The 144,179-nt window shown below is 44.7% G+C and overlaps 1 protein-coding gene across 1 annotated transcript; it reads left to right on the top strand.

The window, feature by feature from the left end:
* Positions 1-71,580: 71,580 nt before the first annotated feature.
* On the top strand, positions 71,581-143,534 carry GLDC (glycine decarboxylase). Its single transcript, XM_077249184.1, has 24 exons — positions 71,581-71,993; positions 72,413-72,491; positions 102,211-102,346; positions 125,535-125,699; positions 125,810-125,887; positions 126,684-126,831; positions 127,110-127,306; positions 127,623-127,719; positions 128,250-128,355; positions 129,090-129,229; positions 129,523-129,603; positions 130,159-130,256; positions 130,340-130,466; positions 135,595-135,737; positions 135,845-135,920; positions 136,019-136,144; positions 140,420-140,569; positions 140,837-140,949; positions 141,249-141,390; positions 141,516-141,627; positions 141,787-141,882; positions 142,244-142,416; positions 142,779-142,859; positions 143,015-143,534. Exons 1-24 carry the CDS (start codon positions 71,739-71,741, stop codon positions 143,156-143,158), a joined length of 3,063 nt encoding a protein of 1,020 aa, XP_077105299.1. The 5' UTR covers positions 71,581-71,738; the 3' UTR covers positions 143,159-143,534.
* The last annotated feature ends 645 nt before the right edge of the window (positions 143,535-144,179 follow it).

Here is a 144,179-nt window from a genome sequence, read left to right as displayed (position 1 = left end):
CTTGCAGAATGCGATCTGTAGCATCGCTTGGAAAACTGATTGACAGGTTGGTCACACTTGTCAAACATAGTATTTGACAAGTGTGACCAAGTTTTTACTATTGATGCTGCCTATGCAACTCCCATTCCCAGCAATGCCTTGCGACAATGACCACAGATGACGTAGCATCACGAGAGACCGCTACGTCATCACAGGTCATTGTCGCAAGGCATCACTGGGAACGGGAGCTGCTGGGAGCATCGCTAAAGCCTGGGCTGGATCCAGGGGCCGCCAGAAGGTGAGTATATAACTATTTTTTGTTTTAATTCTTTTTTTAAGGGCCTGGAGGAGAGTCTCCTCTCCTCCATCCTGGGTACCATCCATACATGATCTGCTTACTTTGCGCATGGTGGGCATACCCCCATGTGGAGAGTAAGCGGATCAATGCATTCCTATGTGTGCGGAATCGCGGCAAATAAATGAGAATGCTGCTCATTTTTCCACGATGCGATTCCACCGTGGAAAAATACGCAGCATTAGCACAGCATTGCGGAATCCCATTGAATTCAATGGGTTGTGTTGTGTATGCGTTTTTGCATAGCCTAAGGCCGGACAATCCTTTTAAACAATAGGTCATTTTATGATGGCACATTACTTTTACCAGACATAAAAATTGAATCGATACAGGTCTCCTCCATACCTTACTATAAAGTTGCTTACGCTTAAAAAAACATATACTGTACAACATGTGTGTATTCAGTACACTGCACTGTGAGACACTGAGGCAACCGCAGTTCAGCCGGCCTGGAAGGCAGTGACGTCACCGCTAGTGACTGATACTGCACTCACAGCAGCTCATTCACTCATTCATTCATTCATGGTTCTCAGCCTGGACGGTCACATCTTGGCACCATCCAGGTTGAAAACTGTTTATCCCCCAGACATGGATTATGGCATGGGACAGAATGATGGAGAAGTGAGGGATATTGTTGCTTTTTATTTTAATTCTCTTGCAGGGGACAATGGCGTCACTGGAATGGGCGATACCGTAAGTATTGGATAATTAAGATTTATTAACTCCTTTCTGACATCAGACGTAATAATCCGTCCATGTGACCTGGGCATATTTGACCACAGACAGATTATTACGTCTAAGCGACGTGTGCACTGGCGATCGCCGCTGGGTGTCAGCTGATTCTGACAGCTGATAACCGGCATTAAGTGCCAGGAGTAGTCACAGACCGCTCCCAGCACTTAACCCATAAAATGCTGCATGCCGCGGCATGACGTGGGGTCTCAATCGTTGTCATGGTGACCGGATGTCGTCATGAGCTACGAAACATGCTGATCATGCCCAGTGCATTATAAGATAGCAGGAACACGGGATGCAGTGACAAGCAGGAAGCAGAACAAGAGTTAACGGGTTTATTACAGGGATTAATCCACGCAGGGAGAGACAGATTTAAGGGGGAAATAAACTTGGGCTTGTTATCAGGGTAGGAACACATGGATAGGAAACAGGTAAACTGATCAGTTTGATGGTTTCCGGGTGGTGGAAGCTTGGAATCCTATGGTGGCGCCATAGGTGACGCGTGAAGTCTCTGGGCTGTTCCTGGAGGAAGATAAAGCACTGTCTCCCCACAGAAACGTTTCATCCTGGCTCTCTCAGATAAGGTAGCGGGTTACCGAGGCAATTCCACTAAGTGTCGCAGTCTCTGTCTCCGCTAGAAGATGTCGCTGAACAGCACTGATCCCTGGGGTGCAGGTACCAGGTCCTCGACGATCCGCCTGGTCAGTTCCAGGCCGCACACTCACTGACGGTAGCGGGGCGGTGCGGATGAGAGCGGTCTGTGTGCAGAGTCTGAGGTACTGCAGATGTGGGCCTGAGTTGTTGCGTAGCCCCACAGAGAGGGAGTCAACCTTCTCCTGCTGTGCGCTCTGTCTTCCTGCCAAGTTTCCTGCACACCGCCTCTTTTATACCTGACACGCCCCCTACAGTCAAGTGCAAAGGTCTGTCCGGGTTGCAAAGCTTTCTCCCCTGCAACTATGGTGACAGACCCGATAGTTCCGGAATCGGCACGAGAGAAGCATCCTTGGCCCGGACCATCTTCCTACAGCATGATCAGCAAGTCTCTCTATCATTGCAGAGCTGACAGTTTCTACAGCACGGGGATGCTTCTGCATCTCTATGCTACAGAAGTGATCAGCCTGCAAAAATAATTGTCCTATAATGGGACAAAGTAAAAAAGTGTGAAAAAAAGTAAAAAATCTTTTATAAATAATTGTACAAATATTTTTTAAAACAATCAAAAATAATAATAAAAAAACAAAATATATTGTGTCTACAAATCAATATTTCAATGAAAAAAATATAAACAATAAAAGTACACATATTTGGTATCGCCCAACCAGTCCCACTAGTTAAGCTCTTTACTGAACACCATAAAAAAATATAACCAAGGCAAAAAACAATGCTTTATCATCATACCGCTGAATAAAAAGTGGAATAAAATGCGAGCAAAAAGACGGATATAAATAAACATGGTACCGCTGAAAATGCATCTTGTCCCACAAAAAAATAAGCTGCCTTACAGCTCCATCAGCAAAAAATTAAAAAAGTAATAGCTCTCAAAATAAAGGGATGCAAAAATAATTATTTTTTTCTATAAAATAGTTTTTATTGTGTAGAAGTGCCAAAATATAAGAAAACAATATAAATGAGGCATCGCTGTAATCGTACTGACCCGAAGAATAAAACTGTCTTATCAATTTTACCACACATGAAACGGCATAAACCCCACCCCTCAAAAAAAAGTAAAATTCCTGAATCGCTTGTTTCTTTCATTCTGCCAACCAAAAATCGGAAAAGAAAGCGATGAAAAAAGTAATGTGCCAAAAATGGTACCAATAAAATCGTCAACTCGTCCCGCAAAAAACAAGCCCCCACATGACTCTGTGAACCAAAATATGGAAAAATTATACCTCTCAAAATGTGGTGATGCAAAAATTATTTTTTTGCAATGAAAAGCGTCTTTTAGTGTGTGATAGCAGCAAACATAAAACCAGAGATAAACCTGGTATCGCTGTAACCGCACAGACCCGAAGAATAAAGTTGCCTAATCACTTAAACCACACGAGGAACGGCGTAAAAAGTAAATAAAACCAATTTGTCACCAACTGTTCAGTTTTTCATTCTGCCTCCCAAAGATCGCAGTAAGGCTCGGCACACATTTATCTTGCGCTCTGAGCTGAGCGCTTACATCTGGGTGTCCGTGTAAATCTCTGAAAAATGTGATCCAGACAATACCTCTGGCCGAAGATTTCCTATAATGAGGCAGATGGAGGCACTGTGGACGCCGTCTGAACTGTGATCCGGTGGTGTCCGTTTTTTTAGGATTGCATAAAAGTGCTGTCGGCCACAGTTTTGTGCACTTCTGAAAGGAAGGATACTGCTAAACAGACGCCATAGTGAATGGATCCCTCTGAGGTTTCATCACGTCACTCAGAGATTTAGATGGAAACTCCAAAGTAAGTGCTCAGTGTAGAGTGCCAGAGAAATGTGATCCCAAACGGTATGTAAAATGTTCCCAATGAAAGCTTCAACTCAATTCACAAAAAAGCAAGTCCTCACTCAGGTCTGTCATCTGTTAACAGAAATATAGGGGGCTTCCACGTTACTGGTAATAAAAAGGCTCTGGAAAAGCGAAATGGCTCTTCACCCTCCAAAAGAAATTCAGCAAATTCTGTGCTCCCAAATTCAAATTCTCCCCTGCTTTCTGAGCCCCACAGTGTATCTAAACCACATATAGCGTCCACATTCGGCATTTCTGAAGTGTTGAGGGCCCACCTAATTTAACGGGTGTATGCCTCCAGAAGCAAGGGCTGGGCACAACGTACTGCTGACTGCAACGCACTGGTCACTACAGCGTACTAGTCACTAAAACGGCAGTTTGCAATTTTCACTTGGCAACATTCATTTCTAATTCAAAGTCAGCACTACACCTATAGATAAATTCCCAAAGGGGTATAATTTCATAAATGGGGTCACTTGAGGGGAGATTCTGCTCTTCTAGCAATTAGGGGTTCTGTATATGGAGTCCACAAACTCTTCTAGAAAAATCTGCGCTCCAGGAGGCAAATAGTGCTCCGTTCCTCCCAAGTCTCTCCGTATGGCTAAGTAGTACTGTACAGCCACATATGGGGTATTTCCACTTTCTGTAGAATTTGTGGGACGAATTTTGGTGCCATTTTTACCCACTTCTTGTGTGAAAATGTAAAATCTGGGGCTGAAACTAAATTTTGATGGCAAAAATGTAGTTATTTTTTCTTCACTACTCAATGATATAAAATTCTGTGACATAACCGCGGTGTCAATATGATCACTGCACCCCTAGATGAATTAATTGAGAGGTCTAGTTTGTAAAATGGGGGGGGGTCTGCTGGCCTGATACCTCATGGGCTCTCCCAGTGGGTCGTGGTACCTGAAAACCATAATAGTAAAATCTGGCCTCCTTGCCTTCTGAGCTTTGCACTGTGCCTGAAAAATATTTCCCAATTAAAAGTAGGGTATTGGCGCACACAGGCAAAAATGGACCTCAGTTTGTTGTAAAAAAAATGTCCCATTAGCCCTTAGAAAAATTAAAAACTTGGGGCTAAAACAAACTGGTAAAAATTGTATTTATTCTTTTTTCACCACTCAGTAGTATAACATTCTGTGAGGCACATCAGAGGATCTCCAAATGGGACATGACGTCCGCTAATGATTCCAGGAAATTTTACATTCAAAAAGGCAAATGACGCACCCTCCCTTCCTAGCCCTGCCGTGCGCCCAAACAGTAGTTTTCTCCTTCATATTGGGTATCAGCATACTCAGGAAAGATTGCACAACAAATTGTATGGTGCAACTTCTCCTGTTACCCTTACTAAAATGTAATATTTTGATCTGAAAGCATATTTTTGTGGAAAATTTTCATTTTTTTATTTCTACGGTTCAGCGTTATAAACTTTCTGTAAAGCACCTGAGGGTTCAATGTGTTCACCACACTTCTTGATCAGTTCCCTGACGGTCCTAGTTTCCAAAATGGTGTCACTTTTGGGGGATTTTCACTGTTTAGGCAAATCAGGGGCTTTACAAACGCGACATGGTGTCCGCTAATTGTTCCAACAAATTTTGCATTCAAAAAGTCAAATGGCGCTCCTACTCTTCCGAGCTCTGCCGTGCGCCTAAACAGTGGTTTTCTCCCACATGTGGGGTATCGGCATGCTCAGGAGAAATTACACAACAAATTTTGGGGTCCATCTTTTCCTGTTACCCTTGTCAACACAAAAAAGTTGTATCTGAAGTAAATTTTTTTGTGAAAAAAGTTAAATGTTAATTTATTTCTTCAAAAAATTCCTGTGAAGCACCTGAAGGGTTAATAAACTTATTGAATGTGTTTTGTGCTCCTTGAGGGGTTCAGGTTTTAGACTGGTATCACTTTTAGGTATCTTCTTTCATATAGACCCCTCAAAGTGACTTCAAATGTGATGCGGTCCCTAAAAAAAATGGTTTTGTAAAGAGCTGATTTTTTTTGCCAGGGAGAAGTATCCATAGCTCCTACCTAGGCTATTAATATCAGTCCACAGCTGGCTGCATAGACTTTGCTGGTTATTAATTATAGGGGGACCCTACTTTGTTTTTTGGTGGTCTCTCATTTTAATAGCCAGTAAAGGCTAAGTACACAGTTGTGAACTGATATTAATAGCCTGGGAAGCACCAGGGGTATTACTCCCTTCCCAGGCTATAAACATCTGCCCCCAGCTTTCAGCTTTCCCTCTGCTAGTTAAGAAAATTAACCAGGAGCCCATGCCAGTTTTTTCAGAAAAATAATCTTTTAATAATTAAATATATTATGTACAGTAAGCTGCACACACACTGCTCTAATTGTATGTGTCACTGACATCTATATATCTGCTCTATATTCTGTATATACTGTATGTAATCCATTTCTTCTATCCTGTTGGCTCCTGCTGTGATTTTACTATTAGCGACAGATGAATTACCGTCTTTTCTTCTATCTATGTAATATCTATATACATGTGTGTTACTGACATATATATATCTATGTCTACGACACAGCTGTCGGGTGACCAGGGATCAGGGGTTCCTTTCCTGACCCTAACACTAGGGGACGCCCTAGCTTGCCCTGCTTCCCGGGGATACTTCAGATGGCAAAGATGCTGGGGTCTTCACCCTTGCCTTATCTCCTAAGTTAGCCCTCCATCTGTTCTCTTCTCCCAATCTATTCTATTCTAACCCGTCATGCTGTGATTACTGCACCGTACGTGGCTGCTGAATTGCCGGCTTTTCTTCTATCTATGTAATATACTGTATATGCATATACAGTGGGTATGGAAAGTATTCATACCCCTTGTGGGAATATAGCTCAGCAGGGATCTTTGCTTTGGCCCAAGCAGGTGGCTATGGAGTCACAACGGACAATAGCAGGCTAGCGAGTTCCACACAGGTATGTGTCAGGTGTATTTATTGTACACATTTTCCATACAATGTTACACGTGCCAAACATGAAATAAAATATCTAAGGCCGTCTGGCCACTAACTAACATTAAGATTCTAACTACAAAATAAACCTACACAACAACAAAGAAGTTCATGCAGCCTTACTGTGTCAGCTTGCCAGACCAGCAGATGAGTGAGTGAGATCCCAGCAGTTCCTGATTACCGTATTTTCCGGCGTACAAGACGACTTTTTAACCCCTGAAAATCTTCTTAAAAGTCGGGGGTCGTCTTGTACGCCGGGAATCGCCTTGTACGCCGGGTGTATATGGTGGGTGGGGGGGGGAGTGATCCTGATGACGACGAGGGGGCGTCTCACAGGAAAGTGAGTATCCCCCATTACCTTATCATAGCGCTGCAGCGTGGGGTCTCTGTGCTGGGAGCGGCGGCTGCTGTGCTGTGCTGTGGCGGCTCCTCTTCTGCAGTGTGGGGCCTCTGGTGCTGTGGGGCGGTGGCGGCGTATCTTCATGCAGTCGGGGCTCCTCCGGCATCTCAAAGCCTAGAAGCCCCGCCGGCAACTCCATCGGTGTAATGCGCTGGCCTCCGGGAAAATGGCCGCTGCTTAGATTCAGATCTCGTGTCCCGAGATTTCGGGACGAGATCTGAATCTGAGCATGCACAGCCCCCAGCGGCCGGGCCACCGCATCGCACCTATTGAGCTGCCTCCGGGAAAATGGCCGCTGCTCAGATTCAGATCTCGTCTCCCGAGATCTCGGGACGAGATCTGAATCTGAGCAGCGGCCATCTTCCCGGAGGCCACCTGACCGCATTGTACCGATGGAGTTGCCGGCGGGGCTTCCAGGCTGAGATGCCGGAGGAGCCCCGACTGCATGAAGATACGCCGCCGCCACTGCCCCACAGCACCAGAGGCCCCACACTGCAGAAGAGGAGCCGCCACAGCACAGCAGCCGCCGCTCCCAGCACAGAGACCCCACGCTGCAGCGCTATGATAAGGTAATGGGGGATACTCACTTTCCTGTGAGACGCCCCCTCGTCCTCATCAGGATCACTCCCCCCCCCCCAAAAGGCACATATTCACCGGCCCTATAAGACGACATACGGTGTATAAGAAGACCCCCAACTTTTAAGAAGATTTTATTTTTTAACTGGTAAAGTTGGGGGGTCGTCTTATACGCCCAGTCGTCTTATACGCCGGAAAATACGGTATATCAGCTGAAGCAGTCAGGAGTCAAAAGCTGGATTGCATGTGTGGAAGGGAAGCACCAGTCCTTTCAGGCTGATCACTAAAGAAACCAGGAGCGGATTACAGTGAAATAAACAGCTTCACAATCAATACCGTGATACATATGAAATGAAACGGGGGAGAAACATATCTGTTTTCTAGTACTTATCCCCTTGGAACCTCACACCCTTTAAATTTTTTACTCTTGTTTCATTGCAGCAATTTGGTAAAATTCAAAAAAGTTCTTTTTTTTTCTCATTATTGTACACTCTGCACCCCATCTTGAGTGAAAAAAACAGAAAAGCAGTAATTTTTGCAAATTTATTCACAAAGAAAAACTGAAATATCACATTGTCATTAGTATTCAGACCCTTTGCTCAGTATTGAGTAGAAGCACCCTTTTCAGCTAGTACAGTTAGTTATGAGTCTCCTTGGGAATGATGCAACAAGTTTTTCAAACCTGGATTTGGGGATCCTCTGCCATTCTTCCTTGCAGATCCTCTCCAGTTCCATCAGGTTGGATGGAGAATGTTGGTGGATAACCATTTTCAGCTCTCCAGAGATGCTCAATTGGGTTTAGGTCAGGGCTCTGGCTGAGACCGTCAAGAATGGTCACAGAGTTGTTTTGAAGCCACTCCTTTGTTATTTTGTTATCTGTGTGCTTAGGGTCATTGTCTTGTTGGAAGGTGAACCTTCGGCCAAGTCTGAGGTCCAGAGCACTCTGGAAGAGGTTTTCATCCAAGATATCTCTGTATGTGACCACATTCATGTTTCCTTCAATGACAACCAGTTGTCCTGTGCCGGCAGCTGAAAAACACCCCCATAGCATGATGCTGCCACCACGTTTCACTGTCGGGATTGTATTGGGCAGCTGATGAGCAGCACCTGGTTTTCTCCACACATACCGCTTAGAATTATCACCAAAAATGTGTTGTTTTTTTTAGCAAACTCTGTGCAGGCTTTCATATATCTTGCACTGAGGAGAGGCTTCCGTTGGTCCACTCTGCCATAAAGGCCCAACTGTTGGAGGGCTGCAGTGATAGTTGACTTTGTGGAACTTTCTCTCATCCCCCTACTGCATCTCTGCAGCTCAGCCACACTGATCTTGGGGTTCTTCTTTACCTCTCTCATCAAAGCTCTTCTCCCACGATTGCTGTTTGGCTGGACGTCCAGTTCTAGGAAAGTTCTGGTGGTCCAAAACTTCTTCCATTTACAGAATATGGAGGCCACTGTGCTCTTCTGAACCTTGAGTACTGCAGAATTTCTGTTGTAACCTTGGCCAGATCTGTGCCTTGCTACAATTCTGTCTCTGAGCTCCTTGGCCAGTTTCTTTGACCTCATGATTTTCAATTGGTCTGACATGCACTGTGAGCTGTGAGGTCTTATATAAACAGGTGTGTGCCTTTCCAAATCAAGTCCTATCAGTTTAATTAAGCACAGCTGGACTCCAATGAAGCAGTAGAACCATCTCAAGGAGGATCACAAGGAAATGAACAGCATGTGACTTAAATATGAGTATCTTAGTAAAGGGTCCGAATACTTGTGACCATGTGATATTTCTTTTTTTTTTTCATTACATTTGCCAATTTTCTACATTTCTGCTTTTTGTTCAGTCAAGATGGGGTGCAGAGTGTACATTAATGTGAAAAAAAGAACTTTTTTGAATTTACCAAATGGCTGCACTGAAAGAAAGAGTGAAACATTTAAAGGAGTCAAAATACTTTACATACCCACTGTATATATGTGGGTCTCACTGACATCTATATATCTATGTATTTTATGTGTATATATATTTTCAATCTATTCTATTCTAACCTGTCAGTGTGATTTTACTGTACGCGGAAGATGATTTGCCGGCTTTTCAAAGACTCTAGAGGTATGGTTCCACAAGAAGTAGGTTTTTCTTCTCTGGGGGCACTCAACTTTATTAGCATGCACAAAGAGCCACAAGTGAGCCTTTAAAATGCATGAAAAAACACAACAAAAACACCAAAAATGCACCAAACATGCATTTTTGCCGCAGCTTCTTTCCTGCCAAGAAATCAGGTTTTGCTGCAGAAAAAAAAGCAGCAAAATTGCCCAGTGTGAACATGCCCTTAGGATTCACAAGTTTGCAGTCACAACCCTTTAACCTATTCCTGTTGCAGACAGTTTTCATCTTCATTATCAAGAAGTACATCATATTATGTGTTAATAACTCTGAAATGCTGCTACATATCCCAGTGATTTGGTGTTTTTTTGTGACACATTGCACTTTACGTTAGTTGCATATTTAGGTCGATACTATTTGCAATTATCCCACCAAGGACAACATCTGCAAAGAGTTTGTATGTTCTCCCCGTATTTGTGTGTGTTTCCTCCGGGTTCTCCGGTTTCCTCCCACATTCCAAAAGACATACTGATAGGAAATTTAGATTGTGAGCCCCATTGGGGACAGCGATGATAATGTCTGTAAAGCGCTGCGGAATATGTTAGCACTATATAACAATAAAGATTATTATTATTATTATTATTATTATTATTATTATTAAAATATCTGAAATTTGACAAGCTTTGAAAAATTTGCAGTTTTTAAACTTTTAGGCTATGGGCCTACGTTGCGGATTAGGCTTGGGAATTTTTGGTGCGGAATCTGCATCGCTTGGCAGAAGACGCAGGTGCGGATTTGATGCGGTTTTTGTGTGGATTTTGTGCGGATTTACTGCGTTTTTAACCCCTGCGGATTTCTATAATGGAATGGGTACAAAAACGCTGGAGATCCGCAAAAGAGAAGTGACATGCTACTTCTTTTAATCCGCAGTGTTTCCGCACGGAATTTTCCGCACCATTAGCACAGCATTTTTTTTCCCTATTGATTTACATTGTACTGTAAATCACTTGCGGATCTGCAGCGTTTCTGCAAGGCAAAAAACGCTGCAGATCCACAGGAAATCTGCAACGTGTGCACATACCCTTAATTATTATGGCCTTAAACACATAGTTATAACATGCAATATACAGTTATATGAAAAAGTTTGGTCACCCCTATTAATCTTAAGCTTAATGTTTAAAAAAATTGTTTTTTTTTGCAACAGCTATTTCCGTTTCATATATCTAATAACTGTTGGACACAGTAATGTTTCTGCCTTGAACTGAGGTTTATTGTACTAACAGAAAATGTGCAATCTGCATTCAAACAAAATTTGACAGGTGCATAAGTATGGGCACCCTTATCATTTTCTTGTTTTAAATACTCCTACCTACTTTTTACTGACTTACTAAAGCACTTTTTTTGGTTTTGTAACCTCATTGAGCTTTGAACTTCATAGCCAGGTGTATGCAATCTGCAATCAAGAGAAAAGCTACTTAACCCCTTAGTGAGAGAGCCAATTTGGTACTTAATGACCGAGCCAATTTTTACAATTCTGACCACTGTCACTTTATGAGGTTATAACTCTGGAACGCTTTAACGGATCCCGCTGATTCTGAGACTGTTTTTTCGTGACATATTGTACTTCATGTTAGTGGTAACATTTCTTCGATATTACTTGCGATTATTTATGAAAAAAATGGAAATATGGGAAAAAAATTAAAAATTTTGCAATTTTCAAATTTTGTATTTTTATGCCCTTAAATCAGAGAGATATGTCACACAAATAGTTAATAAATAACATTTCCCACATGTCTACTTTACATCAGCACAATTTTGGAAACAAAATTTTTTTTTGTTAGGGAGTTATAAGGGTTAAAATTTGACCAGCAATTTCTCATTTTTACAACACCATTTTTTTTTAGGGACCACATCACATTTGAAGTCATTTTGAGGGGTCTATATGATAGAAAATAACCAAGTGTGCACCATTCTAAAAACTGCACCCCTCAAGGTGCTCAAAACCACATTCAAGAAGTTTATTAACCCTTTACGTGCTTTACAGGAACTGAAACAATGTGGAAGGAAAAAATGAACATTTAACTTTTTTTGCAAACATTTTAATTCAGAACCATATTTTTTTATTTTCACAAGTGTAAAAACAGAAATTTAACCATACATTTTGTTGTGCAATTTCTCCTGAATACGCTGATACCCCATATGTGGGGGTAAACCACTGTTTGGGCGCACCACAGAGCTTGGAAGAGAAGGAGCGCCGTTTTACTTTTTCAATGCAGAATTGGCTGGAATTGAGATCGGATGCCATGTCATGTTTAGAGAGCCCCTGATGTGCCTAAACAGTGGAAACGCTCCACAAGTGACACCATTTTGGAAACTAGACCCCTTAAGGAACTTAACTAGATGTGTGATGAGCACTTTGAGCCCCCAAGTGCTTCACAGAAGTTTATAAAGTAGAGCCGTGAAAATAAAAAATCGCATTTGTTTACACAAAAATGATCTTTTCGCCCACAAATTCTTATTTTCACAAGGGTAACAGGAGAAATTAGACCACAAAAGTTGTTGTGCAATTTCTCCTGAGTACGTCGATACCCCATATGTGGGGGTAAACCACTGTTTGGGCGCACCGCAGAGCTTGGAAGAGAAGGAGTGCCGTTTTACTTTTTCAATGTAGAATTGGCTGGAATTGAGATCGGACGCCATGTCGCGTTTGGAGAGCCCCTGATGTGCCTAAACAGTGGAAACCCCCCACAAGTGACACCATTTTGGAAACTAGACCCCATAAGGAACTTAACTAGATGTGTGGTGAGCACTTTAAACCCCAAGGTGCTTCACAGAAGTTTATAACGTAGAGCCGTGAAAATAAAAAAATCGCATTTTTTCTACAAAAATGATCTTTTTGCCCCCAAATTTTTATTCTCACAAGGGTAACAGGAGAAATTAGACCACAAAAGTTGTTGTGCAATTTCTCCTGAGTACGTCGATACCCCATATGTGGGGGTAAACCACTGTTTGGGCGCACTGCAGAGCTTGGAAGAGAAGGAGTGCCGTTTTACTTTTTCAATGTAGAATTGGCTGGAATTGAGATCGGATGCCATGTCGCATTTGGAGAGCCCCTGATGTGCCTAAACAGTAGAAACCCCCCACAAATGACACCATTTTGGAAACTAGACCCCTTAAGGAACTTATCTAGATGTGTGGTGAGCACTTTAAACCCCCAAGTGCTTCACAGAAATTTATAACGTAGAGCCGTGAAAATAAAAAATCCTTTTTTTCCCTCAAAAATGATTTTTTAGCCTGCAATTTTTTATTTTCTCAAGGGTAACAGGAGACATTGGACCCCAAAATATGTTGAACAGTTTGTCCTGAGTACGCTGATAGCCCATATGTGGGGGGGGCACTGTTTGGGCACCCATCAGGGCTCGGAATGGAAGGAGCTCCGCTTGGAATGCAGACTTTGATGGGATGGTCTGCGGGCGTTATGTTGCGTTTGCAGAGCCCCCTATGTATCTTAACAGTAGAAACCCCCCACAAGTGACCTCATTTTGGAAACTAGACCCCCCAAGGAACTTATCTAGATGTGTTGTGAGAACTTTGAATGCCCAAGTGCTTCACAGAAGTTTATAATGCAAAGTCGTGAAAATTAAAAAAATATATTATTTCCACAAAAAAGATTTTTTTAGCCCCCAAATTTTTATTTTCACAAGGGTAACAAGAGATATTGGACCCAAAAGGTGTTTTTTGTTATTTGTATACTTTTTATACATTTAGGAGGCCGCAATGGCACAATGTTAATAAAATACGTAGAGTAGGACTGCCCCATTATGAGATTGCCGTGAAGTGGCGGGGTAGCTCAAAGAATTGATCAATTGTTTGCTAAATGTCTCATATTTGAAATACAGTCAGAATTCAGCATGTGCATCTGCACCTTTTGTATTGCGTTCTAACCATAACCAATGCTGGCTTCTCCCCTTTTTTGCCCAAAAGTTTTTGTCCAATTTGTCCTGAGTACACTGATACCCCATGTGTGAGGGGGACCACTGTTTGGGCGAATGGCTGAGCTCGGAAGGGAAGGAGTGCCGTTTTGGAATGCAGACTTTGATAGAATGGTCTGCGGGGGTTATATTGCATTTGCAGAGTCCCTGATGTACCTAAACAGTAGAACCCCCCCACAAGTGACCCCACTTTGGAAACTAGACCCCCCAAGAAACTTATCTAGATGTTTGGCGAGAACTTTGAATGCCCAAGTGCTTCACGGAAGTTTATAATGCAGAGTAGTGAAAATAATTTTTTTTTTTTTTTCCACAAAAAAGATTTTTTAACCCCCAAGTTTTTATTTTCACAAGGGTAACAGGAGAAATTGGACCCCAAAAGTTGTTGTCCAATTTATCCTGAGTACGCTGATGCCCCATATGTGGGGGTAAACCACTGTTTGGGCGCATAGCAGAGCTCAGAATGGAGGGAGCACCATTTGACTTTTTGAGTGCAAAATTGGCTGTGGCGTTTAGAGACCCCCTGATGTACCTAAACAGTGGAAACCCCCCAATTCTAACTCCAACCCTAACCCCAACACACCCCTAACCCTAATCCCAAAGCTAACCATAACCCTAATCAAACCCTAAACCCAACACACCCCTAATCCTAATCTCAACCCTAACCTCAAAACCTAACCGTAATCCCAAATGTAACCCTAATGCCAACCCTAATCAAAACCCTAATCCCAACTCTAACCCTAACTTTAGCCCCAACCCTAGCCCTAACCCTAACTTTAGCCCAAACCCTAACTTTAGCCCTAAACCTAGCCCCAACCCTAACCCTAACTTTAGCCCCAACCGTAACCCTAGCCCTAACCCTAGCTCTAACCCTAACCCTAGCCCTAACCCTAACCCAAGCCCTAATCCTAGCCTGTTATGGTCCCAATGGCAGGGGACCTCGGAGATTACCGCAAAGTCTGCAAAACATAAATACTCGCTCATAGGGAAGTGGTAACTAGGCTGACCATATACCTGATCCTAGCGCAAACACTAACAGCAGCCGGGGAACGTGCCTACGTTGATCCTAGACGTCTCACGCCAGCCGGAGAACTAACTAACCCTATCAGGGAAAATAAGACCTCTCTTGCCTCCAGAGAAAAGACCCCAAAGTAATACAAGCCCCCAACAAATAATAACGGTGAGGTAAGAGGAAAAGACAAACGTAAGAATGAACTAGATTTAGCAAAGAGAGGCCCACTGACTAATAGCAGAATATAGTAAGAAGACTTATATGGTCAGCAAAAAACCCTGCAAAATATCCACGCTGAATACCCAAGAACCCCCAAACCGACTGACGGTGTGGGGGGAGAATATCAGCCCCCTAGAGCTTCCAGCGATATCAGGAATCACATTTTGTACAAGCTGGACAAAAAATAAGAACAATGCAAATGATCAAAAAGTACGAAAGCAGGACTTAGCTTATCTTGCAAAGAACCAGGACCTGAAGACAGGAGCAAACAGAAGTGAACTGATTACAACGATGCCAGGCACTGGACTGAGAATCCAGGAAGTTTAAATAGCAACACCCATGGTCTAACGAAGCAGGTGAGTACCAACCTGGTAAAAGACAATCCAAGTGCCAAATCACTAGTGACCACAAGAGGGAGCCAAAAGGTATAGTTCACAACAGTACCCCCCCTTTAAGGAGGGGTCACCGAACCCTCACCAAGACCACCAGGGCGACCAGGATGAGCAGCGTGGAAGGCACGAACCAAATCGGCCGCATGAACATCAGAGGCGGCCACCCAGGAATTATCCTCCTGACCATAGCCCTTCCATTTGACCAAATACTGAAGCCTCCATCTAGAGAGACGAGAATCCAAGATCTTCTCCACTACATACTCCAACTCACCCTCAACCAACACCGGAGCAGGAGGCTCAACAGCAGGAACCACAGGCACAACGTACCGCCGCAACAAAGACCTATGGAACACGTTGTGAATGGCAAACGACACCGGAAGATCCAAACGAAAAGAAACCGGGTTAAGAACTTCCAAAATTTTATAAGGACCAATAAAGCGAGGCTTAAATTTAGGAGAGGAAACCTTCAGAGGGACATACCGAGAAGACAACCAAACCAAATCCCCAACACGAAGTCGGGGGCCCACACCGCGGCGGCGGTTGGCAAAACGCTGAGCCTTCTCCTGTGACAACTTCAAGTTGTCCACCACATGATTCCAAATCCGCTTCAACCTATCCACCACGGAATCCACCCCAGGACAGTCAGAAGACTCAACATGACCCGAGGAGAAACGAGGATGAAAACCAGAGTTGCAGAAGAATGGCGAAACCAAAGTAGCGGAACTAGCCCGATTATTAAGGGCAAACTCCGCCAATGGCAAGAAGGTCACCCAATCATCCTGGTCCGCAGAAACAAAACATCTCAAATAAGCCTCCAGTGTCTGATTAGTTCGCTCCGTTTGACCATTAGTCTGAGGATGGAAGGCAGATGAAAACGACAAATCAATGCCCATTTTAGCACAAAAAGATCGCCAGAATCTGGACACAAACTGGGATCCTCTGTCGGACACGATATTCTCCAGAATGCCGTGTAACCGAACCACATTCTGAAAAAACAAAGGAACCAGATCGGAAGAGGAAGGCAACTTAGGCAAGGGTACTAAATGGACCATCTTGGAAAAACGATCACACACCACCCAAATGACAGAGATTCCTTGAGACACCGGAAGATCAGAAATGAAATCCATGGAAATGTGTGTCCAAGGCCTCTTCGGGACAGGCAAGGGCAGAAGCAACCCGCTAGCACAAGAACAACAAGGCTTAGCCCGAGCACATGTCCCACAGGACTGCACAAATGACCGCACATCCCGTGACAAGGAAGGCCACCAAAAGGACCTAGCCACCAAATCTCGGGTACCAAAAATTCCCGGATGCCCTGCCAACACCGAGGAATGAACCTCGGAAATGACTTTGCTGGTCCATTTATCAGGAACAAACAGTCTGTCGGGTGGACAAGAGTCAGGTCTACCAGCCTGAAATCTCTGCAACACACATCGCAAATCAGGAGATATGGCCGACACGATTACTCCCTCTTTAAGAATACCAGCCGGCTCCGAGACTCCAGGAGAGTCAGGCACAAAGCTCCTAGAAAGAGCATCAGCCTTAACATTCTTCGAACCAGGCAGGTACGAGACCACAAAGTCAAAACGAGAGAAAAACAATGACCAACGAGCCTGTCTAGGATTCAGGCGCTTAGCAGACTCGAGATACATCAGATTTTTGTGATCAGTCAAGACCACCACACGATGCTTAGCACCCTCGAGCCAATGACGCCACTCCTCAAATGCCCACTTCATGGCCAACAACTCCCGATTACCAACATCATAGTTCCGCTCAGCAGGCGAAAACTTCCTAGAGAAAAAAGCACATGGTCTCATCACAGAGCAAACAGAGCCTCTCTGCGACAAAACAGCCCCAGCACCAATCTCAGAAGCATCCACTTCAACCTGAAAGGGAAGTGAGACATCAGGCTGGCACAAAACAGGCGCCGAAGTAGACCGGCGCTTCAGCTCCTGGAAGGCCTCCACGGCTGCAGGAGCCCAATTAGCCACATCAGAAACTTTCTTGGTCATATCCGTCAAAGGTTTAACAACGCTAGAAAAATTAGCGATAAAGCGACGGTAGAAATTAGCAAACCCCAAGAACTTCTGAAGACTCTTAACAGAAGTGGGCTGAGTCCAATCATGAATAGCTCGGACCTTGACTGGGTCCATCTCCACAGCAGAAGGGGAGAAAATAAAACCCAAAAAGGAAACCTTCTGCACTCCAAAGAGACACTTTGAGCCCTTCACAAACAAAGCGTTATCACGCAAAACCTGAAACACCATCCTGACCTGCTTTACATGAGAATCCCAATCATCCGAGAAAACTAGAATATCATCCAGATACACAATCAAAAATTTATCCAGATACTTCCGGAAGATATCATGCATAAAGGACTGAAACACTGAAGGGGCATTAGAGAGCCCAAAGGGCATCACCAAGTATTCAAAATGACCTTCGGGCGTATTGAATGCAGTTTTCCATTCATCACCCTGCCTAATGCGCACAAGGTTGTACGCCCCACGAAGATCTATCTTGGTGAACCACTTGGCACCCTTAATCCGAGCAAACAAGTCTGACAATAGTGGCAAAGGATACTGAAACTTAACAGTGATTTTATTCAGAAGCAGATAGTCTATACAAGGTCTCAAAGACCCGTCTTTCTTGGCCACAAAAAAGAATCCCGCACCGAGAGGGGAAGAGGATGGACGAATATGCCCCTTCTCCAAAGATTCCTTGACATAAGAACGCATCGCGGCATGCTCGGGTACAGACAAATTAAATAATCGTCCCTTAGGAAATTTACTGCCAGGAATCAAATCTATAGCGCAGTCACAGTCCCTATGAGGAGGAAAAGCACTGGACCTGGACTCACTGAATACATCCTGATAGTCACACAAATACTCAGGAACTTCTGAAGGAATAGAAGTAGCAATAGACACCGGCGGAGAATCGCAATGAATTCCCTGACAACCCCAACTTGACACAGACATAGCCTTCCAATCCAAAACAGGATTATGGGTCTGTAACCATGGCAGACCTAAAACGACCAAATCATTCATTTTATGCAGAACAAGAAAACGAATCACCTCCCGATGTTCAGGAGTCATGCACATGGTCACTTGTGTCCAATACTGAGGTTTATTTTCCGCCAGTGGCGTAGCATCAATTCCTCTGAGAGGAATCGGAACTTTTAAAGGCTCCAAGACAAAACCGCAGCGTTTGGCAAACGACAAGTCCATAAGACTCAGGGCAGCACCTGAATCCACAAATGCCATAACAGGGTAGGAAGACAATGAACAAATTAAAGTCACAGACAAAATAAATTTAGGCTGCAAATTACCAATGGTGACAGGACTGACAACCTTGGTTAGGCGTTTAGAGCATGCTGATATAACATGTGTAGAATCACCACAGTAAAAACACAGCCCATTCTGACGTCTATGATTTTGTCGTTCGGTTCTAGTCAGGATTCTATCACATTGCATTGAGACAGGTGTCTGTTCAGACAACACCGCCAGAGGTTTAGCGGATTTGCGCTCCCGCAAACGCCGATCAATCTGAATAGCCAGCGCCATAGAATCATTCAGACTTGTAGGAATTGTAAAACCCACCATCACATTCTTAATGGCTTCAGAAAGGCCATTTCTGAAATTTGCAGCCAGAGCACATTCATTCCATCGAGTAAGCACGGACCACTTCCGAAATTTTTGGCAGTACACCTCAGCTTCATCCTGGCCCTGAGAGATGGCCAGTAGAGCTTTTTCTGCCTGAATTTCAAGATTAGGCTCCTCATAAAGCAATCCGAGTGCCAGAAAAAACGCATCAACATCCGCCAATGCCGGATCTCCTGGCGCTAACGAGAAAGCCCAATCCTGAGGGTCGCCACGCAAGAAGGAGATAACAATTTTAACTTGCTGAGCTGAATCTCCAGACGAACGAGGTTTCAAAGATAGAAACAATTTACAATTATTCCTAAAATTCCTAAATTTAAATCGATCTCCAGAGAACAGCTCAGGAATAGGTATCTTAGGCTCTGACATAGGACTGCTAACAACAAAATCCTGAATGCCCTGCACACGTGCAGCAAGCTGATCCACACTAGTAATCAAGGTCTGAACATTCATGTCTGCAGCAAAGTTTCAAGCCACTCAGAGATAAAGGGGAGGAAGAAAAAAAAAAAAAAACTCAGAACTTCTTTTCTTTTAATCCCACTTCAGCAATGCATTAACTATTTATTGGCCTGGCATACTGTTATGGTCCCAATGGCAGGGGACCTCGGAGATTACCGCAAAGTCTGCAAAACATAAATACTCGCTCATAGGGAAGTGGTAACTAGGCTGACCATATACCTGATCCTAGCGCAAACACTAACAGCAGCCGGGGAACGTGCCTACGTTGATCCTAGACGTCTCGCGCCAGCCGGAGAACTAACTAACCCTATCAGGGAAAATAAGACCTCTCTTGCCTCCAGAGAAAAGACCCCAAAGTAATACAAGCCCCCAACAAATAATAACGGTGAGGTAAGAGGAAAAGACAAACGTAAGAATGAACTAGATTTAGCAAAGAGAGGCCCACTGACTAATAGCAGAATATAGTAAGAAGACTTATATGGTCAGCAAAAAACCCTGCAAAATATCCACGCTGAATACCCAAGAACCCCCAAACCGACTGACGGTGTGGGGGGAGAATATCAGCCCCCTAGAGCTTCCAGCGATATCAGGAATCACATTTTGTACAAGCTGGACAAAAAATAAGAACAATGCAAATGATCAAAAAGTACGAAAGCAGGACTTACCTTATCTTGCAAAGAACCAGGACCTGAAGACAGGAGCAAACAGAAGTGAACTGATTACAACGATGCCAGGCACTGGACTGAGAATCCAGGAAGTTTAAATAGCAACACCCATGGTCTAACGAAGCAGGTGAGTACCAACCTGGTAAAAGACAATCCAAGTGCCAAATCACTAGTGACCACAAGAGGGAGCCAAAAGGTATAGTTCACAACACTAGCCCTAACCCTAAGGCTATGTGCACACGTTGTGGATTTTGCTGCGGATCTGCAGCGTTTCCGCAGCTGCGGGTCTGCAGCAGTTTCCCATGAGTTTACAGTACAATATAAACCTATGGGAAACATAAAACGCTGTGCCCATGCTGCGGAAAAAACGCAGCAGTTTACATTCCGCAGCATGTCAATTCTTTCTGCGGATTCCGCAGCGGTTTTACACTTGCTCCATAATAGAAAACCGCAGGTGTAAAACCGCAGGGGAATCCGCACAAAAACCGCGGTACATCCGCGCTAAATCCGCAGGAAAAATGCAGCGTTTTGGCCCTGCGGATTTATCAAATCCGCTGCGGCAAAATCAGCAGAGAACCATTCTACGTGTGCACATATCCTAACCCTACCCCTATCCCTACCCCTATCCCTACCTCTATCCCTACCCCTAACCCTACCCCTAACCCTACCCCTAACCCTAACCCTAATTGGAAAATAGAAATTCATACATTTTTTTTATTTTATTATTTTTTCCTTACTAAGGGGGTGATAAAGGGGGGGTTATTTACTATTTTTTTTATTTTGATCACTGTGATAGGATCTCACAGTGACCAAAATAAAACAAGTAAAAAAACAAGAATCTTCCTTTGCCGGCCGGCAGATCATGGCGGGCGCACTGCGCATGCGCCCGCCATTTTCTTACCGGAGCAAGAAGCCGGCGGCCAGCAGAAGAAGCAAAAGGACCCAGGGACACCAGTAAGTATAACAGGGTCCCCGAATCCCCCTATTTCTCTGTCCTCTGATGTGCGATCACATCAGAGGACAGAGAATGACATCGCTTTTTTTTTTTTTTTACGGTCGCCGGTAAACAGTTAATTACCGGCGATCGCAAAACAGGGGTAAAAACCGACCCCAATCATGTTCTTTGGGGTCTCGGCTACCCCCGGAAGCAGAGACCCCAAAGATCTTCCGGGTGCCGGGCGGCGGGCGCACTGCGCATGCGCCCGCCATTTTTTTCCCGGAAAAAGATGGCGGCGCCCATCGGGAGCCACGAGGAGCACCGGGGGAGATAGGTGAGTATCGGGGGGCTATCGGGGGCGATCGGGGACCCCGTTTCTCTGTCCTCCAATGTGCAATCACATCGGAGGACAGAGAAATTAAATGGCAAATCGTGGGTTTTTTTGTCGTTGTTGCGACCTCCGGTAAACGGTTAATTACCGGTGATCACAACTCGGGGGTCGGTAAAAACCCCCCGAATCATGTTCTCTGGGGTCTCGGCTACCCCCGGCAACCGAGACCCCAGAGAAAATCCAACTATGGGGGGCGCTATTCACTTATTCCACAGCGCCGTTAATTAACGGTGCTGTGGTTTAAGTACCCTTAACTGCCGCCCTTAAAAGGCGTATCGGCAGTCGTTAAGGGGTTAAAGTGGCCACTTGCAAGTTGCTCTCCTGTTTGAATCTCCTCTGAAGAGTGGCATCATGGGTGTTAGGGGTCGAGTTCCCGCCTCTGCACAGGGGGAATCTCGGGCCATCTCCGCTGCTGTCTCCCATTCTTCTCCTGCCGCAGTGGAGGCTTCTCAGCGGAGATGTCGGTCTCAGCGTCTCGCTCAATCTGACTCTGTGAGGATTGCTGCTGCTCTTCCAGCTTCTGCTATTGTAGTCAGTGCTGGGCAGCGGCGAGCAGATGCTTTTGAGACTAAGTCTTGCTTTTCTCCTTCTGAGCATGCCCAGGGTAAGATCTCTCACTGGAGATCGAGGGTCACATGCTTGTATACTGCAGCAAAGCCCATTGGTCCTCCAGGAAGGTCCTGAAGGTGCTCAGGCTTTGCGGCAGCTTCTCATTGGTCCTTCTTGGAAGGTCCTGTTCGGGCTGCAGCTATAAAAGGCTCTCATGGCCGCACGGCCATGCGTTAGTGTCTTTCTAAATTATGTGCTTTGCGCCAGTGTGGTCATGTGTGATTGTGTTCAGGGACCCGGCTGAAATAAGCCCCTAGAATGCTGGCACCTCCGGTAAGGAGTTTGTGTGTCTGAGTACATTCATGGACCTGGCTGAAATAAGCCCCTAGAATGCTGGCACCTCTGGCGAGGAGTTTTGTGTGCATGCATGACCACTGACTGCTCTCTCTTGGGTAGTTAGCCTGTGCTCCTGTGAAGTTAACAGGGCGCAGAGCTTTGCTTTCACGGCTGCTCTGTGAGTTAACCGAGCTAGCCAATACCACCATATAGTGCTGCCATTTGTCTAGCAGCAGGTTCTCCTGCACGGTGGACCCCAGGCTGCGAACACACCAATAACAATAAAAACTATTTTCCTCGGTGCGTTCCGCTAGCCCTAACAGTACACTAGCGCCAGGGTCTGGCTAGTAAATGGCGGACAATCAGTGTTTACAGCGATACGTCCAGCAGCTGGAGGGAAGGTTGGCGACTCTAGAGCGTACAACCTCAGCTGTGGATGTCACTGCTGTCGCTGTTCAGGCTGCAAGTGCAGCTGCAGCCAGTTTGTCCGCAACCACCCCTGCTCCGACTATATCCCGTCTCCCGCTTCCAGACAAGTTTTCTGGTGACAGTAAACTATGTCGCGGATTCATGAGCCAGTGCTCCATACATCTCGAGCTCCTGGCTGCACGTTTTCCTTTGGAACGGGAGAGAGTGGGATTCATTTTGTCTCTTTTGTCGGGCAGGGCATTGGAGTGGGCAACGCCGCTTTGGGAGCGCAATGATCGTGTAGTGCAGAGTGCTCCTCTCTTCCTGGACGCTCTGAGGCAGGTCTTTTTAGGACCTCGTGTCACTCACGATACCGCGCTCCAATTGTTGGCAATTTCTCAGGGTTCGTCCATGGTCAGCCAGTTTTCCGTTCAATTCCGGACTCTAGTCTCTGAGTTAGAATGGCCGGATAAAGTCCTTATTCCGGTATACTGGAGAGGACTGGCTGATCATGTAAAGGACGCTTTGGCCACCAGGGAGATTCCCGCCACACTGGAGGAGCTCATTACAATTTCTACCCGCATCGACCTCCGTTTTAACGAGCGGAGGTTGGAGCGGACCCAGTGTAGGCAGAGGTTTTGGCTGGCTCCCACCTTCGCCAAACCTCTAGAATCTCCCGTCCTGGCGTCCGACTGCCATGAGGCCATGGAGGTTTCTCGAGCGGGACCTAAATCTCAGACCGTTCGAGTACCTGTGGTGTGTAGAAATTGTCAACAACTGGGACATTATGCTAACAAGTGTCCACAGCGGTCGGGTAAACGATCGCGTCTAGTGACTGTAGGAGGAGGTTCACTGGGCACAGCGGCCTTTTCCTCCAAGTTGTCCTTTAAAGGGACAATTCTGTTGGACTCATTCACTCTTGCAGTTGAGCTTTGTGTGGATTCAGGAGCTGAGGGAAATTTCATGTCCTCTACTGTTGCTCTGCGCCACAATGTACCTCTGGTGATGCTCACTAAACCAGTAACTGTTAGAGTGGTGAATGGGTCGACACTTCCATTACAAATCACACACCAGACTGTCCTTTTCACATTAGCCATGTCCCCATCCCACCAGGAGATTATTTCCCTTCTTGTTCTTCCCGAGGGAATGGATGAGATTTTGCTGGGAATACCCTGGCTCCGTTTTCACTCTCCACATATTGAGTGGTCCTCTGGGAGGATATTGGGTTGGAGTGAGTCTTGTAAGGGCAGATGTGTGAAAGAGTGCGTTCAGGTTTCCACCACTGAGATACCCGCAGATCTGTCTTCTCTTACCGAATGCTATCGGTCCTATGCAGACGTTTTCTCCAAGAGGGCTGCTGAGACCCTTCCGCCTCACCGTCCCTATGACTGTCCTATTGATCTCTTGCCTGGAGCAGAACCTCCTAGGGGACGTGTCTATCCCCTCTCTCTCCCGGAGACTGAGGCTATGTCCCTATACATCCAGGAGAACTTGGCAAGAGGGTTCATTAGGAAGTCAGTGTCACCAGCAGGGGCGGGGTTCTTTTTCATCCAGAAGAAGAACGGAGAGTTACGTCCTTGCATAGACTACAGGGGTCTTAACACCATCACCATTAAGAATAAATACCCGCTACACTTGATTTCTCAGCTTTTTGATAGGTTACGGGGAGCAAGGATATTTACCCAATTAGATCTGCGGGGTGCGTATAACCTGATTCGCATCCGTGAGGGGGACGAATGGAAGACGGTGTTTAACACCAGAGATGGGCACTATGAATATCTAGTGATGCCCTTCGGGCTTTGTAATGCCCCAGCCGTTTTCCAAGACTTTGTCAACGACATTTTCAGAGATATGCTCTCCACCTCGGTTGTAGTCTATCTGGATGATATTCTCATCTTTTCTCCAGATATTGACTCCCACCGGAGAGATGTTGGCAGAGTCTTCGACCTCTTACGGGCAAATTCCCTGTATGCTAAGTTGGAGAAGTGTATGTTTGAGCAGGAGTCTTTACCTTTCCTGGGCTATATCATCTCAGCCCAGGGATTGGCTATGGATCCTGCCAAGCTACAAGCTGTGATGGACTGGCAAGAACCTCATTCTCTTAAAGCGGTGCAGCGCTTTATGGGGTTCATTAATTATTACCGCCAGTTCATTCCCCACTTCTCAACTTTAGTAGCTCCCTTGGTAGCCCTCACCAAGAAGGGAGCAAATCCCAAATTGTGTTCAGAAGAGGTCTCCAGGGCCTTCTCTTCTATCAAGTCTCATTTTGCTAGCGCTCCCATTCTACATCATCCCGATGTAGATAAGCCGTTTATCATGGAGGTGGATGCCTCATCCATTGGTGCAGGAGCAGTCCTTTTCCAAAAGGATGCTCAAGGTCGGAAGCATCCTTGCTTCTTTTTCTCCAAGACCTTTACACCAGCGGAGAAGAATTATTCCATCGGGGACAGGGAGTTGCTAGCGATGAAGTTGGCTTTCTCTGAGTGGAGACATCTCTTGGAGGGGGCTCGTTTTCCCTTTCAAGTCTTCACAGACCACAAAAATGTATTATTTTTGCAAACAGCTCAGCGGCTAAATTCTCGCCAGGCCAGATGGTCCTTGTTCTTCTCCCGGTTCCATTTCACCCTCCATTATCTCGCTGGGGAGAAGAACATTTGTGCTGATGCCCTTTCTCGCACTGTTGTGTCATCTGAGGAGGAGGAAGGAGAGCCTCGGCTTATTGTCCCTTCCGAGAGTCTGAGAACTGTAGCTCCGGTTTCGCTAGAGTCTGTGCCTCCGGGCTAGACTTTTGTGCCCATTAATTTGCGACCGGAGGTTCTCTCTTGGGCTCATTCGTCCAGGGTGGGTGGACACTTTGGGACAAAGAGGACATCTGAGCTGTTGGCGAGAACGTACTGGTGGCCACATATGGTCCGTGATGTCAGAGATTATATTCAGGCATGTGTCTCCTGCGCCAAAAATAAGTCTCCTCGACAACGGCCACCTGGGTTACTCTATCCCTTGTCGGTGGCAGACAGGTCCTGGGAAATGGTCGGGATGGACTTTTTGGTGGGTTTGCCAAAGTCTCATGGCTGTACCATCATTTGGGTTATCACTGATCATTTCTCGAAAATGGTGCATTTGGTGCCGCTACCACAGTTACCTTCTGCATGGGCTTTGGCAGCGTTATTAATAAAACACATCTTCCGCCTACACGGTATGCCAGACAAAATTGTCAGTGACCGGGGTCCCCAGTCTGCGTCTCGGTTCTGGAGAGAGCTTTGTCGTCTTCTCAGCACTGAGTTAAATCTCTCTTCCGCATATCATCCCGAGACGAATGGGTTGGTAGAGAGGGCCAACCAGACCTTGGTCACATATCTGTGACATTTTGTCTCAGCCAGGCAGGATGACTGGGCATCCTTGCTACCGTGGGCGGAGTTTGCGCTGAACAATGCTGTAGCCGACTCCACTGGTCAAACCCCATTCCTCCTCAACTGTGGTCAGCTGTTATGATCCTAGTGGCTGAGGATCACAAAACGGACTAGCTAAGTTTATGAACATAGACACGAGCTCTAGGGAGGTGGTAACTGGACTGACCGCAAACCTGATCCTAACCAACACACTAAAGGTAGCCGGTGAACGTGCCTAAATTCCTGGACGTCTCGACGCAGCCTGAGAAACTATCTACTCCTGGAGGGAAAGTAAGACCTCACTTGCCTCAAGAGAAATCACCCCAAAGATATAGAAAAGCCCCCAACAAATAATAACGGTGAGGTAAGGGGAAAACACAAACGTAGAATGAAAACAGATTCAGCAAATGAGGCCCACTAATACTAGATTGCAGAAGACAGATAGGAAACTGTGCGGTCAGTAAAAAAACCCTATGCAAAATATCCACGCTGAGAATACAAGAACCCCCACACCAACTAACGGTGTGAGGGGAGAAACTCAGCCCCCTAGAGCTACCAGCAAGCAAGGAAATCACATATTAGCAAGCTGGACAAGAAACAAAAATAAAGCAAGAAACATATGACCACTGATGGTCAAAAATGAACCAAGCAAAACTTAGCTTCTCTTGAAGAGACAGATAACGAAGGACTGCAGGAGAGCTACAAAATAGCACTGAAGACATTGACAGCAGGCAAGGAATAATGGTCCAGGTGAGCTAAATAGCAAACCTGAATAGCAAGTGACGAAACAGCTGATTCCAGCCAAAGAGCCGCAGTAAAACAAAAAGGCCACTAGAGGGAGACAAAACAGAGAACTCACACAGTGTTCACAAAAGTACCCCCCCCCCCCTTGAGGAGGGGTCACCGAACCCTCACCAGAGCCCCCAGGGCGATCAGGATGAGCCAAATGGAAGGCACGAACCAAATCGGCCGCATGAACATCAGAGGCGACAACCCAGGAATTATCCTCCTGACTATAGCCCTTCCACTTAACCAAATACTGAAGCCTCCGTCTAGAAATACGAGAATCCAAGATCTTCTCCACCACGTACTCCAATTCACCCTCAACCAGCACCGGAGCAGGGGGTTCAACAGAAGGAACCACAGGCACCACATACCTCCGCAACAAAGACCTATGGAACACGTTATGAATGGCAAACGACGCTGGGAGGTCCAAACGAAATGACACCGAGTTAAGGATTTCCAAAATCTTATAAGGACCGATGAAGCGAGGCTTGAATTTAGGAGAGGAAACCTTCATAGGAACATACCGAGTAGACAGCCATACCAAATCCCCAACAAGAAGTCGGGGACCCACACCGCGACGGCGGTTGGCAAAGCGCTGAGCCTTCTCCTGTGACAACTTCAAATTGTCCACCACATGGTTCCAAATCTGTTGAAACCTATCCACCACAGAATCCACCCCAGGACAGTCAGAAGGCTCAACCTGACCCGAGGAAAAACGAGGATGGAAACCAGAATTGCAGAAAAAAGGCGATACCAAAGTAGCAGAACTAGCCCGATTATTAAGGGCAAACTCGGCCAATGGCAAAAAAGTCACCCAATCATCCTGATCAGCAGAAACAAAACATCTTAAATAAGTTTCCAAGGTCTGATTAGTTCGCTCGGTTTGGCCATTCGTCTGAGGATGGAAGGCCGACGAAAAAGACAAATCAATGCCCATCTTAGCACAAAAGATCCGCCAAAATCTGGACACAAACTGGGATCCTCTGTCAGACACAATATTTTCAGGGATGCCGTGCAAGCGAACCACATTCTGAAAAAAATGAGGAACCAAATCGGAGGAGGAAGGCAACTTAGGCAAGGGCACCAAATGGACCATCTTGGACAAACGATCACACACCACCCAGATGACAGACATTCTCTGAGAGACTGGAAGATCCGAAATAAAATCCATGGAAATGTGCGTCCAAGGCCTCTTCGGGACAGGCAAGGGCAAAAGCAAACCGCTGGCACGAGAACAGCAAGGCTTAGCCCGAGCACAAATCCCACAGGACTGCACAAAGGAACGCACATCCCGCGACAAGGAAGGCCACCAGAAGGACCTAGCCACCAAATCTCTGGTACCAAAAATCCCAGGATGGCCTGCCAACACCGAAGAATGAACATCGGAAATAACTCTGCTGGTCCATCTCTCTGGGACAAACAGTCTCTCTGGTGGGCAACGGTCAGGTCTATCCGCCTGAAATTTCTGCAGCACTCGTCGCAAATCTGGGGAAATGGCAGACAAAATCACTCCCTCTCTGAGGATACCAGCCGGCTCAGAAACTCCCGGAGAGTCAGGCACAAAACTCCTAGAAAGAGCATCAGCCTTCACGTTCTTCGAACCAGGCAGGTACGAGACCACGAAATCGAAACGGGAGAAAAACAACGACCAACGAGCCTGTCTAGGGTTCAGCCGCTTGGCAGACTCGAGATAAATCAGATTTTTGTGATCAGTTAAGACCACTACACGATAATATAATAATAATAATAATTTTTATTTATATAGCGTGTTGTGAAATTGGATTTTGGGCTCCCCCTGTGGCCACTGGTGGAATTGAACTGGTGTGCATCATCCTCTCTGTTCACCTGTTTCCATCAGGATGTGGGAGTCGCTATTTAGCCTTGCTCCTCTGTCACTTCCATGCCGGTCAACATTGTAATCAGAAGCCTTTCTGTGCATGTTCCTGCTGCTAGACAACTCCCAGCTAAGTTGGACTTTAGTCCTTGTTTGTTTTTGCATTTTGTTCCAGTTCACAGCTGTAGTTTCGTTTCTGTGTCTGGAAAGCTCTTGTGATCTGAAATTGCCACTCTGATGTTATGAGTTAATACTAGAGTCTTAAAGTAATTTCAGGATGGTGTTTTGATAGGGTTTTCAGCTGACCATGAAAGTGCCCTTTCTGTCTTCCTGCTATCTAGTAAGCGGACCTCAATTTTGCTAAACCTATTTTCATACTACGTTTGTCATTTCATCTAAAATCACCGCCAATATTTGTGGGGGCCTCTGTCTGCCTTTCGGGGAAATTTCTCTAGAGGTGAGCCAGGACTATATTTTCCTCTGCCAGGATTAGTTAGTCCTCCGGCCGGCGCTGGGCGTCTAGGGATAAAACGCAGGCTACGCTACCCGGCTACTGTTAGTTGTGCGGCAGGTTTAGTTCATGGTCAGTTTAGTTTCCATCCTTCCAAGAGCTAGTTCTTATGTTTGCTGGGCTATGTTCTCTTGCCATTGAGAACCATAACAATAGCGCCAACATATTCCGCAGCGCTTTACAACTTTACGATGCTTAGCTCCCTCGAGCCAATGTCGCCACTCCTCAAATGCCCACTTCATAGCCAACAACTCCCGATTACCAACATCATAATTCCGCTCGGCAGGCGAAAACTTTCTTGAAAAGAAAGCACAAGGCTTCATCACAGAGCAATCAGAGCTTCTCTGCGACAAAACAGCCCCTGCTCCAATCTCAGAAGCATCAACCTTGACCTGAAAAGGAAGAGAGACATCAGGCTGACACAAAACTGGAGCCGAAGAAAACCGTCGCTTCAGCTCCCGAAAGGCTTCCACGGCCGCAGGAGACCAATTAGTCCCATCAGAACCCTTCTTGGTCAAATCCGTCAAGGGTTTAACCACGCCAGAAAAATTAGCAATGAAGCGACGGTAAAAATTAGCAAAACCCAAGAACTTCTGAAGACTCTTAACAGATGTAGGCTGAGTCCAGTCATGAATAGCCTGGACCTTGACTGGGTCCATCTCAATAGTAGAAGGAGAGAAAATAAAACCCAAAAAGGAAATCTTCTGTACTCCGAAGAGACATTTTGAGCCCTTCACAAATAAGGCATTAGCACGCAGGACCTGAAATACCATCCTGACCTGCTTCACATGGGACTCCCAGTCCTCAGAAAAAACCAAAATGTCATCCAGATACACAATCATAAATTTATCCAGATATTCTCGGAAGATGTCATGCATGAAGGACTGGAACACAGAAGGAGCATTAGAGAGTCCAAAAGGCATCACCAAGTACTCAAAATGGCCTTTGGGCGTATTAAATGCTGTTTTCCATTCATCCCCCTGCTTAATGCGCACAAGGTTATACGCACCACGAAGATCTATCTTGGTGAACCAACTGGACCCCTTAATCCGAGCAAACAGATCAGACAACAATGGCAAAGGATACTGAAATTTGACCGTGATTTTATTTAGAAGACGATAATCTATACAAGGTCTCAGAGAACCATCCTTCTTGGCCACAAAAAAGAATCCTGCACCAAGAGGGGAGGAGGACGGGCGAATATGTCCCTTCTCTAAAGACTCCTTTATATAGCTCCGCATTGCGGCATGTTCTGGTACAGACAAATTAAAAAGTTGTCCCTTAGGGAACTTACTACCAGGAATCAAATTTATAGCACAATCACAATCCCTGTGAGGAGGCAGGGCATCGGATCTGGGCTCATCAAATACATCCTGGTAGTCCGACAAAAACTCAGGGACCTCAGAAAGAGTGGAAGAAGCAATTGATACCAAAGGAGCATCGCCATGAATACCCTGGCAAACCCAACCTGACACAGACATAGCTTGCCAATCCAGAACTGGATTATGGGCCTGCAGCCATGGCAGACCCAACACGACAACATCATGCAAATTATGCAGCACAAGAAAGCGAATCACCTCCTGATGCACAGGAGTCATGCACATGGTCACTTGAGTCCAATATTGAGGCTTTTTCTCAGCCAATGGTGTAGCATCAATTCCCCTCAGTGGAATAGGGAATTCCAAAGGCTCCAGGACAAAACCACAGCGCCTGGCAAACGACAAATCCGTCAGATTCAGGGCAGCACCTGAATCCACAAAAGCCATAACCGAGTAGGATGACAAAGAACAAATTAAAGTAACAGACAAAATGAATTTAGGCTGTATAGTACCAATGGTGACAGGTTTAGCGATTTTTTTAACGTGCTTAGAGCATGCTGAGATAACATGAGTTGAATCACCACAGTAAAAGCACAACCCATTTTGACGTGTATGATTTTGCCGCTCAATTCTGGTCAGAACTCGGTCACATTGCATAGACTCAGGTCTCTGTTCAGAAAACACCGCCAGATGGTGCGCAGATTTGCGCTCCCGCAAACGCCGATCAATCTGAATGGCCAAAGCCATTGAGTCATTCAGACTTGCAGGCGTGGGGAACCCCACCATAACATTCTTAATGGCTTCAGAAAGACCTTCTCTGAAATTTGCAGCCAGGGCACACTCATTCCATTGAGTAAGCACCGATCATTTCCGAAATTTTTGACAATACACCTCAGCTTCATCCTGGCCCTGAGAAAGAGCCAGCAAGGCCTTTTCTGCCTGATTCTCAAGATTAGGTTCCTCATAAAGCAGTCCAAGCACCAGAAAAAATGCATCCACATTCAGCAATGCAGGATCTCCTGGCACCAGAGAGAAAGCCCAATCTTGAGGGTCGCCACGTAACACACGGATCACAAAACAGACTAGCTAAGTTTATGAACATAGACACGAGCTCTAGGGATGTGGTAACTGGACTGACCGCAAACCTGATCCTAACCAACACACTAAAGGTAGCCGGTGAACGTGCCTAAATTCCTGGACGTCTCGACGCAGCCTGAGAAACTATCTACTCCTGGAGGGAAAGTAAGACCTCACTTGCCTCAAGAGAAATCACCCCAAAGATATAGAAAAGCCCCCAACAAATAATAACGGTGAGGTAAGGGGAAAACACAAACGTAGAATGAAAACAGATTCAGCAAATGAGGCCCACTAATACTAGATTGCAGAAGACAGATAGGAAACTGTGCGGTCAGTAAAAAAACCCTATGCAAAATATCCACGCTGAGAATACAAGAACCCCCACACCAACTAACGGTGTGAGGGGAGAAACTCAGCCCCCTAGAGCTGCCAGCAAGCAAGGAAATCACATATTAGCAAGCTGGACAAGAAACAAAAATAAAGCAAGAAACATATGACCACTGATGGTCAAAAATGAACCAAGCAAAACTTAGCTTCTCTTGAAGAGACAGATAACGAAGGACTGCAGGAGAGCTCCAAAATAGCACTGAAGACATTGACAGCAGGCAAGGAATAATGGTCCAGGTGAGCTAAATAGCAAACCTGAATAGCAAGTGACGAAACAGCTGATTCCAGCCAAAGAGCCGCAGTAAAACAAAAAGGCCACTAGAGGGAGACAAAACAGAGAACTCACACAGTGTTCACAACAGTCAGCATCCGCGGGTACCTGTGCCTATGCCCGTGTCTTCCGCCGACTCCAGGGTGGCAGACTGGGCTGTGGAGGCACGGGATATTTGGGACCGCACTCAGGATGCCATTTGGGCCTCCAAGGAGAGAATGAGGTTTTCCGCCGATGCACATCGGCGCCCCGCTCCGACCTTTGCTCCTGGTGACTTGGTGTGGCTCTCCGCCCGTAACATCAGGCTGCGAGTTGAGTCCACTAAGTTTGCACCTCGCTACTTGGGTCCTTTCAAGGTCCTCGAACAGGTTAACCCTGTGGTCTATCGTTTAGCCCTTCCGCCACGCCTGGGTATCACCGACACCTTTCATGTGTCCCTCTTGAAACCCGTACACATGTCCCGTTTTTCCGAGTCATCTGCTGGGACATCGGGTTCGTCTACGGATGATTATGAGGTGAACGCTATTTTGGGGTGCAAGGTGGTACGTGGCAAAAAACTTTATTTGGTGGACTGGAAGGGTTATGGTCCTGAGGACAGGTCTTGGGAGCCTGCTGAGCCCATTAGGGCTCCGCAGCTCATTGCTGCCTTCGAGCGTAGCGAGGCCCAAGGAGGGGGGGGACCCTAGGAGGGGGGGTAATGTTAGGGGTCGAGTTCCCGCCTCTGCACAGGGGGAATCTCGGGCCATCTCTGCTGCGGTCTCCCATTCTTCTCCTGCCGCAGTGGAGGCTGCTCAGCGGAGACGTCGGTTTCAGCGTCTCGCTCAATCTGACTCTGTGAGGAGGATTGCTGCCGCTCTTCCAGCTTCTGCTATTGTAGTCAGTGCTGGGCAGCGGCGAGCAGACGCTTTTGAGACTACGTCTTGCTTTTCTCCTTCTGAGCATGCCAGGGTAATATCTCTCACTGGAGATCGAGGGTCACATGCTTGGATACTGCAGCAAAGCCCATTGGTCCTCCAGGAAGGTCCTGAAGGTGCTCAGGCTTTGCGGCAGCTTCTCATTGGTCCTTCTTGGAAGGTCCTGTTCGGGCTGCAGCTATAAAAGGCTCGCATGGCCACACGGCCATGCGCTAGTGTCTTTCTAAATTATGTGCTTTGCGCCAGTGAGGTCATGTGTGATTGTGTTCAGGGACCCGGCTGAAATAAGCCCCTAGAATGCTGGCACCTCCGGCGAGGAGTTTGTGTGTCTGAGTACATTCAGGGACCTGGCTGAAATAAGCCCCTAGAATGCTGGCACCTCCGGCGAGGAGTTTTGTGTGCATGCATGACCACTGACTGCTCTCTCTTGGGTAGTTAGCCTGTGCTCCTGTGAAGTTAACAGGGTGCAGAGCTTTGCTTTCACGGCTACTCTGTGAGTTAACCGAGCTAGCCAATACCGCCATATAGTGCTGCCATTTGTCTAGCAGCAGGTTCTCCTGCATGGTGGACCCCGGGCTGCAAACGCACCAATAACAATAAAAACTATTTTCCTCGGTGCCTTCCGCTAGCCCTAACAATGGGCTCCTCAAAACAACTGTCAAATGATCTGAAAACAAAAATTATTCAACATAGTTGTTCAGGGGAAGGATACAAAAAGCTGTCTCAGATATTTAACCTGTCAATTTCCACTGTGAGGAACATAGTAAGGAAATGGAAGAACACAGGTACAGTTCTTGTTAAGGCCAGAAGTGGCAGGCCAAGAAAAACATCAGAAAGGCAGAGAAGAAGAATGGTGAGATCAGTCAAGGACAATCCTCAGACCACCTCCAGAAAGCTGCAGCATCAACTTGCCGCAGATGGTGTCACTGTGCATCGGTCAACTATACAACGCACTTTACACAAGGAGACACTGTATGGGAGAGTGATGCGAAAGAAGCCGTTTCTGCAAGCATGCTACAAACAGATTCGGCTGAGGTATGCAAAAGCACATTTGGAGAAGCCAATTTCTTTTTGAAAGAAGGTCCTGTGGACTGATGAAACCAAGGACTGCTCTATAAGGGTATACCTTGACGATTTGGTGGAGCAGCTTAGTATACATTTTTTTGCAAAAAAACGTATCAACTAAATACCCTGTTTTCTTTACATCTTTTGACTAGCACTTGCTGATTACTGTGATTTTTTTTTTTTTTACAACAGAGTATTTTTGACCTCACTGTGCTCTTTTGTGTCTTCAAGTTTTCTGGTGGTGTGAACAGGTTCCTACAGACTTGTTCAATGTGCAAGTGGCCCATGTGTTTCTGGTTCTATAATTGTTCTCTTGTTTCTACAAGACTGGGGAGTCCACCACTCCTCTGTGGGTCATTTGCATTTAAGCTGTTCCATCCTGCATATCCACATGGATAGTCCTTCTCTGAACCCTTCTTATACAGGTACTATACAGATGATCAGGTTTTAAATACATCAGATAGGGATGTTATACATTAGTTAGGACTGCTCTATAAGGGTATACCTTGACGATTTGGTGGAGCAGCTTAGTATACATTTTTTTGCAAAAAAAGTATCAACTAAATACCCTGTTTTCTTTACATCTTTTGACTAGCACTTGCTGATTACTGTGATTTTTTTTTTTTTTTACAACAGAGTATTTTTGACCTCACTGTGCTCTTTTGTGTCTTCAAGTTTTCTGGTGGTGTGAACAGGTTCCTACAAACTTGTTCAATGTGCAAGTGGCCCATGTGTTTCTGGTTCTATAATTGTTCTCTTGTTTCTACAAGACTGGGGAGTCCACCACTCCTCTGTGGGTCATTTGCATTTAAGCTGTTCCATCCTGCATATTCACATGGATAGTCCTTCTCTGAACCCTGCTTATACAGGTACTATACAGATGATCAAGTTTTAAATACATCAGATAGGGATGTTATACATTAGTTAGGACTGCTCTATAAGGGTATACCTTGACGATTTGGTGGAGCAGCTTAGTATACATTTTTTTGCAAAAAAACGTATCAACTAAATACCCTGTTTTCTTTACATCTTTTGACTAGCACTTGCTGATTACTGTGATTTTTTTTTTTTTTTTAACAACAGAGTATTTTTGACCTCACTGTGCTCTTTTGTGTCTTCAAGTTTTCTGGTGGTGTGAACAGGTTCCTACAGACTTGTTCAATGTGCAAGTGGCCCATGTGTTTCTGGTTCTATAATTGTTCTCTTGTTTCTACAAGACTGGGGAGTCCACCACTCCTCTGTGGGTCATTTGCATTTAAGCTGTTCCATCCTGCATATCCACATGGATAGTCCTTCTCTGAACCCTGCTTATACAGGTACTATACAGATGATCAGGTTTTAAATACATCAGATAGGGATGTTATACATTAGTTAGGACTGCTCTATAAGGGTATACCTTGACGATTTGGTGGAGCAGCTTAGTATACATTTTTTTGCAAAAAAACGTATCAACTAAATACCCTGTTTTCTTTACATCTTTTGACTAGCACTTGCTGATTACTGTGATTTTTTTTTTTTTTTACAACAGAGTATTTTTGACCTCACTGTGCTCTTTTGTGTCTTCAAGTTTTCTGGTGGTGTGAACAGGTTCCTACAGACTTGTTCAATGTGCAAGTGGCCCATGTGTTTCTGGTTCTATAAATATTAATGTCACTTTTCTGGTGAGGTGCCCATACTTATGCACCTGTCAAATTTTGTATGAATGCAGATTGCACATTTTCTGTTAGGACAATAAACCTCATTTCAAGGCAGAAACATTACTGTGTCCAACAGTTATTAGATATATGAAACTGAAATAGCTGTTGCAAAAAAAACTATTTTTATAAAACATTTAGCTTAAGATTAATAGGGGTGCCCAAACTTTTTCATATAACTGTAATTAATAAATAACATTTACCACATGTCTACTAGGATAGGAAGGGGCTCTATTTTACTTGGAGTGCAAATACTGGATGCTATACAAGAAAAAGGGACTGGCGCACTACTATGATGTAATTCCAATTAAAGGGGTGCAAGGAGAGTGGTAATATAAATACACACAAACGGACAGAAAGAGCCACTCCAAATTACTGCACACCACTATATAAATATGTATAAAAAGGTAAACTTTTATTGATCCAAAAATATAAAAACACTTAAAAATGCATGTATGAATCAAAATCCCCAGTGATCCTGCCAGAATAATAGAGGTCACCATATATATCAAAAATGTTCAAATAATAAATGAAGTGTACCTAATAATAATGCAACAATGACCTCACGTATGATAGTATAAGTTGCCAAACAAGCTCACCCCGGAAGGGCGCTGAACAGATGGACAGTAACTTCAATTATAGGACCAACCAGGTATCAAGAAATACATAAGTTGCATAGACAACAATACCTGAAGCCATAGGAAATTGTATTCCACATAAGCCTGTATGCCAACACAGTGGTAATCTGCCAATAATGAAAAGACAGCAGCATAGAGGAAGGCTAGAGGGGTGGAAAAGTCTAAATGAAAGACTGTGCAAAAATGTTGTACCGCAGGCTGATAGAAGCGGAGATTAGCAGGGTCCACACATGTCGCAGCCTAAGATAAAAAGTGCTGCAGCTGGGGGAAAGAGGCAAAGCAAGGCAGAGATCAGCGTGGGGAAAAGCCCAACGCGTGTCGCCGTTACAAGGACGGCTTCGTCAGGGGAAGATGTTATCTGGACGATCAATAATGGTTTAAATACCTTTCAGTGAGATTAGGTACAAGAGCGAGACACGCCAGGAAGCGGAAGTGACACAAAGAGGGCACAGGAGCTGTGCAGGCAGACGTCTCTGCCAATAGTACGTAATGCGCATGCGCTGAAAATCATTCAGCGGAGCGCATCATGAACTTGTGGATGGAGAGGAGGATTACAAAAAGGTAAGGAGGAACCGTATCGAGGCCCAACATATGGAGGTGCATAAGAGCACCAATGGGTGTAAACAAAACCACAACCAAACACAAACAAACGAATAGTAATAAGAAGTGATAATGACAATAACAATAGACATACACATCAGGGTTTGTTAATGGGAAAGTGAAAAAACAACACAAGAGGGGAGGGATGTCAAATGTCAAACTGGATAAATCTCCCACGTTACTCTGTGGAGACACAAAATGTCTGTGAAGGAAAAGTAAATACAATAAATATATATGAAAAACAATGACTACTGCCTTGTTGTAATTCTTATTTATTATATAAAGCCAGCGTACATAGTACCGCATATAGATGAAAATCATGCACCAGAGGTATATAGAGTTCAGAATAAAGCCCCAAAAATCAGGGGTAAGCCACAAATGTGACATGGAGGATCACAGGTTATTGTAAAACCTATATGTAAACTGAAGAATTGATGACACTACAAAAATAAAATAAATGGACGAAAAGGACTCCATAGGAGACCAAACAGAAAACAGAAATTACTATGCACCACCCTTGGTGCCAAGGGTGTTAAAGGGGAGGCACCACATGATGAATACAAAAAGAAGGGGTATAGACCGAAAGATATAAAGGGAGTAGAGACCAGATAGGTCTCAAAATTCAAGTATCTAAATAGAGATATCAAAACATGACCTCCGCAGTTGGCGTTCTCACTGGGAAATCTGGAACATGGATGGCAATAATTTAGATAGCATGCAGGTATAATGTGCAATACTGAAGCATATACTGTACAAATATACTGCAGAATGATAAACAGTATATGAGGATATGCAAATTCAAAACAGCCCGAAAAAAAAACAGCTGAATAACACGATGAAGATGAAGAACCAGGGTGCATCCAAATCCAAGACATAAACACAAAAGGGTGGATTAAATAAACAATATCCCCATTCCCCAACTAGAATCCCCAAGTCCCCATGAGTGTTGGTACGTAATCCTGTACTTCCTCATATTCCAATTCAAAGGCTTCAGAGGTTGAGTCGATGTACGTTGCAGGAACATATACGGTCCTTGTTAAAAGATTCACCATTAGTAGGAATGTAACCATAAATCAAGGGTCACCCGTCAGAGACTTCATAGATGTACGTATGTATTTTACTGAGTTTTCTTGCCATTGATAGAGATACCACCATAATTCAACGTCATTACAACGGAGCAATGTGGAAGACATATAGATCCTGAGGTTTTCACCATCCATGAGAATGTAGTCAAGGCTTGCAGATAGGTATGACCCAGGAAAGACCATGGATACAACCTAAAAGGAACATATGGCCAATATTAACCAAAGGAAATCAAAAAAATCTAAAAAGTCAACCCAGGAACCCAGTGAAGAGAAGATCCTCATTAATGCCCGATGGTGCTGTAGAATGGAGCCAAAAATCCAACGGGCTTCTACCTGTAAAAGTTTATTCTCAAGCGATCCACCCCTACCTGAGCCCCGGATATGTTCAAGACCCACTATTCTGGTGCCTGCACACTTGCCAGTATGATGTAATAAATAGTGGGATGCCACTGTAGTGAGGACCTTGCCCTTGTGGGAATCCGAGGACGCAGTATTGATGGTGGAAAGATGTTTTTGAATGCGTCGGCGTAACTCCTGGGACGTCTGTCCCACATATACGAGCGGGCAGGGACAAATAATTGCATAAACCACATTGGTGGTCTTGCAATTAATGTAGGCCTTCAAATTGTGTATAGTCTGGTCAGTGGAGTTACAAAAGCTGTCTCTAACAGGATGCATGTAGGCACAGATATTACAATTGCCACAAGGAAAGGATCCCTTTAATGAGACGCCCCTGTTGAGTCTTGAGGTGGGCCTGGTGTAGTGGCTTCTTGTGAGAATATCTCGCAAGTTGGGTGCTCTTCTGGCTGTAATCAGCGGCCGCTCACTAACAATCTGGGAAGTAAGCAAGTCCGTTGTGAGTACCCCCCATTGCTTTTGCAAAATCTGTCTTACCTGGGCCTAGTGAGTATGGTACCCAGTGATAAAACGGACATGTTTGTCAGGAGGCTTCTTTTTGGGTTCCAATAAAGTGACTTGTGATTGAAGATTCACCCTCTGATATGCCTGGGAGATACATCTTTTAGGATATGTCCTCTTCCTAAACCTTAGCGTGAGATCCCTTGCTTCATTCTGGAAGTCTTCGTCCAACGTGCAGTTCCTCCTAGTTCTCAAGAACTGTCCCACGGGAACGCCCCTTCTGGTATGCAATGGATGAAAGCTACGATACTCAAGTAAACTATTTGCAGCGGTAGGTTTACGATATAAGCAAGTAGACAAGGCATCGTCATGAGACACAACATTAAGGTCCAGGAAATTCACTGCCAAAGAAGAGCAAGAAAAGGTCAAAAAAATATTGTACATATTGTCATTTAGGGAGTCTATAAAGGCCCCAACCTCATCCTGTGATCCAGACCAAATGAAGAAAACATCGTCGATGTATCTTGACCAACATCGTACCTTAGATTTGTACCGCATAGTGTTGTAGACAAAGGTGGACTCCCACCACCCCAAAAAAAGATTAGCCAAAGCCGGAGCGCAGCGTGTTATGATCCTTAGTGGCTGAGGATCACGAATAGACCAGCAAGTGAATAAACTAAGGACAAGCTCTAGGGAGATGGTAACTGGACTGATCGCAAATCTGAACCTATCCAACACAACTAGAGGTAGCCGGTGAACGTGCCTAAAAAAATTCCTAGACGTCTCGAGCCAGCCTGAGGAACTAGCTACCCCTAAAGAGAAAGAAAGACCTCGCTTGCCTCCATAGAAATAATCCCCAAAGATATAGAAGCCCCCAACAAATATTAACGGTGAAGTAAGAAGAAGGCACATACGTAGGGATGAAATCAGATTCAGCAAAAGAGGCCCACTAGTACTAGAAAGCAGAAAATAGAGCAGGGGTCTATGCGATCAATAAAAAACCCTTACAAAATATCCATCCTGAGATTTCAAGAACCCACACACCAACTAATGGTGTGTGGGGAGAAACTCAGTCCACTAGAGCATCCAGCAAGCGAGGGAATCACATTTTAGCAAGCTGGACAAGAAAACATGATAAACACTGCTGATCAAAAAATGAGCAAACAAAACTTAGCTTGTCCTGGATGGACTGGGAGCGAGGTAGTCAGAAGGAATCTGAGTAGCACTGATTACATCGACAGCCGGCAACAAGTGGAAGTGAAACAGAGCTATATAGGAACCTCCCAGAGGATAACGAACCAGTTGATAGCCAGAGACCAGCAGAATAACACACAAAGCCACCAGGGGGAGCCCAAAGCAAAAGTCACACCATACCACCAGTGACCACAAGAGGGAGCCTGAAAACAGAGTTCACAACAGTACCCCCCCCTTAAGGAGGGGTCACCGAACCCTCATGAAAACCCCCAGGGCGATCAGGATGAGCCACATGGAAGGCACGAACCAAATCGGCCGCATGAACATCAGAGGCGACAACCCAAGAATTATCCTCTTGACCATAGCCCTTCCACGACCAAATACTGGAGCCTCCGTCTAGAAATACGAGAATCCAAGATCTTCTCCACCACGTATTCCAATTCTCCCTCAACCAGCACCGGGGCAGGAGGCTCAACTGGAGGAACCACAGGTACCACATACCTCCACAACAACGAGCGATGGAACACATTATGAATAGCAAATGATGCCGGGAGGTCCAGACGGAATGACACAGGGCCAAGGACTTCCAGAATCTTATAAGGACCGATAAACCGAGGCTTGAACTTAGGAGAGGAGACCTTCATAGGAACAAAGCGAGAAGACAACCACACCAAGTACCCAACGCGAAGTCGGGGACCCACACAGCGACGGCGGTTGGCAAAGAGCTGAGCCTTCTCTTGTGACAGCTTCAAATTGTCCACCACATGATTCCAAATCTGATGCAACCTATCCACCACAACATCCACTCCAGGACAGTCAGAAGGCTCCACCTGACCCGAGGAAAAACGAGGATGAAACCCCGAGTTACAAAAAAAAGGAGAAACTAAAGTAGCAGAACTAGCCCGATTATTAAGGGCAAACTCGGCCAACGGCAAAAAAGTAACCCAGTCGTCCTGGTCAGCAGAAACAAAACATCTTAAATAAGTCTCCAAGGTCTGATTAGTTCGCTCGGTTTGGCCATTCGTCTGAGGATGGAAGGCCGACGAAAAAGACAATTCAATGCCCAACTTAGCACAAAAGGTCCGCCAAAATCTAGACACAAACTGGGATCCTCTGTCAGAAACAATGTTCTCAGGAATCCCGTGCAAACGAACCACATTTTGAAAAAACAGTGGAACCAACTCGGAGGAGGAAGGCAACTTAGGCAAGGGCACCAAATGGACCATCTTAGAAAAACGATCACACACCACCCAGATGACAGACATTCTCTGAGAGACAGGGAGATCTGAAATAAAATCCATGGAAATGTGCGTCCAAGGCCTCTTCGGGACAGGCAAAGGTAACAGCAAACCACTGGCACGAGAACAGCAAGGCTTAGCCCGAGCACAAATTCCACAAGACTGCACAAAGGAACGCACATCCCGCGACAAGGAAGGCCACCAAAAAGACCTGGCCACCAAGTCTCTGGTACCAAATATTCCAGGATGGCCCGCCAACACCGAAGAATGAACCTCGGAGATGACTCTGTTGGTCCATCTATCCGGGACAAACAGTCTCTCCGGTGGACAGCGGTCAGGTCTATCCGCCTGAAACTCTTGCAGCACACGTCGTAAATCTGGGGAGATGGCAGACAAAATCACCCCTTCTCTAAGGATACCAGCCGGCTCTGAATCTCCAGGAGAGTCAGGCACAAAACTCCTAGAAAGAGCATCAGCCTTCACATTCTTCGAACCCGGCAGGTACGAGACCATGAAATCAAAACGAGAGAAAAACAACGACCAACGAGCCTGTCTGGGATTCAGCCGCTTGGCCGACTCGAGATTAATCAAATTCTTGTGATCAGTCAAGACCACCACACGATGTTTAGCTCCCTCGAGCCAATGTCGCCACTCCTCAAATGCCCACTTCATAGCCAACAGCTCCCGATTACCGACATCATAATTCCGCTCGGCAGGCGAAAACTTTCTTGAAACAAAGCACATGGCTTCATCACAGAGCCATCGGGGCTTCTCTGCGACAAAACAGCCCCCGCTCCAATCTCGGAAGCATCAACCTCCACCTGGAAGGGAAGTGAGACATCTGGCTGACATAAGACCGGAGCCGAAGAAAACCGACGCTTCAGCTCCCGAAAGGCCTCCACAGCCGCAGAAGACCAATTAGTCACATCAGAACCCTTCTTGGTCAAATCCGTCAAAGGCTTAACAACGCCAGAAAAATTAGCTATGAAGCGACGGTAAAAATTAGCAAAACCCAAGAACTTCTGAAGACTCTTAACAGATGTAGGCTGCGTCCAGTCATGAATAGCCTGAACCTTGACTGGGTCCATCTCAATAGTAGAAGGAGAAAAAATGAAACCCAAAAAAGAAATCTTCTGGACTCCAAATAGACATTTTGAGCCCTTCACAAATAAAGCATTGTCACGCAGGACCTGAAAGACCATCCTGACCTGCTTAACATGAGACTCCCAATCATCCGAAAAAAACAGAATATCATCCAGATACACAATCATAAACTTATCCAGATATTCACGGAAGATGTCATGCATAAAGGACTGAAAAACTGAAGGAGCATTAGAAAGTCCAAAAGGCATCACCAAGTACTCAAAATGGCCTTCAGGCGTATTAAATGCAGTTTTCCATTCATCACCCTGTTTTATACGCACAAGGTTATACGCACCACGAAGATCTATCTTGGTGAACCAACTAGACCGCCTAATGCGAGCAAACAAATCAGTTAACAATGGCAAAGGATACTGAAATTTGACCGTGATATTATTCAAAAGGCGATAATCAATACAGGGTCTCAGGGAACCATCCTTTTTAGCCACAAAAAAGAATCCTGCACGAAGAGGGGATGAGGACGGGCGAATATGTCCCTTCTCTAAAGACTCCATTATATAACTCCGCATGGCAGCATGCTCCGGCACAGATAAATTGAAAAGTCGTCCTTTAGGAAACTTACTACCAGGAATCAAATTTATAGCACAATCACAGTCCCTATGAGGAGGTAGAGAATTGAGTTTGGGCTCCTCAAATACATCCTGGTAGTCTGACAGAAACGTAGGGACTTCAGAAGGAGTGGACGAAGCAATTGACACCACAGGAGCGTCACCATGAATTCCCTGACAACCCCAACTTGACACCGACATAGCTTTCCAATCCAGGACTGGATTATGAGTCTGCAACCATGGCAGACCCAACACGACGACATCATGCAAATTATGCAGTACAAGAAAGCGAATCACCTCCTGATGAACAGGAGTCATGCACATGGTCACTTGTGTCCAGTACTGAGGTCTATTCGTAGCCAATGGTGTAGAATCAATTCCCCTTAGTGGAATAGGGAATTTTAAAGGCTCCAAATCAAAACCACAGCGCCTGGCAAATGACCAATCCATCAGACTCAGGGCGGCACCTGAATCTACAAAAGCATTAACCGGGTAAGATGACAGGGAACAAATCAGGGTAACAGACAAAATGAACTTAGGCTGTAAAGTACCAATGGTGACAGATTTATCAACCTTTTTTTTGCGCTTAGAGCATGCTGAGATAACATGAGCTGAGTCACCACAGTAAAAGCACAACCCATTTTGCCGTCTATAATTTTGCCGTTCACTTCTGGTCAGAATTCTGTCACATTGCATAGATTCAGGTGTCTGTTCAGAAGACACCGCCAAATGGTGCACAGGTTTGTGCTCCCGCAAACGCCGATCAATCTGAATGGCCAGAGTCATTGACTCATTCAGACCTGCAGGCGTAGGGAACCCCACCATGACATTTTTAATGGCTTCAGAAAGACCTTCTCTGAAATTTGCAGCCAGGGCACACTCATTCCACTGAGTAAGCACCGACCATTTCCGAAATTTCTGGCAGTACACCTCTGCTTCATCTTGCCCCTGCGAGAGGGCCAATAACGTTTTTTCAGCCTGGTTCTCAAGATTAGGTTCCTCATAGAGCAATCCAAGGGCTAAAAAAAACGCATCCACACTAAGCAATGCAGGATCCCCTGGCGCCAATGCGAAGGCCCAATCCTGAGGGTCACCACGCAAAAAGGAAATGATAATCTTAACTTGCTGAACGGCATCACCAGAGGAACGAGGTTTCAAAGAAAGAAACAACTTACAATTGTTCCTAAAATTCAGGAACCTAGATCTATCTCCAGAAAACAACTCAGGAATAGGTATTCTAGGCTCTGACATAGGACTGTGAACAACAAAATCCTGAATACTTTGAACCCTAGCAGCAAGATGATCCAGACTGGAAGCCAAGCTCTGGACATCCATGTCAGCAGCTGAACTCAGAGCCACACCAAGATTAAGAGGAGGAGAGAAGCTAGCCACAGCAGCTAGACACACGGCAACAACAAAAAGAAAAAAAAAAATTCTCAAGGCTTCTTTTCTCCTGCTTCTGCCATGCAATTAACACTTTATGGCCGGCTGTACTGTTATGATCCTTAGTGGCTGAGGATCACGAATAGACCAGCAAGTGAATAAACTAAGGACAAGCTCTAGGGAGATGGTAACTGGACTGATCGCAAATCTGAACCTATCCAACACAACTAGAGGTAGCCGGTGAACGTGCCTAAAAAAATTCCTAGACGTCTCGAGCCAGCCTGAGGAACTAGCTACCCCTAAAGAGAAAGAAAGACCTCGCTTGCCTCCAGAGAAATAATCCCCAAAGATATAGAAGCCCCCAACAAATATTAACGGTGAAGTAAGAAGAAGGCACATACGTAGGGATGAAATCAGATTCAGCAAAAGAGGCCCACTAGTACTAGAAAGCAGAAAATAGAGCAGGGGTCTATGCGATCAATAAAAAACCCTTACAAAATATCCATCCTGAGATTTCAAGAACCCACACACCAACTAATGGCGTGTGGGGAGAAACTCAGTCCACTAGAGCATCCAGCAAGCGAGGGAATCACATTTTAGCAAGCTGGACAAGAAAACATGATAAACACTGCTGATCAAAAAATGAGCAAACAAAACTTAGCTTGTCCTGGATGGACTGGGAGCGAGGTAGTCAGAAGGAATCTGAGTAGCACTGATTACATCGACAGCCGGCAACAAGTGGAAGTGAAACAGAGCTATATAGGAACCTCCCAGAGGATAACGAACCAGCTGATAGCCAGAGACCAGCAGGATAACAAACAAAGCCACCAGGGGGAGCCCAAAGCAAAAGTCACACCATACCACCAGTGACCACAAGAGGGAGCCTGAAAACAGAGTTCACAACAGCAGCGGGCCCCCATTGCCACGCCAGAAACTTGGAGGAAGAAAGTCCTGTCAAACATAAAAAAATTATGTTTAAGAATGAAATCCAAAAGGTCCACAATGAAGGAGTCATGTGTTATGATCCTTAGTGGTTGAGGATCACAAATTACTCCAGCTAAGTAACAAACATAGGACAAGCTCTAGGGAGGTGGCAAACTGGACTGACCGCAAATCTGAACCTATCCAAACACACTAGAAGTAGCCGGTGAACGTGTCTAAAATCCTAGACGTCTCGAGCCAGCCTGAGGAACTAACTACCCCTAGAGAGAGAGAAAGACCTCACTTGCCTCCAGAGAAATAATCCCCAAAGATATAGAAGCCCCCAACAAATAATAACGGTGAGGTAAGAGGAAGGCACATACACAGGGGTGAAAGCAGATTCAGCAAATGAGGCCCACTAATACTAGATAGCAGAAAATAGAAAAGGGGTCTGTGCGGTCAGTAAAAAACCCTTACAAAAAATCCACACTGAGATTTCCAGAACCCCCGCACCAACTAACGGTGTGGGGGGAGAAACTCAGTCCCCTAGAGCAACCAGCAAGCGAGGAAATCACATTTTAGCAAGCTGGACAAGAAACATGATGAATGCTGATAATCAAAAAATGAACAAACAAAAACTTAGCTTGTCTTGGAGAGACTGGGAGCAAGGTAGTGACAAGGAATCTGAAGATCACTGAATACATTGATAGCAGGCAAGGAACTGAGTATCCAGGTGAGCTAAATAGGAAACCAGCCAAGGATAGCGAACCAGCTGATGCTGCCAACCTGCAGAAAGACAACACTACACAGTACCGCTCGTGAACACTAGAGGGAGCCCAAAAATAGAGTTCACAACAGTCATGCATCCTGTCGGAGTTATGTTGCAAAATTCAAGAAAAACAATGCCGCTTGTAAGCCATGATCATGGTCAATATTTGAATACAAAGACTCGACATCACAGGTGAACAAGATTTCATCAGTGGAAAGAGTAATCCCCTGCAAGGAAGTGATGAAGTGCGACGAGTCCCTGATGTACGAGGGGAGCTCCAATACCAAAGGCTGTAAGAAAAAATCAATATATGTGCAAGCCTTTTCACATAGACTCCCTATGCTGGACACAATCGGACGTCCAGGTGGCTTGTGGACATCCTTGTGGATTTTTGGCAACATAAAATGTTGACACCACAGGATGTTTGACCCAAATAAAGTCCCGCTCACCTGAATTGATTATGCCTAATTCCAGGGCTCTGTCAATGAGTGTTCTAAGTTTAGTAGAGTACACACGAGTGGGGTCTGATGGAAGCCTGCGATAGAAATTGGAGCCATCCAATTGTCTATGGGCTTCCTCCAGATAAAGGTCATGGGGCCAAAGGACGATGTTACCACCTTTATCCGCTTCACGTATAATGAACTCATTATTAGTTTTGAGACTACTCAATGCCCGTTTTTCAGATAATGTAAGATTAAAAATAGTGGGAGGCCTGATAGAAAGTGCCTCAATATCCCTCTTAGTCATTTCGAAAAAAATTATTTCTGCCAGGACAATAGAAAAAGGTGGTGACACACGAGACTTATTCCTATGTGGAAATTTAGACCTACCTGGGCCTTCATCACCTTCACGTAGCAGATCCATAAGGTCTTGGAATACCCTTTGTTCAGTCTGGTCCAGCATGGGAGTGGCCTGAGGCTTATTATGTAGAACTTGTAAAATGATTTTTCTGCAGAATAGAAAAAGATCTTTAATCAAAATAAATGTATCCCTCTGCTGGACTGGTGAAAAGGTAAGACCCTTAGAGAGGACAGAAATTTCATGTGGCGAGAGGACATGTTTGGACAAATTGATAATCTGAAGATCATCACCCTGTTCATATTCACGAACATTGGTAGCTACGGAGGAAATCACTTGTGGAATTGTTTCTGTGAGTTGCGGCATGGTGGCCTGTAGCTGTGGCTCCTGGTGATCTGTACAGAGGGCCCTACGCTTTCTACGGCCTCGCCTGGTCCTGGGTCGATTTTGCTTTCTGCCGAGGACAAAAAAATCGCTCGAGGTGTGTCCATCAGTGGGTGGCGTTTGTCTCCCCGAGCCCACTGTTCTTTGTTTATAGCCGGGGCCCCAATGTTTGTTGCCCTGGTGAGTCCAGGAGAAAGCAGACTTGTGCTCAAAATCTGCCTTATCCCTTAAAAATTTGGAATGTTTTTTTGACATAATTTCCTCGGCAGAAAGCGAAATCGACCCAGGACCAGGCGAGGCCGTAGAAAACGTAGGGCCCTCTGGGTGGCTCAGAAATTAGGCGCTGACATGGATGTTCAGGGACTTGCTTCTCGTGTGGATCAACTTGCTGCTAGAGTACAGGGTATTTCTGATTATATCGTGCAGACTCCTGTATTAGAGCCTAGAATTCCTACCCCCGATCTGTTTTTTGGGGACAGGTCCAAATTTTTGAGCTTTAAAAATAACTGTAAACTGTTTTTTGCTCTGAATCCCCGTTCCTCTGGTGATCCCATCCAGCAGGTAAAAATTGTCATATCTCTGTTGCGTGGCGACCCTCAGGATTGGGCATTTTCCCTGGAATCTGGGAATCCAGCCTTGCTTAATGTAGACACCTTTTTTCAGGTGCTTGGGTTATTGTATGATGAACCTAATTCTGTGGATCATGCTGAGAAAACCTTGTTGGCCCTGTGTCAGGGTCAAGAAGCGGCAGAATCATATTGCCAGAAATTTAGAAAATGGTCTGTGCTTACTAAGTGGAATGAGGATGCTTTGGCGGCAATTTTCAGAAAGGGTCTTTCTGAATCTGTTAAAGATGTTATGGTGGGGTTCCCCACGCCTGCAGGTCTGAGTGATTCTATGTCTCTGGCCATTCAAATTGATCGGCGCTTGCGTGAGCGCAGAGTTGTGCACACTATGGCGTTGTCTTCCGAGCAGAGTCCTGAGCCAATGCAGTGTGATAGGATTGTGTCTAGAGCTGAACGCCAAGGATTCAGACGTCAGAATAGGTTGTGCTTTTGCTGCGGCGATTCTGCTCATGTTATTTCTGATTGCCCTAAGCGTGCCAAGAGAATCGCTAATTCCGTTACCATCAGTACTGTACAACCTAAATTTCTGTTATCTGTGACCCTGATCTGCTCATTATCGTCATTCTCTGTCATGGCATTTGTGGATTCAGGCGCCGCTCTAAATTTAATGGACTTAGAATTTGCCAGACGTTGTGGTTTCCCCTTGCAGCCTTTGCGGAGTCCTATCCCTTTGAGGGGTATTGATGCTACACCATTGGCTAAAAATAAACCTCAGTTTTGGACACAGTTAACCATGTGCATGGCGCCAGCCCATCAGGAAGATTGTCGTTTACTGGTGTTGCATAATTTGCATGATGCTATTGTGCTGGGGTTTCCATGGTTACAGGTACATAATCCGGTGTTGGATTGGAAATCTATGTCTGTGACTAGTTGGGGTTGTCAGGGGGTTCATGATGACGTTCCTCTGATTTCAATTTCCTCCTCCCCCTCTTCTGAAATTCCTGAGTTTCTGTCAGATTTCCAGGATGTTTTCGATGAGCCCAAGTCCAGTTCCCTTCCACCGCATAGGGACTGTGATTGTGCTATTGACTTGATTCCAGGCTGTAAGTTCCCTAAGGGCCGACTTTTCAACCTGTCTATGCCTGAACATGCCGCCATGCGGAGTTATGTTAAGGAATCTTTGGAGAAGGGGCATATTCGGCCATCTTCTTCTCCATTGGGAGCAGGTTTTTTTTTTTGTTGCCAAGGATGGCTCCTTGAGACCCTGTATTGATTATCGCCTCTTGAATAAGATCACGGTCAAATTCCAATACCCTTTGCCTTTGCTTTCTGATTTGTTTGCCAGGATTAAGGGGGCTAGTTGGTTTACTAAGATTGACCTTCAAGGGGCATATAATCTTGTTCGTATTAAGCAGGGTGACGAATGAAAAACTGCGTTTAATACGCCCGAGGGCCATTTTGAATATCTTGTGATGCCATTCGGACTCTCTAATGCCCCATCTGTGTTTCAGTCCTTCATGCATGATATTTTTCAGAATTATCTTGATAAATTCATGATTGTATATTTGGATGATATTTTGATTTTTTCAGATGATTGGGAGTCTCATGTGAAACAAGTCAGGATGGTATTTCAGGTCCTTCGTGATAATGCCTTGTTTGTGAAGGGGTCTAAGTGCCTCTTTGGAGTAAAGAAGGTTTCTTTTTTGGGCTTCATTTTTTCTCCATCATCTATAGAAATGGATCCGGTTAAGGTTCAGGCCATTCATGATTGGATCCAGCCCACATCCGTGAAGAGCCTTCAGAAATTTTTGGGCTTTGCTAATTTTTATCGCCGTTTCATTGCCAACTTCTCCAGTGTGGTTAAACCCCTGACCGATTTGATGAGGAAGGGCGCTGATGTAACGAATTGGTCCTCTGAGGCTGTTTCTGCCTTTCAGGAGCTTAAGCGCCGATTTACTTCGGCCCCTGTGTTGCGTCAGCCGGATGTTTCTCTTCCTTTTCAGGTTGAGGTTGACGCTTCTGAGATTGGGGCAGGGGCCGTTTTGTCTCAGAGGAATTCTGATGGTTCCTTGATGAAACCGTGTGCCTTCTTTTCTCGAAAGTTTTCGCCTGCGGAACGCAATTATGATGTCGGCAATCGTGAGTTGTTGGCTATGAAGTGGGAATTTGAGGAGTGGCGACATTGGCTTGAGGGGGCCAAGCACCGTATTGTGGTCTTGACCGATCATAAGAATCTGATTTACCTCGAGTCTGCCAAACGGCTGAATCCTAGACATGCCCGATGGTCCCTGTTTTTCTCCCATTTTGATTTTGTTGTCTCGTATCTTCCGGGTTCTAAGAATGTTAAAGCTGATGCCCTCTCTAGGAGTTTTTTGCCTGATTCCCCTGGGATTCTTGAGCCGGTTGGTATTCTGAAGGAGGGGGTGATTCTTTCTGCCATCTCCCCTGATTTGCGACGGGTTCTTCAGGAGTTTCAGGCTGATAAACCTGATCGCTGTCCAGCGGGGAAACTGTTTGTTCCTGACAGATGGACTAGTAAAGTGATTTCTGAGGTTCACTGTTCTGTGTTGGCTGGCCATCCTGGGATTTTTGGTACCAGAGATTTGGTTAGTAGGTCCTTTTGGTGGCCTTCTTTGTCACGGGATGTGCGTTCTTTTGTGCAGTCCTGTGGGACTTGTGCACGGGCCAAACCTTGCTGCTCCTGCGCCAGTGGGTTGCTTTTGCCTTTGCCGGTCCCTGAGAGGCCTTGGACGCATATTTCTATGGATATTATTTCGGATCTTCCTGTTTCCCAGAGGATGTCTGTTATCTGGGTGGTCTGTGACCGGTTTTCTAAGATGGTTCATTTGGTACCTTTGCCTAAATTGCCTTCCTCTTCTGAGTTGGTTCCGTTGTTTTTTCAGCATGTGGTTCGTTTGCATGGCATTCCGGAGAATATTGTGTCCGATAGAGGTTCTCAGTTTGTTTCTAGGTTTTGGCGGTCCTTTTGTGCTAAGCTGGGCATTGATTTGTCTTTTTCTTCCGCATTTCATCCTCAGACAAATGACCAAACCAAGCGAACTAACCAGACTTTGGAAACTTATTTGAGATGCTTTGTGTCTGCCGATCAGGATGATTGGGTGGCTTTCTTGCCATTGGCCGAGTTTGCCCTTAATAATCGGGCTAGTTGTGCTACCTTGGTTTCACCATTCTTTTGTAATTCTGGGTTTCATCCTCGTTTTTCTTCAGGGCGGGTTGAGTCTTCTGATTGTCCTGGGGTGGACTCTGTGGTTGACAGGTTGCAGCGGATTTGGGCTCATGTTGTGGACAATTTGGTGTTGTCTCAGGAGGAGGCTCAGCGTTTTGCCAACCGTCGTCGGCGTGTGGGTTCCCGGCTTCGGGTTGGGGATTTGGTCTGGTTGTCTTCTCGTCATGTTCCTATGAAGGTTTCTTCCCCGAAGTTCAAGCCTCGGTTTATTGGTCCTTATAGGATTTCTGAGATTATCAATCCAGTGTCTTTTCGTTTGGCCCTTCCAGCCTCTTTTTCCATCCATAATGTTTTTCATAGATCTTTGTTGCGGAAATATGTGGTTCCCGTGGTTCCCTCTGTTGATCCTCCTGCCCCGGTGTTGATTGATGGGGAGTTGGAGTATGTTGTGGAGAAGATCTTGGATTCTCGTTTTTCAAGACGGAGGCTTCAGTATCTTGTCAAGTGGAAGGGTTATGGCCAGGAGGATAATTCTTGGGTTGTTGCCTCCGATGTTCATGCTGACGATTTGGTTCGTGCCTTCCATTTGGCTCGTCCGGATCGGCCTGGGGGATCTGGTGAGGGTTCGGTGACCCCTCCTCAAGGGGGGGGGGGGTACTGTTGTGAATTCTGTTGTGGGTTCTGCTCTTGGGCTCCCTCCGGTGGTTATAAGTGGTAGTGCTGCTGTTTGTCCTTCACAGCAGTCATCAGGTGCGTCCACTTCGGACGGGGCTATTTAGTCTGGCTTCACCCTTTAGTGAGTGCCAGTTGTTCATTGTTTCTGGAGGATTCATCCCTTCCTGGATGCTTGCAGTTCATTTCTACACGATAAGTTCTGCTTGTTTTTCTGCCCACATGTTGTGGGCCTCATTGTTCAGTGTTTTGCATGTTTTTTCTTGTCCAGCTTTATCTGTGTAAGGATTTATGCAGCCAAGCTGGAAACTCTGGAGAGGCAGAATTACCCTCCATATCTTTAGTTAGATGTGGAGTTTTTTGTATTGTCTGTGGTGGACATTTCATGGTATTTTAATACTGACCGCATAGTTCTCTGTCCTATCTTTTCTATCTAGCTAGATTGGCCTCCTTTGCTAAATTCTGTTTTCAGCCTGTGTATGTTTTTTCTTCTCCTCTCACAGTCAATATTTGTGGGGGGCTGCCTATCCTTTGGGAATTTTCTCTGAGGCAAGATAGTTTTCCCTTTTCTATCTATAGGGTTAATTAGTCCTCCGCTGTGTCGAGGTGTCTAGGATCAGTAGGTACATCCCATGGCTACTTCTAGTTGCAGTGTTAAGTCCAGGGTCTGCGGTCAGTACAGTTACCACATTCTCCAGAATACGTCTCATGCCGCTCCTAGGCCACCAGATCATAACAGAGAAGGCCCGCACCAGTCCCAGCCAATGGCAGCTGAGCAAACTTTCACCAGGCTGCGAGGACCGGGAAATTCTCGGGGCAGAAGTGGAGGAGCTATGCCGTCAGCTTCGGAGTCTGTGTCGGCGAAAAGCCGCTACCAGTGAGGAGCTGCGCCACCCCCAAGCGCTGGCACAGCAAGCTGAGGAGAAGAGGGCTGACGCCGGGGATACCGCGGAGGCGGATGGCGCCATCAACCCGGCCCGGGCGGCCGAAGAGCCCCTGCTTGTGGACATAGACTCCCCTCCACCCAGACCACCCGGACGGGTGTGTAGCCGCCTTGGGAGACGTGGGAGACGCTAAAGACCGCCGACGTCCCCTTACGGCCCACTGCACAGCCCGTGAACCTCCAGGGTGAGTGGATGACCTTCAAGTGGACCCGCGCTACTACCAACTTGATCGGGTTCCCTGGAGAGGCTCAGCCCGAGGGGGAGAGCATCGAGGTTATCCACCAACGGGAATATCGCCAGCAGCTACGCTGACAGGAGGAAGAGTGGGCCCGTAAGAAGGAACTCCGCCAACGGGCCGAGCGGGAAAAGGACCTCCAGGCCAAAATCCAGGTTAGGCGGGCGGCTGAGGGGGACTGGGGCCCGCAGCGCTATAGAGTCATCAGCACTTTCCGGATGCAGGGAGGATGGGGCTTCATCAAAGAGCCCGGTCTCGCCTTGGAGGTATTCGTGAACCGGCGGGATGTGGAGGCGCACCTCATCGAGGGACACCCAGGCCGGGATCTTTACCCGGGGGACCGCGTTCGGTACACCCGCCACTGGGGAGACAAAGGGTGGTATGCTTTGCACGTGCGCAAGTACAAGCCAGAAGTGACTGTGCCACCTTCCTATGATTCCCCGGGACCGGCGGTCATCGCTCCAATCTCCTTGTGTGCCAAATGCCTGCGGACCATCACCCCGAGGAGAACCGTGAGTACACAGACCCCCATTAAGGGTGCGGATGCACTCTATGTGGTAGCCGGTGGTGGGCAGTACCCACGGAAGCCACCCCCAGACTTAGAGGGGTAAACCTCGATACCCCGGAGATGTATATAGTTAACTGCTTATCTCTTGCGTTCTTCTGCTGTTACAACCCGATTAGGGGCGACTCTAGGGTCCCGGAAGACCTCCGAGCCTACCCGTCATGCGGGTGCGTCCTAGCCATATCATCTGGGGTACGAAACAGAACATCATAATCGAGTTATGAGGGAACTTCAGAAACAGACACAACAGTTGTGAGGACTATCCCGTAAGCACAGCAGGGAAGGACTACAACACACAAGCGCTAGAAGGTAGGCACAGATTTCCACCTGCAAAGGGAATTCTGGAGGTGCCATCAGACCGGCTGGACTCACGCAGCCCGGTTAACCGTATTCCGGACTGAGGATACTGAAGCCTTCAGTAAAGAGGTAAAGAGACTGCAACCTGGTGTCCTTGTTATTTACTGCGACCGGCACCACACCACAACAGCATCACTCTCCACCTTCATTGGACGCCCCTCAGCAGGGTCACGGGCTGGGTCTAGCCATCATGACAACCCCAGAACTGAGACAGAGAGGCCCGGTACCGGGTACCCCTCGGCCCTGCGGCAGTGGGGGCGCTCCACATTTTTAAGTGTTTTTATATTTTTGGATCAATAAAAGTTTACCTTTTTATACATATTTATATAGTGGTGTGCAGTAATTTGAAGTGGCTCTTTCTGTCCGTTTGTGAATACTGGATGCTATGTTGCAATTGCAGAGCTCCCGGGATGCCAAAATAGCAGAAATCTTCTTACAAATGACCACTTTTTGAAAACGTCTCCACTTAAGGAACTCTAGGTCTCCGGTGACCAATTTGAATCCACAAGTGTTTTTTTTACAAAATGTTATAATATTGTGTTGTGAAAATGAAACATTATGTTTTTTTCCACGAAGAAGTTCCTTTAGCTGCAACCAAATCAACCATACAATATTTTGTCTGATTTCTTCTGAGTATGCCGATACTTTATACGTGGTCGCAAACTACTGTTTGGGCGCACAGCATGGCTCAGAAAGGTAGGAGCGCCATTTGACTTTTGGAGAGCAACTTTGTCTTGAATATATTGCAGGTGCCATATTGCAATTGCAGAGCTTCTCATGTTCCAAAAAAGCAGAAACCTCTCAAGAGACCCCATTTTAGAAACTATATGCCCTTAAGGAACTCATCTAAGGATGTACTGACCATTTTGAACCCAGGGTTGATTTACTGAATTTTAAAACAGTTGTCCATTAAAATTAAATATTTAATTTTTTTCCACTAAAATGTTGTGTTAGCCCAAATTTTAAAATTTCCACAAGGGATAATAGGAGAAAATTGAAACTATAAATGCATTATGCAATTTCTGCTGAGTCTGACAATAGCCCAATATGTAGTCATAAACTACTGTTCAGGGACACCACAAAGCTCAGATGGGATTGAGTGCCATTTGAGTGTAGATTTTGCTGGAATGGTTTAGTGGTGCCTTATCAAATCACGAGAGGACCAAAACATTACCCCATTTTACATCTTGAGGTGCAGTGATCATATTGACACCACAGATGTGGGTGTCATTTACCGGACCCCTAAAGTGAGAAGACAGCAGAAATCTCTCTCAAGTGACCTCATTTGGAAATTACACCCTTCTTGAAGTTCATCTGTGGGTGTAGTTACTATTTTGACTGCAAGGGTGTTGTCCAGAAATAATGCTCTAGTGGATGATGCAGAGCGAAAATTGCAAATATAACAATGTGGTGCCATATAGATTGTGCCCCGCTTGTGCTTCTAAAGACATGCACCCCATAAGTTGCTAAGTGGGCTCTCCTCCCTACAATAATGCTAAACAGGTGGACACTGAGGTTTAGGCACACTGTGGGGCTAGGGGAAGGAGGCTTTTGAATTTCGGAGGACAGATTTCACTGGATTTTTGAGGGGAGCGGGGAGCAATGTCACTATTCCAGAGCTCTTCTGCTACCATTAATGTGAACATATCATATTTTTACAATGACAGATGACAGCCCTTAGTTGGAGTTTCATTATTTTGTGGGATTACTCAAAATTTGTATTGGTACTACTGCCAAATGACACTGCTGTACATACATCAAATATGAGACAATGAGACTGATGCATATACATCAATTAGGAGATACTGAGGTATCTGAATATATCGGACATAGGAGACACCAAGACTTCTGTATGTACAGAAGTACAAAGGATAACAGCAAATATGATAGCAGAAATATGCCAGAAATGAGTCAGAAGTGAACAGAAGGTAAGACTAACCACTGTTAATAAATGGACTAAATTTCATTCCCTTTCCGCCACACTCATTCTCATCATGCTGACAGACGCTCTAACAGTTTTGGCTCCATTACTCCTCACTCTCCTTCGCTATCCTCAAACCCCAGCACTCCCTAACCAAGTAATAATCTCTCCTTCCCTCCTGCCTCCCCACCTGACCTCCTCTGTTGACCTACTCCTCAACCTCAGATCTCTCCTAATAAAACACACAACAAGCCGCCCACTCTCCTTCTTCCACCTGCTCTGTCTCTCTCGGCTTCTCCTCACTGCTGGAGACATATCTCCCAACCCTGGGCCCCCACAGCTCATACCTCCTATTACTACCCCCTCCTATCGCTCCCAACCCAATATAAACACCCGAAATCTTGCCCACCTCAAATCCGTGCCCATGACACCCACCCCCCCTGCACCCTCTCTTTGGATCACTATGGAATGCCTGCTCCATCTGCATTAACTCCACGTGATTCACGACCTCTTTACCACTCATAATATTTTCTTTCTGGGCATCAACGAAACATGGCTGACACCCTCTGACACAGCCTCCCCTGCTGCACTATGTTACGGTGGCCTCCACTTCTCCCACACTCCTCGCCCTGGCAACAAACATGGTGGAGGAGTGGGCCTTCTCCTTTCTTCCAACTGTACCTTTAACCCAATCCCACCTCTACCCTCCCTTATCCTCCCCTCTTTTGAAGTCCACTCTGTCTGCATCTACTCCCCCTACAACCTCCAAATGGCCATCATATACCGACCTGCGGGCTCGACCACTGCCTTTATTGACCAATTCTCCACCTGGCTCCTTCACTTTCTGTCTGCTGACATTCCCACCATCATCATGGGCGACTTCAACATCCCCATTGACACCCACCAGTCAGCAGCCTCCAAACTCCTGTGCCTTACTTCATCCTTTGGACTTACTCAGTGGTCCTCCTCAGCCACCCACACAGACGGACACACATTAGACCTGGTCTTCACCCGTTTATGCTCCCTATCTAAATCACAACCTCCCCTCTCCCTCTATCTGACCACCATCTACTCACTTTATCATCCTTGTCCTCCTCACCTGTCACCCATGTCCAGCACCATGCGCACCCACGCAGAAACCTCGCACACCTAGACTCCCACACTCTCTGACTCTATCCTACCACTGTCCTCTATATCGTCACTCCATGACACAAACACTGCCACTGCTTTCTACAATGCCACTCTTGCATCAGCTATTGAAACGGTCGCCCTTGTCATGCATAGCAGAGTGCGACGAACCAATAGACAACCCTGGCACTGGCATTCAAGTCAGCTCTCACCTCTGCTAAGCAGGCCTACTTCACTACCCTTGTATCTTCCTTATCCCACAACCCCAAACAGTTGTTCAACACTTTTAACTACCTCCTCCGCCCACCTGTCAGGACTCTGAACATTTTTTATTACCTTTTGTGCATTACTGCCCTTTTCCAAGATGGCGTCTTTGCTCTCATGTGCACTGTGTCTTCCTGCTATAAAACTCCACCCCAGCCTTCAGTCTGTGCTAGAGTATTCTGCCTTGCACCCAGCTCCTGACCCTGGTGACTCCCTGGCTACATACCTGCTCCTGTGAACCTGTCTGGTGAGCCTGCTACTCTGCTCTGAGTTCCTACTGCATACACCAGTTTCCTCCTTCATCAGCTGCCAGTGTTTACCTTCCATCTGCATTTGCTGGACATGTAAGCTGTTGCTGCTCTGCAAAAACCTGAGACTATTACCCAGGCCTCCCTGGTTGTGCTAAGATATTATTTGAACTGCCTTATAAGCATAGTTATCTGTGTTTGGACTAAAACAAGGGCTTATTCGTGTCAAGTATCCTCAAGAATAATTGTGCTTCATAGACTTTCTGCGTGATTGCATTTTCCTCTGAAGTTTCCTATAGACTGCTAAGCTGCATTTAATATTTACACCAAGTGTTGTGGACTTGAGTTTCTCTCTGCACCTGTTTGAATCACCGTGTGATAATATAGACTTTACCACTTATAAAACTGTCCTGTAGTTGTCTTGTTCCACACAAAGAGTCTCCTGAGTTATCCCCTATAATTATTACAGGATACTCTAGCCACAAAAGAGGAGACTGCTGGAACAATAACTGCAGAGAGCAGATTAGAGCAGGTGTTTTCCATAATTAAATCACTGCAGAAAGATGTGGAAGGTCTGCAAAAGAAGTTTGGAAGCTTTGAACACAATCAACAAGTGTTTGGACAAACTTTGCAGGACTTATGCACCCGCATGGCAGCCCAGGAAAGCAAACTTGCTGGCATAGCGTCCCAGTATGGACGGGCTTTTCAGGACATAAGCACGCAAATAGCTGCACAAGCGACTTTTCCCTCTGGGCAACCGCCACCAGCTAGCCCACCTAAGTTGCCCCCATTCAGATTTAATAGTGATCGCGACAAATTTCATGGCTTTGTGAATCAATGTATGCTGTATTTTGATGTGCATGCTGACCGTTTTCCCAATGATAGATCCAAAGTATTGTGTGTAATAATGATGCTGACCGCACGAGCGCTCGCCTGGGCGAATCCGATGATTGAGTCTCGTGACCCACGTTTAAATAACTTGGATGATTTCTTGGCCGCTATGGCATTAATGTTTGATGATCCTAATCGCCGTGCAACTGCTGAATCTGCTTTATTGTCTTTACGCCAGACTAAACGTTCTGTTATTGAGTATGCTACTGAATTCAGGAGATTAGCGGTAGATACCAATTGGGACAGTTATGCACTATTGCATATTTTTAAAAGGGGTCTGTCTAGTATTGTAAAAGATGAACTAGCTCGCTCTGTGTCACCACAAGAGCTAGAGACCTTTATACAGCATTGTGTGCGCATTGACATTCGCCTTACTTGCGTAGGCAGAAGTTTGCTGCATATAACCGTATTTCTAACTTCCCTTCCTTCCAAAGAGCCTGCAGGTAAAACATCTTGGGAGGTGCAGGAGGTGCCCATGCAAATTGATTCTGTTCAGAGGCGCGAGATCGAAGAGCACTGGGAGCATCGTGAAAGTCTATGCTTCTACTGCGGCCAGTCTGACCACTTCTTGATCAATTGTCCTAAGTGTCCTAGATGGCCTAACAAGGTGCTAGCAGCAGTAGGGGAGTATGACAACTGTGATGAAGAATCTGACATCTCTGAATGTAGCCTGCCTTTAAACGCTTTATTCCATTCACTTTCTATGACTTCACCCCCCAAGGAGCTTAAGGAAAAGAACTCTCACTGTTCTCTCCCTATTAAGATCCTGTGTTCAGGACAGTGGATTTCCAGTGCAGCTATGATTGACTCTGGGGCAGGTGGCAATTTCATGGATATCGCATTTGCCAAGGAACATGGTATTGAAATTCAGCAAAGAGCCTCTCCAATTACCATGGAAACAGTGGATGGGTCACCTTTAATCTCTGGACCTGTGGATCAGGAGACCGTACCCCTTGAAATTTTGTTGGAGCCTAATCATCAGGAGCAACTTTCTTTCTTGCTAATTTCTTCTCATTTTCCTGTGATTTTAGGCATTCCTTGGTTGCGTTCTCAGAACCCAATTATCAACTGGGAGACCAAGGAGATTATCTTTCCAACAAGGAGCAACTCAGCATTAACAGAAGCGGTCCCTGAGTCCACGGCTACGGAACCACATGTACAGGTATTTTCTTTACCTCCAGCATATAAAGAGTTCTCTGACATCTGTGACAAGAAGAATGCAGATCAGCTTCCTCCACACAGGCATTATGACTATCCCATTGAGCTGCTTCCTGGGGCAGCTATTCCTTTTGGTAACGTATACCCTTTGGCGGCACCTGAGCTTCAAGCTTTAAAGGAGTATATTGATGAAAATCTGGCCAAATTCTTCATACGTCCTTCTTCCTCACCAGCAGGGGCACCTATATTTTTTGTAAAAAGGATGGGACCCTGAGTCCCTGTGTTGACTAACGGGAACTCAATAAGGTAACCTTACGAAACCATTACCCTTTGCCTCTGATTCCCGAATTACTGGAAAGAGTCCGCCATGCTAAGGTGTTCCCTAAACTGGATCTTCGTGGGGCTTATAATTTGGTGCGTATTCGTCCAGGGGATGAGTGGAAGACAGCATTCAGATGCCGGTATGGACACTTTGAATATCTTGTGATGCCCTTCGGGCTTTGTAACGCCCCTGCAACGTTTCAACACCTTGCTAATGACATTTTCAGAGATTTGTTGGATCAGTTTATTGTGATCTATTTGGACGATATATTATTTTTTTCTGACTCTCTACAGGAACATGAAGAACATGTCAAAACTGTTTTAAGACGTCTGAAAGAGAACCATCTGTATATTAAGCCAGAGAAATGCGAGTTCCATCGTTCTGAGATACATTTCTTAGGTTATATCATCTCTCCCCAGGGGTTGAACATGGAATCTGGTAAGATTCAGGCTATCCTTGACTGGCCGGTACCCAAAAACGTTAAGGAGGTCCAACAATTTACTTGGTTTGCAAATTTCTACAGACGCTTCATTCGAAATTTTTCTGATATTGTCCGTCCCATTACTTCCTTGACAAAGAAGGAAAATCCCTTTAAGTGGTCATAACAGGCTCAAGAAGCTTTTGATCGGCTTAAGATCTGTTTCACATCAGTACCGCTGTTGATACACCCAGATCCAACACTTTCTTTCACTGTGGAGGTGGACGCTTCTTATAATGCTTTGGGGGCTATTCTCTCCCAAAGAACTGGAGAGAAGGGTCTGCTACATCCTTGTGCTTTCTTTTCCCGTAGACTAACCTCAGCAGAGAAGAATTACGACGTGGGAGACAAGGAATTGCTGGCTATTATTGCGGCTTTCAAAGAATGGAGGCATCATCTGCAAGGAGCTGCACAACAGATCAAAGTGCTAACTGACCATCGCAATTTAGAGTTCCTTAGATCTGCTAGATGTTTTTCTCCTCGTCAGGCTCGTTGGAACTTATTTTTAAATCAATTTAACTTTGTTATCTCGTACCGTCCAGGTTCTCGGAATGGGAAGGCTGATGCTTTATCCCGAATCCATGCTGCGGATTCCGTACCTGGAGCCCCGTCCAAGACCATTCTATCTGATGCCAATTTCATCGGAGTTATCCATGATCAGGACTTGTGGAAGGAGTGCAGGGAGGCCTATGACGGTGATGTATTTCTGGCCAACCCACCTGTGGATATTAATCTTGTCTTTAAGGGTGGCATGTGGTTCAGAGATCGACGTATCTACGTCCCTGAGGTCGTCCATCTGCAGATCCACAAGTTGGTACATGACTCCAGGTTGGCTGGTCACAGGGGGGTACAGAAGACACAAGAGTTCCTGAGCCGATTCTTCTGGTGTCCAACTTGCCTGAAGGATACCAAGGACTATGTTCTCTCTTGCGAGGTATGTGCTCGTTACAAGACTCCTCATGTGGCACCTACGGTTCTTCTACAACCATTACCTGTTCCGTCCCGCCCTTGGGGGTCTATATCAATGGACTTCATTGTGGAGCTGCCTACATCGGGGAGCATGAATACAATCATGGTGGTAGTTGATCGCCTGACTAAAGCTGCTCATTTTGTTCCGTGCACCGGCCTCCCCTCAGCTAAAGATACAGTGAACTTGGTTATACAGAATGTCTTTCGGTTGCATGGGGTTCCGGATTAGATCATCTCTGATCGTGGAGTACAGTTCACTTCAAGATTCTGGAAGGGGTTTTGCTCTGCACTCAATATTAATGTCTGTCTCTCTTCCGCTTTCCATCCCCAAATGGTCAGACAGAGCGTACCAACCAGATGCTGGAACAATATCTAAGATGCTATGTCAGCCATCTCCAGGATGATTGGTTGGAGTTGCTGCCGTTAGCCGAATTTTCATATAACAATTCTCAGAGCGCCTCCACTAAATTTACACCTTTCTTTGCCAATCTGGCTTATCATCCGTGTATCTTACCTAGGTCTCCAATTAATTCTCCGGTTCTGGCAGTGGAGGAAAGGCTGACTGCGATGAGACAAAATCTGGAGGTTCTGAAGGAATCCCTGACCACAGCTCAAGAACGTTATAAGAGATCGGCTGATAGATTCCGTAAACCTGCACCCATGTTCAAGGTAGGAGATTCCGTGTGGTTAGCAACTAAGAATCTGAAGTCCTTCACAAAAACTTGGACAGAAATTCATTGGCCCTTTCAAGATCAACGGTATTGTGAGCTCTGTGGCCTGCCGGCTGAAGCTGCCTAGGACTATGAAGGTACACCCAGTTTTTCATGTATCTTTACTAAAGCCTGTATCTCCTAATACCTTCCAGGGACGTGTTGTGCCACCTCCGCAGCCTGTGGTGATTTATGGGCAAGAACAATTTGTGGTGGAGGAAATTGTTGATTCCAGGATCCGCAGGAATCGGCTCCAATATCTGATAAGATGGCAGGGATATCCCCCTGAGGAAGACTCTTGGGAACCTGTGGAAAACATCAATGCCCAACAGAAGATTTCTCGTTTTCATCAGAGATTCCCTGAGAAACCAGGTCCAGGATCGTCCTGAGGCCGCTTCTAAGGAGGGAGTAATGTCAGGACTCTGAACATTTTTTATTACCTTTTGTGCATTACTGCCCTTTTCCAAGATGGCGTCTTTGGTCTCATGTGCACTGTGTCTTCCTGCTATAAAACTCCACCCCAGCCTTCAGTCTGTGCTAGAGTATTCTGCCTTGCATCCAGCTCCTGACCCTGGTGACTCCCTGGCTATATACCTGCTCCTGTGAACCTGTGTGGTGATCCTGCTACTCTGCTCTGAGCTCCTGCTGCATACACCAGTTTCCAGTAATCCTCCTTCATCTGCTGCTCGTGTTTACCTTCCATCTGCATTTGCTGGACATGTAAGCTGTTGCTGCTCTGCAAAAACCTGAGACTATTACCCAGGCCTCCCTGGTTGTGCTAAGAAATTATTTGAACTGCCTTATAAGCATAGCTATCTGTGTTTGGACTAAAACAAGGACTTATTCGTGTCAAGTATCCTCAAGAATTATTGTGCTTCATAGACTATCTGCGTGATTGCATTTTCCTCTGAAGTTTCCTAAAGACTGCTAAGCTGCGTTTAATATTTACACCAAGTGTTGTGGACTTGAGTTTCTCTCTGCACCTGTTTGAATCACCGTGTGATAATATAGACTTTACCACTTATAAAACTGTGTGAGTCTCCTGAGTTATCCCCTATAATTATTACACCACCACTGCCCCCTCCGAGTTCCCTAATCATTGCCGAGGACTTTGCCACGCACTTCAAAAATAAGATAGACCAAACAAGGCATGTCTTTGTTGTCCAACCCTCACAACCCCTTTGTATGAGAGACCAATGCCCAAACCCCATAACTTCACTCTCCAAAATCTCTGAAGGGGAGCTTGCTCATCTTCTCTCCAAATCACACCTCACCACTTGTGTACTTGACCCCATCCCACCTCCTCTCCAACCTCACCACCACACTAATCCCATCCCTAACCCATCTCTTCAACCTTTCACTAACTTCTGGTACCTTCCCCTCTGCCTTCAAACATGCCACAATCACACCTATCCTCAAAAAGCCATCCCTTGACCCAAGCAGTATGTCCAGCTATCGCCCCATATCTTTGCTCCCATTTGCTTCCAAACTCCTTGAACAGCACGTCCATGCTGAACTTTCCTCTCACTTTGCATCTAACTCTCTCTTCGACAACCTACAATCTGGCTTCCGTCCCCACCATTCCACTGAGACTGCCCTGACCAAAATTACTAACGACTTACTTACAGCCAAAGCTAACAGACAATTTTCTATACTCCTCCTCCTAGACCTGTCCTCTGCCTTCGACACAGTTGACCACTGCCTCCTACTACAGATCCTCTCTTCCTTTGGTGTCAAAGACCTTGCCCTATCTTGGATCTCCTCATACCTTGCCAACCGCACATTTAGCGTTTCCTACTACCATACTACCTCTTCATCTCGCCCCCTCTCTGTTGGAGTCCCCCAAGGCTCTGTCCTAGGACCCTTACTCTTCTCAATCTATACACTCGGCCTGGGACAACTCATAAGGTCCTATGGCTTCCAGCACCATCTATATGCCGATGACACTCAGATCTACCTCTCTGGCCCAGATGTCACCTCTCTGCTCTCCAGAATCCCAGAGTGTCTATCAGCCATATCCTCCTTCTTCTCCTCTCGCTTCCTCAAGCTCAATGTGGACAAATCTGAACTCATTATCTTTCCTCCATCACGCATATCTTCCCTACCTGATCTATCTGTTAAAATATATCAAATCACACTTTCCCCTGTCCCCAAAATCCGCTGCCTTGGAGTAACCCTTGACTCTGCCCTGTCCTTCAAATCGCACATCCAAGCTCTCGCCACCTCCTGTCGCCTCCAGCTCAAAAATATTTCCAGAATCCATCCTTTCCTCAAGCCACACTCTACCAAAATGCTTGTGCATGCCTTAATCATCTCCCGCCTCGACTACTGCAACATACTCCTCTGTGGCCTACCTTCTAACACTCTCGCACCCCTCCAGTCCATCTTTAACTCTGCTGCCCGACTAATTAATCTCTCTCCTCGCTACACTCCTGCTTCCCCTCTTTGCAAATCCCTTCACTGGCTCCCAATTTCCCAGCGTATCCAGTTTAAATTACTAACACTGACCTACAAAGCCATCCATAACCTTTCTCCTCTGTATATTTCCACACTAATCTCTCAATATCTTCCCTCACGTAATCTCCGGTCCTCCCAAGACCTCCTCCTCTCCTCCACGCTTATTCGCTCCTCACCCAATCGCCTCCAAGACTTCTCCCGAATATCACCCATCCTCTGGAAATCAGTGCCCCAACTCGTCCGGTTATCCACTACTTTTGGATCCTTCAAAAGAAACCTGAAAACCCACCTCTTCAAAGAAGCTTACAGCCTGTAAAGATCACACGACCATCTCAACACCATTGGAGCTACTGCAACCCTCGACCTACTGTCTCCGTCCCCATACTCCTGTAGAATGTAAGCCCGCAAGGGCAGGGTCCTCTTCCCTCTACATCAGTCTGTCATTCTTAGTTTTGTTTACTGTAAGTGATATTTGTATTTTGATGTAACCCCTTCTCATGTACAGCACCATGGAATTAATGGTGCTATATAAATAAAGAATAATAATAATACATCACTTAGGATACACTGAGACTGCTGAATGTATCTCACATAGGATACACCGAGGCTACTGAATATATCTGTCGTAGGAGACACTGAGACTTCTGTATATACATCATTTAGTAGACACCAAGGCTGCTTTATATATCTCACACTGGAGACACCGAGGCTACTGAATATATCTGATATAGGAGACACCGAGACTGCTTTATATATCTCACACAGGAGACACCGAGGCTGCTGATTATATCTCACATAGGAGACACTGAGACTGCTGTTTATACATCACATAGGATACTAGGATACACCGAAAATGCTGTATACATCACATAGGAGAAACTGAGGCAGCTGTATATAGTTGCATGTAAAAGTTTGGACACAACTGGTTAAAATTACTGTTACTGTGAGCAATTAAGCAAGTTATGAAACCTTCAGCTTGCGCCTTTTGGTAAACGCCAAAATGAGAAATAAAAATGAAAGCACCACAACTGTTTTCAGGCTCCGCAGTAACACAAAAAAAAAACAATAAGAAGTGATCAAAACAAAGTGTGTAGCACAATATTTTATAATTAAAAACACCTGCTCACCATAAAAAAAACAAGCCCCATACATCTCCATTCATTGTAATATCAAAAAGTTACAGAACAATTTTTTTTTTTAGAAAATTCACTTTTTAAGTCAATAACATAGTAAAAATGTAGACGTTTGGTATGTCTGTCATCCTACTGACCTGATGGATAATGCTTCCATGTCATTTTTATTGGACAATTAACACCATAGAAATAAAACGCAGAAAAACAATGGCAGAATTGCATTTTTTTTTTCACCATTTCTCCAAACCCGAAACTTTTTTTTTTGCCTTTTTCTCTTATCTTACCATGTAGAGTGTCACTGAAAGCTACAACCTGCGTGGCAGAAAACAAGCCCTCATTTGTCTAGGACAGTGCAAGACTAAAAAAAATATTGCTATTTAAAAAAAGTAGTAGAGAAAAAAAAATGAAACCGTCTGTAATGGGGTCTACCGTGCTGGGGTACCTCTTTCAGTACCACCCCGTGGTTCAGGAGGTCCACTCTGCTTTGGCTGGAGTCTGAATGAAGGACGCTGGCTGGAATTCCTTCATTACATGGGCGCATATAAAAGATCACTGCTTCTCCACGTATTTCCAGTGTGACAACACTTTACTCACAGGACACAGAATATATCACAGAGATACAGAGGGCAGGCCAATTGAAAAGCGGCAGGCCAGACATACATTACAATAGCCGCAGGTGGCCGGAGCCTGTCGATTAGTGATGGGAAATCTAGTTCATTTTGGAGATTAGTTCACCATGAACTAGTTCACTGAAAAGATTAGTTCAAAAGATTAGTTCATTTAGTTCAGTATTTCTCTGGATTCTGCTGAGAAGAGATGGATCAGTTCTAGTTCGTTACACAGAAGCTGTGGCTCCTAGGATGAGTTATAGTTTTGTTAAAATGATCAGAAATAGTTAATACATCTGATCATTACATAACAAACTCTTGTGAAAGGGGTACTCAGTCTGGAGAAAAAAAAATTCAAAAGTTATTTATTCAAGTTAGTAATTTCTTTTTTTTCTTTGTGAAATATTCAAGCCTCCCAGTGCTCGCACTGCAGTATCAGCTGACCTGTGATTGATTGCTATGGGGCAAAGAAAATCTTCCTATTAGACAGCCTGATAATTCTCCACCCTATCCTGTGAGGAGCTAATAGGAAATGCATCATGTGACCTGTGAACTAAATGAACTATATGAACTGCTGAACTAGATGTTCTGTTGAGAATGACTCAGGACAGCCTAGTTCAACGTGATGCATCTCACTGAGCCCAGCAGCAGTTCCCCCTGTATAGTGTATAGTGTAGAGTACTGACTCATAATGATTGTGTATGAGGGAGCTGAGAAGCCGTTCAGCATCCTGAGAACAGAACAGGAGCCAGTGGTAAAGATTTTAGCAAGACTGGTCTTCTAGGCTACAGGAGGCTGATCCTCTACAGGAGGCTGATCTTTACCACAAAGACTGGTGAGGGGCATGAACCACACCACAGAAACACTCTCTCTCATACACACACGAGCTGTGTCTGTCTACTGTACAATTTCAGTTTTTATTATTACTATTATATTTGTATTTGATGTGTGGTATAGTGTTTTACTACCTTCTTTTCCAGCATCAGGAGCTATAAAGAGCAAGGGTGAGACCAGGGATCTTCAGTGTGAGGCGCTGTATGAGGGATCACTCTCTGTCTCCTCCCACTTGCTGTTTAGTTCATAATGAACTAATCTCTGTCAGGATGGTGAACTAGTTCACTCTGAAGATTAGTTCATTTTGAACTACTCACTCATGAACTACCCATCACTACTGTCGATATTTACTGTGGGAATTACAAAGGTGGGGGAGGTCAGAAGGAGAATATCTTGTCCCCTCTGCCCAGGGGCGCAGCCTGTGGACTGATGCACCAGGGGCATGCATCTCACATGGAACCTATTATACATACATATGACTGCACAACATATTCTGGGTGCTGGGGGGGTTCCGTAACACCGTCTAAATGAAAAGTGGCTACTGTTGGAAGGGGTTAAAGGCTATAGGGAAAATCCTCAAATGAAATGGACATTTACACAATAGAACTTGACATGTTGCAGATTTCAGAACTGCACCGCAGAGGGCAGGAGATTCTATAAATCCCACTTTGCTGCAGTTTTTTTTAGGTTAACTGCACCAACTACTCCTTGTGGGAACAGGGCCAGAGACCCCCAGCCATGACTGTTGGCTTACGGCGCCGGCCTGTCGGGCGAGGCTCTGCTATGGAGCAATCGCCTCAGTGCATCACAGGCAGGGCCGTTTCTTCAACAGGGCGGGCAGGGCGGCCACACGGGGCGCCGTGGGGCCGGGGGGCGCAGGAGAGGCCTCGGGCCCCGGTGGTCCCCTGCCCGCTGCTGCTGCTGTTTAAGGGCTGTCAGGGGCGCGGATGCCGCGCTCAGTGCTGAGCGCGGGCGCGCCCTGCCCGAACTCAAGGTACCTTCACACGAAGCGACGCTGCAGCGATAGCGACAACGATGCCGATCGCTGCAGCGTCGCTGTTTGATCGCTGGAGAGCTGTCACACAGACCGCTCTCCAGCGACCAACGATGCCGAGGTCCCCGGGTAACCAGGGTAAACATCGGGTTGCTAAGCGCAGGGCCGCGCTTAGTGACCCGATGTTTACCCTGGTTACCAGCGTAAAAGTAAAAAAAACAAACAGTACATACTCACCTGCGCGTCTCCCAGCCTCTGCTTCCTGCACTGACTGAGCTCCGGCCCTAACAGCACAGCGGTGTCGTCACCGCTGTGCTTTCACTTTCACTTTAGGGACCGGAGCTCAGTCAGTGTGATGAAGCAGACGCTGGAGGACGCATGTGAGTATGTACTGTTTGTTTTTTTTACTTTTACGCTGGTAACCAGGGTAAACATCGGGTTACTAAGCGCGGCCCTGCGCTTAGTTACCCGATGTTTACCCTGGTTACCAGTGTAAAATATCGCTGGTATCGTTGCTTTTGGTGTCAAACACAACGATACACAGCGATCGGACGACCAAATAAAGTTCTGGACTTTATTCAGCGACCAGCGACATCACAGCAGGATTCTGATCGCTGCTGCGTGTCAAACGAAACGATATCGCTAGCGAGGACGCTGCAACGTCACGGATCGCTAGCGATGTCGTTTCGTGTGAAGGTACCTTCAGCTGCAAATCTGACAGCTGAGCGGTCAGATCATCGCCTCGCGTCGCCGCGCCCCCCCCCCCGCACCGCACATAATGGTTGCGGCCACCTCGGCGCCGCCACTCACCTCCGCTCCGCGCTGGTATGTGGAAACATTTAGCTCCTGCTGATTTCTACTTGGCACCAGGCGACAATGCAAAGGTGTCAGTGACAGCGACATGCCCCAGTTATCTGCCTCTTCTCTCAAAAGTGACTGCCCCGATATACTATGCCATTCACATGCCCCCCAATATACTGTACCATTCACTTGCCCCCAATATACCGTGCCGTTCACCTGCCCCCAATATACCTTGCTGTTCACCTGCCCCCCAAATTACTGTGCCATTCACCTGCCCCAATATACCGTGCCGTTCACCTGCCCCCAATATACCGTGCCGTTCACCTGCCCCCAATATACCGTGCCGTTCACCTGCCCCAATATACTGTGCCATTCACATGCCCCCAATATACCGTGCCGTTCACCTGCCCTAATATACTGTGCCATTCACCTGCCCCAATATACTGTGCCATTCACTTGCCCCCAATATACCGTGCCATTCACCTGCCCCAATATACCGTGCCGTTCACCTGCCCCCAATATACCGTGCCGTTCACCTGCCCCAATATACTGTGCCATTCACATGCCCCCAATATACCGTGCCGTTCACCTGCCCTAATATACTGTGCCATTCACATGCCCCCAATATACTGTGCCATTCACATGCCCCCAATATACCGTGCCGTTCACCTGCCCTAATATACTGTGCCATTCACGTGCCCCAATATACTGTGCCATTCACCTGCCCCCAGTATACCGTGCCATTCACCTGCCCCAATATACCGTGCCATTCACCTGCCCCCCAATACACTGTGCCATTCACCTGCCCTAATATACCATGCCGTTCACCTGCCCCCAATATACGGTGCCATTCACATACCCCCAATATACCGTGCTGTTCACCTGCCCCCAATATACCGTGCCGTTCACCTGTCCCAATATACTGTGCAGGGGCGCCGCGCTCTCGGCTGAGCACGGGCGCTCCCTGAGACAGTGATCAAAGAGCTAAGCACACACACTATCACTGTCAGACTAGGCTGCCTGGCTGTTGCCAATTTCAATGCTGGACAGGACAGGCTGCAGTCTAGTCTGACAGTGGTAGCAGTATAGCAAAAATGCCCACCCCCTGCCTATGGATTAGTCCTTCCCTTCCCAGCAGCCCCAATATCCGGAAATTCACGAGGCTCTCCTAGATTTGGAGCAAAAGGTTGATGATCCCACTCTTGCTTCTGAAGCAAAGTCACTGTCAGTGATGTTGGAAGACTTTGCCTTTCTAATCACACTGGTAGTATGGTATGACCTTTTATTTCAGGTACAAATCGTAAGTAAATCTATGCAGTCAAAAAATATGGAGATGACTCGATGCAACGATTTGTTGAAGAAGTGTACCATATTTGTAAAAGAATATCGTGATTCTGGCTATGAATCTGCAAAGACCGTGGCCACTGAAATGGCTACAGACTTGGGCATCGAAGCTAAATTTACAATAAATAAAAGGCCCAGTAAAAAAAAAAAATTGTTTGACTATGAAAGTCAGGATGAGTTAATTACAGATGCAGAGCAACATTTTAAGATTTCTGTTTTCTACCCTCTTGTAGATAACATGGTTGCATCACTGGAGAGGCGTTTCTCACAACTGTCTGAGCATAATAAATGTTGGGGCTTTCTATACAACATTAAAGATTTGCCAGAAAAAGAACAACTTAAAAATATGTGCAAATCGTTGGAAAATATGCTAAGCCATACTGCAGAGGTAGACAAACTACAATGTGACATTGACGGCAATGAATTGCTGGAAGAATTAAAACATATTCAGCCAATGATTTCAAATTCTTCTATAACACCACTGGAGGTTTTGAAGCACATAAATTACACGCACTCTCATGACCTGTTTAAAAACATATGGATTGCCATGAGGATATTACTAACTATTCCGATTACAGTTGCAAGCAGTGAGAGAAGCTTTAGCAAACTGAAGCTGATAAAAACATATCTTCGTACCACAATGACAGATGAGAGGTTATCATCTCTTGCTATTTTATCAATAGAAAATGAACTGGCAGAAAAGCTGAATTATTCGGAAGCTATTAATGCTTTTGCAGCGGCTAAATCTAGAAGAGTCAGTTTCTCATAAATCTGCAACCTACAATTTTTAGGATCTGTTTCCAAAATAATTAATAGATATTATTTACCTACAACTTTGTTCTCACCGTTAATAATTAGCATACTTGTCCCTTTTCCCCAAGTTCTATATAAGTTAAAGGCAAATTATAATTTATTAAAAAAAGGGAAGATACAAGCCTGCTCTCTATTTATTACTCAAGCCCACAAAAATAATGTTTATTATTTTCGGTGCCGGGGGGGGGGGGGGGGGGGGGGGAGAAATTTCCTACTCTCGCCCTGTGTCATTTTTGGGCTAGAAACTGCCCTGATCACAGGACACAGATTATTAGGGTTCTCCAGTTGGAGCATGAAAACTTCTTATTTGGTAAAATCCGGATGACTGAGGACAGACCGCAGGTGGCAGCTGAGGAGGAGCAGAGTCCCGAGTGGGGAGTTGTCCTGTGTGTCCTATTGTGGGAGTGGGCCGTCCCCGGTGTCCGTGCAGCAGCAGCAGCCCGTGCTTGCTGAGGGGAAGCCTGAGGGGCGTTATGCAAGCCATGCACTCATCGCCCGAGCCGGGGGCTTGGCCGCACGTCAGCCGCACTCAGGGACGTGATTGGTGGGGAAGGACATAACGAGGGGGCGTGGCGGCTCCGGCTGGTACATCAGGACAAAGTGATGTGCAGGTGATCGGCACGCAGCAACTTTCTCCACGAGTGGGAGCAGGCGCCGTGCGGGGCTCATCCCAGGGACACGCGGGCTCCGGCCATCACAGTGCAAGTGGGCACCATGCAGGGCTGCACACGATCCTGGGGGCTGCTGTGCAGAGCGCTGGGGGGGAGCAGGAGAGCCGCCTGGCACCACATCCAGGGGGCTTCTAGGGGCAGCAGCAGCAGCAGCAGGGTCACCGCAGCGCTCAGCTCAGCCCCCAGCAAACAGAGGCAGATCGAGCTGCTCTTCCCCAGGCACGATGACTTCGCAGAGAGACACATTGGGCCCGGAGACAAGGAGAAGAGGGAGATGCTCCAAACTCTTGGCATGGAGGTGAGTGCCAGCATCTGTGCCCACCATAAACTCCTGAGCCTTTGTCTGCAGCTGCACCGTTGTGGGCGCCTATCACTCTCTACCCCATAGATGTATAGTATCATCTCCCAGTAACCAACGTCCCAACAGGTTCCCTAGAGTTGCCTCCACCTGTCATGAGACTGGTTGCTGTTGTGAGGAGGCTTGTAGTCTTTAGAACGTTATTATTATAATATATAATATGTATGTATGTATATATATATATATATATATATATATATATATATATATATACAGCAGCCCCCCCCTCCATGTGCAGGCAGGTACAACTGCGTGACACTGCTTCTTATTTAAAAAAAAATAATTCCCCATTGGGGACAGTGATGATGATGATGTGCGGAATATATTAGCGCTACATAAAAATTATTATTATCCTTCAGAGCATCGATGAGCTAATTGATCAAACTGTTCCATCAAGCATTCGCCTGACCAGATCCCTGAAGATGGATGATCAAGTCTGTAAGTTGAATCCTGAATCTCCCGTTTTATGACCGTTGGCGAGTGAGATGACCTCAGGCACACTTTGCTGGATGTGCGTGTTAGAACTGTTTTTAGGGCAGATCTGAGGAAACGCCTCTAGTCTCCTTTATCTAGCTACCTCTCCCATGAATCTGGTCTGATCTGCTTGTGACACTGATTTGTTATTATGCTTTGCAACAGGTAGCTGAAAAAAAATTATTTTTTTTTTCCTTGTTTGGAAGAGTGCTCCACTTGGTCACTGATAATTTTAATCTGCCTATGATGGTAAATGAGTGTTGACCAGTTTATGGTCAGATTGTGATGCACAGCCAGAAAATGGTGATGAAGTTAACTTAAGCAACTGGCAAAAGAATTCTGATTTCCGAGCCGCTCTTCATTCCATTTCTCAGCTCTGCCATGCCAGCCACCTACCCAAATCATACAGTCTGTGGCCTGGATGTCAGTCACTTGTGTACGTTCCTATTGACTTCCGATTCATATGGTGTAGGATCTGGGTAGTCTAGTGCCAGTCATGTGGTACAGTTGAGAAACAGAGGCTCCTCTCTGGAGTAAAGTGCCAAATGAACTAAAACAAACATTAAGGGGTTGTCTGGTTACAAACTCTGTGACCATAGGGGTTCAGAACTATAAAGTAGCAATCACAGCTATTGCTCACCTTCCGCAGGTCCTGAGGATGAGGTCCGTTCATGGTCTTTATATTATAAATCTACAACTCTATGGTCACAACATTTGATATGGGGAATAATCATAGGATCAATAGATGTGAATGAACAAAGTAAGATGTTTGCATGTCGTTGAGTATGAGTGCCACCAAGTACACATACTTGCACACCTTGGCATGATGGCAATCTGGTTGTTGATGGTTGCCTGAGGAATTTTCTGATGCATTTGGGAATTCAAATCGTCAAGATGCTAGCAGTTATTTGCAATTGCCGATGACATCCCATATGTGCTCGATGGGAGACAAGTCCAGAGACTCTTTAGGTCACGCAGGCTGCTTACCTGTGGTATTCTCTTGTTGAAAAACTGCTCCTAGGTGACTTTGATGCTAACTTGTGAAGGCCTCTCAATGGTGCTGCCCAAGACCAATCATTGCTTCATGACTATCATTGCATTCTGGACAAAAGTGGTACTCCATCACTGAAGAGGGTAGATCTTAATTGTCATCTTGCTCTACACCATAATGGTTATTGAAAGCAGTGGCTTAAGGTAAATGAAACACTGATGTAATTATGTGGGCAATGCCCTTATGGGTTGAAACGTTTCATCGGTCCTACTCATGGGATAATGGTGTGGAGTGGCATAATATGTATGGGAATCGGACCCCTCTAATCTTCATTCCACGTGCACCAACAGCTCAGATCTGCATTGATTTAATAGTGGGACCATTGGTACCACCACTTCTCCAAGTATCCCAGAAGCCGTCTTTCAACACAGCGATCTCTGAGGAGCTCACGTGGCTCAAACCTACCAGGGTCTGCAATGTTTCTGGACTTGTTTCCCATTGAGCACATCTGGGATCTGGTCAGCAATTGCAAAGCAAGCTGCCAGCAGCAGATCTTGATTTGTGTGTCCATGTACATTTAGTGTGGCAGAACATTCCTCAGACAACCATTAATAGCCTCACTAATTGGTAAGGCATCCAAGTGTGGCTTTCAGAATTGATGCTGAATACTTTTAAGATGTTTTGAAATGTGTGGGGTGTTTTTTCTTACTAACAATCATATTGGCCAGTGTGCAATCGGTCATGCACAGAATGAAATTTCATTAAGCTGAGTATAGTTCTTTGTATGTAAACTTCAGGTCCTTTATTTACACTTTCTATAAAAATTAAGCACTCTAATTGACCTATATTGTATTTTGAAGTGTTAAAGATAAGTTCTGTGAAGATTGCAGAAGCAAGTATTGATATTCCTTCCATATTAAATCTCAGATCACTGTTGCTTAGCAATTAAACCACACATCTAGATTAGCTGGGCTGGCGGTGGGGCTGCTGGCCACCAACAGTGCTTTGTCTGTTCCTGCTGCATCCTGGATTACACGGAGTTTCTGCACTGAATATCCCCAGCAGGCCGTGCACCCGGTAGTGTCCCCATCCCTCACAGCTGGTATTTATGGACTTTCCTATTGTATAATTGCTGGGACTTTATTTTTTTTGTTTTCCTGAAACCTATTACATTCTAATGCTCCCTTTATATCTTCATACTGGTTTCACGTGATGCTTTGGACATGTTTAGATTAGGAGAGGCTAAATTACCAGAAGTACATAGAGGGGGCTGACCGCTCTGATTCCCCCATCTGCATCATGAAGAATATAAATGGCAGTGATTGTTTTGCCGTCTTGGTGTGTGGGTTTTTTCTTTCTTAGTGTTTATAGTGGACACATTATTTTTGGTCTGCGCTGCTAATTGTTGTATCTTCCTGCTGTCTCCCTCCATGAGACGCTTGTCCCCCTGCTGCGGATTCCTTTCCCGTGTAATTGCACACTGCTGCTTCAGTGCAAACTTTAAACCCATTTAGCTTCTGTCAAGTTTGTGACCAGTTCAATCTGGCTGGCTCAGGATGACATCAGTGAATTGCTGAAGCACAGGAGAAAGTCTGAATTGTAGCTATTGAACTAGGAGATTAGCACACAAGAACAAAACACTTTCCCTAATATCCTTGGGGGGGGGAACTTTTGTGCTTTTTATTTTTATAAATAAGTGTAGGAATTTTTTATTTTATTTATAATTCTAACTAAACTGCTATGGTCCCTGATTCAGAATTTGGACATGGGTCTGCACCAGCATGTTGGCTAGATGTATAGGCTCCTGTAGCATTCTAGATCCTGCAGGGAAACTTTTACCACCTTCCCCATTAAATAATATGTAATTGCACTGAAAATTCTACAATTAAATAATTTTCTATGTAATTCTTGTAAATTGTAGTCATAGTTACAAAAAAAAAATCACCATCTTGTTACAGGACAAGCCTGTTATTCCAAAAACAAATAACCCACATAAAGGGGATAAATACCACCACACAACGACCATATATTGGTACATGTCCCCATCCTGTAATGACGTCCTCAGTTCTGGCTGCCATTCTCTAATGCCCCATGCTATAATTCCCTTCCCCCATTCTGGCATTCTTCACACACTTAAATTTCCCAAAACACAGTAGTGGATGTCATGGGATGGGCATGGTGACGTCACCTACTTGCCTCCTGATTGACTGCCAGTAGCTTGACTATTTGAAAAAATAAAGGACTTCCAATTTTATAGGATTGGTCAGCGCTGCTTTCTGCTTTCATTATACTTTTGAGCATTAGCACCACAATCTTTCCAATTGTTGCAAAAGGATAAAGCTATACATGTGTTGGAGTTTTCGTTCTTGCTGTAAATGGGAAAATCCAGGCCTTTATTGCCGGGAATGGTAAAGACCTGAAAAATCTAGTGCTTTACCCTTGTCTTAAAGGAGATCTTCTCTTTAAAAGGATGTTTCAGAGGTATGGGACAAAGTTCATAGGATTAATGGGGCGGTATTTGTCTTCAAAATGTCGGCTCTACCCTTTGAGGATTCTGGGGTGCTAAGACCCGCTGGATAAAAAAGCAGATGGATATCAGACACCAGGGCCGGACTGGCAAATGCCAGAAGGGCCTGTCTGGTCTTGGGCTGCCTTGTCTGCTACGTTAACAGAATTGGTGTTCTCAAGATACCCATACTGTTAAAAGTTGTGATGGAGCACAAAGTCGCTGACTCCGTCACTTACCCCAGCTGGTCACTGGTATCATTAGAAATATTGGTCTTGTAGAAAGTCTTCCTTTCCTCCATCCAGGGTAATATAATCCATATGACTTATGGGGACGGGGACAACATGGGCCTATGAGATTTCAAATGCCAGGACTGAATTTCAGCCCCAGTCCGTACCTGTCACACACATGAGAAGCTGTAACAGGGGGTTTGAGAGCGGCAATTGCCAAAACCTGTACCACCCGTTCCCTAATCTAGCTACAAGTAGAAGAGAGGCTAAAGCATAAGATTCTGGTTAACTTGCCATTGTTACAAGGAGTTGCAGCATTTTTAGGAGAACTCTAAAGGTACCGTCACATTAAGTGACGCTGCAGCGATATCGACAACGATGCCGATCGCTGCAGCGTCGCTGTGTGGTCGCTGGAGAGCTGTCACACAGCTCTCCAGCGACCAACGATGCCGAAGTCCCCGGGTAACATCGGGTTACTAAGCGCTGGGCCGCGCTTAGTAACCCGATGGTTAACATTGTAAATGTAAAAAAAAACAGTACATACTCACCTTCTGATGTCCGTCAGGTCCCTGGCTGTCTGCTTCCCGCACTGACTGTGAGCGCCGGCCGTAAAGTAAAAGCAGAGCACAGCGGTGACGTCACCGCTGTGCTGTGCTTTACGGCAGAGGGAGAGGAGTGTGGTATGGGGTATCTGAGAATTCGGAGCTCTTGGTCAATCTGCAACTCTACAAAAGGGGTCAGTTGTCAAAACTAAAAGAATTGTGGGCAGTAGAAAGTGCTCACGGGCTTTTTTTTTTTTTTTCCCAGGACGTCCTTTATGACAGTAGGTGGTCCTACTCATCCTCTAGGGACAGGAGATACGAGAGGTTAAAAGCCCCCCTTCCACCTAATCCTCAGTGTTTTTTCCTGTCCCTAGCAGGACAGAGCATAGCAAGAGGAGCTTGAAGAACTTACCGGAGGAGCTCAGAGGGGACTGCTCTCTTCCCTTCCTGCTGTCAAGAGGCTCAGAGTCTGATGCCTCACTGGGCAGGGGTCCTTCAGCCTGTCAATGGAGCTCCCAACTTTGCCGCTTCCCTCTCCAGTGGGCTCTCAGCTCCTTCAGGTCAGGACTTCAGGTGCGTTCCAGCAGGAATGCAAGAAAAGGCTATAGGGGTAATATGAAGGCCATCTGGACAAGGTAAGACCCTATAAATGGGTACTAACTGTGCACACCACACTGCTCTATCTGAACCATGGTTGTTGATCCTGCATGCTCAGAGCACCAGCCAAGCAATCCTTGGCCAGTGTAAGTAAAACCCCAATAATGTCCTTTTTGATCCGTTTCATGGTGTGAACCACTTTAGTTAAAAGAGCATGAATTTCCCATCTTCTAAATAGGACCGAGGGACTCCCTTAGGATCGGGCTCCTCTTCCCAGAAAAGACAGAGAAAATGCCCGACATGCAATATGAAACTCGCAGAGTAATATAAAAAGCAGTTGGGCGCGGAGTGTATAGTGAAGTTCTTGAATGATTAGCAAGCGTCTTTCCTATGAGAGATGTGGGCGATATCTCCTCCCGTCAAAAGAGAGCCAGATGGGAGATAGAGGAGGCATACTCATACTAGTCAGAGGATGTTGAAGGGGAGGAAGAAGGTATTTCCCAGATGCCTTCGGAGGAGAGGAAAAATGAGAAAATACTCTGAAAATATGGATGATCTGTTGAGGGCTGTAAGAGCTACCATGAAGGTCAAGGAGGCTCAGGCACCTCACGATTCAGGATGAAATGTTTGGAGGGCTGAGGACTCGAATATTATTACCGGTCAACTAACATATACACTCACCGGCCACTTTATTAGGTACACCATGCTAGTAACGGGTTGGACCCCCTTTTGCCTTCAGAACTGCCTCAATTCTTCGTGGCATAGATTCAACAAGGTGCTGGAAGCATTCCTCAGAGATTTTGGTCCATATTGACATGATGGCATCACACAGTTGCCGCAGATTTGTCGGCTGCACATCCCAAAGATGCTCCATACAAGGCAGGATGGATCCATGCTTTCATGTTTACGCCAAATTCTGACCCTACCATCCGAATGTCGCAGCAGAAATCGAGACTCATCAGACCAAGCAACGTTTTTCCAATCTTCTACTGTCCAATTTCGATGAGCTTGTACAAATTGTAGCCTCAGTTTCCTGTTCTTAGCTGAAAGGAGTGGTACCCGGTGTGGTCTTCTGCTGCTGTAGCCCATCTGCCTCAAAGTTCGACGCACTGTGCGTTCAGAGATGCTCTTAGGCCTACCTTGGTTGTAACGGGTGGCGATTTGAGTCACTGTTGCCTTTCTATCAGCTCGAACCAGTCTGCCCATTCTCCTCTGACCTCTGGCATCAACAAGGCATTTCCGCCCACAGAACTGCCGCTCACTGGATTTTTTTTCTTTTTCGGACCATTCTCTGTAAACCCTAGAGATGGTTGTGCGTGAAAATCCCAGTAGATCAGCAGTTTCTGAAATACTCAGACCAGCCCTTCTGGCACCAACAACCATGCCACGTTCAAAGGCACTCAAATCACCTTTCTTCCCCATACTGATGCTCGGTTTGAACTGCAGGAGATTGTCTTGACCATGTCGACATGCCTAAATGCACTGAGTTGCCGCCATGTGATTGGCTGATTAGAAATTAAGTGTTAACAAGAAGTTGGACAGGTGTACCTAATAAAGTGGCCAGTGAGTGTATATTAAGGCAGTGATCCTGGAAGAATGGGAAAACACAAACATCTGGTCATTCCCAGAGATTTTAAAGCCCATCTCCCCTTTGATCTGGAGGAAATCAAGGTATGAAATGAAATCCCAAAAGTGGACATCTTTCACCAAGGTCGCAAAAAAAGACCTCCATACCATTTGCAGATTCTTCCTGCCTGTGGATTGCTATAGACAGGAAGGCAAAGTAACTATTAAGGAGGAGTTGGGAGTATTCGGCAGTCGTCATTAAGGCTAATATATCCACCACCTCAGTAGCCATGTCCATGTGTATCTGGACAGATGAGCTAAACTCCCAATTGAAATCTAACACCCCTAGAGAGGTTGTTAGAGTCCCTCCCTATGCCGAAAATGGCGTCAGAATTTTTGGCGGATGCTTCAGCTGAATCTGTAAGGTTCGCAGTTATGAGTAATGTACTATCTAACTCGGGGTGGCGGGCCATCTAACTTAAAATGTGGTTTGGGGACAGCCATTCAAAAACTGCTCCATTCCATTCTCGGGCACACATGTCCTCGGTCCCGTGCTAGATTACATTTTTGAGAGGGCCTCTGACAAGAAGGGATTCCCAAAAGAAAATTCGATTCCTTTTGTAGGCCCCGTCAGTCCCACAGGCCCAATTTTTTTTTTTTTTTTTAAAGGGAAGGCGGAATTACCCCTAAGGGGGGCAGAGGTAGATATCCACCCAGTTTACTTCTGGCCCACAAGGGAGATCTTTTAAGCCAGGAAGGTAGGAGGGAGACTGTCTGTAATGGTCTGCCATTTTCCTAGAAAACTGCAATCCAGTGGATCCTGCGGACAATAGGGGAAGGGTACGGGTCCCTCTCCGCTTCAAAAAGACTCTGGGCGGATGTCAGGAACCGCTCTGAAATGGGTACTGGATCGACTGCTTCTAAGGCTGCCGTCACACTAGCAGCATTTGGTCAGTATTTTCCATCAGTATTTGTAAGCCAAAACCAGGAGTGGGTGATAAATGCAGAAGTGGGGCATATGTTTCTATTATACTTTTGCTCTATTTGTTCCACTCCTGGTTTTGGCTTACAAATACTGATGTAAAATACTGACCAAATACTGCTAGTGACGGCAGCCTAATTCTGAGGTGGGTCAGTGTCACTACTCCTCCCATTTCTCCATTAAAAAAAGCCTTCGGGCAAATATCTTACCCTTATAAACCTAAAACCCCAATATCAATGGGTCCGGTACAAAAAATTCAAAATGGAAACCATAAAATCAAGCATTCAGTTGATAGGGAAGCACTCTGCCATGTGCATGTTAGATGTTGGATCTAAAAGATGCATACTATCTTATGCCAATGCACCCAGATCACCACTAGTTTGAGGTTTGCACTGGAACATCAGGGATCAATCCATTTCCAGTTTACATGTCTACCATTCGGCCTATCCTCAGTCCCTCGTATCTTTACGAAGGTAATGATGGAGGTGGCAGGTTTCCTGAGGAAGAAGGTGATCGTGGGGAACTAATGCGTTCCTATGACAGTTGGGGGCTTTATGAAGCTTGCAATCAACACCATAAAAACAAATGTGTATAATTTGCTTTCTGCCACTCAATTTGAGTGGTATGATAGGGAGTCGGGACAGATCCTGATTCCAGTAATGTCATTTACTGGGCTGCTTTTTGGAGTTTTGATAAAAATAACTTTTGTATGCTGCATATGCTACTAGTTCTTTTGAATATAAGCTGAGTATTTAGCAAAACTAGTTCTGGGTGTAAAATTGCTAAGTAGACATTACATCTTACGGTGCATGCTTGAGAGAGGGGAAAAAAATAAATTGAACAAGTACCTATATTTTCATGCACTGTTGATATTTATTTACTGCAGGGTATTTGCTCACTTTGTTTTTCTCTTGGGTCTTGTTTGTGTGGGCTTTTGTTAGACATCCAAGCATTCTTGACTCAGTTGCTGTGTTTATTGTAAGCCTGTATCCAGCTTTTAACCCCCCCTTCCTGACACCTTTTATGTACTGGTACATCCTGGCAATCGTGTGGGCACAGGAGCTCTGCTTAGGTGATAGCCGAGCCACTGGTGTCACAGCCAGTGGCCATGACTGCACCTTCCACAGTTGTTTAACCCTCCTAAATGCTGCAATTAATATCGATCACAACATTCAGAAGGCAGGGAGCTGCAGGCACTCCATTATTATTGGCACCCGCCACCAACGTTGTCAAATGGTCACTTCCAGGTTTGCCAGCTATGGTGGTGACCTGTTGCCATGCCAGCAGCATGGTCTAAACAGTGTACTCACTGTTGGGCCGGTTTCACACGTTAGTGCCTCCGGTACGTGTAGTGACAGTTTTCTCATGTACCGGAGACACTGACACACGTAGACCCATTCAAATGAATGGGTCTATGCAGATGGCAGCGTGTTTTCACGGACCGTGTGTCTGTGTGCAAAACACCCTGACATGTCCATTTGTATCCAGACACAGGGTCCACCAAACATGGTGTACACTGTCCTCTGGGCTCACGGACGGCCACGGGGAAGCAGCGCTACTGTAAACCACTGTTCCCCCTGCATGTGGTGCTGAACCTGGCTTTCATCCGTTGTCCCCTGCTATGCCAGCGAGCAGGGGACAATGAACGAAAGAAACTCAATGTGGGGTCCCCCCTAGTTTATTAACCAACCAGACAAAACTCACAGGTGCATGCTGCTATTCTCAGGCGGTTAAGGGGCCATGGATATGGGCCCCGCCCTCCGCCGAAAAAAAAAAAAAAAGCTCCCTACATGCACCTTTTCTATTAGAGGCCCCAATTCTGGAGCTTTGCCCGATTCTTCCCACTGCCCTGTTATGTTGGCAAATGGGGTAAATGTCACCTTCCTATTGTAAGGTGACATTAAGCTGGCTTGGTAATGGAGAGGTGTCAATAAGACTCGTATCCATTACTAATCCCACAGTTGTTAATAGGATTAATAAAACACAGTAAGAGAAGTATTTTAATGAAAAAACGATACACACAGTTTTTCCATCTTTATTCTTCTGCCACTCTAAGCAAAGCCCTCGATCTCCTGGAAAACTCTAAAAAAAAAAAAAACAAAACAAAAAAAACACAATATACCATACCTGTCTGCCGTCCAGTCCTATGCTGTAATCCATATCTGAGAGCATTTACATTTTACAACCGGGAGCACTGGTAATGCAGCAGCTCCTGGCTGTAATCGTCCGGGGAATGAAATGTAGGGAGCGTGGAGAATTTTATATATATATAAATTTTTTTTTTTTTTTTTTTTTTTTTTTCATTCACATGACACTTGCACAGAATGAACCAACTTCTGGCACTTGTCAAATGTTGTTCCAGCCCAGGATGCTTTGACTTAGCATCGGACTGGAGCACCTTGGGCCCACCAGAAAAAATCATTATTGGGGCCCACTATGTAGCTACATAGAAATAAATACAAGACGAACAATTGTGCAGTAAAACACGCTAATATCAGGGTATAATATAAAGTAGTACATGTCTTAATAATAGCGCAGGGGTTGATGTAGCCCCCCTCATAGGGTATAATGCAGCCTCTCATAGAATATAATGCATGCCCCCTAATAAGATATAATGTAGCCTCCCACCCCCCCCCTCACAAAATATAATCCAGTCTTATGGCTGTAAGGAGGTGACCGAGGTCGACACATGCCTCCCCTTCGGACACTGTTCACATGTATCACATGCAGTAACATGTCGTTAATGTACACCATATTCCAAATTATTATGCAAATTACATTTTTCTTGGATTTTCCTAAATGATCGGTGCAAATGAGTCAGTCTAATAAAACTCATCACCCTTTAGTATACATCAAATTTTATTGAAGAAACCTCCCAATGATAACAGTATATTCTCCAAAATGAATAAAAACTCAAAATGCACTGTTCCAAATTATTAGGCACAGTAGAATTTCTAAACATCTGATACATTTTAAAGAACTGAAAATGCTCATTTGTGGAATTTGCAGCATTAGGAGGTCACATTCACTGAACAAAAAGGATGTTTTGGAATTAAATAGCTTAACAGGATTACATGTTACCATAGGAACCCTTCTTTGATATCACCTTCACAATTCTTGCATCCATTGAACTTGTGAGTTTTTGGGGAGTTTCTGCTTGTATTTCTTTGCATGAAGTCAGAATAGCCTCCCAGAGCTGCTGTTTTGGTGTGAACTGCCTCCCACCCTCATAGATCTTTTGTTTGATGATCCCCTAAAGGTTCTCTATAAGGTTCAGATCAGGGGAAGATGGTGGCCACACCATGAGTTTATCTCCTTTTATGCCCATAGCAGCCAATGACTCACAGGTATTCTTTGCAGATGAGATGGTGCATTGTCATGCATGAAGATGATTTTGCTCCTGAAGGCATGTTTCTGCTTTTTATACCATGGAAGAAAGTTGTCAGTCAGAAACTCTATATACTTTGCAGAGGTCATTTTCACACCTTCAGGAACCTTAAAGGGCCCTACCAGCTGTTTCCCCCATGATTCCAGTCCAAAACATGACTACTCCACCTTCTTGCTGATGTCGCAGCCTTGTTGGGACATGGTGGCTATCTACAACTCCATCCATCTGGACTATCCATGGTTGCTTGATACTCCTCAGTAAACAAGACTGTTTTGAAATTAGTCTTCATGTATGTGTGGGCCCAATGCAACCATTTCTGCTTGTGAACACTGTTTAGGGGTGGCCGAATAGTAGGTTTATGCACCACAGCAAGCCTTTGAAGGATCCTACACCTTGAGGTTCGAGGGACTCCAGAGGCACCAGCAGCTTCAAATAACTGTTAGCAGCTGCTAAAATACCATTACAAAGCAGCACTCTAAATCCAATGAATTTGTCTGGCAGAAACCTTCCTCACTATGCCTTTATCTGCATGAACTCTGTGCTCTGTTTCAGACACATCTCTTCACAGTATGATGATCACTCTTAAGTTTTTGTGAAATACTTTCTGATTTCATACCTTGTCCAAGGCATTGCACTATTTAATGCTTTTCAGCAGCAGATAGATCCTTTTTATTTCCCATATTGCTTGAAACCTGTGGCCTGCTTAATAATGTGTAACATCATTTTTAAGTAGTTTTCCATTAATTAGAATCACCTGGTAAACTAATTATCACAAGTGTTTAAGATTGATTTCAGTGATCCATTGAGCCCTGAGACACCATACCATCCACGAGTTTATTTGAAAAACGAAACAAACAAATCTTTGACACTTAAATCCAATTTGCATAATTTGGAACAGTGTATTTGTGTAATGTTGCTGTATTTATGTTCTGTAATATGGATATGTTTTGCATAGAAGTAGGGATAGAAGAGAGCATAGGACCATTGTGGGATTAGATTAGTGGGGCACATTACTGATAGAGAATCAGAGTTTAGAGTGGGCATAGTGAGCATTAGGTCTCAGTTGGGAGGAGCTATAGGGTAATGCAGCACAGAGCAGTGTGATTATGGGGAGGTACTTCCTGGTTAGGGTCAGTCAGGATGCAGCCGTGAAGAGACAGTCTGCTAGCCATGGGGATAAAGCTGCTACGGCAGGAAGGGTCCCCAGGCTGAGTGGTGTGCAGGCGGTCACCAGCTTGAATAGAAACCAACCCGAAGAGGATCCGGGGTCTACAACCGGGGCAGGTGTAGCTGAAACTGCGAGCCTGGCACCTTTTTCCTTTTTGAAGCTGGACAAGGGAATGGTAGGAAGCAGGTGAGCCCAAAAGGCATGGACGGGACAGAAATTGCCAGAGGTAACAAATTACCGGGAGAGATGCCACTGTGTACACTGTGCTGCATATGTGATGGATACCTTACTGCTCAGTGAAGTTGAACTGTTGGAAAAAGACAGTCTCTGAAATGGTTTGTGGAGTTCGAGCATGCGTAGCCGGAGTGACAGAAGCCGAGGGGACTCTGACAGTGAATGTGAGTGTACTGTCGCGCACGCTGCACATGCAGCAGAAGGGACATTGTATTTCATCTGTGGGGCGCCAGGGTGTGGGAACACTACAGCCCATTGCCATAACTACCACCCTGGCTGCCTTACATGGCCACCAGTACTCACTGAAATGTATGTGGGTCGTCCACCAGGGCAGGGTACTCGGTACTGGGTTCGGTCGCTGTAAAAGGGGATGTCACGGTGGCTGCGACCCCGTTCCGTGGCCCTGGGACTCACTGTAAAAGGGAACGGTCTTTTAAGGGAAAAGTGTTTAGAAGTCTGTCGTGACGCCACCTGTGGTGTTCAGTCAATAGTGGGACCGACGCTGCATTAAAGGGGTCCTCTGGGGGATGTTATTGCAGCACTGATGGTACACTTCCCACAGGTGAAGCGGGGTGTCCAGGGGTCCTAAAGTGTATGGCGGTGATGACGGTTGCCGGTAAATGAAGAAAGGACACAAGATATAAAGTCTTTACCTGGCTTACTGTACTTGGCAGGGCACCGGCAACAGGTAAATAGGAGTCAAGACAGCACAGAAACAAGTGGAATCCCCTTGGCAAGTCAGGTTAGGAGCCTTCGACTCTGCACTTGCTAAAGTCCCTTGCTGCCTGAAGTGTTCCAAAAAAAGGTCCTAATTCTTTCAGTTCTTTCTCCTGTCCTAGGACAGGTATTTGTATGGTAGAAACTTGAGCCGTTCCTTCTGGGGTCTCTGCACGGTGACTCCAGGGTGCTGCTGTACCACAGGCTTAACTTGGGCAATGTCCGTGTAATCCTATGCCCTCCGGTTCTGCTATGGGGCTTGTAGCTCCCCACAGCCTCGGGCCCCCCAGTACCCGGTTTCTGCACTTTGGCTCCTCAGAGGCCCACTTGTAGCCACCTTGAACCCTGAAATCTCTCCTCTGCTCCTTTCCTGTCTGATCCAGACTAAACTAGCTCCTCCTCCAAACCAGGATATTTATCCAGGGAAGCTGCCCTAAAACAGGGTTTTGAGCTCCCCCTCCTGGCCTGGATTCAGTGTGTGTGTGTGTGATTTACCTGAGAGGAAGGCAGCACTACTGTGGTACCTGAACTCCTGAGGTGCCACATATGCAGTGGAGGAAATTTTATTTATTTATTTTTTTTTCTCATCACTGCTCTAGAGGAAATCTGCATGGAAGAATGGGCCAACATACCACCAACAGTATGTGCCAACGTTGTGAAGACTTAGGCCTCTTTCACACTTCAGTCTTTTGGCGTCAGTCTGAAACCGCCATTTTCCTCAAATAGTGGATCCGCCTTTTTTTTTTTTTTTTTTTGTGGATCCGCTATTTTCTCAGACTTGCATTAGCGACGGATTGTGGCAGATAGTCGTCTGTTCCATCCGCTATGTGACGGATCCGTCGAGATTTGGCGGACGTCATCTAGACATAGACAGACATTATAACGTTTTTTTTTGTCTGCGCCGAAATGGTGGTTCGCGACAGATCCGTCATTCCATAGAATGGCCACCTATGGGCACCTATCTGTCGCCCCAATCCGCTTTTTCAATTGCGCATTCTTCAAAAAGTAGATACTTTTCCCAGACAACCCCCAAGTAACGGATCCGTTAGAACAGTTTTCTCAACAATTGTGACGGATCCTCCGATCCGTCACTGTCGAAGCAGACTGACGCCAAACAACTGAAGTGTGAAAGAAGCCTTGAAGAAAACATTGGACCTCTCTCATTGCCAAAAAGGATATATAGCAAAATATTGAGATGAACGTTTGTTAATGACCAAATACTTATTTCTCTATCCCCATGATGGCACCACGGAGAGAGGGGTCCGCCCCCAGGGACAGGAAAACTACAGGTGAAAAAGGGCGTACCTCTCTCCCACATCAGTTGGTTTCCTGTCCCTGACGGGGAACCTACAGCACGTACCTGAAGGATCTTCGTGGGATTCCAGGAGCTGGTACAGTCGACTTCATAACAGGGGGCGCCCTGTTACGGCTGGATCAAGCGGTTTTTTCCCCTCTTTTTCTCCCTTGCCTGAAGCACCACCACAGAGGTCGGCGGGCCTCATGGGTGAGTGGAGGGAAGGCAGTGAAAGGAACAAGTCTGCCTTCCTCCAAAAAAAAAAGGGGGGATGAAGGAGCGGGTGACGGCGGTCACCGTAGGGCTCTACAAATAACATGGAGGTAGCGGCGGCTATCTTCCATAAAGCCCAGCTGAGTTCGGGGAGACACCCGTGGGCAGAGACGCCGGCGCCATCACCGCCAAGTCAGGTGCAGGCGCCGACAGCAAGCGCAAAAGCCTTTGGTCGAAGGCTCAAATTCTCGAGGACAGAGTCATTCTAAAAACAGACCCGGCTTACCTCCCAAAAATCGCATCACAATTTCACAGGACACAAGAGATCTCCCTGCCCTCATTCTGTCCCAACCCCAAGAATGAGGGAGAAAAAACACTACATACCCTTGATGTTAGAAGGTGCCTACTCCAATACTTGTCAGCCACTAGGGAGTGCAGGAAGGATAGGGCTCTGTTTGTCTGCTTCCAGGGTCCACGGAAAGGACAGAAAGCGTCAAAAGCTACGCTAGCGAGGTGGATAAGAGATGCCATCGCCTTGTCCTACTCATCCAGCGGGGCGGCCATCCCGGAGAATATAAAAGCGCACTCGACCAGAGCAGTAGCATCATCCTGGGCGGAAAGAGCTGGCGCTTCAATACAACAGATATGTAGAGCGGCCACTTGGTCTTCCCAGTCTACATTTTTCAAACACTACCGCTTAGACTTGACCTCCTCTGATCTCACCTTTGGTCGAAGGGTTCTAGAGGCAGTGGTCCCTCCCTAAAAAGTTACAAATCTATGTAAATCTCTCCGTGGTGCCATCATGGGGATAGAGAAAATTGTAGTTACTTACCGAAAACGGTATTTCTCTGATCCCATGATGGCACCCGTATATTCCCTCCCTTTTCACACACAGGTGTGCACATTATAATAATATTGATAATTAGTTTAGTCACGGTGCCTCTGTTAAGTTAAAATTGTTAAGCTTAATTTGTGTAAATATTAAGTTGCAGCTGAAGTTCTGTATAAGGCTCTGTAAACCAACTGATGTGGGAGAGAGGTACGCCCTTTTTCACCTGTAGGTTTCCTGTCCCTGGGGGCGGACCCCTCTCTCCGTGGTGCCATCATGGGATCAGAGAAATACCGTTATCGGTAAGTAACTACAATTTTTCCACTATAATTTGTAAAACAAATCTTGCCAAATCGGACAAGGTGATTTTTTCTGGACTTGTTTTCTCATTTTGACTCCTAGTTGCAGGGCTGTTTTTAGAGTTTCTGCTGCCTTAGGCACTTTTAGTGCTGCCTCGCCTCCCCCATTGAGTATAACACTACTGGCAGTGACTTTGGCAAAAATCGCTGATGTGAAAGTAGCCTTTTGCAGCAGATGCGGCAGTTTTTCCACATCTGCCGCGTGTTACAGCAACACTGATTTCCGCCTCATTCATTCCCTATGGGATTTGCGAACATGTGCGGCACTTGCAGTTTTGCCGCGATCCGGCAAATGCGGTATTTGCAGCAATGGGAAAACACATTTTATTTATTTTTTTTGTCTCTCCGCAACTGCAAAACCGCAAGTGCCGCACATGTCCACAAGTAGCCATCACTACCTGTCCCTGCACCTTGCTAGCTCATCCCTAATCATCCCTCCCTGACATAAAACTACACTATAAAGCTTTAGAAAAAACATTTTATTAACTGACATTTTCCTATGATAATGAGGGCTCCAGGCTACGGCATACAGGGACGGGCAATCTCCGGGTCTCCATTTTCTCTGTGCACACCCTCAGTCCCTGCCTCACCTTCCTGTGCTGCACTGTGCACAGACCTCCCTCCACCAGACCCGGTAACCACCGCTCGCAGTAGCACTCGGGGCAAGAATTCATTTTGGTGCCCCCACCAAGGACATATGCGATTTGCACACTTAGTCATGTACCCACGAGCTCCTTTCCCTAATGCGCTCAATGCCTGTACAAGTCCCCTCTATAAGGTGTAAAGCGCTGCGGAATACGTTGGCGCTATATAAATAAAAATTATTATTATAATGTTCAGTGAAAAACTGACAGAAGTGGGAAGAGAAGCTCGTTGTCACAGGACCAGAAGTATGAAAGTCACATGTGAGTGAAGTGTCCATGTGACGACTGCTGGAACCTGCAGAGCTGAATCCCGACATCGCAGCTTCTGAATTCTCACAACTAATGCACTGCACACGTTTAGGATTCTCCCTTGCCGGTGGACGGTCATGTCAGCACAAGCATGTGATTTGTATACTTCTGACCACATTCCGACTAGACCTGACCGGCCTCGCTCAGTTCATTTTCATTGAGTGAGGCCACACATGTCTAGTCAGCACGTGACAGCATGAATGTAAATCGCCAGCACGAGAGAATCCTGACAGCGTACAGTGCGCACTGTGAGAAGTCAGAAGTCTACAGTCACAAAGAATGACTGCAGACTCATCACAAACCTGGACATCCCCTTTAATGCTCCTAACATAAATAAAAACATGAGTTAGTATCACAAATAACATTTACATCCAGGTACCTTTTATAGATGACTTCGTCTCTGGAGTCATTCGCCTTCTCTTCTTCTTGTCCAGACCCCATGATGAGTTTTCTCATCCACAGCTGTCTTTTTTTTTTTTTTAAAGGCCTAACCTAAAGTCCTCCGTAACATGTCTGGGCATTTTAAAATTCTTATAGTGCACATCCTAAATACACCTATACAATATCCATTTCAAAAGTGTGGACACACCTGTTCATTTAAATGGTTTTCTTATTACAGGTTCCAATAAGAACTGAAGGGAGTAAATCCACATGGAAACAAGGAGTAAAGAAACACATGCAACAAATTAACCATGAATTCATTTTAAAGTTACTCCCCACCCGTTTTCTCTGATCTCTTTACACCCCCCCCATTCTCTTAAGCAGCTTCATCCGGTGTCCACCTGGAATCTTTCCAACCATCAGGGGATGTTGAGTTGTTGGCTGCTTTGCCTTCACTCTGTGGTGAAACTCTTCCAAAGCTCTCAATTGGTTTTGAGGATGGGTGATTATGGAGGCAATGTTTGATGCATCATCATCATTCTTCTTGGTCACACAGTTTGGAGGTATCTTTTGGATAATTGTCTCACTAAGTGCCATCCGCTGTGTCAGGGCCGGACTGGCCATCGGGCAGTTCTGGCAAATGCCAGAAGGGCCGGTGGCAGTAGTGGGCCGCTCGAGTGTGCCGCTGTCGGCACACTCCCCCCGCTGTCGGCGCACTCCCGGCCCCGCATTCAACTATACCGGCGTCATAGACGCCGGTACAGTTGAATGCAATGATGGAGGAGAGAGCGTCCGCTGACGCCCCCTCTCCCATCATTCCCCGCTCTGCCTGCCGCTGACACTGCGGGTGCGCGATGACGTCATATCATCGCGCACCTGCAGTGTGACCGGGCGGGTAGACTTCATCTGCTGAGACCGGAGCCCGCAGCAGCGCGGGGCACGAGGAGAGAGGAGTAGAGTGGGGTGTTTTTTTTTTTTTATCAATGAGTGATGACTGGATTGTGGAGCTATTAAGGGGGGGGGGGGGGGGGTAGGCTGCATTCCATTCCATGGGCCTGTGCTGCATTATATTCTATGGGGCTGGCTGCATTCCATTCCATGGGCCTGTGCTGCATTATATTCTTTGGGGCTGGCTGCATTGCATTCCATTCCATGGGCCTGTGCTGCATTATATTCTATGGGCCTGTGCTGTATTACATTCTATGGGGGCTGTGCTGTATTACATTCTATGGGGGCTGTGTTGTATTACATTCTATGGGGGCTGTGTTGTATTACATTCTATGGGGGCTGAGCTGTAATGCTGGATACAGCTGTGATTATATGTTATATAGTCGTGTTACACTCCCCTCACTTCTTGTAGCCTACAAGTGTACAAAGATATTATACAGTCACCATGTGACAAGTGGGCCTGTGTGACTTCAAATGCCAGGGCTGAATTTTAGTTCCAGTCCGGCCCTGCGCTGTGTAAGTGTGTCTTGAATTTGGAATAATTTGCCAACGGTTTCAGTAAAGTAGCCCTACACCTCCTCCATGCTTCACAGTGGACCAAGACCTGGGGAGACTCACTCACACTCACTCACTATACATGGGACCGGCGAGGCACAAGGAGTGAGGGGATGTGGCACCACACTCACAACCCTGAGGCCCCTTTCGCTAGCATCAGTGAAACAGCGCCTGGTCAGCCCTGTAGGACTGTAACCAGTTCCCGTTAACGGACTAGGCTTATATGTAACAAGGATTACATCTGGCCAGAAACCAGCCGTGGTAGCATATTAAAGTCAACTGACAATATGGACGTGTGGATCGAGATAAAGGGGCAGCCCAAGGTTAAATTGTATATTTAACTAGCTGAAGAGCCCGGCATTGCCTGGGCATAGTAAATATCTGTGGTTAGTTATAGCACCTCACTTCTCTAATTTTCCCGTCACGCCTCTCATTTTCCCCCTCACATCTCTCATTTTCTCCCTTAGGCTACTTTCACACTAGCGTCGTGCACTGCACGTCGCTATGCGACGTTGAAGCGCACCAACGCATAGTGTGGAAGCGCCGCACAACGGGGGCAGCGGATGCTTTTACATCGCATCCGCTGCCCCATTGTGATGTGCGGGGAGGCAGGGGCGGAGTTCCGGCCGCGCATGCGTGGTCGGAAAAGACGCTATCGACGCACAAAAAATTACATGCAACGTGTGTGTTTTTGTTTTTTTTTTTTTTTTGTGCCGACCGGTCCGATGCAACCGTCACATGTGTCATCTGCTCCTGTGCATAGTATATACGTGTCATCTCTCCTGTATATAGTATGTACCTGTATGTCATCTCCTCCTGTATATAGTATATACCTGTGTCATCTCCCCTGTATATATGTGTGTGTGTGTGTGTGTGTCATCTCCTCCTGTATTAGACCGCGTTCACACGTTATTTGGTCAATATTTTTACCTCCGTATTTGTAAGCTAAATTGGCAGCCTGATGATTCCCCAGCCAACAGGAAGCCCTCCCCCCTGGCAGTATATATTAGCTCACACATACACATAATTGACAGGTCATGTGACTGACAGCTGCCGTATTTCCTATATGGTACAGTTGTTGCTCTTGTAGTTTGTCTGCTTATTAATCAGATTTTTATTTTTGAAGGATAATACCAGACTTGTGTGTGTTTTAGGGCGAGTTTCATGTGTCAAGTTGTGTGTGAGTTGCGTGTGGCGGCATGCAACTTTTTGTGTGTCGAGTTGCATTTGACAGGTTAGTGTAGCAAGTTGTGTGCAGCAAGTTTTGCGCGTGGCGAGTTATGTGGTGCGTTGTGAGTATGTGCAAGTTTTGTGTGAGGCAACTTTTGCATGTGTTGCACACGCGGAAAAATTGCCACATGCACAAAAGTTGCAAGTTTTGCATGTGGCGAGTTTTGCGCATGGTGAGTTTTGAGCGGCGACTTTTGTGTTTCGACTTTTATGTGGCGAGGTTGGTGTATGTGTGCTGAGGGTGATATGTGTTCAAGCACGTGGTAGAGTGTGGCGCATTTTGTGTGTGTGTTCATATCCCCGTGTGTGGTGAGTATCCCATGTCGGGGCCCCACCTTAGCAACTGTACGGTATATACTCTTTGGCGCCATCGCTCACTCTTATTCCCCCTTGTTCACATCTGGCAGCTGTCAATTCGCCTCCAACACTTTTCCTTTCACTTTTTCCCCATTATGTAGATGGGGGCAAAATTGTTTGGTGAATTGGAACACGCGGGGTTAAAATTTCGCCTCACAACATAGCCTATGACGCTCTCGGGGTCCAGACGTGCGACACTGCAAAATTTTGTGGCTGTAGCTGCGACGGTGCAGATGCCAATCCCGGACTCACTCACTCATTCAGCTTTATATATTAGATATCCTAACGGCACACTAGACAATACACCTATAATTACAATGGTCAGATATGCAGATACATGTGCAGTACAAAAGGAGATAAGCAGATGAATCATGTGAAATACACCCCCCCCCCCCTTATCCTTATCCCCCTTCCCTGGAGGTTCGTAGTTGCATCTCCCAAGGTCATAGGGTGGTGGTTCTGGTGCCATTGTATCCAGCCAGGCCCAGTTACACTTGAAAACCAAACAATGCTTTGATACCTGGCTCCTACTAGCCAGTCTACATATTTCCTCACCCTGGGGTGCCAGAACATATCGAGACCCTGGAAGATTTTTGGCCCATTCTAGAGATCTCGAAAATGTGACTGGTGTGTGTTGCTAGTGTAAGAGGGTGGTGCTGTTATGGACAGTAAGGAACACGCTGTCACTTTAAGAGGCTGCACCCCCTTGTCTGCAGTGATGGAATGTTCTGCTTCTCCCCTGCAATAATCATTGTAATGAACTAGTCTGAGCAGAGTACAGGTGTGGAGCTGGAGCAGTGTGTGTGAGCTGAGGCTGCTGCAGAGAGGACTTTTTGTGCTGATGGCTGAAAGAGAACTGTGTCCTGATATAGCTGCAAGAGAGCCACGAAGATACAGAGAAAGGGATTTACAGTTACCAGGAGCATCCCTAGGATCCAGAAGCAAGGAGAAGACCACGTTTCACAGAGCTGACAGAAAGCCGTGCGCACCACTATATTAGACTGCTGGGGGGCCCCCCGGGACTGGAGCTGATTCTCCAACATCACTGAGTTTGCTCCTGTTTGGTGCACCTGTTAGGGCCTAGTGTAGGCTTCAATAGTCAGTACACGGGAGCCGTGTGGCCTGCTTTGTAAAGGCCAGGGAGGTTATATGTAGAGTAGAATCATCACTCGTTTATTGTTTACATTTGCTTGTTAGACATATTTTGAGTCTGCAATAGTTGTAGCACCGTGCTGTTTTACGGAAAAGTTAAAGTTAATAACTCTTGTAAATTGTCTGTTGCCATTGTATACCCCTGTTTGCATCTTCCTCATTCCCTTCATTCCTTGCCTTCCAATAAATCAACCCTTTGTTGTTTGCACCTCATCTTGTGTACAGTAGTCTTCCTGCACCGTGGTGGTCCCCCGGCCATCGCTTCACTAGGACGCATGACAAGTTCATATTCCCATTATGAAATCATAGCTGACTGACCTAAACAATTAGCAGGATCCACAAGGGGTGTTCCTGTAGGAGCTTGGATATTGCTAGCTGTTGGGGGTGTGAACTTCTCTGTAGCACAGAAGATTTGGAACCTCCCCACCCAACCCCCTTAGGCTGGTTTCACACTTGCGTTTCTAAACGCATGCGTTGTTAAAAAAACGCATGGTGAAAAAACGCATGTTAACGCTGCGTTTTTTTGACACATGCGTTAAACGCATGCGTCCAAAAAACGCAGCGTTTACATGCGTTTTTTCATGCGTTTGCGTTTTTTAAACGCATGCTGAGAAGTGTGTGACAGCTGCCAATCATCAAAATCAACTAGAAAACCCACTATAAATAGAAATAGCTAGGGTTAGGGTTATGGATAGGGTTAGGATCCCTAGGGTTAGGGGTAGCTTTTTATTAGAATGTCCAGGTCACTGATAAGCCACCCCCCACCATCAAGGTGATAAAGGGAACCTAACCCTAAGGCCGGCCTCACACTAGCGAGTTTTACGGACGTAAGAGCGCAGAAATTACGTCCGTAAAACTCGCAAAATAAACGGCACAATTATTCTCAATGGGGCTGCTCCTATTAGCCGTATATTACGGTTCAGTATTATACGGCTTTCTACGGCCGTACAAAATCGCAGCATGCTGCGTTTGTCAGCGTATTGCGCAAAAAAAATCGCTAATGAAAGTCTATGGGGGCGAGAAAAATACGGATTCCACACGGACCTGCAGTGTGACTTGCGAGAAATACGCAGCGCTGTTAGTGAAAAGTCGGTAATTCAATTGCCGGCTTTTCATTTCTCCTGCACAAACCCGACAGGATCTGAGACATGGTTTACATACAGTAAACCATCTCATATCCCCCTTTTTTTTGCATATTCCACACTACTAATGTTAGTAGTGTGTATGTGCAAAATTTCAGCGCTGTAGCTGCTGAAATAAAGGGTTAAATGGCGGAAAAAATTGGCGTGGGCTCCCGCGCAATTTTCTCCGCCATAATGGTAAAGCCAGTGACTGAGGGCAGATATTAATAGCCAGGAGAGGGTCCATGGTTATTGCCCCCCCCCCCCCCCCCCCCCCCCGTGGCTAAAAACATCTGCCCCCAGCCACCCCAGAAAAGGCACATCTGGAAGATGCGCCAATTCTGGCACTTGGCCACTCTCTTCCCACTCCCGTGTAGTGGTGGGATATGGGGTAATGAAGGGTTAATGTCACCTTGCTATTGTAAGGTGACATTAAGCCAGGTTAATAATGGAGAGGCGTCAATTATGACACCTATCCATTATTAATCCAATTGTTGGAAAGGGTTAAAAAACACACACACATGATTTAAAAGTAGTTTAATGAAATAAACACAGCGGTTGTTGTAATAATTTATTGTTCTCTCAATCCATCAGGAACACCCTCGCTTGGAAAAATAATAAACGCACAAGATACATACCTTCTGGTGAACCGTCTCGTCCCACGAGGTAATCCATCTGAAGGGGTTAACTAATATTACAGGCACGAGCTGCGATAAACCACTCGCTCGTACCTGTAATCCCCGGGTGCTGAAAGGAAAGCAGGATCTGTACTTTGAGTCGCGGTGAGGCGCCCTCTGGTGGATGTTCTCATGAACTGCAGCCTGGGAACTTTTTCCCACGCTCCAGGTCATATGAGGACATCCACCAGGGGGCGCATCACCGCGACTGAAGGAAATGTAGGTCATTGACCTACATTTCATTCATTCGCCGGGGATTACAGGCACGGAGCACAGCTGCATTTAGCAGGGCTCCTGCCTGTAATATTAGTTAACCCCTTCAGATGGATTACATCGTGGGACGAGACGGTTCACCAGAAGGTATGTATCTTGTGCGTTTATTATTTTTCCAAGCGAGGGTGTTCCTGATGGATTGAGAGAACAATAAATTATTACAACAACCGCTGTGTTTATTTCATTAAACTACTTTTAAATCGTGTGTGTGTGTGTGTGTTTTTTAACCCTTTCCAACAATTGGATTAATAATGGATAAGTGACATAATTGACGCCTCTCCATTATTAATCTGGCTTAATGTCACCTTCCAATAGTAAGGTGGCATTAACCCTTCATTACCCCATATCCCACCGCTACAGGGAGTGGGAAGAGTGGCCAAGTGCCAGAATAGGCGCATCTTCCAGATGTGCCTTTTCTGGGGTGGCTGGGGGCAGATGTTTTTAGCCATGGGGGGGGCCAATAACCATGGACCCTCTCCTGGCTATTAATATCTGCTGTCAGTCACTGGCTTTACCATTCTGGCGGAGAAAATTGCGCGGGAGCCCACGCCAATTTTTTCCGCCATTTAACCCTTTATTTTAGCAGCTACAGCGCTGAAATTTTGCACATACACACTACTAACATTAGTAGTGTGGAATATGCAAAAAAACGGGATATGAGATGGTTTACTGTATGTAAACCATGTCTCATATCCTGTCGGGTTTGTGCAGGAGAAATGAAAAGCCGACAATTGAATTACCGGCTGTTCAGATATCGCGCTGAATGAAATCTAAATACAGAATATATATATATATATATATATATATATATATATATATATATATATATATATATATGTATATATGTCTCAATTATTTATAGATGGATGGATGGATGGATGGATGGATGGATGGATGGATAGATAGTGTGTGTGTGTGTGTGTGTGTGTGTGTATGTATGTATATGTGTATATATATATATATATATATATATATATATATATATATATATATATATATATATATATATATATACACTGTGTATATATATATATATATATATATATATATATATATATATATATATATATATACACTGTATATATGTTTTCCCTAACATTTGAGCACATAAATCCATTAGATGTCGGTTTTGCAAGCCTGCGCGAAAATCTCGCAGTACGGATGCCATACGGATTACATACGGAGGATGCCATGCGCAAAATACGCTGACACACCCTGACTACGGATCAATATTTTGGGAACATTTCTCCGTATTACGGCCGTAGTACGGACGTATAATACGTGGCGTATTGTCTTACGCCAAGTGTGAGGCCGGCCTAACAAGCCACCCCCCACCATCAAGGTGATAAAGGGAACCTAACCCTAACAAGCCACCCCCCACCATCAAGGTCATAAAGGGATCCAAACCCTACCCCTAACCCTAGGGATCCATAGGAATTGGCTATTATGTTGACCTGGTGACCAGGACATTCTTCTAGATATACGGTATTGCTATGGAGTACTAAAAATATAAACTCGTAGAGTATTGACTGTCATATAAGGTTAGGGTTTTCTTGTTTTTTCTTGTGTTTCTATAAAAACGCATGCGTTTACATAGACAGCAATGCATTTTTTTGCCGCGAATAAACGCATGCGTTTTTATGTGTCAAAAAAAAGCCTCTCAAAAATACTACAAGTTGCATTTCTGAAAATGAACGCATGCAGTAAAAAAAGCTTGCGATTGGTCGCGTTTTCAAACGTGTAAAAAAAAAATGCATGCGTTTTCAATGTTAAATATAGGGAAAAAAACGCATGCGTTTTTTGTTCAAAAAACGCTGCAGACAAAAACACAAGTGTGAAACCACCCTTACTGAGCAAGGTGATCTGTTTCAATCCTCCTGAAACATTAGCTGTAAGCTGGCATTAAGGCTGTGCACACGTCAGGATTTCTCCCAGAAATCCACATGCGTGTTTGACGCGTTTTTTGTGTGTTTTTTTTTCCAAATGCATAGAATTGCGTGAAAAACGCAGAAAATCCGCAGAATTAATGAACATGCTGCTTTTTTTTTACCGCGATGCGTTTTTTTTCGCGGAAAAATGTCATGCAAGCCTTGAGCACCATGTGCACAAAACATGCAGAATGCATTCTAAATGATAGGATGCATAATGTACGCATCTTTAATGAGTTTTTATCGCGAAAAACACAAAAAACCTGAACGTGTGCACATACCCTAAATTCCCCATCCCTAAAATCTAGGGTGTGTAAAGCTATCACCAGAGTAAAAGAGGGGCACTTGGATTCCTCAAATGGTTAACACACATTCTGACTTGTTTCTATACATGTCCCTCTGTTTTGTTTTTGTTTTTTCCTACTGTCTGCATCAACAATGTGCACATTCCAATAAGTACAATGAAAACCATTGCATGAACAGTGTGTCCAAACTTATGACTTGTTTATGGTGCATTCTAAAAAAAATAAAAAACAATGTGAACTTGAAGCTGGAAACGTTAAAGGGGCTGTCCACTACTCTGACAAACCCTTCTCAATCACCATGTAAAATAACACCTATACTTTCCTCTGGTGCCATACCAGCAGTGTTGGCACTGGAGCTCTCAAGGCTTGCATGACATTGTCACTTGATTGCTTTGCTGTCTGTCTTCAGACTGAGAAGGTGAGAGCTGCAACCGCTTTCACGCTTCCTCTGAATGTCTGATTTGCGTGAAGGGAGCCACAAGGGTGCCAATCCAGACATGGCTGGCACCGAAGGAGTATAGGTGGTATTTTACTTTGATAACATGGTGACTGAGAATGGGGTTATCCGAGTAGTGGACAACCTCTTTAATGCTAAGACTGAAACCGTTTTTGCTTTGACAGCATTACATTGGAGACCACACTTGTTAAATTCATTTTCACTCATTGTGCAAAAAAAAAAAAAAAAAAAATCTATTTTTTTTATTTTTTCTTTCTCTAACATAATTGTCACGGTAAACCTACCAACTCCACAAACTGAGCCGGAGGCACTTGTTAGTTTGCACAGGAGAAGTTCAAAACTGGTCAAAGGAGTATGATAAATTGTTATGACAGTTAGGGCATGGTGACATTGAACTGTATCCAGGTTCTTTTTCTTTCCTGCTGGATCAATTCCTGTTCCTGTTCTCTGCTTGGAGAGGAAAAATAGTGTTCATGACAGCTGCTTCTAGAAACTTTAGGTTATATTTGTGTATTGTACTAGAGCGGACAATGTGATAGTAACTTGCTTTTTAGGGTGCCTAATGAAAATTTCAGGATGAAGGGTTACTGTTCAAATCTTGAACATTGATATCCAGTTATAGGGGGTTGTCTTAAGTTTTCCAATGAGCCATTATCCATGGGCTAGGGGAAATCTTCTCAATCACTAGGAGTCCCACCATTTGGACCCCCACTAATATATATAATGTATTGTTGCTGCTGTTCCTCTTTACTCACCCACCCAAGAATAAGTAAAAACCCTATGTGAATGGAGCCGTGGTCTATCATGCCCTTCACCACTGCTGCATTAGACTAATTTTCGGAACGAATGGCACAGTGGGTGTAAGTAGATGGCCATATTGCCATAGTCCCCCTTGAAGACATCAGTGCTGTGTAGTGTCATGTGCTGTTGTGATATGGTGTATTGTAAAGTTTTGCACTGTACTGTTAGGAAGCTGAGTTCTGCCCAGCAATAGACAGTGACTATGGAAAGACATGGTAGTTAAATTTTGGGACTAGCCCAGAGAAGGTGGGGCTATGTAGCAGGACCAGAGGACTTCCTGGTAGTGACTTTGGCCGGGCCTAGCTTTGCTGCTAGAGCAGACATTTGGTCTGAGTGCTCATCAACGTTGCATACAGTAGGTGTTCTGTGGTAAGATTGGGACAGAGATGTAGTGATCCTGATTAACAGAGCACAGTGCCAGGTCAGATGACTGACCAAAGAGCAGAGTGACCAAGTAAAAAGGATCTGGAGAAGCTGCGCCTAGCCGCACAGCAGAGTAGCTTTCAACTCTTTAAAGCTAACAGGCCAGACTGAATAGAATGTGAGACAAAAGTGTGTACTCAAAGGGTCCGAGCTTGAAACGGAGTCTGGCCATATTGACAAACCCCTCTCGTCTACCAGGAGAATAAGGCCATGTGCACACGTTGCGGTTTTTGCTGCGGATCCACAGCGTTTTTGACGCTGCGGATCCGCAGCAGTTTTCCATGCAGTGTACAGTACCATGTTAACCTATGGAAAACAAACTGCTGTTCACATGCTGCGGAAAAAAAACACTCGGACACGCTGCGGTTTATTTTCCGCAGCATGTCAATTCTTTGTGCGGAATCCGCAGCGATTTTACACCTGCTCCATATTAAAAAAAAAAAAAAAAAAACAAAAAAAAAAACGCAAAAGAAACTGCTCAAAAACCGCGGACAATCCACGATAAATCCGCAGAAAAAACGCAGTGTTTTTGCCCTGCGGATTTATTAAAATCAGTGCGGAAAAATACACCAGTCCGCAGCATGTGCACATAGCCTAAGACACATAACCGTGGGAGAAGGAAATGATTTTTACACTGTACTGTGGTGCTAAGCTGGATGGTGGTGAAGGAAATGAGACCAGTGGAGGCAGGAATGACACAACGAAGTAACCAGACTGCATTGAGATGCTCTGTATTAATTAAGAAACGTGTGAGAACTTGTGCACCCACTATCTTGTGTATGGAGCGCCCCCAGTAGGGCAGTGGGGTACTCGGAGCCGTGCCCTTCGGTTCTCAGCGGGGATGTCACGATGGCTGACCCGGTCCGTGGCCCTAGGGGCGTCCGTATTGAAAGGGAAAGGTCTTTAAAGGGATAGTGTTCATGACGCCACCTGTGGTATTCGGTCGGGGTACTTAAAGGTCCGCTGGGGTGGTGTTATGTCAGCTAGATGGTATACCTTCCCACAGGTGAAGTGTATCCCCAGGGCTTCCCAGAGGTGTAGGTGGTGGATGATGTGAGGCGCAGTGAATAACGAGGACACAAGGTTGCAGTCTCTTTACCTTTTACTGAAGGCTTCAGTGTCCACAGTCCTGGGCAACGGATCAGTGTAGGTAGAGTCCGGTCTGAAGGCAAATCCAGAGTCTCCTTATCCAGGTGGAATGCAATAGCCTTCCTATGCTCACAGCAACACAGTAGGTCCTCACTTGCTTAAGCTCTAATGAGGTCCTCACTGTTATTACTCTTCTCTCTCTGTTCCCCGTGGTCGGATAGAACAAAACCCATATGACTGATGGCCTGAGGCTTGTTTATAGGGACCCTAGAGATGCCCTGACCCCCACAAGTTGCCACCTGTCGTCTTAGGTATTAAGGTCGGGCAGCCAACTTGGAATTGACTGTCCTGCCAGTCTCTGAAGCAATGGTGTAGAGCACTTTACTCCCTCGGTGTTCTGGCTACCAGAACGCGCTCCAGAAGGATGCCGCTTCTCTCAGCCACTATCCTCTCTAGTATCCACTTGTTGCTATGCCTTCATTTCTCACTCACTACAACACGCTTCCTTTCAATGTCTTGCTCTTTGGATGCTGCCGCACGTGGGGCAGGCGCAGCTCTGTGGACCCTCGTCTTCCACAGACCGCAGTCTGAATCTGGCTGGAACCCACTCCAGCCAGCTTCTGCCAAACTCTGTCGGGATCTGACTGTCTGTGCGAAGCCCAGTCAGCTTCTGTCTCACTTCCTAACCAACCCACCAGTTTTAACTATCTGTGAGGAGTTGCCTAATAGATAGAACCTTTGCTCCCCCTAGTGGACTGGAGTGTGAAGTGTGTTGTCGTTGTGATACCTGGACAGGAGATCTCCTTTATTGCCTCCAGACGTAATATCACTACCTCTGGTGGAGGAATAATACTACTGCAGCAACCAGGACTCTGGGGCGCTGCATGTACATTGTGTGAGAACTATGTTTAATTTAAGTATCGTTTTAGAACTACTGGTCTCCTTTCATGAACTGGTTAACGTCAGGTCCTGGCAAACCACCGTCATCGGTTCCATTTGGCCTGCACTGGCGTAGCGCCCTCACAGCCCAAGTTCACCCACCCCAGCCAAGACCTCCACCTGCATGTAAGATGCTGTGGTGCAAGAGACAAGTACCTTGCCCATAGCTATTGCCACGTTGCGTGGGGTGTCACAGCGGTCGGACCCCAGCGATCTGGAAGTTATCCTCAAAGAAGAACTTGAGATTACCTGTATAAGCTGCTGCTTATAATGCCTTGTTACAAATATCTATTTGAAAGACACTTTAGTAGTGTTTTATTGGCAATACCTATGTTATAAACAATTTAAAGGTGTACACTGATATGAATAATGTACGTGTGTTGCAGCTTTTTTTTTTTTTTTTTTTTTTTTTTTCAATTATATATAATTTCTGAATTTTTCTAGTAGTATTGATCTAATCTTTGTTTGGTAAATGCAGGTGAAAATGAAATTCTTGAAACTCTACAGAACATTGCAAGAAAAAACAAAATTTGGCGGTCATATATTGGCATGGGTTACTATAACTGCTCAGCGCCCCAAGCCATCTTGAGAAACTTGCTGGAAAATGCAGGCTGGTACGTATGCCATTCTTTACCTCCTTACTGTTGTACAATAATTTTGAGTAATGACTATTAAATGCATGTGTGCCTTCATATTGAGTCTGCTGACACCTTGTGGACAGTCGTACGCAAATAGTTAATAAACCTGAAAACAATATGCATCTGTTGGCAACCTTATTCAATGAATTTACCGGTTGTATACTACTGTATAGTGACTTATTTTATAAATGACTGTTCTTGTGCATGATTGCTTTCCCGGAAAGTAAAACGTATTTTGTAATTGACAAACTAGAAGGGGAAATCCTCCCAAGTAAGTTTTTGCCCAAAAAATCACATTACTCCAGTATCTCTCCAGTTTAGGACATGACAGTAAAGTACTGGGATTAATGAGACTGGTGTTTAAGGTGGTATTGCAAACTGCGCCCTTAGTTTGTGTGCTGGGGTATGTAGAAGATCTACAGACAACTGAGCCGGGTAAAATGGCTATAGCACGAATGCTGTATTTAGCAAGGAAACTAATAGAGCAACACTGGATACTGAGAGCCCAAAAAAAGGAATATATCAACAAAATAAACTGGTTTATAAGTTTGGAAAAAGGTGTGTACAAAAAAAAGGCAATATTAATAAATTTGAACAGCTTTTGGGCTGTCTAGATGGATGAACCAGGGCTCCCGCCAAGATTGGGCTCATGTGTGGTGTTTTTTTTTTTTTTTTTTTTTTTTTTTTTTTTTTTTTTCTTCCATTTCCCGTTTCTCCCAACCAGTTCTTAATTTTCTCTGTTTACCTGAAGCGGGTAAGATATTCGTGAAAAAATTGTTGGAAAACTTCAATAAAGATACTTTATTAAGGAAAAAAAAAAACCTTCATACATTGCATGGTAAAATTACTAGGATTGAACACTGTATTGTAACGTATATCACTTATTGTATTTTGACTCTTCACAAATGTCCTGTGCACATAATTTTGTCCTTCAACTTTGAAGGTCTCATTTGCATGCTTTCAATCTATTCATATCAGCAAATATTAATATTTCCCAGCATTGCTCTCTGGCTTAATCCATTCTGAGTGCCATCAATGTTTGATCAATGGGGGTCTGACCCCTTTTGATGGACAAGGGGGTTCTTCATTAATTTTACAAACCCAACATTGTGTAAATGGGAGAGGGTGGAGTAGCAGAAACAGCCGCTAGTTTGCTTGGTCATTATCTTATAGATGAGCCCTTAGTTGGAGAATGTTGACTTTTTTTTATTGCTTATTCTGGTAGTCTTCATTTTGTGGGATGTAAACCAGGCAGCGATCAGTAATCTGATATTGGGCACAACAACGACAGATAAATAATATCTATATGATATATTTGTAGAAATCTTATATTGTTTACTGTCTCCAATAATAAGCAACTTGTGCAAAGTATGATATTGAATTTTGGTTCTACACAATAATGGCTTTGTAAATGCTTCATATTTAAAGGGATTTTCCATTATTTTTAAGTTCTACTTTCTTCGAGTGGTTTAAAAAAACAAAATGGCTATACCCAGCCATTGCTGCTGTCTGTCAACAGAATGGGTGCAGAAATAGAGGGACACTGCTGGGTAATTTGTGGGCTAGGGTTTTTTTTTTTTTTTTTTTAAGTCCGTCACCAGATTTAACCATACAAACTATGGGCAGATATGCAATTGATGCAGCCACACAAAGGCCCAGGATGTGATGGAGCCTACTTCGACCTCAAAAGTAGCAAGCCGCTTCTGCAAGAGCCCATATACTGTTCTTGCACCAGGGCCCTCTTCTTTCTCTGTACACCCCTAACACAAACTGCATAAATGATTACATTTTATCTACATTTTATCTGAGACCTGATGAGGCTGTATAATCATATGTGAAAGTTTTATCTCCTGATGACAAAATAAGCATTTTAGAAGTCCTTTTCTTATGGGTTAAAGCATCCATTCTGGCATGAATTTTTATCAGAGGAAGCATGTTTGTAAAGTGTTAATGCTGAGTGCAGAGGTTGTTGGCAGCTACTCCAAAAAATGCCAATTGGAATCTGGTCTCCTTAGATACTGGGACAACAAATTCCGGGAACGTGAGAAGAACATTTATGACAATAGCCCTGAGGAAAGGAAAAATCTAAGTCTTTGTTAGTATAACTCGGTCACCCCCACAGGACAGACAGTGTGACATATGCAAAGTGATCCAGTCAGTACAACTTACATTTCACAATGTTACAAATCTGCAGTGGCTTCAGGTTATTTTGCAATTTGTACATAAATGTACTACTGAGTGACCCAAATGGTGAAAGAACACTTGTTTTATTAATGTTTGAGCGAGCATACAATGAATATGAACTTTATGTTCCTGTAAAAAAAGATCTCCTGTCACATCAACTTCTTAAAACCTAATGTTCTTCCAAAAGATGGCTAACTATGTAGAATTATTTCGTACCAGTAAGTGAGTATCTTCACCAATTTTTATGCATATTTTCCAACTGCAAGCTGTATAAACTTGACTAGTTGTTACACATTTAATGAGGGAGAGTTACATAATATGGCAAAAAAACAATTACTGTATAAGCCGAGGAACTTAAATTTTATCATAAAAAAAAAAAAAAAAAAAAAAAAAAAAACCTGGCGCAACTTATTGACTCAAGTATAAGCCGGCACTGTACCCCCTCATCCCTATCCTGGTGTGCATGGCCCCCATCAGAAAAACCTAAAAAAATTAAATAAACCATCCTACTTGCCTTCCTGCGCTCCCTCGCAGCGTCTTGTTCTGATGCCAGCAGCTGATCTATGCTTGTAAGCAGCACATGGCAGGGATGTCATGCGCTGCTTACAAGCGGAGCTCAGCTGCCGAAATACTCACTGCTCTCCACGCCGGGACTGTACATGGAGAGCAGTGAGTATTCATTGCTATTTAGCAGTGTGCAGTGTCAGCCACCGGCTTCCTTTCACGCGTGCCGCTACTAAAGGGAATGAACATTCACTGACCTCCATGCTCGTGAAAGTGGAGAGAAGTGAATATTAATTTCTCTTAAGTAGCGGGCACACATGATTGACCGGCTGCTGCAGGAAGCCGGCAGCTGTGACCCCTGTGCACGCTATTACAGAGAAATGAATATTTTACGGTCGGCGCAGTAAATATTCATTTCTTTGGCAGCGGGCACAGGCTTTAGCTGCATTAGCCAGGTGAGGGTGGCGTTTTCAGCACAAAAAAAATATACTGAAAAACTCAGCTTGTACTCGAATATATACCGTAACTAACTGTGAAACGTCTTAAAGGGATACAAGACTCTTGAAATTGCTAAGTTATTGGGGCGTAATCGCAGCACCAGCTTTTTTTTTTTGTTTAAAAAAAAAATAAAATAAAAAATTACCCTAAAAACACATGTAGTACCAAATATTTGAGAATAATCACACCTAAAGCAATCAGGAACACCTTATCCTCCAGTGATGTCATATTCCAAAACTACAACCTCCATGGAGTACACAGAAGTAAGATGTTAAGCGCTCTGAGACATGACCTAGATACAGAAGGCTGAAACCTGACCACCACTGAATAAGACACACACACAAGTTAAAACGTCAAGAATGGACCAAGAAATATCTAAAGGCGTGTTTTTCAAAAGTTTTTATGGGCTGAAGAGATGAGCTACTCTTGTCGGGACGATAGGCTTGTGGCTGGATCGGTAACTAACACAGACTTTCACTTCAACTCAAATGTCGGCAAAGTGGAGGTCTGGTACTGCTATGGGCTGGTATTTAAGATGAGCTTGTTGGATCTCTTCGGGCAGCAGTGGTCGTGGGCTCTGCCTTCCTCTTCTGTTCTGCTCCCGTCTCCCCTTCGGGTGGTTTCTGGGACCGTTCCTGGCCCACCTGCGTTCCCTTGTGGGGGTAAAGCAGGCCAGTGAGATCCCCCTTCCTGGAGGCTTCCTCGAGCCCTCTGGTATTTCCCCCTCCCTCCTGTGCGTGCAGTTTGGTGACCCGGAAGTCGCGTCATAGGTGTGCATCACTTCCAGGTCCTGCGTTTTAGCATGGAACGTGTGTCACTTCCGGTCTAAACCCTGAGCGTGCTGTTGAATGCCGAGCGGCGTGCTAGGCACACTGAAGAGTCTGATGCCTGCTGCGGACCTGGGAGGGGGAGGCATCTTGCCAGCGCTGATGGGCAGCGTTTTATGGGCTATATAAACCTGCCAGAAGACATCTCCAGGTAAGACTGATCCCCTGTCAGCATGGCGAATACGCCCTGCACCTACAGAGCTCAGTGCTCCCCCAGCCCCAGTAAGTGTGGGGGAAGGGTCCTAATGGAGAGTATGGGTATTATAGGCTCCCCTACTTATACTCATCTCCCTTTTATTTTAGGGAATCCAGTCTACCCATAAAACCTCCACTAGAAGCAAATGTGCTATCTGTAATCTAAAGCTGCCCTTGAGATGGGAGAAAAAGCTATGCCAATCTTGTACAGATAAGGTGGTCAAAGCGGAGCACCCCTTTCTAATTGAGGAGATGCGTACACTCGTCAAACAAGAGGTTCAAGCCTCATTAGCCACAGTTACACCTCCCCCCAACCCCCCCCCCCCCCGCCACCTCCCTCACCTGGTCCATCGCTCCATATAAAGAGTTTCAGGTGGAGGACTTGGAGTCAGACCTTTCTTAGGAGTTGTCCTCAGGTGGATGGGTAGTGTCCGTACCCCATAGGAACCCGGAGGTCAAGAAATATCTTTTTTTTTTTCTTCAGAACATATTGAAGAGTTGGTGAATGCAGTGCGGAGCACTATGGGGCTAGAGGAGGAACTTGTCCCTCAATCCATACAGGATGAGTTATTTAGTGGCTTAAAAACGGACAGATCGGCTTTCCCGTACATAAGAGTATTGTGGATATGATAATCAGGAATGGGAGCTTCCAGAGAAACTGCTTACCACCCCCTCAGACTTCAAACAGATTTCCCCTTGATGAAGATCTGATTAAATGGGGTATCCCCAAGGTGGACGTTCAGGTGCAAGAGTGGCAAAAAAGACCGCCCTACCCTTTGAAGACTCCTCCCAGCTGAGAGATCCCATGGATAAGAAGATTGAGTCTTCTAAGAAAATCATGGGAAACTTCCACCTCTGCTCTCAGGTCTAATATTGCATCCACCTGCGTAGCCAGGTCCCTCTTCCGTTGGCTGGGTGAGTTGGAGAACCACGTCTCCCAGGATACCTCTAGAGATCTATTAGACTCGCTGCTCATCCTTCACAAGGCGACTGGATTCCTGGCTGACGTCTCTATGGAGTCAATTCATATTGCCGCCAGATCTTTGGTCCAGGCTAACTCTGCCAGAAGGGCACTCTGGCTCAAGATGTGGAGCGGAGATGTAACCTCAAAATAAAACTATGTTCCATTCCCTTTAAGTGCGAGTATGTGTTCGGGCCAGCTCTGGATGAAATCCTGGAGAAGGCCACGGATAGAAAGAAGGTCCTCCCTGAACAAAGACCACCCAGGAAGCATTTTTTTTTTTCTGGGCCATCCCAATCTCCGCCATCCCTATCTCAACCCTCCCAATCCAGGGGGAAGGGGAAATCCGAGAGATGGAGCTATGCCAAAGGGAAACCCAAGAATATTCTTATCTCCCAGCAATCACAGCAAGAAAAACCATGACTCTGATCTGGTGGGGGGAGGCTCTCGAGGTTCATCCTTAATTGGCAGTCCATTTCCACCAGCCACTGGGTCCTAAACGTCATCCGAGACGGACTTCTATAAGAATTCGAGGCCCCCTTCCCCGGATCTTGAGTCACCTCCCCGCCATCTCGGGAGGCTCAAGCCCTAATGATGTCAGGGCTTCAGGAGTGGTTGGTCTCATGGCAATATCCCCAGTTCTAGCGAACGAACAGGGAAGAGGTCATTATTTCGTATTTTCATGGTAAAAAATACCCATGGGACAAGCCCGCATAAAGCTAAAGGCTCTCAATCATTACATCACTTACCGCAAATTCAAGATGGAGTCAATGAAATCAGCCATCCCTCTGATAGGTCCAGACTCCTTTATGGTGACTATAGATCAAAGACGCCTACTTCCACGTTCCCATAGATCCTCAACACAGGAAGTACCTAAGGTTTGCGGTTCGGTTGAATCAGAAAATATCGATTTTCGTATCCTTCGGGATCTCCTCTGCCCCAAGGATCTTCTGCGGGATCATGGCAGAAGCTGTAGCACACATACGAAGACGGGGTATCTCCTTTGTGCCCTACCTGGACAATCTACTGATTATTGGTCCTTCCGTGGAGGTCCTCAGGGACCATGTGTCCAGATCCCTAGACATCCTACAGGGCCTGGGTTGGATCCCCAACCTAAAAAAGTCCCAACTCCAGCATTCAAGAACAATAAGGGTTTTTGGAGTCCTGCTAGATTCAGTGAGTCAGAGATCCTTTTTACAGGAGGACCATCGTCAAATCTGATAGCAAGGGTCCTGAACTTCAAAAGACAGAGGTTACCTACCCTATGGACAGCTATGTCTCTCCTAGTGTCAATGACAGCCTGCATCCAGTCGGTGTCTTGGGCTCAAGCATGCTCCAGAATTCTGCAGACACATTCTGGAAAACTGGAATGGGGATTCCAACTCGTTAAACAAGAGGATCCTAACGACAGGGAGAGTAAATGCAAACCTACGCAGAGGCATAGACTGGATACAATCCTCCCTGGTGACAGTAACAGACGCCAGCAGAAGAGGCTGGGGGTCTGTGGTCTCACATTCCGTTCCAGAGTCTCTGGAGTCAGCAAAGAAGTGTCAAATCCTCCAACTTCAGGGAGCTAAAGGCGGTGAACGCTCTTCTAGCAGCAGACAGTCTGATCTCGGGGCACCACGTAAGAGTTTTCTCAGACAATGACTACTGTAGCCCATCTCGGGCATCAGGGAAGCATGAGATTCAACAGGCTGAGAGGGATCTCAGGCCGAATTTTCTGCTGGGCTGAAAAGCATCTTCTCTTCTTGACAGCAGTACACCTGAAGGGGTTCGCAAAGCTACAGGCAGACTTTCTAAGCCGCTGAGACATTCAGCCAGGAGAGTGGAGTCTGAAGGAGGTCTTCAGTATGTTGACAAATGGGGCTTACCAGAGGTCGATATACTGGCCTCGAGCCAGAATACGCAAACCAAGGCTTACTTCTCCATAAATCCCAGGGACACTTTTCTCAGGGAGTGGATGCCTTTGCCCACACATGAAACTTTCAGCTAGCATATGTCTTCCCTCTGATACCATTGCTTGAAAGGACCCTTCGAAAAATTTGGGACGACCAGATACCATCTATCCTGGTGGCCCCAGTAAAAGAGGAGCTGGTTCAATCTATCATAGAGCTCCAGGTGGATGGACCGATTCACTTACCACTGTTGGATGACCTTCTTATGCAGGGTCCTCTTTGTCACCCAAATCCCTGAAGGTTGAACCTGGCTGCCTGGTTACTGAGGCCCAAGTATTACGAGCTAAGGGACTCCGAATCAGTAACTTATACCTCTGCAAAAATCGAGAACCTGTTACTAATGCCATCTATAATAAGGTATGGAAGAAGTTCTCCTCATGGTGTCACCCTAATACACCTGATCCCTTCCACCCAAACATATGTCAAATACTAGACTTTTTGCAAAAGGGGCTGGAATTGGGCCTTAAACCAAGTACACTAAAGGTTCATGTTTCTGCTTTTAAGCTCCGCTTTTGTCCAGGATCTAGCCAACCATAGGTGGATAAAGATTAATGATTTCAGCTCTTAGAATTCATCCCAAAAGACAGGTCATCATCCCATCATGGGACTTAAACTTGGTCCTCAAAGGCCTAATGGGTCCTCCATTTGAACCACTATCTTTGTATACTCCTCAGCTCCTCTCATGCAAGGCAGGGTTCTTGGTGGCCATATCTACAGCAAAGCATGTAGGGGAGTTACAAGCTCTCTCGGTCAGAGAACTGTGAACTGTACTTAAACATCAGAGATGACTCCATTATATTTTGTCCTGACCCATCTTTTCTTCCAAAGGTGGTATCGGAGTTTCACCGATCACAGGACATAGTCCTCCAATCCTTCTGCCAAAACCCGGCGAATTCAAAAGCAGAAAAATTTCACATGTTGGATGTCCGACATATAATCCCACACTACCTGGAACAATCCAATCTCTTCAGAATTGACAAATCTTTTTGTCCATTTGTTGGCCGAAACAAAGGCCAGAGGGTAGCAAAACGTACAGTTGCGAACTGGATAAAGGCCATAACTGAAGCTTATCTGGCCGAGAACATGACGGCTTCTGCAGGTTTAAATGCTCACTCTACCAGATCCACCTCAGTCTCCTGGGCTGAAAGAGCTGGTGCATCTACAGAGCAGGGCTGCAACCTGGTCTTCATTATACACATTTACCAAGCATTATAGGTTGAACTTCTGGTCCAATCGTGAGCTAGTCTTTGGCTGGAAAGTGCTTAAGGCTGTGGTCGTCCCCCCCCCCCCCTTCAGTGCAGAATCGGTTGGTATCCCTCCTATGCTGTCGTGGAAGGTGACTAGAGAAAATAGAATTGGACCTACCGGTAATTCGGTTTCAAGGAACCTTCCACGACCGCACTAATTCCATCCAGATTACTATTGGATAATTCTCTAAGACGTTAAAGTTAACCGGTGCTATGGTGTTAGTTGTAGGTCACTGGTTAATGGGAGGTGGGAGGGGTTTTTAACCTTTGTGCTTCCTGTCCCCAATTAAGGTATGGAGACATCCTCCTATACTGTCGTGGAAGGTTCCTAAAAACCGAATTGCCGGTAGGTCTAAAAATATATATATACACTCACCGGCCACTTTATTAGGTACACCATGCTAGTAACGGGTTGGACCCCCTTTTGCCTTCAGAACTGCCTCAATTCTTCGTGGCATAGATTCAACAAGGTGCTGGAAGCATTCCTCAGAGATTTTGGTCCATATTGACATGATGGCATCACACAGTTGCCGCAGATTTGTCGGCTGCACATCCCAAAGATGCTCCATACAAGGCAGGATGGATCCATGCTTTCATGTTGTTTACGCCAAATTCTGACCCTACCATCCGAATGTCGCAGCAGAAATCGAGACTCATCAGACCAAGCAACGTTTTTCCAATCTTCTACTGTCCAATTTCGATGAGCTTGTACAAATTGTAGCCTCAGTTTCCTGTTCTTAGCTGAAAGGAGTGGTACCCGGTGTGGTCTTCTGCTGCTGTAGCCCATCTGCCTCAAAGTTCGACGCACTGTGCGTTCAGAGATGCTCTTAGGCCTACCTTGGTTGTAACGGGTGGCGATTTGAGTCACTGTTGCCTTTCTATCAGCTCGAACCAGTCTGCCCATTCTCCTCTGACCTCTGGCATCAACAAGGCATTTCCGCCCACAGAACTGCCGCTCACTGGATTTTTTTTCTTTTTCGGACCATTCTCTGTAAACCCTAGAGATGGTTGTGCGTGAAAATCCCAGTAGATCAGCAGTTTCTGAAATACTCAGACCAGCCCTTCTGGCACCAACAACCATGCCACGTTCAAAGGCACTCAAATCACCTTTCTTCCCCATACTGATGCTCGGTTTGAACTGCAGGAGATTGTCTTGACCATGTCTACATGCCTAAATGCACTGAGTTGCCGCCATGTGATTGGCTGATTAGAAATTAAGTGTTAACAAGAAGTTGGACAGGTGTACCTAATAAAGTGGCCGGTGAGTGTGTGTGTGTGTGTGTGTGTGTATATATGTATATATGTATATATGTGTGTATATATATATATATATATATATTTAACTTTTTACATATACATCCAGTTACTTGAGAAACACTTTGAGTCAGTTGTGATACACAACATCCAACAGAGTAATGCTTTCCATAGAGAAACTTGACACCTGCTCCAATTACAACAATCAATGTTATTACCATTATTGCGTTAACCTTGTGCTATGTGGACTAACCTTGCGTTGGCGTGAACATACAAGCTTTCAGTCTAGAGAAGCGTTGAAATCGCTGACGGCCCAAGCCAACTTTCTCCTTCAGATTTGGTAATGAGTGGTGTGAATGCAGCCAATACACCAGGTAGGGATCAACAATTTACAGCTACCTTATTTACTTAACAGGGTTAATCAAAGATTATCACAAGTAAATCACATGAACAAAATACTATTCAATTATATACACAGAGATACATGTGTTAATGCACAACATGAAATGTCTTTAATGGCAGTCCAGGATTTATGGGTCAGCTCCTGTCTGGCATGGAGGTAACAAGTGCTGTATTGGTGTGAACAGTTACAAGGGCCACTGTTCCATCTCACTAACCACATGAGTCTATCAGCTCTCTTTGGCCACTCTAGCATCAGCCGGACCCCGTCTGGCCTCCCTCTGCCCACTCCGGGTACCTGTAAGTCTCCTCCAAGCACCAGGCCATGCTTGGGTCTCTGACTGGATGTCCTCAAGGCCTCTTCAGTTCCTGACTGCTGATTGAATATAAACACTGCTGCAGTCAACTGTCCCGGCTGCTTGAGCTGCAGTAGGAGCAACTGTCACTTCCCTTGGTGCCAAATCTTCTCTCCTTTTGACGTTCTGGCTTCGTTGCAGTCACTTGATCCAGAGCACTGGTTAGTTAATTCTCTCCTGGAACTTCTCTCCTTAAAATCAGTTCTGCAGGGTTTTGTTCAGTCCTGGAAACTGGACAGCATTGCAGCATCTTATCCCCTGTGATCTGTCATGACTAGAGATGAGCAAATATCTTCAACTCCTTCCTTATTCGGAAAGCTATAGCGCTTGCCGAATAAGCTGCATGGGGAACCCGGCTAACTGGAGCGCTCCCGATAATCAGCTGTTCGGTGCCGCAGTTGTGTGTCGCGGCTGTGTGACAGGCACATGCATGGAGAGCCTGTTTGTTGGGCTCACCATGCATGTGTAAGCGAAACCAGGCTGGGGGTGCCTTTCTTGTGCCGAGTCTGGAACTGTCGGGGCTGTCTTCTCTGCTGTCCGGGGGAAAGTTTAGGGAACCGGATCGATCTATGTATGGGAGAGTTGGTGGGAAAGCAGAGCGCGCAGCTAAGAAGAGCTCCTGAGACGCGCGCCAGGCCGTGAGGAAAATTTCTACTTCAGGGACTCTGACAAGCAGCCTGCCGTGTGTCGGTTGGCTCCCAGACATTTAGGTGCCAATCGCTCTTTAACGGTCAGTGCTGCATTGGTGCCACCTGACAGACTGAGACAGGGACTGGGTACTGCTCCCTGAATCCCCGGTGCATACTCGTCGAGCTTTGCATAATTTTAACGGACTGTGGCCTATACATCGCTGCCCACCGGAGTCTCTTTATTGAGGACTCCTCGGGACATTTCAAAGACTCAGCGTTGCCAGCCAGGAATGTATCTTCTCCTTTTTCAGCACCACACCTTAACCACGTCATGCCGACGGCTGTTGATGCCATTCTTTACTCCGGAACCGTTCCGGTCAGGAGGATGCCGATGGATGTGACTTAATTGAGAACAATTTTCTTCATCTCTATTGATTTCTCCCCAACCAAACCCCTGCATTCCCTATTCTGCCCGCATTTTACCTCGCATTTTCCCAATCTCCCGGTGTGGAGTAAGTCCTTGTTTTATTAAAACCTGTTAACCCTTGATCTGCCTCCTGTCGGTCACTGCATCTGCCAGCCTGCTCATACATGTGTTGTGACAGTGGAACAGCTGATTATTGGAGCGCTCCAGTTAGCTGGGTTCCCGATGCAGCTTATTCGGTAAGTGCTATAGCTTGCAGAATAAGGAGGGAGCCAAAGATATATTGGCTCATCTCTAGTCATGAGTAATCTCTGGAACAATGTCCAGATCTCGAAGACTGAAACTTTTCATTGGTAGTCTCTTTGCACTACCAATTGTCCCAGTAGGAACTTCCATTCCTGTCAACGAAGAAGAATTTGTGAAAGCACCTGCAGACACTGACCTGGTGGTAAGGTCAGCGGGATTAACTTGGAGTGGGACATACCGCCATTGTTCAGGTTTAGAAAACTTCCTGTTCTCTTCAATGTGGTTACTGATACACAACCAGACAAAATGGTTGCATATTTATATGTAATCCAGAACCACTTTTGCAGTCTGTGTAGAAATCTTTCATCCACGTGACTGGCTAGTTCACTCTGTATGGAGTCTAAGTGGCTGTATTAGCTGCAGAGTTCATATCTTGGTATGGTAGGCTCCGGTTTGGGCCACTTTTTTAGTATTTGGTATAGGGAGGTGGCTTCACAGCGCCTGCTCAGAATCTGTGAATCTGTGCACCTCAGATCGCCAATCTGACACAGTGCACAGCAAAGTGTCAGATCGGCTATCTTACACTATAACATGATGCCCTATATCCTATAAATACATTGCTTTAAATAAAAAAAAAACACAATAGTACACATATTTAGTATCGCCGCGTCCGTAACGACCCGACCTATAAAACTGTCCCACTAGTTAACCCCTTCAGTGAACTCCGTAAAAAAAAAAACCGAGCCAAAAAACAACGCTTTATCATACCGCCAAACAAAAAGTGGAATAACACGCGATCAAAAAGATGGATATAAATAAACATGGTACCGCTGAAAACGTCATCTTGTCCCGCAAAAAACGAGCTGCCATACAGCGTCATCAAAGAAAAAATAAAAAAGTTATAGTCCTCAGAATAAAGCGATGCAAAAATAATTTTTTTTCTATAAAAGTTTTTATCGTATAAAAGCACCAAAACTTAAAAAATGATATAAATAAGGTATCGCTGTAATTGTACTGTCCCGAAGAATAAAACTGCTTTATCAATTTTACCAAACGCGGAACGGTACAAACGCCGCCCCCAAAAGACATTCATGAATAGCTGGTTTTTGGTCATTCTGCCTCACAAAAATTGGAATAAAAAACGATCAAAAAATGTCATGTGCCCGAAAATGTTACCAATAAAAACGTCAACTCGTCCTGCAAAAAACAAGATCTCACATGACTCTGTGGACCAAAATATGGAAAAATTATAGCTTTCAAAATGTGGTAACGCAAAAAATATTTTTTGCAATAAAAAGCATCTTTCAGTGTGTGACGGCTGCCAATCATAAGAATCCGCTAAAAAACCCGCAATAAAAGTAAATCAAACCTCCCTTCATCACTCCCTTAGTTAGCGAAAAATTAAAAAATTACAAAAATGTATTTATTTCCATTTTCCCGTTAGGGTTAGGGTTGGGGCTAGGGTTAAGGCTACAGTTAGGGTTGGGGCTAAAGTTAGGGTTAGGGTTTGGATTACATTTATGGTTGGGATTAGGGTTAGGGGTGTGGCTAGGGTTACCGTTCGGATTAGGGTTAGGGATGTGTTTGGATTAGGGTTTCAGTTATAATTGGGGGGGGTTTCCACTGTTTAGGTACATCAGGGGCTCTCCAAACGCGACATGGCGTCCGATCTCAATTCCAGCCAATTCTGCGTTGAAAAAGTAAAACAGTGCTCCTTCCCTCCCGTGCGCCCAAACAGGGGTTTACCCCAATATATGGGGTATCGGCATACTCAGGACACATTGGACAACAACTTTTGGGGTCCAATTACTCCTGATACCCTTGGGAAAATACAAAACTGGGGGCTAAAAAATAATTTTTTGGGAAAAAAAAAAGATTTATTTTCACGGCTCTGCGTTATAAACTGTAGTGAAACACTTGGGGGTTCAAAGTTCTCACAACACATCTAGATAAGTTCCTTAAGGGGTCTACTTTCCAAAATGGTGTCACTTGTGGGGGGTTTCAATGTTTAGGCACATCAGGGGCTCTCCAAACGCAACATGGCATCCCATCTCAAATTCCTGTCAATTTTGCATTGAAAAGTCAAATGGCGCTCCTTCGCTTCCGAGCTCTGCTATGCGCCCAAACAGTGGTTTACCCCCACATATGGGGTATCGGCGTACTCAGGACCAATTGTACAACAACTTTTGTGGTCCATTTTCTCCTGTTATCCTTGGTAAAATAAAACAAATTGGAGCTGAATTAAATTTTTTGTGTAAAAAAAGTTAAATGTTCATTTTTATTTAAACATTCCAAAAATTCCTGTGAAACACCTGAAGGGTTAAACTTCTTGAAAGTGGTTTTGAGCACTTTGAGAGGTGCAGTTTTTAGAATGGTGTCACACTTGGTTATTTTCTATCATATGGACCCCTCAAAATGACTTCAAATGAGATGTGGTCCCTTAACAAAAAAAAAAAAATGGTGTTGTAAAAATTAGAAATTGCTGGTCAACTTTTAACCCTTATAACTCCCTAACCAGCACAATTTTGGAACCAACATTTTTTTAATGTAAAGTAGACATGTGGGAAATGTTACTTATTAAGTATTTTGTGAGACATATCTCTGTGATTTAATTGCATAAAAATTCAAAGTTGGAAAATTGCGAAAATTTTCAAAATTTTTGCCAAATTTGTTTTTTTTTTTTCCACAAATAAACGCAGGTAATATCAAAGAAATTTTACCACTATCATGAAGTACAATATGTCTCTCGAAAACAATGTCAGAATCACCAGGATCCGTTGAAGCGTTCCAGAGTTATAACCTCATAAAGGGACAGTGGTCAGAATTGTAAAAATTGGCCTGGTCATTAACGTGCAAACCACCCTTTGGGGTGAAGGGGTTAATAAATTTGCAAAAATTTCAACTTTTTTTTTTTTGTCAAGAAGGCATGCAGAGTGTACATCAATGAGAGAGAAACTTTTTAATTTTACCAAATGGCTGCAATTAAACAGTGCAATAATTTAAAGGGGCAGCACAGTGGCTCAGTGGTTAGCACTGCAGCCTTGCAGTGCTGGAGTCCTGGTTTCAAATCCCATCAAGGACAACATCTGCAGGGAGTTTGTATGTTCTCCCCGCGTTTGCATGGGTTTTCTCCCACATTCCAAAGACCTACTGATGGGGCTCACAATCTAAATTCCCTATCGGGGACAGTGATGATAATGTGTGCAAAACTGTAAAGCTCTGCAGAATATGTTAGTTATAATATAAAAATAAAGATTATTATTATTACGGGGTGTGAACACTTTCCGTACCCACTGTGTACATATGTGTGTGTGTATATATACTGTATATGTATGTATGTATATGTGTGTATGTGTGTGTATATATATATATATATAATTAGTACAGACCAAAAGTTTGGACACACCTTCTCATTTAAAGATTTTTCTGCATTTTCATGACTATGAAAATTGTACATTCACACTGAAGGCATCAAAACTATGAATTAACACATTTGGAATTATATACTTAATTTCAGTTGTTTCACACTTTTTTGTTATGTCTTATATTCTAGGTTCTTCAAAGTAGCCACTTTTGCTTTGATGACTGCTTTGCACACTCTTGGCATTCTCTTGATGAGCTTCAAGAGGTAGTCACCGGGAATGGTCTTCCAACAATCTTGAAGGAGTTCCCAGAGATGCTTAGCACTTGTTGGCCCTTTTGCTTTCACTCTGCAGTCCAGCTCACCCCAAACCATCTTGATTGGGTTCAGGTCTGGCATAGCATCCCATCACTCTCCTTCTTGGTCAAATAGCTCTTACACAGCCTGGAGGTGTGTTTGGGGTCATTGTCCTGTTGAAAAATAAATGATGGTCCAACTAAACGCAAACCGGATGGAATAGCATGCCGCTGCAAGATGCTGTGGTTACCATGCTGGTTCAGTATGCCTTCAATTTTTAATAAATCCCCAACAGTGTCACCAGCAAAGCACCCTCACACCATGACACCTCCTCCTCCATGCTTCACGGTGGAAACCCAGGCATGTAGAGTCCGTCCGTTCACCTTTTCTGCGTCACACAAAGACATGGTGGTTGGAACCAAAGATCTCAAATTTGGACTTCTCAGACCAAAGCACCGATTTCCACTGGTCTAATGTCCATTCCTTGTGTTCTTTAGCCCGAACAAGTCTCTTCTGCTTGTTGCCTGTCCTTAGCAGTGGTTTCCTAGCAGCTATTTTACCATGAAGGCCTGCCGCACAAAGTCTCCTCTTAACAGTTGTTGTAGAGATGTGTCTCCTGCTAGAACTCTGTGGTATTGACCTGGTCTCTAATCTGAGCTGCTGTTAACCTGCGATTTCTGAGGCTGGTGACTCAGATAAACTTTTCTCCTCAGAAGCAGAGGTGATTCTTGGTCTTCCTTTCATGGGGCGGTCCTCATGTGAGCCAGTTTCTTTGTAGCGCTTGATGGTTTTTGCCACTGCACTTGGGGACACTGTCAAAGTTTGCTCAATTTTTCAGACTGACTGACCTTCATTTCTTAAAGTAATGATGGCCACTCGTTTTTCTTTACTCAGCTGCTTTTTTCTTGCCATAATACAAATTCTAACAGTCTATTCAGTAGGACTATCAGCTGTGTATCCACCAGACTTCTGCACAACACAACTGATGGTCCCAACCCCATTTATAAGGCAAGAAATCCCCTTTATTATACCTGACAGGGCACACCTGTGAAGTGAAAACCATTCCCGGTGACTATCTCTTGAAGCTCATCAAGAGAATGCCAAGAGTGTGCAAAGCAGTCATCAAGGCAAAAGGTGGCTACGTTGAAGAACCTAGAATATAAGACATAATTTCAGTTCTTTCACACTTTTTTGTTAAGTATATAATTCCACATGTGTTAATTCATAGTTTTGATGCCTTCAGTGTGAATGTACAATTTCCATAGTCATGAAAATGCAGAAAAATCTTTAAATGAGGTGTGTCCAAACTTTTGGTCTGTACTGTGTGTGTATGTGTATGTATGTGTGTGTGTATATATGTGTGTATATATGTGTGTGTATATATATATATATATACATATATACACACACACACACACACACACACACACACACACACACACACACACACACACACACACACACACACACACACACACACACACACACACACACACACACACGGACAAAAGTCTGTTGGAGCTGAATCACCTCTCCCACCTTATATTGTCCCACAGAGAGGCCCCTCTTCTAGCAGAAAAGAGAGGAAAACACAAGTCTTTCCTGGAGTTCATGGTGTTCTGTCAGCACCTATATGTAGTATAGAATCCTTAGTTACTCAACAGCACGAAAATGTAGTGACAAATCTAGGGTTTCTGGACGTTGATTCTGGTAGTAAAATGTGGTCCATAGAGTCAGTATACTGACCGCTGGGTCTGCTCTGAACGGCACACAGGACACGCAGGCAGTTGTAGAGTTTTTCCAGCTGGTGAGCAATACCGAGGAGGCTTGTGCTAGAACTCTTCCACAGGATGCGGCACCTTTCACTTCGCAGACCCCTTCCATTCTTTTAACAGCTTTTCCAGGAGGAATTCCCTTGCATCCGGAAAGGTTTGGAGATCGGTTCAGCTTCAATCTGCTGCTGCTCTTTACTCAGTCGGATGCTGTCATGAGAGGATGTCACCGTATTCCTCTCCAGCACAGCCTTATACACTCATCATTCCTGCAAACTCTGCCCAAGATGGCCACGTTTCCTCTTCCTGTCTTTCACTTTCATCAAAACCCTCCCTTTCACATCTTAGACATATCACAGTCTCTTAACCATGTTCACACAACAACATCTTGTTGCCAGTTAACAACATTAACTATATAAAGACCAAATCTATTAACAACAAGTACAAAGATTATTCAGGAGTGGGTACAATTAAATTTATCTTCAATTATACCACCCTGGTGAGCTGACTCACATCTTAATGGGAGCCTGAATTGTATAGCGAAGGATGTTACAAATCCGAGTGGATCATATAGACTATTTGCTAAACATAGTTGCTAAACATAGTTGAGCAGAAAAACCATTTACGAACCTAAACGCTGAAGGAGTCCTTCAAGCTCAATTTTTAAGCCCAGACTTCTGCATTGGTGGATTGTCTGAACCTAGATTATAGTCTCTGCCTCCAATAGGGTGAAAGGCCTTTTTTTTACAACAGCACTAATGATCATGCTGCAGTATTAAATTTTATGCAATCTGTGAGCTTTTGAAAGCGTACCATGCATCCATTTAAGCAGATCTGTTTCTTCTGCTCTGGGCATTGATTTGAGGCCGTCGTTCACATGCAAGTTCTTTTGGGCAAACTGCTGGGTGTCTTTCCATACTTTCAGTCTGAAGCAGTCCTATGTAGGCCATCTGTAGCGACTGCAGGAGAAAGACTGTTTCTGAACACGTTCCTTCATGCAGTATTCAACCATTTTTAAGCTGTGGTTGTCTTGGTGCCATAAAAAAAAACCCTAGAGGACTTATCTTGTTGCTCAATTAAATCGTGGAACATTTGTTCGATCTCTGCAACAATGGCGACTGGTTCTCTTTGGAAATTCATGGGCACTCCCACCAGATTCTTGGTCGGATTGGGACCAATGATGAGAATGTCATTCAGAGATACATAATTATGCTTGGCACTCGACTTTGAACATAATTCTTTTTTTGGTTTTAGGTATTTCTGGGTGATATACTCTAAAGGAAAGAAAGAAGGGGGAGCTAGCACTGCGTGGTCATTGGCAAAATACCTTGTCCATAAAGGATGCATAATGGTCCCCCCCCCTTTTTTTTTTTTTTTTTCTTTCTCCCGGTCTTCAGAGGTGCACTGAGCAATCTTCTGTGCACTTATGGTCATGTGCAGTGCATCTTTAAATGTGAGAATTGTACACCCATCTTAAGATGCTGCCAAATAGAGACACACGCACAAGATTTACAGGAAGCTGTCAATGAATGAATGAAAAAAAAAAATACATATGTATGTATCTATCTACTATATAATTGTCTAAGGGTCACTTCTGTCTGTCACGGAAATCCCGCATCGCTGATTGGTCGCAGCCTCAGGCCGCGACCAATCAGCGACGGGCACAGTCCGGCCAACCCTCTCTCCTGGCCCCCCCCCCCCCAGTCAGCGCCCACATAGCGTTAACCTGACTGCCTTACACCGCGGCATAACGCGGTGTAAGGCAGTCCGTTAACGCTGCCATAAAAGTACTATGTGACCAACTTTTTACTATTGATGCTGCCTATGCAGCATCAATCGTAAAAACATATAATGTTAAAAATAATAATAATAAAAAAAAAATCATTATACACTCGCCCTCTGACGGACCACGGATCCAGCCCAGGCCTTTCCTGCTCCTCATGCGCCGCTCCGGTCCCCAGAATGCATTGCGGCAATGACCGGAGATGACGTAGCGGTCTCGCAAAACCGCTACATCATCACATGTTATTGCCGCTTGGGACCGGAGCGGTGCACGAGGAGCTGGAAAGGCGTGGACTGGTTCCGGGAGCCATCAGAGTGAGTATATAACCATTATTTTATTTTAATTTTTTTTTTTTTTTTTTTAACTGGGATATGGTGCCCACATTGCTATATACTATGTGGTCTGTGTAATATACTACGTGGCTGTGTAATGTACTGCGTGGACTGTTTATATACTGCGTCGGCTGTGCAATATACTATGTGGCTGTCCTATATACTACGTGGCTGTGCTATATACTATGTGGGACTACGTGGCTGTGTTATATACTGCATGGGCTGTGCAATATACTATGTGGCTGTGCAATATACTACGTGGGCTGTGCAATATACTACGTGGGCTGTGCAATATACTACGTGGGCTGTTATACACTACGTGGCTGTGTTATATGCTGTGTGGGCTGCTATATACTACGTGGCTGTGCTATATACTACGTGGCCGGCCGCGAACAATAAGCGACAAGTGCACTCCGGCCGCGAATTGGCGCGGGATTTGAACCACGCTTCGCTAATTGGTCGCGCCCGGCCAGCCGAATTCTGTGTATTCATTGCATTATTCTGAAATTTTCATAAATAAACTACATAAATATTCTAGAATACCCGATGCGTTAGAATCGGGCCACCATCTAATTAATAAATATCTATCTATATATCTAATCTCTCTATATCTCTATCTATCGGTTCAAAAGTTTAGGGTCCCCCAGACAATTTTGTGTGTTCCATGAAAGCTCATACTGTTCTTAATCAAATCAGTTGCCAAATGCATTGAAAATCTAGTCCAGACATTGACAAAGTTCGAAGAGAGAGAGGTAAAAAAAATAAAAAATTTTTTTATTTGAAATGATAATTTTCTCCTTCAAACTTTTGCTTTCGTCAATGAATGCTCCCTTTGCAGCAATTACAGTATTGCAGACCTTTGGCATTCTAGCATCAATTTGCGGAGTTAACCTGGAGAAATTTCACCCCATGCATCCAGAAGCCCTTCTCACAATTTGGTTTGGTTTGACGGGCACTTTTTGCATACCATACGGTCAAGCTGCTCCCACAACAACTCAATGGGGTTGAGATCTGGTGACTGATGGCCACTCCATTACAGATAGAATACCAGCTGCCTGCTTCTCCCCTAAATAGTTCTTGCATAATTTGGAGGTTTGCTTTGGGTCATTGTCCTGTTGTAGGTTGAAATTGGCTCCAATTAAGCGCTGTCCACATGGTATGGCATGGCTTGCAAAATGGAGTGATAGACTTCCATATTCAAAATCCCTTTTACCTTGTACAAATCTTGAAAGTTATTTTTTTCTGGCCATTTTGAGAGTTTAATGGAACCAACAAATGTAATGCTCCAGATTCTCAGCTAGCTCAAAGGAAGGTCAGGTTTATAGGTTCTCTAATCAGCCAAACTGTTTTCAGCTGTGCTAACATACTTGCACAAGGGTATTCTAACCATCCATTATCCTTCTTACACAGTTAGCACAAAGTACCATAAGAACACTGGAGTGATGGTTGTTGGAAATGGGTCTCTATACACCTATGAAGATATTGCATTACAAACCAGATGTTTGCAGCTAGAATAGTCATTTACCACATTAACAATGTATAGAGTGTATTTCTGAATCATATAATGTTAGGTACTGTGCTTTTCTTTCAAAAATAAGGAAATTTCTAAGTGACCCTAAACTTTTGAACAGTAGTCACTTAAATCTATGTTAAAAATATATAATATACACTAAGTGTATAAAGGCATGATTAGGCAGGGGATTTAGTAATGCATATGAGTGCTGCTGGGTTGGAGGACATGGGGGACGTGACAGGTGTCCACTAAGTGTGTGTGTGGTCTCTGGTCTATAGTGTACATAAGGTTGCTGTCTATTACTTTAGGAGAAAGCGAGCGCATTTGGTTTAGCGAAGGAGGGTGCAGTGAGAGGAACATCCGTCTTCACCACAGATACTATGTCCCTTCTCCTATTAACAAAGTTTTTCAATCAATACATCTTGAAATTAATTTCCACAACTGAATGTGGGTGTTGTGGTTTTTTTTTTTTTTTTGCTTTTATAATACTTCCTCCCCTGACAGGAGCTCTGGTATGTGCAGACCATGTCCCTGTACGGTCAGACACGGACACCGCATATAGCAGGGGCACATTTATAAGATTATCTCGGCACATTAACTTTATTTTTAACACATCCAATTTTGGAAGTCCTTATTCAAAGATCTATTGATTTAAAATGAACTTTGTGGGGGAAAACTCCTTAATGCTCTACATTTGAAAGTTTTATACCTTTTGGAAGATGATGATGAAGCTGGTGAAGTAAGTTGACTAACGTCGAAGCTGGGATTGTTCTTTCGAGCTTGGTCACTGACTAATCTAGGAAAAGGGAGGAAAGGACACCTTATGCTCTCATCTCTGTGAGCCTTGATCTACCCCCTTTTTTTCCCCTCATGCATATTGTATGACCCTATGGACACTACTGGATTCACACCATGAGCAGTGTCAAGGTAACTCTGTCCTGACAGACGTGAGTCAAACTTTGCCAATTTGATTTCATTTAGAAGGTCAGTCAGTCAGATCCTAACATTCTCAGTTGTCTTTGTTACTTATCTTTGGGAAAGTTTGCACTCTCCTATATAATGCATATTCTATGGCTTTGGAGCTACTATAAATTTCTGTCATGCCCATGCCGCTGCAAGATCTGTGTCTGAATGGCCTCCATGAATTGCTCTTAATATCTTGAAGCACTCTGCTGATTCTGGACCTAACCAGTTAACACACAAATCCGGTTGTTCCTTTCTGGTGAGGTTAAGATCTTGGATTACAGACCAAAAGGTAGACTTCTAGGCTCTAGTTCTCTGCACGGTCCTCAGACTGAGAGAGACTGATGTTCTATTAGCTCCCAGCGACTCGTGCATTTGTCAGACATGTCTGATCTCCCAATGGTTGTTGCTGGATTAACTTGTGGTGCCCTTGGGGAAAGTAAGATTTCTGGTTTGTATGGCTGTCATGTATCAGGACAAAATGATGCGGTTTAGTCTCTAGAGAATCAGCTGGCTGTGGCCTAAATTGTAGGTTGATGCTGGAAGTTACCTTGTCAGTAGTAAGTGGCAACATGCCTTGCCATGGTAGGTTGCTCGCTATCCTCTCCTCTCTTGTCTGACCATCTGCATGTAGTTTAATTCAGGAAGGAAGATTCAGTGGATTAACTTTTAGGTAGTTAATGACCTGTACCTTGACAAATGAGGTTGAGTTATCTAGGGAAGATGACAGAATGAGGTAGTACATGGAGGATAGTGGTAACAGTAAAATCCTCCCCAGTTCTGATGCATGTCTCTGCCAAGATGGCACAGACCAGAAAGACCAAGGTGTGATGAAACAAAAAATGGGAGGAAATTACAGCTACAATACATAAAAACCTATTATAACGAATGCCAGTAGATGGCAGCAAAGGACAACAAATACTGTACACCAGCATAATAATGGAATTGAGATTATGCCTCCCTGCAAGATCTGCAGAGGATAACTGGACAGCACAAAATAAAAACAAAACAGTACACCCCTCTCTACATGGTCTGAGAGGCTGTGGTTGGTGTTGCCCACCCAAAAATGTTGGTCACCAGATTAAGAAGCTGACAGGCTAAATGGATGGAAGCATTAGATCGGTCACTGACACATTTCTGACATGTTCATATATATTTTTCCCTCTTTTGGGATTGTCATATGAAAATAAATGAATGCTATTGAAAAATTTACTTTTTTTTCCCATTTAGTTACATAATTCTGCACACTATTAATTGCCCAATAATTCTACACACCTATTTCAACTAAGACAAAACATCACTATTTTTTTTTCCCTTACATTTTCAGTTCTATTAGCCTTGTGTGCATCCACCAACAGCACTGTAGTTCAATAATAAAGCTAGTCATCAAAAATACAAATTACCTAATTGTGTATGTGTAAACTAAGAATCTCCTCCCTTTTTTTTTTTTTTTTTCTTAAGGGTAACACAGTATACACCATATCAACCAGAAGTGTCCCAGGGCAGGCTTGAGAGCTTGCTGAATTATCAAACCATGGTATGTGATATCACTGGGATGGATGTGGCGAATGCATCTTTACTGGATGAAGGAACGGCAGCAGCTGAAGCAATGCAATTGTGTCACAGGTCAGACACCTCATTATGTAGTTGCTCTTAACACTTCATTGGTATGGACATTTTTTAGCACCAGTTATTGTCCATATTGTTAGAGACCTTTCTTTACACATTTTATTTAGGCATAACAAGAGGAGAAAATTCTATGTTGACAGCCGTTGCCATCCTCAAAGCATAGCTGTGCTTCAGACAAGAGCAAAGTAAGTTTTCTTTTGCAAAATAGATATCTATCGATCTATCTTACCATGTGGTATAAATGACCTCATAAAGGGGTTCTTTCATCACATTTAATGTCCTCAGCTGCAGTTTATTATAAAGAGACAAACTGCATTATATTCTGCTTCCATCGGCGAGCCTCTGATGCTCGTGGTATCTGGCATTGGCTACAGTGCTTGGTATTAGGATGCAGCGCGACAGCCATTCGGTGAGCTCACCGGCTCTTTCAGTGTAGCCAGAACGCCCCCTTTAGAGGCTACAGCTGTGCACACTCATTTACTGAAAGGAAACTCCTTTTTATTCTGTTAGTCCATATACAGTAACTTGTAAAGTTAAGGCAACCCTTGGTCAAAATTACTGTTCTTGTGAACAGTTAAGTTGAAGATTACATGAACCCTACAAGGCCTAAAGTTAAAGATGACACTTTTTTTTTCTTTATTTTTTTGCCTAAAATACAGAATTGTCGTGTACATTTCCATGGGCCAATTTTCTTTTTTTGTAATTTTTGAAAAGTTTAAGCAACCTACATAATACTTAATACCTAGTAGCATCCCCTGAGGGATTTTCAAACATTCTTCCTTGGAAAATTCTTCCAGTTCTGTGAAATATCTGGGCCACCTTGCATTCAATGCGATTTTGAGGTCTAGCCACAGATTTTCAACATTTTTCAGATCAGGGGACTGTGAGGGTATTGCCATAAATCATGCTGACTCGGAGAATAAAGGTAACTTGTTCAGCACAGTTTGATTGCTCCATAACACTTTTTCATTCTGTTTGAAGCTATATTGGTGTCACAACGGAGCTGATGTTGCCACATGAGATGGACTTTAGTGGGAAAGATATCAGTGGTGTTCTTTTTCAATATCCAGACACTGATGGAAAGATAGAAGACTTCACCCAGCTGGTTGACCGAGCTCACCAAAATGGGGTAAGCCCAAATGTTAAGAGATGATTGAGTAGCAAAAGCTAGATAGAGGGGCTCTTATGAGTGTCTTTTGTTCGCCACGGGTGTAACTATTGCTGTTGCAGAGGGTGCAACCACAACCAGGCCTCTGCTGTAGGGAGGTGTGTGTGTGTGTGTGTGTGTGTGTTTAGCTGCTGACAGATTTCACCTGGATTTTGTCTCGGTGGTCTTAAACCCACTGCTATTTTACAGTTATGTGCATCTATCTTTCAATTCTGACAGTCAGTTTTTCTTCATTTAAGACCTTGGCTTGCTGTGCCACTGACCTCTTGGCACTGTGCATCTTGAGGCCACCTGGTGAGTTTGGCGTAGACATTGCTCTTGGCAGCTCTCAGAGATTCGGTGTACCCCTATGCTATGGTGGACCACATGCAGCCTTCTTTGCAGTGAAGGAGAACCTGGTTCGGATGATGCCTGGCAGAATGGTTGGAGTGACTAGGTAAGTAGTGTCAGCAAAATCAATCTTGGCAGAGCGCCTAAATGCCAGTGATAATTGATTAAAATAATCAAAGTCTACTGCCACTGAAATGTTTGGAGAAACGATGCCAAATTTGAGACCACAAAAAAACAATTGCCTGCATGTCAAACATCAGGTTCTCTTCATTTGACTGTCACTGACTGCAGTGGCTTTATGATTTTTGTTGCTGGTTCAGCCATAAGTTTTCTGCTATCAAATATGAGTGAAGTTATCGTGGTTTGTGTGGTTTATTTATATTTTTTCAAACTTTTCCATTTGTGTAAATGTTGGTTTTTAGAGATGCTGCTGGAAAGGAAGTGTATCGCCTGGCTTTACAAACTAGAGAACAGCACATCAGAAGGGATAAAGCCACCAGCAACATATGTACTGCACAGGTATGTTTCCCTAGAACATATGCTGTGCACTTTGTGGTGTCCTTGTGGGACTAAAACCTCTACCAAAAAGAACTAAAAAACACAAACTATGCTGCAATAGAGGTAATGGATCGCCTATATTTATAATGTTTAAATCCTTAGCAATGGCTTACATTTTATTTTATTTTTGTATCACCAATGGCAAGGCATTTGTTTTTCCACAGCTTTTATGCAAATGTATGAAGCTGAGGGCTGCTTGCATGTTTTAAAAGCTACGTAAAGGGGTATCTCATCCAGAGGCACTTATCCGCTCCTCATTAGATGGGCTATCAATGCTACATAGATGAGTGACTGCTAAAACCTCCGGTTTGCCAGGTTGTTGCTTGGCCTTGCAGCTGAGGTCCGAGTGGTTGGACCCCCAACTGAATAAACCTTCATCTATGCAGTTAATGAGGGCAAATACTTCTGCTAGAATACCCTTTAATGGTTTTCATTTTGTATTTTGCCATATGCTTAATGCTTCCTTTTATTTTAATGTGACCTTCTTTTAGGCTTTGCTGGCAAACATGGCTGCAATGTTCTGTGTTTACCATGGTCCAAATGGCCTCAAGCATATTGCACGTAGAGTTCACAATGCTACACTAATACTTGCAGAAGGTAACAAAGTATTCACGTGTGCGTTTTTTGTTTTTAATTTTGGCATGTAAAATATTAATTTATTAAAATATTGTGTAATCATTTGTAGCGGATTAGAGTCTCTGCTACACAACTGAAATGCACCTAGTCAGGGTGACTGGGTCCCTGTGCAAGTGCTATACATTGGGCCTCCTCTTATTGTGTAGCTCAGAGTAAAGCACCTACCGTAATTATTTCTTATCCACCAGTAACTGTGAATTATGAAACTTATCTCATGTCCTTGTGTGCAATCTAATTGCTAGAAGGATACTTATTTTAGGATTACCGTGGAACCCTAAGCTTTTGGGCCCCTGTGCATCTGCACAGGTTGCACCAATGATTCTTTAAAAGAGGTGGGGAGTTCTCCTTCAATGGAAGTCTTCAAATTGAGGCTGGACAGACTGTCTGGGATGATTTAGTGAATCCTGCATTGAGCAGGGGGTTGGACACGATGACCCTGGAGGTCCCTTCCAACTCTAACATTCTATGTCTGTCCCTGCGCCTAGTGCTTGTGCCCGTACCGGTCCTGGTCCTGACCACACGAGCTACATGACTAGAGTCCTAAACATAAAGATTTTGTATTGTACAGGGTTTATATTCTTCTCAAATAGACATTAAAATAGACTGTTAAATAAGAAATTAGTATTTTTTTTTTTCTTTAAATTTGCATTTATCTATAGTTCTTAATTTTTAAATTCTTCTACTCTTTTGCTCAGGTCTGAAGAGAGCAGGGCACCAGTTACACAACGACTTGTTCTTTGATACAGTGAAGCTTCATTGTGGTTGTCCAGTCAAAGAGGTTCTGGATCGAGCTGCACAGCGTCAGATAAACCTCCGCATGTACAGTGATGGTTCAGTAAGTAGTCTTTGGATACATGGGAAGAAGTTAAAAAAAAACTGGTCTAAACCAAGTAGTTAGTCTGTGTATGTATGTAAAAAAAACAAACCATATTTGGACACAACTTTCGCTATTCCTGTGTGCTTCTTAATTGCTCTGAACATTGTTCGGCTTCTGCTTGAACTATGAACAGGTCATTGCAGCTTGTATAGATGTACCAAACCCAATGACTTTTGTAAGTAGGACATAGTAAGTGAACGGTTATCAACCTTTTGTATCTAAACAAAACAAAAATATATATTTTTTGCCAGCTTGGCGTATCTATTGATGAAACTGTAAAGGAGAAGGATCTGGATGACCTACTGTGGGTGTTTGGCTGTGAATCCTCAGCAGTAAGTAAAATACCATATTGCCTATAAATAAATATTTAGATGGAAATTGTCAAACTTCTCAGGCCATACAACGGTTTACTATTTTCGGTGGGTAAAACTTTTAATTAGTTGGATATTTCCGGTGTAAAACTATACACGTTTCTAGAATTTCATCTTCCAAAAAAAAATGCTGAACTCTGATTTAGAGTTGAGCAAAAAAGATTCAGCGCGGTACTCCGTTGCTTCCAACAGGACAGTCTTCTGTGACCTCTTTTCGTCTGATGACCTGGACTCCTTCTGTGGTTAGTAGGAACCATGATGTTGCATGAGACCTAGATGGTGTAAAAGGTGCCGAGAATGCAGGCCACAGAAGTGAAGATTGCCATGTCTGACTGGGACAGCACAAATCTTTTTGATCCACCCTAGCTGTGATAAAATATGCTGCGCTTGCGCAGTGTGCAGGTGGCACCTTGAGTATCTGGTTTGATTTATGTGCTGCTGTAGTTACAATCCCAGTGGATATCTGTTTTGACTGCTCTTGTCCCTTTTTCAAGTGTTTTTGGGTTTCTACCACAGGAGCTGGTGGCCGAAGGCATGGGAGAGGAAAACAGAGGCATTTTGGATACTGCTTTCAAAAGGACAAGCAAATTTCTCATGCATCCAGTGTTTAACAGGTGAGGTGTCTTCAAAATGAAAGCTAATTTAATATTGAGATGTATTAAATATTGTTCTAACATTGCTTTCTTTTTGTTTTAAGCTACCATTCAGAAACAAATCTTGTTCGCTACATGAAGCGTTTAGAAAACAAGGATATCTCACTTGTACATAGTATGATTCCTCTGGGGTCCTGCACAATGAAACTCAACAGTTCCTCCGAGCTTACGGTAAATTAAGATTTAATTCTTATTTTTTAGTCTTGGCACTCCCTCCTCTACTCAACGAGGCCTATTAAAAAACCAAAAATGCAAGTAATGATGCACATCCAAATATCAGCGTTTTATAAATATATGGTGACCGATATGAACTCCTATGTGAGAAGAGTTCTCCCACTGTGGGTGCATGTGTAAACTGGGCTATATTGGTTTTTCATGCAGTATTCCCAATCGGTTCGCTATAGAGTTCAATAGTAAAGGTAAAAAATAAATCAAGGCTATATTGGCCAAGAATTTGGTGTACAAGGGTAGGGGAAAACAACCAGAAGAAAAGCGAGCGCTAATCCAAGTGACAAACCAGTATTAAAAAAAAAAAATAATAATAAATAAGTATAAAACGGCTAAATTGCTGCTGGGTATCAAAAGAAAATGTATTTAATAGATCTATCCATATGGGTTATATATCCTACTCCTGTAGTTCTGATAATCTGATAAAAGAAATGTAGGGAGCGTGTAAAATATAAAATATACAAGCTTTACTAGAATTTCTATAAAAAAAAAACAAAACAATGCTTTCCAATAAACATTTATGAAACAAAGGAGAAAATAAGATGACACCGTACCACATCAAACCAAGTAGAACTAGAGTAAATTTATTTGGAGTAATTCTAAGGACTAGCCACCTAAATGCAAGAGAATCCTTATGCCATAAATCATATTTTTTGTACTGGTACAATATTTAAAGCGGCTAATTGCTTTATATACCATATATTCGTGTATAAGCCGAGGCACATAATTTTGCCTCGGAAAACTGGGAAAACTTGACTCGAGTATGAGCCGGGTATGCATTGTCCCCTAATCCCATACTTGTATGCATGGCTCCATATTCTCATTCTTGTCTGCATGGCTCTTCATTCCCATTCTTGTCTGCATGGCTCCTCATTCCCATCCTTGTCTGCATGGCTCCTCATTCCCATCCTTGTCTGCATGGCTCCTTATTCTCATCCTTGTATGCATGGCTCCTCATTCCCTTCCTTGTATGCGTGGCTCCTTATTCCCATCCTTGTCTGCATGGCTCCTCATTCCCATCCTTGTCTGCATGGCTCCTCATTCCCATCCTTGTCTGCATGGCTCCTTATTCTCATCCTTGTATGCGTGGCTCCTTATTCCCATCCCTGTATGCATGGCTCCTTATTCCCATCCTTGTCTGCATGGCTCCTCATTCCCATCCTTGTCTGCATGGCTCCTTATTTTCAACCTTGTATGCATGGCTCCTCATTCCCTTCCTTGTATGCATGGCTCCTTATTCCCATCCTTGTCTGCATGGCTCCTCATTCCCTTCCTTGTATGCATGGCTCCTTATTCCCATCCTTGTCAGCATAGCTCCTTATTCCCATTCTTGTATGCATGGCTCCTTATTCCCATTCTTGTATGCATGGCTCCTTATTCCCATCCTTGTCTGAATAGCTCCTTATCCCCATCCTTGTATGCATGGCTCCTTATTCCCATTCTTGTATGCATGGCTCCTTATTCCCATCCTTGTCTGAATAGCTCCTTATTCCCATCCTTGTCTGCATGGCTCCTCATTCCCATCCTTGTCTGCATGGCTCCTTATTTTCAACCTTGTATGCATGGCTCCTCATTCCCTTCCTTGTATGCATGGCTCCTTATTCCCATCCTTGTCTGCATGGCTCCTCATTCCCTTCCTTGTATGCATGGCTCCTTATTCCCATCCTTGTCAGCATAGCTCCTTATTCCCATTCTTGTATGCATGGCTCCTTATTCCCATCCTTGTGTGCATGGCTCCTTATTCCCATTCTTGTATGCGTGGCTCCTTATTCTCATCCTTGTATGCGTGGCTCCTTATTCCCATCCCTGTATGCATGGCTCCTTATTCCCATCCTTGTCTGTGGAGCGCCCCCCACTGCCGCAGGGCCGAGGGGTACCCGGTACCGGGCCTCTCTGTCTCAGTTCTGGGGTTGTCACGGTGGCTAGACCCGGCCCGTGACCCTGCTGAGGGGCGTCCAATGAAGGTGGAGAGTGATGCTGTTGTGGTGTGGTGCCGGTCGCAATAAATAACAAGGACACCAAGTTGCAGTCTCTTTACCTCTTTACTGAAGGCTTCAGGATCCTCAGTCCGGAATACGGTTAACCGGGCTGCGTGAGTCCGGCCGGTCCGATGGCACCTCCAGAGTTCCCTTTGCAGGTGGAAATCTGTGCCTACCTTCTAGCACTTGTGTGTTGTAGTCCTTCCCTGCTGTGCTTACGGGATAGTCCTCACAACTGTTGTCTGTTTCTGAAGTTCCCTCACAACTCGATTATGATGTTCTGTTTCGTCCCCCAGATGATATGGCTAGGACGCACCCGTATGACGGGTAGGCTCGGAGGTCTTCCGGGACCCTAGAGTCGCCCCTCTCCAGATGTTTCCCCCTGTGTCTGCTTAGGTGATTTTGGGTGAGACAGCCCGCCTATAACTGACTGTCCTGCCGTAGGTTTGAAGTAAGGCCTGGAGCTCAATACTTCCTCGGCGTTCCGGCCACCGGCTACGCGCCTCAGTAGGATGTTGCCTCATCTTACAGCACGACTCCTACTGGTGTTTCTCCTTGTTGCGTTGATCTCGTTTCTCACTCAGCACAATAAACCTTGCTTCTTGTCCTTTCTTGGGGTACCGCCGCAATGACGTGCAGGCGCGGTCCCGTAACGTTCTCTCTGTTCGCTAGGCCTCTGTCAGGATCCCACCCCTGACAGGGACCCCCCTGAATCTTCCCCTGCAACACCCTCTGCCACAGGATGTTGCCTGGTTCCAACCCAGTCAGCTTCCTCTCTAACTTCCTATCCAACCCCCAGTTTTACCAGACTGTGAGGAGTGGCCTAATACATAGCGCCCTTAGCTCCCCCTGGAGGCCAGACTGTGAAGTGTATTGGTGTCTGTGATACCTGGTCAGGTGAACTCCTTCAGTGCCATCAGACGTACCATAGCCCCCCTTAGCGGCGGAGCATCAGTACTGCAACGACCAGGACTCTGGGGCGCTGCATCTGCATGGCTCCTCATTCCCATCCTTGTCTGCATGGCTCCTTATTCTCATCCTTGTATGCATGGCTCCTCATTCCCTTCCTTGTATGCATGACTCCTTATTCCCATCCTTGTCTGCATGGCTCCTTATTCCCTTTCTTGTATGCATGGCTCCTTATTCCCATCCTTGTCTGCATGGCTCCTTATTCCCTTCCTTGTATGTATGGCCCCCATGAGAAAAGCATAAGCAAAAAAACATCCTACTTGATTTCCCTTTGCACCCTCACAGCATCTCGTTCCAGCAGCTCCTGCTGCTTGGGGCAATCACTTATCCCCTTTCATTAAAGTAATGAATATTCGCCTCTCTCCACACCTATGGGAGTGGTGAATATTCATTACATTAATGAGCAGGCACCTATTAGAGCCTGGCAGCTGCTGGTAGCATGCAGCTGTAACTGTGCGCGCTATAAGAGAAATGAATATCCATTGCCAGTGCAGTGAATATTCATTTATCTTTAGCAGCGGGCACAGGCTTTAGCCGCAGCAGCCAGCTCCTGCCTCCTGTGACCCGCCACTCAAATCCCCCGCCACAAACTGGGACAATGACTCGTGTATAAGCCGAGGTGGGGATTTTCAGCACAAACAAGTGTGCTGAAAAACTCGGCTTATACACAAGTATATCATATCAATAAATTGTAAAGTGCAAATTCATCATGGGACCAGTAATGCTTAGTATAGAAGTATTTTAATAGTAATAAATAAGGGATGCAATCTTCAAAGTGGTGAGCTGTACAAAAAGGGCACAATCCATTATATGGCACAAATGGCAAGCAGAGATAACCACATCAACACCTTAAGTTAGTAAAAGTCACATAGGATCCAATCAATGATAGGACATGATGGCATTTAATCAAGTATCATAAGATTGCATGGTATAGGGAAGAGTATGGTATGGTAAATGCTCTGTATATACTACCCGATTGTGTGGAAAATGAGCCCCAACGCGTGTTTTGCGTCTGGCCTCTTCAGGGGGTGGTGATATAGTGATGTTTACATACGTTCTCATTTGTGGGTTAATGGACTATACCAAATCATTACACTTCTACAAAAATATCCCAAAATCTTTCCCCCTAAATTACTACACCAGCGCTATAGGAGTATGCTATATAACCCATATGGATAGCAATATTATATTGCTGCTAGGTGTCAAAAGAAAATATATATCTGTTTTATACTTTATTCATTTATATTTTTAATACTTGTTTGTCACTTGGATTAGCGCTCGATTTAACTTTTGACTTTTTTCCCCATTACTATAGACATCTGGATTTTTCTTCTTGCTTTGGGGTTTCAAGGAAGCAGAAGTCATATAATCCTGGTCTGAGTGGAACCAAGCCTGGTCACAGGTTTCTCTACTCCATCCTGTCCTTAATAGATACCATTATCACAGTGAACTTTACCCCTGTTAATCTGTGTGATTTATGGTAATGGAGCCTTTTTTTTTTTTTTTTCCTCACGCAAATGGCTTTGTTTCCTGGACTAAATGGTCACGATGTACCTATTGTCACTCCTCCGATTTATATTTTTTTTAGTATTTTTTAAATGTATCTGCATTTCATGACTTTTTAGGTCTTCACTCTCTGCTTCATGAAAAGTCGGGTGGCCAGGAGTGCCGCTGTGCAGGGAAAAATTAATGACTCCAGCTTTAAATCAGCACTGTTGCCCCTTCAGTCTCTGGGTTTGATTTTGTAAGATGAGACCAAAGCTTTTATAGACTTGGCCTTTAAAAAAAAAAATTGGTAATGAACAAAAAACACATTTTTGCATAATCTGTCAAATAAATCCGTTAACATTGACTAAATATTGCCTATATGTAGATGGATTTTTTTTTTTTTTTTTTTTAAAGCTGCAGCAGAAATGTTTAGCGTATTTCATTGTAAATTTCATCCCAGGAGAAAGTCACATCTGCTGAATCATTTGCAGGCATGAATGAATCTGCAGTTTCCTTGAGGTTAACATTATGCACAGTCTAGTGACCATGTAACCGGTTTTGCCCGAGTCTGATTAGTGTACAGGTTTGTGCTTTTTTGTAACACTTAATTTTGAAAACTTTTCTTTTTCCTGCAGCCAATTACTTGGGCTGAATTCGCCAACATTCATCCATTTGTGCCTTTAGACCAGGCACAGGGATATCAACAGCTGTTTAAGGAGCTTGAGAAGGACTTGTGTGAAATAACAGGATACGACAAAATCTCCTTTCAACCAAACAGGTAAAAATCATGTTTGCCACAATATGCAGTTACCAGTACAAATTCCAGCATTTTTAGTGTATCTGAAAAAATTGTTACGTAGAATTTTTTTTTTTTTTTCTAATCAGTGGGGCACAGGGTGAATATGCTGGATTGGCTGCTATCAAGGCTTACTTAAGTGCAAAGGGTGAACCTCATAGAACAGTAAGTATGACATGGCACTCTGACAATTAGTAAAGTGTATTTTGTGGTGATTTATACTGCTAAGATTTTATGCTAAATTCTGCACTCTGCTATTGTAGGTCTGTCTAATCCCCAAATCTGCTCATGGAACCAATCCAGCAAGTGCTCAAATGGCGGGAATGAAAATACAACCAGTAGAAGTGGACAAAGATGGAAGCATTGATGTAGTACACTTAAAAGCTATGGTAAGAATTTGTTGTAACTTTTATGCTTCTGTGATCTGGTTGTTAATTTTTTTTTTTTTCCCTCCTTACTTTGCTTTTCTTGAGATGTAACATTAAATAAAAAATGTGTGAATCTTCATTTTGGTGCAAAGTAAGCTATTGAGTGTTGTAAGCTGAGACTAGACAGTCTGAATCATGCATTCTGCCTAAATATGGAGCATCTTTTTACTGTAATAGATTAGATTTTCGTTAAGATGAGTCAAATTTATTATACTGCATGAGCCATAGTGATTTATCACCATCTCTACCCTTATATTATTCATTGTTCGCTTAGCGCTCGGTCTTCTTTACCCCACTATACTCAGCCATCTTTTCTCCTCCAATATTTTCAGCTACGTGTCACTGTTGGAAACTAGAAAAGGCTACTAGGTGTGTGAGAAACCATGCTCTAGGACAGTGGGTCTTGAACCCATCAAGTGTAGGATCAGTAGCTTATGCGCTACAGTTTCTGCTGGTTTACATTTGCTAAAGTACTTGCATACGAGCAAACCTGATGCTGAATGATTGCACCTTGGGTGTGTTCAGAGAAGCCTGGGTTTCTTCCTGTAGAGATGGGTATATGCAGACTAGCCGTCTGGCAAGAAGATAAGGGCTCAGTAGAAAATGTCTGCATCAAAGACTAGCAAGTGGGAGTAGTTAGCACTTGCTAATTGATGCGCTACCCCAAGGAAATCTGCTTTTGCCCTGACCATGTAAATCAGCTGTGCTGCAATTGTTTTATCAGGTGGAGGGGGAGAAGCCCAGCTGCTTGAAGGTACCACCATTCATGAGTGAACAACAACCTATGCTCTTCTCACGGTGTAGTGGCAAATTTCCATACGTGAAAAGGACCAGGAGAGGAGTTGCTTGAACTAAAGGAAATAGACTTTTTCGGACACAGGCTTGCCACACTAGAGGCATTAAGACTAAGACTAATTCTTAACCAACAAGCTGTTATATTGCAATTTGTGCTCTCTTGTGATCAGAGTTACTGCAGGGTATCACTGTGAAGATTATACCGTAAGGAGGAGGAGGCCATGTACAGTTTTGTTGCATGTGTAGGCTCCTTGATGTATAATAAGCGCCTACATCTGTAGAAGCCCATAATTTGTAACCATCAATATTGTTGCCTCCCATTGAGTAAACGCTCCTTTAACTGTTGCTGACATCGATCTTCGGTCGTTTTGACATCATGACAGCTTCCTTGGGAGTTCCTGATTGGAACTCTTTATCTCTAATGCCACATTCATATGTTCAGTATTTTTACATCTGTATTTGTAAGCCAAAACCCGGCACGGGTGAAAATTGCAGATGTAAAACAATGAACGAGTGAACGTGGCCTTAGGCCATGTGCACACGTTAAGTATTTTTCGCGTTTTTTTCGCGTTTTTTCGCTATAAAAACGTGATAAAAACGCGAAAAAAAGCTTACATATGCCTCCTATTATTTTCAGTGTATTCCGCATTTTTTGTGCAAATGTAGCCTTTTTTTCCGCGAAAAAAAAGCAACATGTTCATTAAAATGCGGAATTGCAGGGGATTCCGCACACCTAGGGGTCCATTGATCTGCTTACTTCCCGCACGGGGCTGTGCACACCATGCGGGAAGTAAGCAGATTATGTGCGGTTGGTACCCAGGGTGGAGGAGAGGAGACTTATAAGTCCATATAAGTGGTCAAAAAATAAGAATTAAAATAAAAAACAGTCCTATACTCACCCTCGATGTCTTCCCGCCTCCACTGCATGCTGTCGCTTCGGTTCCTGTAGCTGATGTGCGGTGAAGGACCCTGCCGATGACGTCACTGTCCTGTGATTGGTCGTGAGCGGTCATGTGACCGCTCACGTGACCGTGACGTCACGGAAGGTCCTGTGCGCACAGACCAGCTATAGAAAGAGGAACGGACGCCGCTGAGGAGATGTCTGGGTGAGTATAAGCATTTTTTTATTTTTTTTATTATTTTTAAACATTCTATCTTTTACTATAGATGCTGCATAAGCTGCATCTATAGTAAAAAGTTGGTCACACTTGTCAAACGCTATGTTTGACAAGTGTGACCAACCTGTCAGTCAGTTTTCCAAGCGATGCTACAGATCGCTTGGAAAACTTTAGCATTCTGCAAGCTAATTACGCTTGCAGAATGCTAAAAAAGCGGAAAAAAAAACGCAAAAAAAAGCGGATTTCTTGCAGAAAATTTCCGGTTTTCTTCAGGAAATTTCTGCAAGAAATCCGCAACGTGTGCACATACCCTTAGTGCAGGGTTTCTCAACACTAAGTGCTTATACAAACTTCTAAGGCAAACTGCTCTAAACACTGTTCACTGCACTATAAAAATCCAGAAATGTTACTCCTGGTTATCTATAATTTAAATTCTACTTACACAGTAAATATACAATTTGAATATAAATTGCATGTATGTTTGAGTCGCCCGCCAGGGCCGTGGGGTACCCGGTACCAGGGCCGTGGGGTACCCGGTACCAGGTCCGGTGTTCACAGGGGGATGTCACGTGGCGACCCGGTCCGTGGTCCTGGGCGCCCATGTAAAAGGGGAAATTGAGTAAAGGTGAAGTGTATCCTCAGGGCTCCTGGTGTGTAGCTGGAAGATAGTGGTGAATGGTGCAGTAAGGAATGAGGACACAGGTTTGCAGTCTCTTTACCTGGTTTACTGAAGACTTCAGGCAGCCATGGTGGCATGCCCTTCTTCGGCGCTCCTCGTGGCGCTGTAATGGCAACGGTTCTTGGCAGCAATTCACAATTCAGTCTCTCAGCACAACAGTCTTTTAGGCGCACATGACCCGATTCTCAGGGTCGGTCCATCCTGTTCGTGACGCCAAGATGAGTCGCCCACCAGGGCTGTGGGGTACCCGGTACCAGGTCTGGTGTTCACAAGGGGATGTCACGGTGGCGACCTGGTCCGTGGCCCTGGGCGCCCATGTAAAAGGGGAAATTGAATAAAGTTTGTGAAGCCACCTGTGGTATTCGGTCAGTTGGGACTGACGCTGCTTTAAGGGGTGCTCTGTGGTGATGTTATGGCAGCTAGATGATATAACTTCCCACAGGTGAAGTGTATCCCCAGGGCTCCCTGTGTGTAGATGGAAGATGGTGGTGAATGGTGCAGTAAGGAAAGAGGACACAGGTTTGCAGTCTCTTTACCTTGTTTACTGAAGACTTCAGGCAGCCACAGTCCAGGGTACCAGATCACAGGATAGGCAGGGTCCGGCCGGCTTGGAGGCAAGTTGGGAGTCCCCTTTTCCAGGTGGAGATTAAGAGCCTTCCCTCTAGCGTGGTGGTGTTGTAGTCCCTTACTGCCTATGGCTTCAGATAAGGTCCTCAGAGATCTTCTCTGTCCCCCATATAGGATAGGACAATACCTGCATGACAGGTAACTCGAGCCTTTTTACAGGGACTCTAGCATGCCCTGGGCTCTGTTACTGTGTCTCAGGTGTGTGTGGCGGACAGATAACTTGCAGTTCAGCTGTCCTGCCAATATCTGATGTAAGTCTTAGAGTCCCTTACAACCTCAGTGGTCCGGCTACCTGTGTCTGCGCTTACCAGGGAGGTAGCTGCTCACTGCTCTGCTCCACTGGTGTCCTCGCCTGTGCTTCTCTTTCCTACATGCTCACTGCAATATGTTCTGCTTTCAGTGTTGTCTCTGTCCAGGAGCTGCAGCACTCTGTCGTGGCTGCACGGCCTCTCATGCGTTCTTCCTGCCTCAGACTGCTCCAGTCTGCTGTCTGGCACTAACTCACTTTCCCTCCAAGACCACAATATATAGAGGAGTCACCTATGAATAGGATCAAAAGCTCCCCCTTGTGGCCTGGAGTGTGAATAAGGTTGCAGGCTTGTGTTAACCTGGTGACAGTTATCCTTCCTTGCCTCCAAGCGTAACATCACTCTCCCTGTGGGGAAAGCAATGTTACTGTGACGACCAGGACCCTGGGGCGCCACACTTACGTTCGGTATGAATTTAAATCCTGAATGTTCTTGAGAACCTAGTTAAGTTGATCCAGGATAACAAATGCTGAAAAGTCTAAATATAGTATTTTTATGTTATATGTATGGTTAGACTGTGTTTATGCAGTGATGTTGGTATTGCCAAAGCTCCACTTTCAGACATATGGCATTTTCTTAGCTCTACAAGACAAGATGAAAGTGAAGTCACTTGTTGTCTCTTTAAATATGCGTTTCTTGAATCCTTTTGAACCTAACGTGAAACATCTGTCCTATATTTTTTGTTTTTGTTTTTTTCCCTCATTTATAGGTAGACAAACATAAGGACAACCTGGCTGCTATAATGATCACCTATCCTTCAACCAATGGAGTTTTTGAGGAGGATATAAGTGATGTATGTGATTTAATACACAAGCATGGTGGTCAGGTGTATTTGGATGGAGCAAACATGAATGCCCAGGTGAGTATGTAGTTCAATAATCCCTGAGCAAATCTAGCATTCTGAAATGGTGATTTCTGTAACTTGATTTTACCTGGAAAGTTATAACGAGTGGTGTTGTGTTCATATTGTAGCCAAAATTAGTAAAGGCTAGTTGGACACCGCGTTTGTCTACAAACTGTTATGTTGGGGTTTTCGTTCGTCTTTCATTTATCTGCAGCTCCGCACAATGTAGCAAATGGTATGATCACTAGCTAAACAAATACGTGTTTCTGCTTTTACAATTAGGTTGGGTTGTGCCGTCCTGGAGACTATGGCTCTGATGTGTCGCACTTAAACCTTCACAAGACATTCTGTATACCTCATGGTGGTGGGGGTCCAGGAATGGGACCTATAGGAGTGTGAGTAATCTATATTAAAAAAAAAATTATTTTAAGTTTTTTTGCATTGTTGCGAGCAGTTGAATTTTGGGTACAATATATTTTTATGGGGTAGCTACTATGCACTTGTCTAATATATCCATAACAATCACTAATATCTTCCATTTTATGTTATGCATGTATTCCCGGTTTTAGTTTGTAAATGGTTACAAAATGTGCGGTCTCCAGATTTTTACTTTCTGAAAGATCTGATCTGTTACCAGATGTAAATCATTATTCACATGTCTTGTTAATGAACAATTTTCCCAATCATTTGGCAGAAAGAAGCATCTTGCCCCATATCTACCCAGCCACCCAGTAATACCTTTGCAGCAGGACAATGATGCCAAGCCGTTGGGCACTATAAGTGCATCCCCATGGGGTTCAAGTGCAATTTTGCCCATTTCATGGGCTTACATCAAGGTTGGTGTGCAGATATATATATTTCTTTAGTACAGTAACTAAAGTTTGTTATACCCTTCTATACAGTTATTCACAACTTACATTTATCAAAAGTTTGAATTCTTAATTTTTTGTATTTTCTACAGATGATGGGTGCCAAAGGACTTAAACATGCTACAGAAATTGCCATATTGAATGCTAATTACATGTCAAAAAGGCTGGAAAAGCACTACAAAATCTTATTTCGAGGTTCTAGAGGCAAGTGTGAAATATCTTCATTTCTACATCTCATTGTCAACATCTTATAGCGATGTTCATCACAACATTATGTAATGCTATATTTTGTGTATGAAAAATGTAGCCCTGTAAAGGTTTGACTTGTAGCAGCTAACTAACTAGGCTTCATATGACTTTCAGGATATGTGGCCCACGAATTTATCCTTGATGTAAGACCATTTAAGAAGTCTGCTAACATAGAAGCTGTAGATATTGCAAAAAGGTTGCAAGACTATGGTAACTATATTCTGCCTATTGTATTGATCGTGTTAATTAAAAGTCTAACCCTAATTTTGCCTTCATTATAGTTGACTCCTTTTTACATGGTGGCTCTGAAATTGATTAGAAAATGAGTGAGCCTGTGCTGGATCAGTGATGACGCATGTTTGAAAGGGCTCTAACATTGAACTAATTTTAATTGTGTCCATGCGGCCTTAAGATTAAGCAGCCATTGCCTGGCATCGATTAAACACTTCATGCATATCAAGCATTGTGATATAAAAACCCTCCATACATTTCTGGTAAAATGACTTGTGTGTAATTTTAATTTTGTTTTTATAAAATTTGTGACCCACTCTCGTCATGTCATTGATTTTAGGTTTCCATGCTCCAACCATGTCCTGGCCCGTGGCTGGCACTCTTATGATTGAGCCAACTGAATCTGAGGACAAAGCAGAGTTGGACCGGTTTTGCGATGCTATGATCAATATAAAACAGGAAATTGCTGATATTGCGGAAGGTAGAATGGACTCCAGAATTAATCCTTTAAAGGTAAAATTAAGAGAAAAAGCTGCTGGTGTAAGGTGGTGTGTGTTTGTTTTTTTTTTTTTTTTTTTTTTTTTTTTTTTTTTAGGTCCAGCATGTTCCAGCGATGTACTAACAGATCATTGCCTCCCTACTACACACTAATGCATGAAAATAGCAATATTGCCTCCCTCCACTTCCTTTCACCACCAGGGTATTCTTACTTACCAAGAAAAGTTTTATTTTGTTTGGCTGTCTAAACCTTGGGTATATCTTGGTATATTTTTGGACAATAAAAAGTGCCATATTTGTTTTTGTTTCTGTTTTCTTTAGATTATTCTTTGTAAATGTGCTTTACTTGAAACAACATTGATTTTTTTTTTCCCTAGATGTCTCCCCACACTCTAACCTGCATTACATCGTCGGATTGGGACCGCCCATACTCCCGGGATGTAGCAGCATTCCCCTTGGTATGGAATGATTTTAAAACCTTATCCTTTTTCTTGCATGTGGTTTTTTTTTAATTTTTGTATTTTTAAGTGATAGGTGGGTGTTATAGCGTTTAATAATTAGTCGTTCTACAGTTGCTGGTTTTCTGATAACATGCTATTTTTCTTCATTCCAGCCTTTTGTCAAACCGGAAAGTAAATTCTGGCCCACAATTGCTCGGATTGATGACATCTATGGCGACCAACATTTGATGTGCACTTGTCCTCCCATGGAGGTGTATGAATCTCCTTTCAGTGAACAGAAAAGAGCCTCGTCGTAACTTTACACTCATCCATTTTGTGCAACTGTCAGTACAACACTACCATTCAGCCCTGCAAACTGCAACTGTTTTACTCGCATTACAGAAGAGAAGCAGTCTGTAAATATTTTAATACTGATGTTCTGAATACTATTGAATGACTATCCTCCCTGAAACCCTGTGGAAGCAAGAACATCACTGATGCTTACACAATGTGCAGTTAAGAGGAAAAATTGGACTTTGAAAATGATGCTGTTCTCTCTCTGTTCTTATGTTTGAAACTTTTTTTTCTTACTTGTACTATAAATAATCATTCAGTAAATGGCATTTTGTTGCATTTTTTTCCTGCTCTTAGTAGAAATGGAATAAATGCACATTATTTATTGCATTAAGATTTCCACTTGAATTTGTGTCAGTCTTTTGTGAGGATGCCATCAGGTTTACCTTCCTTCCTTCAGTACATTCAATATACCCTGCTCAAAAATAATAAAGGGAACACTAAAATCCCACATCCTAGATATCACTGAATGAAATATTCCAGTTGTAAATCTTTATTCATTACATAGTGGAATGTGTTGAGAACAATAAAACCTACAAATTGTCAACGTAAATCACAACTAATATCCCACGGAGATCTGGAATTGGAATGATGCTCAAATTCAAAGTGGAAAATGAAGTTACAGGCTGATCCAACTTCAGTGGAAATGCCTCAAGACAAAGAAATGATGCTCAGTAGTGTGTGTGGCCTCCACGTGCCTGTACGACCTCCCTACAATGCCTGGGCATGCTCCTGATGAGGCGGCGGATGGTCTCCTGAGGGATCTCCTCCCAGCCCTGGACTAAAGCATCTGCCAACTCCTGGACAGTCTGTGGTGCAACGTGAGGTTGGTGGATGGTGCGAGACATGATGTCCCAGAAGTGTTCAATCGGATTCAGGTCTGGGGAACGGGTGGACCAGTCCATTGCTTCAATGCCTTCATCTTGCAGGAACTGCTGACACACTCCAGCCACATGAGGTCTGGCATTGTCCTGCATTAGGAGG

This window comes from Ranitomeya variabilis, chromosome 1 (assembly GCF_051348905.1).
Source record: "Ranitomeya variabilis isolate aRanVar5 chromosome 1, aRanVar5.hap1, whole genome shotgun sequence".
In the NCBI taxonomy this organism is placed as follows: Eukaryota; Metazoa; Chordata; class Amphibia; order Anura; family Dendrobatidae; genus Ranitomeya; species Ranitomeya variabilis.
Note: the sequence above shows the minus strand (reverse complement) of the source record. Positions and strands in the feature narration are given on the sequence as shown.

What these genes read in the sequence shown, in the direction of transcription:
- GLDC (XM_077249184.1), top strand. Translation starts at nt 71,739, where the DNA reads ATGCAGGGCTGCACACGATCCTGGGGGCTGCTGTGCAGAGCGCTGGGG. An exon ending in ACCGAGCTCACCAAAATGGG is followed by an intron (nt 126,832 to 127,109) that starts GTAAGCCCAAAT and finishes TCTTCATTTAAG; the next exon opens with ACCTTGGCTTGCTGTGCCAC. An exon ending in ATCTCCTTTCAACCAAACAG is followed by an intron (nt 135,738 to 135,844) that starts GTAAAAATCATG and finishes TTTTCTAATCAG; the next exon opens with TGGGGCACAGGGTGAATATG.